The sequence below is a fragment of the Musca autumnalis genome, unplaced genomic scaffold (assembly GCF_047663935.1).
Source record: "Musca autumnalis isolate F117 unplaced genomic scaffold, ASM4766393v1 scaffold_1, whole genome shotgun sequence".
Lineage (NCBI taxonomy): Eukaryota > Metazoa > Arthropoda > Insecta > Diptera > Muscidae > Musca > Musca autumnalis.
Window position 1 is genome coordinate 163,038,007 of NW_027411644.1, and position 144,179 is coordinate 163,182,185.

Below are 144,179 nucleotides of genomic sequence, written 5' to 3' on the forward strand. Positions count from 1 at the left end.
GTTTGGTGCAGAAAATCCAAATCTGAACCGATTTTCACCAAAAGCAATAGCGCTCTTCCTATGGCTAATAAAATTATATTACCCATTTTTCAGCTGAATCAGACAAAAAATGCGACCTGTACGTTGCGAACAAAAATACATGGACAGACGGACGGACATGCATAAATCGACTCAGAAAGTGATTATATGTATGTATATCCCCAAAAGGAACTATAGTTCCCATATATGGGTCTATTTCGTTTCCTTTTGTATGTTACATACAAATGTACAAAGACATAATACCCCTTACCACAGTGTGGTGTAGGGTATAATGATGCCAAGATCTTCAATTTCTTAAATTGTCTGTTCAGTAGTGAATTCATAATGCAAAGGATTGCGAACGCGATAATATGATTAATGAACACATTTTTTAACATTTAATTCAAACGATTATTATTACACCAATCAGAGAATCTATTCAATTCAGATTGAATTTTCAAAAAGTCATTTTGGTATTTGTAGCAAGGAAGATTTTCAGATCATCTGCATACATCAAAAAGTGGGCATATTTAAAGCATGTATAAACATTATTTATAACCGTATTAAAAAATAATGGTCCCAATATGCTTCCTTGTGGAACACCCGAGGATAATTTATAAGGTTTTGATTCAAATGAACCTATTTTAACTATACATGTTCCGTTCTCCAGATAAGATTTAACCCAATTAAAAATTTAGAGTGAATTTCGAAAGCATGCTTTTTTTCAAAATAACATCATGAGCGATTTTATCGAAAGCTTTAGAGAAATCTGTGTAAATAGTTTCAACTTGATAACCAACTTGTCATCTATGTACAATATAGAATCGAATACAGTCTACTCAAACAAAATAATTTTTCCCAATAATTATATATTTAGAAGGCTTTCAAATTTTATGGCCCTTTTGGACGTATGAATTTGTCGACAAAAATATATATTTGGATTGAGTCGCGCAGTCCAGTCATTTCAGTTGGTGACCGTGGAACATTTTGTTTGTTAGTCTAAAGGCTGAGGATATAAAAATGTTATTTATTTACTAATACAATTTGACGAACAATGCTAAAACTTCTCCATCAATAAATTAGTTATTTTAATATAATATTGTTACGAATGCATGGTAGAACAAATATAAGGTAAAGTTAATACTACAACAAATACAACTCGAACAACAACCACAAAGAAATTTGTTTTTGTTTGTAACGTTACTGCCAGTTGTATTTGTAAACAAAGCAAGGAGGAAATGTCTATAAATTATTGGAATTTAAACAAGTAAGCAAAGGCTATAGTCGGACGGGGCCGACCATGTGATACCCTACACCACAACCTGTAGGAATTAGCTATGTGCAACCGCCTTGCACGCTGGATGTCCGGGTTCGATTCCCATCAAATTGTCTACGGTTACAAAATACCCTTTAGTAATGTTGGTGATATTTCCTGAGTATTTTAGGACACGCCGTTCGGACTCGGCGATAAAAAATAGGTCACATATCAATAACTTAATATGAATCCATTGATGTAAGAGAAGCCTCCCTTGTCTTTACTGGGATGTTTGTGGAAAAATATATAAATTTTACATTTCTAAAAAATATTCGAAAATAATATATTGTGATATCAAAAATATATTTTATACCGGTAGAAATAAATAACAATGAATAGAAATTCAAAAACATGCATGCAAACAAATTTATAAAACCCAAAATTATTCATGTTCAATTACACAGTAAAGAAGATAGAAGATGTAACACGAGTTTGCTTCAAAATACGTGGAATCTGTAGGTATCGGAATATGGGGCTATACCAAATCAATTTTAGTAAGCTAACATCTGAGTTTTGGAAAAGTTTGAGAATTATTTTTTCAGATTTGTAATTTTAGTTGGAGCCGGCAGAGGATTTTTGAACTTCTGGACTATAGTCTCAGGAAGTATGACTTACCCCGGGAAAGGGGCCAGAATAGGGACAGTAAAAAAACATTCTTCTTCTTCAAAAAAAAAAAATAATAAAAATAATGATCAAATAGATCCGATACGGGTCCTCAAACTGCACTTTTCCCAAATTTTGTGTGGGAGATCCTCGAAGGACGGACCGATATAGTCCATATTCTGACCTGACTGGATGAAATAATACGATGTGTAAAGTTTCGACCAATTAGAAAATCCCCTTGAGAGTTAACTTGCGGATTTGCGGCGCAAGTACAATCTGCTGAAGAAAATTCAAAACAATTCGAGAGGACTCTTAAATTTCCCTTTTCCGAATTTTGTGTGGGAGGTACCCTAAGGACCGATATAGTCTTATCCGATCTATATCTGGAAGGTATAATAATATATGGAAAGTTTGGAGCAAATCGATTACTCAGTTCGCCAGTTATCGTTCACACAATTTTTCGAAAACAGTTTTGAACTTATTTGGGGGAGGTGTGGACCGACATAGCCTACATTCGAACTTAAACAAAGTTTGGGCAAAATGTTACGTTGTATAAATTTTGGTTCTAATCGGCAGATATGTTCGAGAGTTATCGTGCGCAACAGCCAGTTAGACATTAATGCCCGTAATTTCTACCCTTAGTTATCTATGAGTTCATAGATATCCCCCGTGTAAGCAAAATTTCATAACTTCGATCCATAGGTAACGTTAGCGGGTCGAAAACGGCCGTGTTACTTACACCAAGGATTTTGCCTGATTGATCGTTGCCAATGTGTTAAAAATTGTAAAACACTTATATGTGGCAATGTTTTTACGAAATCATGAATGAAAATCACCAATGTTACCACATGTTTTCAAAATTTACACGCCTCGGTAAATGGCACGTAGAAATTACCAATCGCGTAGGTAAAGATAACTAATATGTAGCTACCTACCCAGTTACCTAGGGCTAGAAATTACGGGCATAAGAGAGACAGATGAACGGACAGCGCTAAATAGACTCCAAATTGTCTGAAACGAATTTCGTCCAAATATACTTGGGTCTAAAACCAATATTTCGATGAGACACATATTTGGTCGTATTTTGTTTGTATCCCCTTTACCCTAAATCCTGAGGTGGCGAGGCGACCCCATGTTGCAATATTTGTATAAAAATCCAATTTGACAACTGAACTGAAAATTTCTCTGTCATGAAAGAGACAATTTGTAGCATGGGAGGAAATTGTGGTTCTCTGCACAAAACACATTATATATCAGGCAGTAGGTGCGTTATCTAGCAGACACATTATTGCAATTTGCATCAGGGGAAAGGTCAGTAGTTATTATTCCATATGTAGGCTACTTTGCCCGTATATGCCCTCCAGGAATCAAAATATGAACCAAAAATGAAATTTGTATATTTTTCATACAAAAGTAATGGTCCATTTCACCCGCTAAATAATATCAGATCATCATGTAAAATTATAGGCATTTTCTTCAACCTAAACTCTTACCTCGTGCAAAATTTCGTGACTATTGAGCCATAATTGCGACCTCTAGCGGGTTTCTGATTACACTGCAAACAAAAAACTGGATATATTAGGCTGTAACTCTGTTATCTGATCACGTACATCAACATAATTGACATCAATTGAAAGGTCAAGAGATCGTCTTCCAGATATAACTCACGAGTGGGGAATGTGTCTTTCAGGAACAAAGATATAAGCTGTTTATTAAAAATTTTCACAATTTTCACACAAAAGTTGTGGTCCATTTAACCCTCTAAATACTATCTGATCGCCATCTCAAATTGCAAACTTCTTCTTTGTCATATACTCTTACCTTATTTAAAATTTCGTGGCTATCGGACTATTATTGCGACCTACAGAGCAGCTACAAAATCGGATAAAAATTATGTTTTTGGTCCATTTCACCCGCTAAATATTTTACGATCATCACCAATTAAAATAGCGATCTATTCTGATGTGAAACCGACCTCCATACCAAATTTCGTGACGATCGGTCCATAATTGCGGCCTGGAGTTTGATTACAATTTATAATGGACAGACGGACACACGGACGGACGGACACACATCTCAAAATCGCTTTATCTCGCCGAGATATGAAGATTGGTATACCACATTGGGGGTCTCCGACGAATATTTCGCGGTGTTACATCAATTTTTCCCAAAACAAACTTATAATACCCTTTCCACATAGTGGTCAAAGATGTCAATATTATAAGATAGGAAAAGTCAATTGTGAAAAATTAACTGTAGAGGGAGTTAACCTCTGTTGCTACGACATCATAGCAACATTCTGTTAAACGAAAACTGTTACTCATTGGAATATTGACAAGAAAAACAATTAAACTCAAAATTTCCGGCATTCGCTTTTGATTTTTTATTAAATAAACAATAAGAAATAGTGAAGAAATAAAATTCAGCCACAAAACACGACGTTAATGTTTTCTGCCGCGAGAAATGGTAATCAAAAACGATTGGCATTGCTGTTATCAATTCCAGTAAGTTGTGTAGCCATCTGTAACCAAAATATGAAACTATTATCATATGTTTTTGGAAAATGCATTTGTTCGAGTCTTTATTGCTATACGTCTTTGTAGTGGTGTAGGGTAAAAAAACTAATAATTTTTCACATTTGGTTGAATATTTTGGAAAACATGAATGAAAATTCGTTACATTTTCAATTTTTATGTTTCCACATCATTCCACTAAATGCATAAATTCTCGCAGAAAGTAGAATTCTTGCAGAAAAGTTTGGGGTCGCTGGAAATTCATAGAAAAAGAGAAGCTGTTTCAATGTTTTGTTTTAGAAATCAAAGAAGCACATGTTTATTAGGGCTTTATTTTTTTAAATTTTAACAAAATACCTCACATATTAACAAACGTTGTATCGCCTCTACAAGCGGGGATTTACTGCGCGGCTTATCGTTCGAACTTGGAGGAGGTTACATATCATTGATATGAAGAAGTCTTTCTGGGAAATGGTTTTTTCCGAATGATATATTTTTTCTCTCAAAAAATATATGTCCCCAATGTACATCGAAATAGAAATAAATGTATAAAATGTCATATAAAATTTGACACTAACGTTACAACCCAGTTCAGTCAGCTGTGTATTGCTGCTACCTTTTCTTATTCTACCATGTTACGAATGTAACTGATAGGTTTAAGTTAATTTAGTTTAATTTCCGTTAATTTAAAAATTTGAATTGTAACGTAAAGTTTTATTATGCAGTTACTTTATTTAAGCAACAACAACAACTACCACGTAGAAATCTCTTCATCATTTTAGTTCTTTACCTTTCATTGTTGTGCTTTTGTTTTGTTTTGCCATAATCATGTAATTATCGTTTAGTTTGTTACTTCTTTATTTCTTGCATTTGTTTGTTGTTGTAATTACGTCATTACTGTGTTTGTCCACTGTATTGATCTTTCCCCATGTATGTGAGTCTGGTTGTTCGCTTAGTGCGAATGTGCGTCTGTGTGTTCGTTGTACAGATTCGAGGTGTTGCCATATCGTCGGTGTCATTCCATACGCCATTTTTGACATTTTGAGATAAAGGTACCTTCCAAGGTTTTGAAGCATGCTCTTTCAGATTTTCCCTAACTCTTATAGTTTCTGAGATATTCAGATGCCAGTATGTTTCATATCCGCTTTGTGACACAAAAAATCTTGTTGTTTTGTTCCATATCCATAAAGCCTGGCGTATGGAACAAAACAACTTTGAACTTTTTAGTTCCATATCCATGTCGTTTGGCGTATGGAACAAAAAGAGACAAAAACGAATTGTTCCGCACCAAAAATGATTGGAACAAAAAATTGCCCATTTTTGCCAAGTTACGGAAAAGTTTGGCGTATGGCACAAATTGTTTTAAAGGACTTGGTTTAAAAACTGAAGAATAATAATTTCTAAATCCAAATATTGTTGAATATTGTACTGTTATATGAAGACGAGAATGTATCAATCGTTTAAACAAAAAATCCATAGTTTAAAGACAAAATGTTGATGTAAGTCCACAAAAATATACGCAAAAACGTCCATTCGACTTGAAGCTAACCGACTACAAAAATTGTATTATAAGAAAATCGCGTTTAAATGTTTTATGATACCTCTTTGTGTTTATTTCAGCTTTAGTCCATATTTTGTTGTATTCAAGTATTTGAATAACAACAAAATGTTTTACAGTGGATATGAAATTGATTAGTTGCGGGCGGAGGGTCGGGAATACTATAGTTTCAGTTGTCACCAAACAACTTCATCAGTTCCCTTTTCCGCCGACTCTGTATCGATAAACAGGTCAATAAGCCCATCCAGCAAATTAAACAAAATGAGAAATTTGCTATATGGCCCTAAAACTGATTACCCTACAATTTGAGTCGAACTAAAGAATTTTATATCCACCACTGTTTTTATGTCGTCTTTGCATTGCAAAGAATACGAACATAGTGTGTTGCTTCAATAAGCGGGGGTAAAACAACGAGAAAGTTGTTGTTTTTGCATTACGCATTGATCAACAAGGCCGTGCTGATGCCTATTATTGTTGTTGGCGTTTTTTATTGTTGGACTGCAGAATTTTACATCTTTGTGTTTATTTCAGCTTTAGTCCATATTTTGTTGTATTCAAGTATTTGAATAACAACAAAATGTTTTACAGGGGATATGAAATTGATTAGTTGCGGGCGGAGGGTCGGGAATACTATAGTTTCAGTTGTCACCAAACAACTTCATCAGTTCCCTTTTCCGCCGACTCTGTATCGATAAACAGGTCAATAAGCCCATCCAGCAAATTAAACAAAATGAGAAATTTGCTATATGGCCCTAAAACTGATTACCCTACAATTTGAGTCGAACTAAAGAATTTTATATCCACCACTGTTTTTATGTCGTCTTTGCATTGCAAAGAATACGAACATAGTGTGTTGCTTCAATAAGCGGGGGTAAAACAACGAGAAAGTTGTTGTTTTTGCATTACGCATTGATCAACAAGGCCGTGCTGATGCCTATTATTGTTGTTGGCGTTTTTTATTGTTGGACTGCAGAATTTTACATCTTTGTGTTTATTTCAGCTTTAGTCCATATTTTATGATACCTTAGAAATGCAACATATCAATCCGTTTTGTCCGATCAAAATTTTTATCACAAAAAATAGTGATAAGTGGGGGAAATCCCTTAAATAAATGTTTTAATAAACCTATAATAATGATCCTTATAGGCCGTTTATATATAGCAAGGTTAACCCAGTGGGTCTGGGTTTCAAATGTCATTTCCATTGTATATACTTCAAATAAATCCTCATAAAGAAGGTTAACCCTGCAAAAAACTATAATATAAACGCCGTATTATTGTTTTTATATGAGAAAAATAAATGATTCATTTAAAGTCCTGATTTTTAAACTCCACAGTAACACTTCAAAAGTGTTTTGGTTGAAATGTGACAAAACGTGTTCCATGTGACACAAACTGCCAAAAACATGAAAAAAAGATTCCATGGAACAATTGAGCAACTTTTTGCAATTATAAAAATTTGCCATAACTTCTAGACTATCACAGATATCTGACTAAAATAAACTACTGAAATATTCTATGAGTTTAGTTAAGTAGAACTGAGCTCTTAAAGTATTGGATTATTGCACCATTTTTATCCTGTATGGCCTTAAACATTAACTTCAGTTTTTCTCGAATCAGGCAAATGGCGTATGGAACACTTAAGCATGACACCGACGATATGTTCTACATATTTCTCGAACAGGGAGACTTTGGGGTATAAATACAGGGGAACTGGGAATGACGAGTTAGTTGTGTTTTAAGCGTTGCACTATAGGTCAAACGGGCCATTTTATTGGCCAAAAGTCTTAAAGTTAAAACAAGTATTTGGTTTAAGTTAATATAGCGTTTTTAGATTCAGTGAGAAAAATGGAACAACATGGGCCAATAAATTAACCCTGTATGGACCAAATACACAACTGGTACCTTAACCCTTTGGGGACAAAAACTGGAATGTCTGTTATTTGTCTACAGAATTGAAGGCATCGACGTCCGATAAGTCCAGAAGCTTTTTTGTTGTGTTTTGTTTTAGTTTTAATGTGAATATGCCTTAAAATTATTACCTTGAAAATCCCACAGTATGATATGACATATTTTGGCTATAACTGTATATATTTATAAAAGATTTGTAAATAATTTGACTTTAGAACACACAGAATACTGAAGACTCCAATTTGGCTAACATTATTTGGTAAGAGGTTTAACCCTGACTTCAAAAAAATCAATATTACGAAAAATATGGTAACCTAAAAAAAATTGTATAATTTTTGTCGAACAAATTTACGCAAAATCACATAAAATTTTCTGCATACGACACGAATTAATGAACAAATTTCAATTTTCACTTTCATTGCCGAACGTTGCCGAGACTCTAAAAGCGTACGTAACCGCAAAGTGATCTACTTTCTTCGAAAATTCAAAGTTAACACCCATTTAATAACTATTTATACACAAAAATGACGATAGGAGGGCATTTTTGATAAATAAATATAGAATACTTTTTAATAAAATCGTTACCTATGCTAATATTGTGATTTTGTTTCACCCTGAACGTATACAAGTAAATATGTATATTTCTTTAACAAGTTTTTAAAGAAGTTTGGATAATACATATTTGGCAGCCTGCAATGTAACGGTATAATTTCTCATACAAAAACAAAATTTAGTTTTATTATATTTGAAGTGTTTCTTACAAGAAAGTAACACAAAATAAGTGAAAGTACAAAGTGCGAAATCTGACTTTTGGCCAGTAAAATGGGCTGTTTGACCTATAGTGCGTTGAACTGAACAGATCGGTTAAAGAATTGCTGCGTGCTAACTAGATACAAGCTGTGTGCTTAGTAATTAAAGTCGGTTCTGAATAAGTGTAATAAATTAAATAAAGCATTGTAGAAACGTAATCTGAAACGAACCCTGTTTTATTTGGTACAAATCGTATCGGGGAATAAAACAACGTCTACACGGAGATTAGTTAAACCTAATTCCGTAACAATATTAAAAAAAACGAATAAGATTAAGACACGCTATTTAGTGAAAACATAATAATTAATTAACAAAAAAAGTAATAAAATGTCTGTTCCAGAACCTGCAAAAATCTACAATGTTTCTAAAATTTTTCCTTTATGATATCGAAACCAGTAAGGAAAGGATCAAAGTCGGACGGGGCTATGGGAGCTATATCCAAATGTGAACCGATTTTCACCAAAAGCAATAGCGTTCTTCCTATGGGTAACCAAATGATATTCTCCAATTTTCACAAAAATACACGGACATAAATCGACTCAGAAAGTGATTCTATGTTAATTCCTCTAAAGGAACTATGGGTCTATCTCGTTTCCTTATGTATGTTACATACAACTGCACAAAGACATTATACACATTACCACAGTGTGGTGTAGGGTATAAACATAGTAGAAATTAGTAGATTCTTGCAGTTCTGGAACTGAGAAAATATTTCGGGTTTATACTTACAAAACTGATTTTTGTTTGTCCCAATTTACATTAGGCGAGTTTACTTGCAGCAATTGTCAGTTTGTAGGTGAGAGAGGGTGCTGAGAGGCAAAGGGTTACCATATGCCTCACCTCTCTCTCCTACAAAATGACAATTGCCGCAAGTAAACTCGCCCAATGTAAATTGGGACTTAGGGTACCTTCTCTTATTTACTTTATTTTCAATATTAACTTTTACTTTCTCTGGCCAAATAATAGTAGAGAGGTCATGTTTTCGCTTTCTCTTCAATGGCATGTTTGTCCTCTTCAACAGGGCAAATCAACAGTTGGTCTGTATGAATTGTGTCAATATTTGACATTACTTCCACACACACACACAGAGAGAGAATGAACAAAGCTCTTTTTCCTAAAAGCTTTTCATGGTGATGCATAGGAAAAACTGACGGAAAGGATTCGTCTGACAGTAATTGAGTCACACGTAGATACTTTATTCTAGAGAAAGGTTCGGAACAAAAAATTAACAGATATACAGCAAACGCAAAAACAGAAAATAATTAAGGAAAAATATATTTATTTCTAGTTCCATAGTCTTTAGTGTGTAAAATTAGTGTACTTAGTTTGTTGTATTTATTCATATTTTCTGAAATATAAGATTTTAGTTGAATTTAACGCAGTTTAGAATAACACAAATGTTACGTGAAAAGTGTAAACGTTTTGAGCATTTACAACCCGACTAAGTTGCAATTGTAAAATTGAAAAAATCACTGAAAAGTTAAAACTACCGCAGCAAATTGTCAAATGAAAATTATGAATACAAAATTTCCATAGCCCAAAAAAGTGGAAATTCAATCGAAGTGAAGTGAAATCACAAGAAAATTGTGACAAATCATAAAATACCTGCTGCCTTTGTTTGAAGTGAAAGTGAAAAGGTATGAAAAATTGCCTAACCATACATACACATAAATGGTCATTATGAGAAACGCATTAACAATTCCTGATGAAAATATGTGAAAAATCGATTTTTCTCGTTACCCATTCCACACGCATATTCTATTCGTCCTTTTGGGTTTTTCCTTGTTTTGTTCTTTGAAAAGTTTCCAAAAAAGCTTTCTTCGCTCTTAGTATATCTCTCGTCGTATGTTTGTGTTGGTATTTGTTTCTTTGTTTTGCTATCATAGTTTGTAAACACCGGCTTTACACATTTTACTGTTAATAGGAATGAGGCTTAAAAATTTCCACAACCCCGTGATATTGAATTTTAATTTTTTATTATACTTTAATTTCCTATTAGTCCAGTTCAAAAAGAAAAAATCTTGGTGTAATATTTGTTTTAATTTGAATTCGTATTTCATTTACAGTTTCGGAAATGATAGTTACTTCGAATGTGGATAACTACGCATTAAATGGTAAGTTCAAAGACTTTCGTATATACTTATACACATACATACATATTTGCAATTATTTAAAACATATATAATAAATAATAATTATATTAAAACAATCTTCTATATATAAAAGGAAATGGTGTTAGTTACTACGCTTATTGCTCAAGAACCGCTGAACTGATTTTGACAATTCGCACCAATTCGGAATGGTCTCATGGCAGAAAAGGATAAAACCTAAAAAAATCGCGAAAATCTGCGAAAATTTTGCAAAAATATTTTTTGACATATTTCTATGTAGCTTCGTGCTAGGAGTATACCGTGACACTTTTTTGACAGTTTTTGATGAAAATTGTATATGCACCAACTGTCAGGGTCCATTGTACTAGAGAGAGTTTAGTTTAGAGTTTGTAAAGATTAGTAGTGGTTTCAGTCAGATTCCGATTAAAAAGATGAAGATGAAAATGCTGGAAATGGTTTCCACAGTTTTGAGGAAAAAATACAAAATCCACAAAATTGGCGGGTTATTTGAAAAATCTAGAGCTCAGAGGTAATTTCATTGGAGATGAGGTTGTGGCATATATGTACATTAGGGTTATAACTTTTTGCACTTTTTTGCAAATATCAAAAATACCACCACATAACCGTGTAGAGCATGGAAAACTATCATCTCTATTGCGAAAAAAGTTTCCGCACCAAAAGCATTGAAGTTCAGTAATGCATTTTTTAATTTTAGCTGTTATGACAAAATATGTATTTGCTTTTAATTAAAATTTTTATTTTTTGTAATCTAATTTAAAATCATTATCAAAGCGTTCTGGACCAACTTGTTCTCAAATCGCGCCATTTCGGAGCATATAAGGAATTTTTGACACTATTGCAATTTTTGTTTTTTCTTTATAAACTCGTGAATTTTATGTTTATATTTATTGTATCTATTGGACAAGAGAATATGGTGTCATTTGCAACAAATTCGCGAAAGTTACAGACAGTTTTTAATGACTTTGCCTGTGAGAATTGTATTTTTTTCTATGAATATTTATTCAAAGCAAATTTAAAATTATAAGTAGAAAAAATATCAAAAGGGTTTTAGTAATCACAGTCGGCGCGGAAAGTTTTTTCGCCGAATCGATCTTAGAAACGCGTTTTCATCATTAGGACAAAATTCCCCACGTGGTACTGGTGTTGTATTTTTGTAAAAAACATATACGATTCTCACAGGCAAAGTCAACAAAAACAGCCTGTAACTTTCGCGACTTCGTTGCAAATGACCCCACATTCTTTTGTCCGGTAGGTACAAAAATATAAACATAAAATTCACGAGTTTATAAAGAAAAAGCAAAAATTGCAATAGTATTAAAAGTTCCTAATATGTTCCGAAATGGCGCGATTTGAGAACAAATTGGTCCAGAACGCTTTGATAATGATTTTAAATTAGATTACAAAAAAATAAAAATTTTAATTAAAAGCAAATATGTTGTCATAACAGCTAAAATTAAAAAATTTTTTCGCGATAGAGAAAAATTGACGCCGTATTTCATAATAGTTTTCCATGCTCTACACGGCTATGTGGTGGTATTTTTTTGGTTATAGCCCTAATGTACATTTGTATACTTTTAAGCCGTAAGTAAAAACATCTTCGAAAGACCAACTTCCGATTTATGTTGTAAAAAATTTGAGCAGTACCAGATATATATTGATACACTCTAGGTCCTGTCATGTTACTAACAAATGATATCCCCACTGAAAATCAGTTTAGTTCCCGCAGAGCTGGAACGCAACTGCAAATGGTCAAATACATACATATTAGGCCGGGGCGATTTGTGTGGAAGGAAAAAAACCTTAATAGGCCCTCCGCGTTTCTGATTCCTGGGATTGAACTGAGAAAAAAAGTCTGCTGAACCATATGTCTTCGTTGAAAATCGAGCCTCCCGATTTTGACTTTAAGTTTTTTATCTACGTTTTTTTGACATCTTGGCATATAACAGCCAAACCATTGAGATTTTCGAGCCAACACAAAGACAACAGTTGTAGCCAAGACAGTAGTTAAGAACTCTCTAATACATCGCAAAAGCATTGGAACGCTTTTTCAGGGAGTTTTGGTCTTGAGAAGATGCAAACTTTTCAGAAAATGTCGATAAATGACACTGTGCTACAGAAGTTGACCAGAAAAATATTCAAGCGTTCTGATGCAAAATTCCATGGTGTTGCGATCCATGGAGAACGAAAATGCCTTTAGTTCGTTTGGGTCACTTCGTTTTATTTCTTTATAACGATAAAAGTAGTGAAAATCTGGGTTTCTTATATTTTCAAATTTAAACGGGCATATCTTATTTTTTCCATAACGGATTTCATTTGATCCTTCTACCTTTTAAAGGTGTGAATAATATCTTTTGAATAAGCTATTATTGTTTTAAATCCGTTAACAAATGGCTAAGTTATAGTGGTTTATGTCTGAAAACCCCCACAAAAACCTATAACCAAAATGTTGGTGTGATACCACTGACCGTCGATAGCTCAGGGATGAATAGAGAAGAAATAAAAAGACAAAAACGAGTGTATCACTTTCAAATATATTTTCGGTTTATTGTTGGTATAGGGTTTCTGCGAATGAGAAACATTACCTTTTGTATGTGAAGCTACGAAACGAAAGCAATAGGAGTGTGACTCCTTCGAAAGTTAAATAGCAAGTGTGTTGCCAAGAGGGCGAAATAGCGATCAAAAGCCGCGACATCAACTACGACTGCAGCATTGGAAAGCGCCCCTCTGCATCCGAACTATGCGAATAAGGCTTCCAGGAGAGGTAGTAGAAAAGAGCGAACTCTCTCCTACAATCCGAACTAGGCGAATAAGGCTCCTGGAAGAAGTGCAGAGAAGATATCCCCATAAAGCTCGTAAGAGCGGCCAATTAGCGTGGGTAATTGGAATACTGCAGAAGGGGAAACAAAGTATCGAACGTATACATTGGCGTAACCAATGTATCTAACTTATACATTAGCCGCCCACCTTGACGCGCTATGTTTTCGTTGTCCTTGGATCGCAGCACGATTTAATTTTGCATCAGAACGCTTGAATATTTTTCTGGTCAACTTTTGTAGCACAGTGTCATTTATCGACATTTTCTGAAAAGTTTGCACCTTCTCAAGACCAAAACTCCCTGAAAAAGCGTTCCAATGCTTTTGCGATGTATTAGAGAGTTCTTAATTACTGTCTTGGCTACAATTTTTGTCTTTGTGTTGGCTTGAAAATCTCAATGGTTTGGCTGTTATATGCCAAGATGTCAAAAAAACGTAGATAGAAAACTTAAAGTCAAAATCGGGAGGCTCGATTTTCATCGTGGACATATGGTCCAGTAGACTTTTTTGCTCAGTTCAATCCTAGGAATCAGAAACGCGATGGACCCATTAAGGTTTTCAAATCGCCCCGGCCTAATACATATGTATGTATCATGGTAGAACAAACCAGGTAAAGTAAATACTACAACAAATACAACTCAACAACAACCACATAGAAATTTGTTTGTAAACGTTAGTGTCAACGTACATGTAAACAGAATAGGGAAATGTCTATAAATTATTGGAATTTAAAAAAACTAATAATTTTTCACATTTGATTGAATATTTTGAAAAACATGAATGAAAACTCGTTAGATTTTCAATTTGAATGTTTCCATATCATTCCACTAAATGCAAAATTTCTCGCAGAAAGTAGAATTTTTGCAAAAATTTTTGGGGTAGCTGGTAATTCATTGAAAAAATAGAAGCTGTTTCAATCGTTTGCTTTTGAAAACAAAAAAGCACATGTTTATTAGGGCTTTAATCTTTTCAAGTTTAACAAAATACCACACATATTAACAAATATTATATCGCCTCTATAAGCGGTGTTTAAGTGTGCGACATGTCGTTCGGACCTGGAGGAGGTTACATGTCAATGATATGAAGGAGTCTTTATGGGAAATAGTTTTTTTTCTGATGAATAAATTTGTTCTTCAAAAAATAAATATCCCTAATATACATCGAACATAGAAATAAATATATAAAATGTCGTATGGAATTTGACACTAACATTACAGCCCAGTTCAGTCAGCTGGGTATTGCTGCTAGCTTTTCTTGTTCTACCATGCATATCGTCACCATAAATGCCCGAAGACGTAACCGACATGAAAATCGAAATTCGTTTTTTGACGTAATCTGATACATAAAGCTAAAATACATGCTCTGGCAATTTCAAACTTCTACGTTCGAAAACAACGATGCTATTTAAGAAATGGCATTTCAGAAAATGGTATAATATTGCAGATTTTGTTGTAATGGAGGACCTAAAAACTAAGGACTTCAGCGGTTTTGGTTTCACTACTAATTCCCCTTCGTATATGATCGATAATATCCCATATACTCGCCGTCATTAGATTAATATTCCATAAAACAGTTTTTAATTTTATAACGTTTTTTGCTTCTCCTGTAAAGTTTTGGTTTTGTGGGTTTGGGCATTTATGGTGACGATATGTATGTATGTATGTATATCGAAAAAGTATGATATTCAAAATTGGAAAGAAACAAGTAAGAAAGTATCAGTCAGCTGTACCCTCAGCCTTTGACCAAAAACATGGACTTACTCCCGAAAAAATTGTACCGTTGTAATAGGAATCGTGAAACAACACTTTTCCCAAATTTTGTGTGGGAGGTACCCGAATGACTGGACCGACTGCACTGGGTAAAATAATACGATGTGCATAGTTGGACCAATCAGAAACTCCCTGCGGGAGTTATCCTCATGATTTGGCATTTTAGATGATGCCATCAGGGTTTCTTGGAGTTTTTAGGCCAGTATCTCAGGAAGTATGAACTGCTGAAAAAAATTTCAAAACTATCTGAGAGAAGCTCCTAAACTTCATTTATGGTGTGTGGTAGGTACACGAAGGAGTAGATTGATATGGTCCATATTCAAACCCGATCTATATCCGGAAGGAGTAATACGATTTGCAAAGTTTGGACCAAATCGATTGCGCCCTTTTGTGGGGGAGGTACCCGAAGGAATGGACCAATATGGGTCAACTTCGAACTTAAACTAAGTTTGGGTAGGGTTTTACGAAGTTCAAAATTCGGTTCGGTTGATCCGTTCGAGAGTTATCGTGCACACCAGCCAGACAGACGGACAGACGGGTGGACAGGGCTAAATATACTCCAAATTGTCTGAAAGAACTTCGTCCAACAACCTTGGGGTTTAAAACTATTATTTCGATGAGGCACATTTAGCCTAAAGGCTGAGGGTATCAAAAGCAAGAAGTAGGAGGTACTGATAACAAAAAAACCATCGATTATGAAACGAATGGGGGCGTTACGATACTACTTTGTTTGAACTGTGCGTCGCAAAATATGTTATTTGCTTAATAAATATATCTTAGTCCCGATTTACAGTTGCCCAATTGTCAGTTTATGGGACAGAGATTTGAGGAAAATAGAAACACTTTGCCTCTCAGCAGTCCCTTTCTTCGACAAACTGACAATTATCGAAAGTACAATTGTTTAATGTGCATCTGCGTCCTAAATAGTTCAGACTGCGAGACGAAGTTCGCCGGGTCCCCTAGTAAGAAATAAAGTTATATAATATAAAATGATATATATGCTATAATACGATGATAAAATTAGTGGAAAACAAACGGTCATGCCATTTTTTTATGCCGTGTGCCCCTATACCTTGTTTTCAGTTAAGTATATGAAAACAAGGTGGAGGATACAGTCACTTCAGTAGAAAAATTCCTTAAGACTTCACTTTGGGCGGTATCCTTTACATTTCAATCTTAGAAATTACAGCACTATCGGTAGGGAGGAACCGTGTGGACCTATGCATGCCAAAATATTCCGAAAATCAGGTGCACCTCTTATATGGGAGACTATATGAAAACTTTCATCTATACCCACAATTCTCTGTAGGAATGTTATATTCCCATATGTGGCTACAATAGAAAATCGGGAAGTACCGTTCTGTGGGAACTATAACAAAACGTGGGCCAGCACTGACAAATTTCTGGGGGAATGCTTTGTAGCACCAAAATACCAAATTTCAGACATTGCGGAGTGATAATGAGGCTAAATCCTAAAAATATCGAAAATCGGGAGGTACCGTTCTGTGGAGTCTATATCAGAAGTTGGATCTGTACTGACAAATTTCTGCAGCCAAGTTTTGTAGCCCTAAAGAAGACAAAAAACCAATCTTCAGCAATTTCGATGTGATAATGAGACTAAAACCTTTAAAATACCGAAAATTGGATCTTTCTGTTATATAGGGGCTATATCAAAACGTGGACTTTAATTACAAGTTTCTGGGGGAAAGTTTTGTGGCCCCAAAGAAGACTAAATACCAATCTTCGGAGTGATAATGAGGCTAAAACCTTTAAAATACCGAAAATCGGGACGTTACATCCTATGCGGGCTATATCAAAACGCGGACCTATACTGACAAGTTTCTGGGGCAAAGAAGACTAAATTCCAAATTTAAGCCATTTCGGTGAGAAAATGTGGCTACAACCTCAAAATACCGAAAATCTGGTGGTACCTTTCTACGTGGACCAATACCGAACAAGTAAATTGTACACTTTTTCCCCAAAAGAACTTATGTTGATTAGGATTAAAGTTCAAAAGTATTGCGGAGGAGGTGCTTAAAGGAATGGACCGACATAGACCATTATGGAAGTGGATCTCCAACCACTACATTATGCGCCATAGAAAAGTGGCGGTATAAAAAAGTTGAGATGTACTGGTTCCAGAATGAAATCGAAAAATGCTATTAAAGAGTGAAACATCAAAGTGATGGCATATCTTCCTGTGGAAATGAGCTGGGTAATCTGCTGCAAAGTACTCATGTTAATGAAGGAATATTTTCCCAAACTGTTGGTATCCAAAACATACGAAGACGTCGAAGATACCTGAGATTCAATCACAGAAGATGATATCGCTCATTTACGTAAAAAGTGGCATATCTCAAAAAATCAAACAAAAATCAACCCAAAACAAATTTTTTGTTGTTTTATGCCAAACTCATAAAAAATAAGCTTTAACTCGTTGAGTTTTAGAGATATCAATAAGAAAATTTGACACAAGATAAAGTAGAAGTCGTAGAAAAAATAGAAATTGCTAACTCAAAAAACTCATTTTTTGCGTTATGCCACTCGTTGAGTAAATGAGCGATACTCAGGGTATTCCGCCCGTCTAGAATGAATGAATGGAAAAAACGGGTGAAGAATAATAAGCCGCAGGAGATGATGATTTTCCAGCCCAGCTATTCAAGACTGGAGGCGACATACTGATATGGTTTAGTAGTTAGCACCATCTGCCAGGAGGAATGGGTACCCGATGATTATAACATAAGCATCAGATGTCCCATCCACAAATTAAAGCGGCAAATCTGCTCCGTATTCCTTTTCAAATAGTGTCCCGAATATTATGTGAACGAAGTAATTGTTCAATGAAATAATTGGACCTGCCTAATCAACCATCGACCAGCTATTAATCTTGCGACAAATCCTCCAATTGAGCCAAGATATACAGATCGACACTTACAATCCATTTGTCGATTTGAGAAAACAAAATCACAAAGATCCATCATCAACGGAGTAAAAAGTGTTAAGTTTGACTGGGCAGAACTTTTTATATATGCGGCAGATATGTGCAGTGTCTATACCAAAACGTGGGCCTATAAACAAAACAAACATTGTTCCACAACATCCCATGCGGGACAAGGGTGACTTCTCTCCTATGCCACCAATTTTTTTGTGGATAAACTTTTTGAGAACTGGAAACCTTAAATGCCAACGGATAATTTAGACAAAACATAAAGATACAAACTTAAAATTAGCTGTTTTTGACCACAAGAAGACCTAGTTGCTAAATTACAACCATTAAAGGCATATAATATACACTCCACGTCAGTAGAATAGAACACCTAACTTTTTGTTAATGTTAGCTTATTTATTCCAAAACGAATGAATCTGCGTTTTTAATCTTGTGGGGATTTAAAGTCTACGACGTTCCGTTTCAAACACAGAAAAAAATGTGTTTCTAGCTCTTCGCGAAATGATTTTCTGATCAATTTTCCGATAGTACTACGAAAAATAGGCATTTATTTTTGGTCATCAGGATAGAACAGTTACATTATTTTCGCGAATTTTTGAGATATTAACGCCGAATTTTCTTTCAGTCGATAAAGCTAGGCTTTCTTATCATTTTTACCAAAGAAAACCTTTAAATTATTCCGCGGGCACCGAAATAACAGCGTTAAAGGGTTTAAATTGACAGATATTTGAAACATCTCGGAATATCAATAGGAGTCGCTCAGTTTTGTCATATTTCTTCACAATAAGATAGACTATGACACAGACAACCTCGACGGATACAATCGAGTGCTTCGGATGCTGATAAGATGGAACATTATCAAAATAATTATGAAAAACGTCAAAATTGCTTATAAAAACCATGATGTTTTGTTCCATAAAATGGGTTTTCCGCGAAAAAGTCTGCCGTTTAAAGGTTAGGAAATATGCTCCAGATTTAGAGGAAAATAATCTGATATGAAAACAACCGTTATTTTAATACACTGAGGAAATTTTAGCACATTTTTCAAATTGAACACACCCTTTGGACTTCGAGTTTTATATGTGTTCTTTTTTCGGTGTCCGCGACTGTTATCAACAGTGTTATGCTCCAATATAAATGGACCAGGTTATGCTCTCTATACCGGATTTTACGAATTAGTTGTTTTTTTAACTGAACTCGCAAATGTAAAAGCCCCGTTTTCGCGGGAAAACACAGTCATTGAAATTGAAGTTTTAGGTTTCGTATGTTGTTTTAAAAAGTATTAAAATTTTCCTCAGTGTATTAAAATAACGGTTGTTTTCGTATCAGATTATTTTCCTCTAAATCTGGAGCATATTTCCTAACCTTTAAACGGCAGACTTTTTCGCGGAAAACCCATTTTATGGAACAAAACATCATGGTTTTTATAAGCAATTTTGACGTTTTTCATAATTATTTTGATAATGTTCCATCTTATCAGCATCCGAAGCACTCGATTGTATCCGTCGAGGTTGTCTGTGTCATATTCTATCTTATTGTGAAGAAATATGACAAAACTGAGCGACTCCTATTGATATTCCGAGATGTTTCAAATATATGCCAATTTAAACCCTTTAACGCTGTTATTTCGGTTCCCGCGGAATAATTTAAAGGTTTTCTTTGGTAAAAGTGATAAGAAAGCTTTGCTTTATCGACTGAAAGAAAATTCGGCGTTAATATCTCAAAAATTCGCGAAAATATAGTGACTGTTCTATCCTGATGACCAAAAATAAATGCCTATTTTTCATAGTACTATCGGAAAAATGATCAGAAAATCATTTCGCGAAGAGCTAGAAACACATTTTTTTCTGTGTTTGATACGGAACATCATAGACTTTAAATCCCCACAAGATTAAAAACGTAGGTTTATTCGTTTTGGGATAAATAAGCTAACATTAACAAAAATGTAGGTGTTCTATTCTACTGACGTGGAGTGTATGTAGATACGGAGAGCAACCCTAAATGCCAAATTATAGGTAATTCAATGAGAAAATGTAGCTAAAACTTCAAAATAACTTAAATCGGGTGGTACCATAATATGAGGGTTACTTCAAAACTTCAACATACCTTAAATCAGACCGTTATATGAGGGCTATACCAAAACGTTGATCGATATATCCCATCTTCGAACTTTACCTATTTGCTATCAAACTAGCGTCCTATCTTAATTTATCTGGATGTTAGAGTGATTACCTTAGATGGAAGGACATGCATAGATTGACTCAGAATGTCATACTCTCTACAATTTCCGGAACTATTTTACTTCTTCAGAGTATAGACTTCGTTTCGTGTCTCATCGTCTAAACATTTGTTAAAGGCTAAACTTTTATCCTTTTTCCACGTTGATATTGTCAAACACTTTATACTGTTTCAGTATGTTGATCAAATGACCGATTTATTTAAAACGTTGAAATTTGAGTAATAAAATGTCAAACATCTTCGAATAATGAATTAGGAATTTTCCCATGGGAGCCAAGTACGTCATTTTACCCACCATATTGGGGACAGGAGAGACAGGTCCAACGGCACAAGAGTGAAGGCTAGATCAACAACCCTATCAGTTGAATTGAATAATATTCATACTGATGCAGTCGTTCATGGCACTAACAGTTATGATGTGAATGCCGTCTTCATCTAATTCTACAAAAGAACGTCAGCTTCCTTTTCAAGCCAAAGTAACCACAACGGAGTTTCAGATGAGTTATTAAAGAATATTTTTCAAAAATCCAACAGACCATAAAGCATGGATTTTTGGACAAAGGATTTTTAAAAATATTTTCCAAAAAGGAATATTTTTAAAAAATATTTTTCAAAACGTGAATTTTATTAATTTTAGATACGTAGATTTAAAAAAAATATTCTTTAAAACGTCAATTAAAAAAAACATATTTTTAAAACGTGAATTTTTTAAAAATAGTAAATGGATTTAAAAAAAGTATTCTTTAAAACGTCGATTTAAAAAAAATTAGATACGTGGATTAAAAAAAAAAAATACTTTTTCAAACGTGGATTTAAAAAAATATTTTTCCAAAGGTGGATTTAAAAAAATATTTTTCAGAGCGTGGATTTTTTAATAAAATATTTTTGAAAATAAAGATTTTTTAAAGAAATATTTTTCAAAATGTGGATTAAAATAAAATTATTGTAGATACGTGGATTTAAAAAATAGATACGTGGATTAAAAAAAAAATTTTAAATTTAAATTTTTTTTTTCAAATGGTTCATTTAAAAAAGAATATATTTTTCAAAGTGTGGATTTTTCAAAATAAAGATTTTTAAAAGTAATATTTTTCAAAAAGTGGATTTTTAAAAAAATATTTTTCAAAACGTGGATTTTTTAAAAAAATATTTTTCAAAACGTGGATTTTTTAAATTTGTTTCTTTTCTTTTTTTTAAACGTGGATATTTTAAATTTGTTTCTTTTCTTTTTTTAAACGTGGATATTTTAAATTTGTTTCTTTTCTTTTTTTCGAAACGTGGTTTTTTTAAAAACAAATATTTTCCGAAACGTGGATTTTTTAAAAACAAATATTTTTCGAAACGTGGATTTTTTAAAAACAAATATTTTTCGAAAAGTGTATTTTTTTTAAAAACAAATATTTTTCGAAACGTGAATTTTTTAAAAACAATTATTTTTCGAAAAGTGTTTTTTTTTTTAAACAAATATATTTCGAAAAGTGGATTTTTTAAAAACAAATATTTTTCAAAAAGTGGATTTTTTTAAAAACAAACATTTTTTGAAACGTGGATTTTTTAAAAACAAATATTTTTCGAAACGTGAATTTTTAAACAAAAAATTGAAAACGTGGATTTTTTAATTAATTATCTTTCAAGTTGAGCTGTTATGACCTTAGAGGTAACTTGATAAATTAGGAATCCACCGAACTCCCACACAGTCAACCATTATGCTACACTTCACGGGTGGTTTAGTCCGATCTTCAAGCATTTTAGAATGTTATTTTTAGTGGGTGGACGAAGGCTAAGCTGGGAAATCATTTGAAAATTGTATATTAAAATTATTTATTTATTTATTTTAATGTCAGTTATTTCATTCCAAACCTTTCCTATAGTCCGACTTGGCTGGTAGCCCTATTTTTCAATGCTTTATTACAAATACTAAGGCAGTTTTTTCACCTTTATTTGTATTTGTCCTTCTGTATCAGAAGATTTGATCATCAATAATTGCCATCGGAAGGCTAAAGGCCAAAGGCTATACCCACTAAAATAACATTCCAATATGCCTGATGATCCGACTTAACCACCCGTGAAACGTAGCATAATTTTTCAATGTACCTCTTAGGTCATAAAAGCTCAACTCAAAAGAGAATTAATTCAAATATCACTCTAAAATGACCGCCTTAATAAGGCAAAACAAAAAAGCGGATTTTCAAATTTTTTTGAGAACTTGGATATTTTATTTTTTTGAAAACGTGATTTTTTTTATTTTTTTTAATGGATTTTTGAAAAAATATTTTTCAAAATGTGGATTTTTAAAAAATATTTTTCAAAATGTGGATTTTTTATAAAAATATTTTTCAAAATGTAGTTTTTTTTAAATATTTTTCAAAGAGTGGATTTTTAAAAACGTGGATTTAAAAAAAATATATATATTAAACCGTGAATTAAAAAAAATATTTTTTAAAACCTAGATTTGGATTTTCTTTGTTTTAGATGCTTAAATTTGACCTTATTCTATACTGCTCACTATTTTTTTTTAATGGAAGGGACTGTTCTCATGTCAATTAGTGTACCCCGATTTATGTTGGTTATATAGTTATAGGGGACCTCTCTTTTAACGCCGGGTCCAAACGGCGCATAGTGGTTCAGAATAGTTTTTCTTGGTCAAAACTCATTAACAGCTTTCCGATGCATTAAAAAATTTTAAATTCGGCCTGTGAAAACGAAAAAACTTTGTTCCATGCTCTCCCCTAAAAATCTAGTCCAGTAAAGTTGGAATTTCGCTGCAATTTAGTACCTGAGGAAAAATAAAATACCTTACTACATGTAAACGGTACGGTTATTAATTGAAACGGTTCTTAAAGAAAATAATACTCCCTACTTAAAAAACAATGACCACAATATCTGTTAATATGCCTATTCCTGTAACATTTTTTCCTTGATGTTATCGAAAAAAATAGTAGACTCTTACAGTTCTGGAACAGACCAATAGTTTTTCTATTTCTTTTTCCAGAAATTTGCAAAAATGAAGTATTTTCCAAAATTGCGAAAAAAATTTCGTCTTTAGGAGCACAACACGACCATATCTTCTAATATTTGACCTAAGTTTATTATTTCGTTTGTTTCAATATGTTTACAATAGAATCCCATATGGAAATTGACAATCGGTGACGACGAAAATTAAGGTTTTGGAAAGGAAAATCGATTCCTGAACCATTGTGGGGCGTGCCTAAGGACACCATTTCTAGAGATGGTTTACATGGCCAAAAAATTACTCTACGTAATTACATCAAAATAAAACGAGATGATTTAGATAACAGACTAAGAATCCGACTCCTCTGGAGGACTATAGTAAGTTGAGTTAATGGAAAAAATGTATCGTCCCGTGCAACCTATGTGTGTAAATATTTTTAGTTAATGGTCACTGGAGTGGACATAATTATCGACAAGACTCTCAAACCCCTAAGCTTTTATGGCAACTGTAACAACAACTAACCTTGAAAATGTGTCAATGTCCTTTTTCAGTTGATCTCATCTGTTCACATTAGTAATTGTTGGTATTTAGTGTAAACAATTGGTGGAATTGTTTAATTAATGTGTACTCGTATGTGTTTATGTACGAGTGTCTCAAAAGTTATTAAAGCTAAAAAATTACATATATCGCACATTTTCAACAAAAGGGTTGTAACTAAAAATTTTGAAATGTTCACTTTTTATTAAAAAACGATACATAATGACCAAATCCATAAACTGTAAAAATCTCCCATTATTTCGTTTATTCTTTCGTCAAAATTGCCATTGTGTCACTCTTCATGTCTTCAGAGTTACTAGTAATGTATTAACCAGGTCTTCGTAGTCGAGCCATTTTTTGTTATACTTCGACTCCAGGCCAATTTTTTTCACGACTTCGACTCTGCCTCCAACTCCGGAGTCGACTCCGAAAATAAATTCAATCACTCACAGTTAATAAAATATTTACATCTTCCAAATTGTTTTTGCTGTATCTTACATCGAAAAGTAAAAAAACACATATTATAAATTAACCTACGTTAACTTCGACTGGACCGAACTTTTTATACACTCCCCCGTCAGAAAACCTTTAATCTTTCAAAGTAAATCAAATAGTAGTGGCAATAAAAACGTGGATATATATTGGATCTATATTTTCCTCAAGGATATTCTTTACCCATTAGGAACTCATTTGATTGAACAAAGTATTATGTGCCAAATTTGAAAGAACTACCTTAATGGTCTATTTTAATTCCAACAGACAATCGAAAATTGCATCTTATGGATGAGGTGAAACAAGTAAAAAAGCGTTGATTTCGGCCGGGTCGAATCTTTTAGTAAAATAATTAGTTTTCTTTCTGTTACGAATGTACCAATGCCCACAACTTTAGGTGGAGCAGTTATGTGATCACTGGGAACCCAAATACCTAGTTTAGAAATCGGGCGGCATCGTTTTATGGGGGCTATACCACAACGTTGGACTAGGTACACCATTTTTGGTGGATAACTTTTTAATCGCCATAAATGGCATACAATTTTGGCCAAAAATTTAGATAAAAACCGAAAGAAAACCTGTAATCGGCTATGTGCACAATTTTCAATTTCACTGTGCGAAAAAAAATTTCAAGGGAAACTGAAAGTATGAAAGTAGACCTAAAAATATGAAACACGTGTATCGGCGTTTTTAAAGTTTACGTCGGAAAGTAACCAAAGTAAGCGGGGCAAGTTCCGCCCATTTCTAGATATTTCCAAATATTCGAGTTAAGATATCTTGGAATCCTTGCATTTTAGGTATATACGAGGGCGGTTCGGAAACTTCTTAGCCTATCAATGAAAGAGAATAGTTAGTTTTTCAAAAATATTTTTATTTGTCAATATAATCTCCTGAAACTTCAATACACTTAGTCCAACGCTTTTCTAGCAATTCTATCCCTTGATTAAAGTAGTTTTCCTCAAGGTATTCAAAATAGTGGTTTACAACTGTAATTGTACATATCTTCATTTGAGGTAAAACGCTTGCCAGCAAGGAATTTTTTAGATTTGGGAACAAGTAAAAGTCACTGGGAGCTGAATCAGGAGAATAAGGTGGGTGGTCAAGCAACTCGTTCTTTAATTCGTTGATTTTAGCCATTGTTAAAACTGGCTGGTGCGTTGTCTTGATGAAAAATTATTTTTTTGCGTTGTAAGCCAGGACGACTTTCTCGAATTTGTACATTTAATTGATCCAAAAGGTTGCAATAGTACTCTGAATTTATTGTTTTACCCTTTTGCAGATAGTCAATCAATAAAAATATGTACCTTTGAAGTCCCAAAAAACCGTTGCCATAACCTTACCAGCCGATTAAATTGTTTTTGCCTTCTTTTGGGCCCTTCCTCCAGCTTCAGTACATTGTTTGGATTGTTCTTTTGTATAGGTGTGGATCCATGTCTCATCAACAGTTATGAAACGACGCTTAAAATCCATTTTATTTCGCTTAAAACGATCCAAACAAGCTTGAGAAATGTTCATTCTTATGCCTTTTTTGATCGACTGTTAACAAATGCGGCACCCATCTTGCAGAAAGCTTTTTCATCTGTAGTTCTTCATGCAAAATTAAATGGACTCGATCATTTGAGATGCCCATGATATTAGCAATTTCATGCACTTTTATTCGTCGATCATTTAATACCATATCATGCACTTTGGCTACAATTTCTGTTGCTGTTGCTGTTTTGGACGTCCACTACGTGTTTCATCTTCAATGCTTGTACGACCACGTTTAAATTCAGCAACCCAATTTTTTACTGTTGCATATGAAGGAGCACTTTCACCTAACACATTCACCATACCATTATGAATTTCTTGTCCCGATAAACCTTTTTTATGTAAATATTTAATGACAGCACGCATTTCTAATTTTTCCATTGTGAAAAAATTACGGATGCGTCTTTTTTGAACACCTGTTTCTATATGAAGGAGTTGCCGGATCGAAACAAAATTTAACATGTGTTCATAACAAAGATGGAAGTTTCCAAAACACTTAACTTTTTTATGTTTATACCGCGCTTTTTGTGCTAGGCTAAGAAGTTTCCGAACTGCCCTCGTAGTGTCTTTACTGAGGAGGATATGCGGAATATTTTCTACAAAATGGTTCGTCATAAATTGTTATTACAGGTTTCAGAATAAAACAAATCTGTAAATCTTATCTAATCGCCAGGAATCTCTAAAAATGAAAAACACGTTTTAGGGTTAAGGTCGGACTTCATCTGAGTTTATTCAAAATTGTCCCTCAAAACATAATTGTAGAGAGATGACGTCAAAGATAAAAATATTCTTCGTCAAATTTCACTATGGGTCACTAAAGAAATGAAATATCTATTTCAATTATGTATCATGAAAATATCAGTATCAATTTTGCTGAAAAAAAACAGGAAAATATTTCCCAATTTTTTTATGAAATTTTTTTCCTGAAAGTAATATAAAACTTGGTTCTAGGTGAAAAGTGTCAAAAGAAGAAAAATTCTACACAAAATTTTTAGAGATTCCTGGCGATTAGATAAGATTTACAGATTTGTTGTAATCTGAGACATATAGTAATATTTTATGACGAACAATTTTGTAGAATATTTGAATTTGATATGATCACATTTTAAAGGAGTTTTTGAAAGATTTTCGAAAAAAGGACCAAAAAGACCCCTTTCTTGAACCGCATGAGGGTTAAAATTTCTAACAGAAATATTCTCCATACCTTCCTCTGTAAAGTTGTCAAAGACACTATATACCTAAAATACAAGGTTTCCAAGATATCTTAACTCGAATATTTCGAAAAAAAATACCTACGCTACGATCGTTTCGCCTGGTGGTTTAAGCCAGGCTCATCAGGCGTATTTGAATGCTAATGGCTAGAAGACAAAGGCTGATTTTGATAACTTCTATTTATACAAACATTTTTACAATTTTGTAATTATGAAGTATTTATTGAAGTCTTTTTCTTTATCAAGTCACCCTAGTGTCTTGTCTAGGAATCATTTTCTCAATACATACACATATACAATCGAAGGGGGGTTTCCTTCATGAATTGTAATACGCCTGATGAGCCTGGCTTAAACCACCAGGCGAAACGATCGTAGCGTAATGGTTGAGTGTGTGGTATTTCGCTAGAATTCATTTTTCAATACAAAACTCCTTAGGCCATGTTAGCTCGATTAATCCAATTAATTAATTAAAAACTTTCATAAATAATGGCCTTCGTCCTAAAAAGACAATAATAAACAAAAAACTTCACAGCAGAGCCCGGCTGCCCTGGCTGAGGTTTGAACCTGGGTCCTTTCCAACAAACAGACAATGTTGTCGAGATCTCAGCGTTCTAAGCCACTGCCAATGTATCATATCAACAAACTAGTCGACATGATGCCAATATATCATATCAGCGAACTAGTCGACATGATATCCAAAACTTCAAAAACTGAAGGCATTACAATTCATGAAGGAAACCCCCCTTCGATTGTATATGTGTATGTATTGAGAAAATGATTCCTAGACAAGACACTAGGGTGACTTGATAAAGAAAAAGACTTCAATAAATACTTCATAATTACAAAATTGTAAAAATGCTTGTATAAATAGAAGTTATCAAAATCAGCCTTTGTCTTCTAGCCATTAGCATTCAAATACGCCTGATGAGCCTGGCTTACCACCAGGCGAAACGATCGTAGCGTAATGGTTGAGTGTGTGGTATTTCGCTAGAATTCATTTTTCAATACAAAACTCCTTAGGCCATGTTAGCTCGATTAATCCAATTAATTAATTAAAAACTTTCATAAATAATGGCCTTCGTCCTAAAAAGACAATAATAAACAAAAAACTAATTATTATTGTTTAAAAATAAAAAAATATATTTTGAACGGCTTCACCAAAAATTCACATGTCATTTGAACGAAAAAGTGGAATTAATTATATCGTGATTTTTAATGCATTACACTGGTAACCCTGTTCGCAAAAACAAAACTTGGCTAAGCCGTTGAAACTTTGTTGCTAATTCTCTTTTTTGATATGTGTTGATCATGTGTGCTGCAAAATATGAGTATGCGTGTCCGATGCTATTTTATTAAAGCGACAATATCAAATAGCATCAACATCGCTAGCAATATTTTTGTGAAATTTGTTGCTACATATTGCCGTTGTTCATTGTTGCTAAACATATTTCGAAGAAATTTTAGCTGGCAAAGCTGCAAATATTCGGTGCTTTTGCTAATATGGCGTTAGCATTTTAAACCCAGACTGATACAATTTACATCAAAGGAGACATCAAGAGTTAGTTTTTAAGCTTCGTGGGCCAACAATTAAATTTGGATATTTTTTCCCCTATGGTCAATGGTAAATTTCACCCGCTAAATACAATGCGATCATTTTTCAAAATTATTGGCATTTTGTTTGAGCTCTTATTTCGTGCAAAAATTTTCATACCATCATTGCGACCTACAAAGCCGTTACAAAATGTGATAAAAATTTTGTGTTTGGTCCATTTCACCCCCTAAATATTTCACGATCAGCATCAAAATGTAATCATTTCTATACATGTGGAAACCCCACCTCCATACAAAATTTCGTGACGATTGGTCCATAATTGAGGTCTGGAATTTGATTAAAATTTTTAATGGACGGACGGACATATCGTCCATAGTTTCCGACTCCTAAACCCTGGTATCAACAGTTTTTTTTGTCTCTACTGAAAAATAAGAAATTTTGAGTTATTACCATTTTGTTGAAAAGGTGCTATATACTTATTATTGTCATACAACGGTGGCGTACACGTAATGACAGCAATTATATTTACCGACAATTGCTCTAATATAAAGTGAATGTACACGTGTATGTAATTATGTAGCAGAAAATGATATTTACATACAAGTGTGTGTAATCAATTAAAAATTATTCCCATATCCGGTTTTCTGGAACGAGTACAGTTCAAGCTCAAGAACATTTTTACTGTCTATTGTCAAAACTCGCGGGCACCCATTACAACGTTTACGCTTTAAAATGATTTATTGCCATTTTCTTTCAATTTTAGTTGAAGTAAACATTTACTTGGGTCTTTTGCATACACGTGTATAACATGTTATGTACATATGAATGTATGTGCCTACATACATATGTTAATATAAAGCAGATTAAACGATATTCATTTAAAACGAATTCCTTTGCTTGTTGATAATTCGTTTATTGCCACTTACACATTCGCATAAAACAACTGTGCGGTTATTGTTTCGGCCATATGGCTTATGAATCATTAATATTAACATGGATGGAAAATCCCAATAAAGGACACATGTACATATTATATAGAGCACCACAGCACCATACTCTACCAGTCAAACCTACTGGCTTTCGAATGTAGATATGTATGTACATATGTATTTAACTGCCTGTTTTAATACAGTTAATATTAACAGAACAACAATAACTATGACGATACAAAAAACACACAAAAATTAATTGCCAAGGTTAAACGTCTCCAAAGAACCGCATGAAAAATGCTTTATTACTATAATTTGTACATAAAGGTGGGGTGAAACTATTTTTTAGTTAGAGTTATAGTACTTCAGTTATACTCGTTTAGAAAAATAAAAATAAAACTAATAATTTGCATAACTTTCTCAATAGCTTCCAAATCTATTAGGAGATGAGCAAAGGGATCTTTCCGAAATGTTTCCTTAAGCTGCCCACTATCAAAATGACTTGTCCAGCCGATGAACTCCTCCTGTATGTGTGTGCTTGATAGGTGTATAGCAAATCATTCAATCATCATTCAATCTGTCACGTAAATCTTAAAATTTTCCCCATAAAAATAATTGAACTTAACATTTGTATTTCTTCACAAATTAATTTTCTGTTGCTTTTTGACAATTTTGAAATTACACCTATTCATCGAAATAACTGTGTGTTGTCATTTTGAAAATCAAAAGCATGATACAATAAGAAGGTAGCAGCAACTGCCGTTTTTGGTAACATAAGATGTCAAAATTTGACATAAATTCAATGCAATTGACACATTATGTTACCATCAGCTGGGCTTCAGCTGGGCTGATAATGCTACCTTCTTATTGTATCATGATCAAAAGTATTTTCATTTTCCTCAAAACAAATTAAAAAATTCCCAAATTAAAAAAAAATTACACCCAAAATACCAAAAAAGCTCAAGAATCATATTATAATAAGCTTACCAACATAAGCCTTAAGCTTATAAAAGACATGAGCAATTTGTTGTTAAAAGCTTACGTCATAATTATAGAATAATCGAAACGGAACCCTTGCTTATAAGCTTACCCTTGTAATTGTAGAACAAGCTTATGCAATTAATATTGTCATAAACTTACCTTTGTAATTGTTAAACAAGCTTACATTTATTTTTAAAATTTTATTAATTCAGTTGATATTTTGAAATTTAGTTATAAATTAACAAAATGAGTCATGGTAGAACATTAAAAGGTAACAGAAATACACAGCTGACTGAACTGGTTTGTAACGTTAGTGTCAAATTACTTAGAACATTTTATATATTTATTTCTATTTCGATGTACATTAGGGATATATATTTTTTAAGAAAAAATATATTCATCACAAAAAAAATATTTCCCATAAAGACTTCTTCATATCAATTAAATGTAACCTCCTCCAAGTCCGAACGACGTGCTGCACACTAAACCACCGCTTATAGAGGCAGTACAATATTTGTTAATATGTGTGGTATTTTGTAAAATTTGAAAAACATAAAGCCCTAATAAACATGTGCTTCTTTGATTTCAAAAACAAAAGTTGGAGACAGCTTCTCCTTTTTCAATGAATTTCCAGCGACACCAAACATTTTTGCAAGAATTCTACTTTCTGCGAGAAATTATGCATTTAGTGGAATGATGTCGAAACATTCAAGTTGAAAACGTAACGAATTTTCATTCATGTTTTCTAAAATATTCAATCAAATGTGAAAAATATTAGTTTTATAAATTCCAATAACACTGTGCAACACTGGAAATGCAAACAAATTCTAATGGGCATTTTCTGAAAGTATGTATTGAGACTACAAAAACCTTAATTGGGTTTTGTGTTCTTAGATCGGGTTTAGATTTTATGGCCTCATCTAAACCGACCTAAAATGAGCCTTTTTTTCCAGTGATCGGACCTTTTTCCCCGAAGCTAATAAGAATTTTGCTTTGCAGTCTTCAGCAATATTGTAGCTCTAAAGTAGTAGAACTTATGTGTCAAACAGATGAACTAGGAAAAGCTGCATCTAGCGCATCAAACTCGTTAGAATATAGAAAAGTTTACATAATTTCTGAAATTCTGGTCTGTAACCACTAAACTATTGGAATTTGAAACCAGTAGCTATTCTAAAAATGTTCTAAATAACGTGACCATCAATTCCGAAAATCTAAAATTGTTATTTCTCGTTGTTTAAGAGGTATTTCATAACATACCTTTTACAAAGCTTATTTAAAACAATGTTCATACAGGCTGTTTATTCTCATGTTGGGAATTTCAATTAATTATTGAAATATTTACCAAATTGTTGTTGAGAAGTTTGCTATAAACAAGGCGATAGAGGCATTTTACAACAATATAATGTTCTGAAGAGTTGCGTATTACACTCCAGAGAATATTTTCCCAAAAGGTAACATTAAGAAGAATTTAACATTTTGGGAGATACGCTGCGAAATATACACAAGTTATAGAATTTTTAGATATATTATGAAATTTAAGGCAATAAATGCAGTTTTTCGAGTTCACTATTCCTCCAAATATTTTCTTCTTGCTCTTATCTACAAGTTTGCTGCAGATGTCAAAACAAGATTCGTATTGGTTTCAGAGATACAGCCCCGATTTGTTTTAAAAATTCGATATTTAACCATGTTTAGATCATAGCCGACCAAGAAGAGCGAGCGCTTAAATTGTTTATGTGTGGGTAAAATTACACTGACAGAACAGGGTGATGATTTTCATATTGAGTGTGAAATGAAAAATATATTGTTGGCGCGTTCGCTTTGTATGACTTAAATTAAAAATAATATAAATAACTTCATAATTTGAAAAGTATTTTTCTTCATATGTTAATTTTTTTGAGAGAAAAAACAAATTGTATATAAAAATGATTTTTTAAGACTTTCTAAGCATACATACATTTTTTATTGTTGCATTGCAGACGAGGCATTCTGCGTCATTAAAAATATTAATACAAAACAAAAATCATTTTCAAATTCTTCCCTCCACATATTTGCTGTACAACTGCAAAATCTTTTCTGTGTACCCAAAAATAAACAAATAAAGCGGCATCAACCTGCTTGCATGAAATTCAGTACAAGACTGAAGTAAAAAAATCAAAACATTTGCTCTCTTACTTTGCGTTCGGGTCGCGTGTGTGTGATTTGCCGAAAAACTTCGTAACCAAATCAATACCCACGAACGGGTTTGGTTTAGATGAGGCCATAAAAACCGAACCCGATCTAAGAAAACAAAACCCAAATATGGTTTTTGCCTATTGGTCCTCTACTTTCATAAAATTCTGGACAGAAGTTGTTTGCACGCGATTGGCTCAAAAATGTTGCACAGTGTAATTTATAGACATTTCCTTGTTTTGTTTACATGTACCGGTGACAGTAACGTTACAAACAAAAACAAATTCCTTTGTGGTTGTTGTTGAGTTGTATTTGTTGTAGTATTTACTTTACCTTATATTTGTTCTACCATGAAAATGAGTAATGTTTTTATATCATTGTTAATGAGATATTAGCCTAAAAGCTGCATGAAACCATGAGTAATGTTTTTATATCATTTAAATTAAGTTCATTGCAGGCAAAAAAATATATGTTAGAAATATGTTTAGATCCAAACAAATATATGTTTGCAACATTTTGTAACATATCTCAATTTAATATGTTTTGGGTATCAACATATTTATACCATACACCACACAGTGGTAAGGGGTATTATGTCTTTGTGCATTTGTATGTAACATACAAAAGGAAGCAAAATAGACCCATAGTTCCTTTTGGGGATATATGTACATATAATCACTTTCTGAGTCGATTTATGCATGTCCGTCCGTCTGTCCATGTATTTTTGTTCGCAACGTACAGGTCTCATTGTTTGTCCGATTCAGCTGAAAATTGGGGACTACAACTTTTTGGTGAAAATCGGTTCAGATTTGGATATAGCTCCCATATATATTTTCGCCCGATTTTACGTATTTGCTGCACCAAACACGCTATATACGTCCAATTTTAATGAAATTTTGGATGTGTGACTGAATTCGGTCTACAAATAAGTGTGCCAAATTATATCGAAATCGGTTCGGATTTGGATATAGCTAAGTTATATATTTTCGGCCGATTTCACGTATTTTCTGTACCACACACGCTATATTTGTTCGCAACGTACAGGTCGCATTTTTTGTCCGATTCAGCTGAAAATTGGGAACTATAACTTTTTGGTGAAAATCGGTTCAGATTTGGATATAGCTCCCATATATATTTTCGCCCGATTTCACGTATTTGCTGCACCAAACACGCTATATACGTCCAATTTTAATGAAATTAGGAATGTGTGACTGAATTCGGTCTAGAAATAAATGTGCCAAATTATATCGAAATCGGTTCAGATTTGGATATAGCTCCCATATATATGTTCGCCCGATTTCACGAATTTGCTACACCAAACACGCTATATACGTCCGATTTTGATGAAATTTGGAATGTTTGACTGAATTCGGTCTAGAAATAAGTGTACCAAATTATATAGAAATCAGTTCAGATTTGGATATAGCTCCCACATATATTTTTGGCCGATTTTACGTATTTTTGTACCAAACACTCTATATATTTCCGATTTCGATGAAATTTGGAGTGTGTGACTGAATTCAGTCTAGAAATAATGTGCCAATCGGTTCAGATTTGGATATAGCACCCATATATATTTTCGGCCGATTTCGCGTATTTGCTGCTCCAAACACGCTATATATATCCGATTTCAATGATATTTGGAATGTGTGACTGAATTCGATCTGGAAATAAATGTGCCAAATTATATCAAAATCGGTTAAGATCTGGATATAGCTCCGATTTATATTTTACATATTCACAGTGGTGTAGGGTATCATATAGTCGGCCCCGCCCGACTTTGATCCTTTTCTTACTGGTTTTTATGTTAGAACATATTTTTTATGGGTGGAGAGGATTTTGGTCAAAGAGAGTAACAACAGGGCTCTCGCAGCTGCGGAATGCTGGTTTATAATAAAGAGCTGTGTGCATGTATATTGTTCCGATTTCATTACGATGTCGGTACGATTGGTTTGCTGGCCTGTTATTCCCTACATTTTCATCGGTCTCATCGTCTCACCACCACATTGACAATGTATCAACAAACCACAACACAACCCCCACCATCGTCTCACGATACATTGAGACTTTATCAACAACCCAGCAAACCAAATGTCTGATGTCCGACAAGTCTGAACAATTTCGGAAGCAAAGTCGTTCAGATTTCGTTCCGATTTCTAAACGATTTTTCGTAGAGGAAATAGTTCAGATTTTGTACCGATTTCGTTCCGATTTCGGAACGAATGTCGGAAAGAAATTTCCTTTCCGAATTTCCCAAGGATTTTCTTCAGATTCTTCGTTACGAAATCGGACCGAAATCGATCCGATGTCGCTCCGACATTTCGTTCCGAAATTATGTCAACCACTTCATACAATTTTCGTTAAGATATCGTTACGATTTCGGATCAGATATCGGACGAATCGTCCGAATTTTGTTTCGATTTCGTTACGATGTCGGTACGATTGGTTTGCTGGGAAACCACACACACAACAACAACTACCGCTGTCGCAACAATTGTTGTTAGTTAACTGACAAACCGACAAACCAAACAACTACAGTGCGTTTGGTGTCGTAAAACAAAGTTCGTATAGTCAAATACTTCGCAACTACAAATTTGTAATTTCTTTAGTATAAAGGCAACATCTAATACTTCAACCTAGCGCTGATAGACTCAACATGTATGTACATATGATTCATATTGTTCTGCTATGCTTACAAAACGATAACAACTACAGCGAAAATCTTTAGAAGAAACGGTAAGTTACAATATTACAAAATAAAAGAATTAATAAATAAAAAGCAGCAAAATTTGTCTCTGCTTTGTTTGGTGGTGTGTGGTGGTTGTTAGTCAATAAAAACAAAAACTCGCCAAAATTGTTTTTTATCTCTCAGAAAAACCAGTATTTTTTTGCTTTATGAAAGGCGTTGTTATGTTTGTGACTGCTTGCAAACAAATATATGTATGTTTGCTGCAAAATATGTTTGGGACATATGTTAGAGAGGTCATTTTTATACCCTCCACCATATGGAGGTTATAATTAAATTTGTCATTCCGTTTGTAACACATCGAAATATTCGTCGGAGACCCTATAAAGTATATATATTATTGATCAGCATAAAATTCTATGTCTATTTGACCATGTCCGTCTGTCCGTCCGTCCGTCTGTCTGTCTGTTGAAATCAAGATACAGCTCGCAATTTTAAAGATAGAGAGTCAAAATTTGGTACAGAAGTTTTTATTACTTGCAGGATGGTTGGTATTGAAAATGGGATCTATCGGTCCACGTTTTGATATAGCCCCCATAGAACGGTAACTCCCGATTTTCGGTATTTTTAAAGTTTTAGCTTCATTATCCTACCAAAATGGCTGAAATTTGATACGTAGTCTTCTTTAGGGGTATAAAACATTCCCCCAGAATTTTGTCGGTATCGGTCCACACCTTCATATAGCCCCCATAGAACGGTACCTCCCGATTTTCGGTATTTTTAGGGTTTTAGCTTCATTATCCTACCAAAATGGCTGAAATTTGGTACGTAGTCTTCTTTAGAGGTATAAAACTTTCCCCCAGAATTTTGTCGGTATCGGTCCACACCTTCATATAGTCCCCATAGAACGGTACCTCCCGATTTTCGGTATTTTTAAGGTTTTAGCTTCATTATCCTACCAAAATGGCTGAAATTTGGTACGTAGTCTTCGTTAGGGGTATAAAACATTCCCCCAGAATTTTGTCGGTATCGGTCCACACCTTCATATAGCCCCCATAGAACGGTACCTCCCGATTTTCGGTATTTTTAGGGTTTTAGCTTCATTATCCTACCAAAATGGCTGAAATTTGGTACGTAGTCTTCTTTAGGGGTATAAAACTTTCCCCCTAGAATTTTGTCGGTATCGGTCCACACCTTCATATAGCCCCTATAGAACGGTACCTCCCGATTTTCGGTATTTTTAAGGTTTTAACTTTATTATCCTACCAAAATGGCTGAAATTTGGTATGTAGTCTTCTTTAGGGGTATAAAACTTTCCTCCAGAATTCTGTCGGTATCAATCCACACCTTCATATAGCCCCCATAGAACGGTACCTCCCGATTTTCGGTATTTTTAAGGTTTTAGCTTCATTATCCTACCAAAATGGCTGAAATTTGGTACTTAGTCTTCTTTAGAGGTATAAAACTTTCCCCCAGAATTTTGTCGGTATCGGTCTACACCTTCATATAGCCCCCATAGAACGGTACCTCCCGATTTTCGGTATTTTTAAGGGTTTAGCTTCATTATCCTACCAAAATGGCTGAAATTTGGTACGTAGTCCTCTTTAGGGGTATAAAACTTCCCCCCAGAATTTTGTCTGTATCGGTCCACACCTTCATATAGCCCCCATAGAACGGTACCTCCCGATTTTCGGTATTTTTAAGGGTTTAACTTCATTATCCTACCAAAATGGCTGAAATTTGGTACGTAGTCCTCTTTAGGTATAAAACTTTCCCCCAGAATTTTGTCTGTATCGGTCCACACCTTCATATAGCCCCCATAGAACGGTACATCCCGATTTTCGGTATTTTTTAAGTTTTAGCTTCATTATCCTACCAAAATGGCTGAAATTTGGTACGTAGTCTTCTTTAGGGGTATAAAACTTTCCCCCAGAATTTTTTCGTTATCGGTCCGCACCTTCATGTAGCCCCCATAGAACAGTAACTCCGATTCTCGGTATTTTAAAGGTTTTAGATTAGTCTACGTTGGTGGTATAAAACTTCCCCCCAGAACTTTGTCGGTATCGGTCCATGCCTTCATATAGCCCCCATAGAACAGTACCTCTCGATTTTCGGTATTTTGAACGTTGTGGCCTCAATATTCCACCAAAATGGCTGAAATTTGGTATTTAGACTTCGTTGGGGTACTCAAACTTCCCCTTTAAATTTGTCGGTATAGGTCCACATTTCGATATAGCCCCCATAGAACGGTACCTCCCGATTTTAGTAATACTGATGATTGTGGCGTCAATATCCAACCGAAATGGCTGAAATTCGTTATTTCGTCTTCCAAGAGTTATAAAATATTCCAGAAGAGTATTATCAGTATAGGTCCACGTCTTCCTATATCCCCATAGAAGCGTACTTCTTGATTTTCGGTATTTTTTAAGTTTTAGCCACATTCTCTTACCGAAATATAGGAAATTTGGTATTTAGTCTTCTTTGAGCCTAAAGACTTTCCGTCAGAAATTTGTCGGTATAGATCGACGTTTTGAAATAGCCCCCATAGAATGGTGCCTCACATTGTTTTACCGAAATTGCTGAAATTTAGTATTAAGTCTTCTTCATACACGAAAGGAAACTAATTATTCCATTTTACTTCAATACAACTTGTGGTGGAGGGTATAACAAGTTCGGCCCGGCCGAACTTAACGCCGTTCTTACTTGTTTTCTTTGTGTAGTGATTCAAGTTTTCAATCTATGGTATAATTAAAATAATAATATTTACAGTTATAATTGTTTCGCATCTTTATACGATTTTTAGCGAAACGGGGTTGAGGAATCTATGAAAATTAGAAATTTAGTGATATTTTTTTTCAGTTAATTTTGTAAATTGAACTTACTTTGTTGTGCTTCAATTTCGAACACTTCGTTTTCGTTCCTTTTCAAAAGAGCTCTTCTACCAACATTCCGCTTAGCCATCTCATCCAGAATAATGATTTCTTCAATTATACATATAATGAGTGCAACAGTGGTGCAATATTAAGCATGTGCGCCTTGCACTCTGCATGCACGGTTTCGATTCTCAGGTCGGGCAAAAACATCATACTTTCCAACGGTGGCAAAATATCCCTCAGCGTAATGTAGACGACATTTCTGATCATCCAATAACAAGTAGGTCCCACATCATTAAGCCAATATGAAGCGGCGTGCACTCATTGATATGGTAGAAATCTGCAGTGTCCCTTAGGGGATGTGTATGGAAACATATATATGAATGTCAATTATATAATTGTTCGTAGTTTTGTCACATTCACTTTGTTCGCATTCAGTTCTAGTTTCATCACAACCGCTATTTATATCACCAATCCTGAAAACTTCTTCAGAATCGTAGTTTTTTGTTTTTTTTTATGATTCAAACGTCTTTTAATATTTTTTATATATTTTTTTTATTTTAGCACGACACGGATATAATTATTTGTTAACACAACGCGGATGTATATTTAATCACATAAAAACTAAAAAATGGATGTAAAATAAAAAAAAAAATCTACGAAAACTAATTTATAAACGAATGTCAATCAACAAAAATGTGGATAAAAATAATTTTCAGGCAGCCTTTAGAAAAGTTTGTGCACGTAATAGTTTTTCAAGCATTGTTATAAAACGATTGTGAATTTTCTATTTTTATAATATTATTCTCAAGTCCTATTACTTTTTATTTTTATTTGCTATGTTGGGCACATACCATCACAAGTATTGATTGTGAGTCGGTCGCTTTAGAGTGTCCTTAACAAACATGTTAGAACATTATTTACTTTCTTATTATTCAGGCATGTCACACAATTTGGGCCCAATACGAATTGAGGCGGCTGCATCGCCAGGATCTTAATTGGGCTAAGACCACTCGACAATATTCTTAAATGCACCGACATTGGAAATCTCTTAACCCTTCTAAGTGAAGCCAGAAATAGGGACGCTTTTATGGAGATCACGAAAAATATATGAACATACCTCATACCTTGATATATGGCGTTCTTCTGGTGCGATGGACGGGGGTGGTCCCAAAGTACGGCATTCACAAGCATGCTTGCACGACTGCATCAGTGTGAGTGCTACCCAAACCTGTCTGATATGCTTCTTAGTGTAGAGATTCCGGTTTATACCTTTGGACTTCTCTCTCTAGATCATGAAGATCTCTCTTGACATGCCTGGGTGGGGGAAGACTGTCCATTAAATCGTGACAGGTATGCTCACGGCGACAAAACCCAAGAAGGTACTGCATCGACAATATCCTGTGGTGCAGATACACCGATAAAACCTTCATCTTCTCATTAAGATGGTCCACTGCTGTCATGACGAGGGAACTGTTGCATTCCTCAGGGCGAGAATCTAACGCTAACATACGCATACTATAATTTACTAAAAAGCTCTTTTCCGTCACTTTACCGTCTTTACTCAACGACTGCATTGAGGAAACTGAAGAAAAAATGCTCTCTGTCCTTCTCGCAACGAAGCTTCCGGTTGCGCACGGACTTGTTTAACTTGTCTCGGTGGAGTTCATCGCCTAATTAAATAAAGAGGTTTGTGTTCTGCAATTAGGCTACGGCGCCTGAGGTATATTTCCGTCATTTCCTCCGAGGATGTTGGGTGGTTTTCTGCTCCTGCATAGCCTGGATGAGGTCACGGGAGATTATTGTTTATCATGTATATAATTGGGTTGTTCATCTTCCCTTAGTCCATCATGTAGTCCTGCATATATTTGCCCAACCGATGCACATTTTTCTGCTATTCCGTTCATGCCAACGCCTACCTTACACCACTATGCGGAGAAAGTATTAAATGATTGTTTTGACCAAAAATCTTATAACTCCACGAAACGTTGGTGCTTGGCCCACATCTCGGTATGTATATCTCGACGGTTCGTCCATTATGAATTGTAACCGAACTCCAGACGGTAATTATGGGCCGATCGTAATCAAATTTTGAATGGAGTTCGAGTCCTAAGTAGAATGGACATGACCGTAGAGATGACCGTATAATATATAGATATTGAAATAAACAAAAAATGAAAAGTTGGTTGTAATTCGATCTGTACAATATTTTGATATTTTTTATTTAAAATTAGTAAAATCTTACATATAAGATGATTTGATAATTAAAATTTTACATATTCTTTCTTTCAGGAACTGTTGAAATTACCACAGTATTGTCTGCCGTATTTGGTGTGATAGCGTTGATGCTATTGTTTTTCCTTTATGTTAATCGGAAATGGTGTTTTCATGCTCGACGAGGATTGCACTGTTGTGATGAGAAACATTTGGCATCAAAATGTGTACAAAAATTATGTAAGTACAAGCAATTACCAAGATGGCATTATATTTAAAAACAGATGCTAACTTTTCTTGAAATTCTAGCACGAAAACGTCGCTACGACAACACAAGCTCCGACTCTGAGGAGGATATTTTAAGAAGATTACGCCTACAACAAGCACGCATAGCTTCCGCTGGCAGTGGGAGTGGAAGTTTCACTAACTATGGCATAAATCAATTAAATCCATTGTCACAAAACTTCAGTTATTTCAATAGTGACCTGCAACGGGTCACTGTAACGCCGAGGGATGCATCAAAAGATCCCCTGGCCATAGCTGAACGTGGTAAAGTTGGTATACCTTCGTCGCATAGTGAATGCAGCTCCAATGATTCGGTGGAGGCATCCATTGATAGTCATACCGGAATCCTGAGTGGCGAAAAGAAAGGTAAATTTCAATATTTTAAAATTGGTTGAAGTATTCTAAGATAATGACTTCAAAAAAATATATTGAATGGTATAAATTGATATAATATTGAGGGCACTATTCATCCATATATTTACATATCTTCTACTTATAACAAAATGTAGGGATGAGTGAGTGACTGACTAACAGGCCTATCACCGTGTAGGCGAGCGGCTAATGCTAGAATCTAGAAGAGTACGAAAATAACTATTTTGTTATTAGACGATCGTAGAGAGCTAAATTTCTGAAATTTGTTTTGGGAATTAACCCTTTAAGCCTGGATAGATAAATGCATAGTAATGTTCTGAGGTAATGCCGAGGAAAAGTAAACTTTGTGCGTCCACAAAATATTATAGTCGTGGTAGTAACCAGAGTTCGAAAATAAACAGTACACTAACGTAGTGTACCGCTCCAAGTACAGTATCACTGCCGGATCACTAAAAATTGTAGGGTTCCGACTGCCGGAACACTACGATTTTTAGTACTCCGCAGCCGAAAACTACGATTTTATTGTTCCATTGATTACATTTTTAAAGAACCCGGCAGTCGGAACATTACGATTTTTAGTGATCCGGCAGTCGGAACACTACGATTTTTAGTGTTCCGGCAGTCGGAACACTACGATTTTTAGTACTCCGCAGCCGAGCACTACGATTTTTATTGTTCCATTGTTTCGATTTTTAGTGTTCCGCAGACGAACACTACGATTTTTAGTGCTCCATTGTCCAAAAACCAAATCAGATGCTTTTCACATTTTCTTTTAATTTTTATTTATTAAAAATATATATCTATATATATAAAATTCTCCTGTCACGGTGTTCGGCTTTGAACTAAGAAATCGTGAAATTAAAGTTATTTTTGAACGTTTTGTTTAAAAAACTTTTGCAATAATATGATTTTCACTGTCTTGATCTTGAATGGTCATCTCGGAAATGGAATATCGCGGTCAACCCAATATTTCAAAAATGTATAATTATAGATAATATCCTTAATTTTAGTAAGCGTGACTACAAAAACGCTTTTAACCCGGGCTCCAATAGGTGGGAAAGCACGATCAATCCCACATTTTAGAATACAGTACAACACCGATAATGTGCATTGGTCACTAAAACGACGGGCCAACAATGCGGTTCGAAAATCTAGAGGGATCAATATTTAACTGATAAATTGTAAATAGATTACAAAGGCTTACACGAAAATCCAAAACGACGGGCCAGCAACGCGGAACAGGGTCAGCTAGCACATATATAAAATATTAAATTTCCTCAGAAATCATAATAAATTCATGTATGGTTCATTACCTTGTAGTTTCAAAACATGGTACAAAACGATTTTTAGTGCTCCGGCACGACGATCTTTGTGCTTCATTCCACAAAAACTAAATATTGTTTTTTCATAATTTGACCAAATTTCGCAATGTGTTTAACTAATTTAAACATACATGGATGTAACAGTTTATCTTAATTTTTATTTGATCAAATTTAAACAAATATTTAATTTTCCTAAGAAAACATAATACCTCTATTATTTTTTAGTGTTCCAACCTGTGATACACTATGATTTTTAGTGATTCGGCAGTCGGAACACTAAAATTTTTAGTGCCCCGCAGTCGGAGCACTAAAATTTTCAGTGTTCCGCAGTCGAAACACTAAAATTTTTAGTGCTCCGCAGTCGGAACACTACGATTTTTAGTCCTCCGCAGTCGGAGCACTCCGGCATGCGGTACACTACGATTATGGTTGTGTTCCGGTACAGTATTACTAAAATATTTTTAAGTGTTTGTGTTCCGGAGCGGTACACTATCGTAGTGTACCTATCCACCTTGGTACGGTACAGAACGGTACGGTACGATACCATAGTGTTTATTTTCGAACACTGATAGTAACCAAACTCAGCAACAACTGCAGCCTGCAGTGTTAAAGTGGAGGTAGAGGGTTAGTGCTCCTGTTGCACCAGTCCGTTAAAAACAGATCTATCGCCATGTGAGCCGGGCTCTAACGACCTTTACATGAAACGTGTGGGGATAGATGTCAGGTGTGGAACTGCTGAGGTAGAGTTGCTAACATATTCATCCCTCCGATTAATAGCTGTATACCAAGTTATAGACCCAACATTAGCCCGCTTTTGGAAAGTTATATACGGCTAGTTTTAATTGACTTTAATGATCATCATCAGTTATGACATTTGGTACTTGGCAATGACCAGAGGGTTATAGCGCTGGCTGAGCATATTAACAGACAACTACCCTCCGTCCAAGATTGAAATGTTGGATAATCAATTACATATGTGGAATTCTGGAAGAAGAAGTCAAAGTCCCGTAAAGTAAAACAAGGAGTTCTACCTTGGGAATCCGGAACTGTTTAAAATCTACCTTTCCCGTATTCCACCCTCTCCAGACTGCATTGAGATCATTACCTATTCGGATGATTGTACGATTTGAATAATTTTACCAACTTTTTTTGTGCGAGGAATATGTAAATATCCGACACTAAGTCTACGCCCACTCTGTTCACCTCCATCCCGCTACGGCCGGTTCTATGTACCGTATGGTCCCGAGGAAACATCATCTCTGTCATTGGCCGTCACCCCAGCAGCGACATGTTCGTGTTCGTCTTTTTTACTTTGGGAGCGGTATGTCCCGAAATGGCTGCTTCGGATTCTTCTGGTTCGTGCTGGGATAGACAGTAATCCCGGACCATGGTTTTGTTCCGTTTGTCACCGTCTCATCGGTGTCGGTAAGATGCAACGCGTTCCATGAATGGGTACATTTCACGAAATGTTCAGGTATGGCCTTCCTCAGGGAGTATAGCGATAGGAATTATGTTGCTTCGTGCTGCGCCAACTGTATTCCCAGTTAGTCGTTGGCATCGGATTATGAAATTCCTCCGCAATTTCCTCAATTTTTCCGCAATCTTTAACACAGTGTATTGTTGTTGCAGTTTAACTGCCATGGCCTTCGTGCCAAGATCAATGAGATTGTGAATTTTATGAGTCGAAGAGTATAATGATCGCGGCGATTCAGAAAACGAAGGTGATAACCGCCAGATCCTAGAAGATTTCAATGTGTATCATGAGTTATGGCATTAAATTCTAGGGAAATAGATAGTTTCACATTTTGCACCGTCAACGAGGACGCACCCACCAGGAATATAAGAGACTGCCATAGTTCGCATGACATATCCGCAGTGCCACCTGATCTGACGAATGACGTCACTTGTCAACCCGCCATTTCCCTTGGGCCGGACCATTTCCCTATCCTCGTCTCCCTCAATAGGCAACCTGACTTCATAACCTTTGAAAGCCGTATTTTCCATTAAGGATGGGAAAACCAATTGGCCAGAATTCACCAACCTACGCTTCAGAATACTACCCAGACTTCATAAACCTACGCTTCAGAGAACTACCCAATCCCTCTGGATGTCCAGATAGCATAGAGAAATTTCCGAGACATCATCATTGCTCCAGCCGCTCGCCATATTCGTTCTGGTCGAATATCTAAAATAAGACCTAATTTCCCAGCAGAGGCGACGGGATTAGCGAGTGATGATGATGTCATGAGCTTCGGCGTTAGAACCCTAGAGACTCCCAGAGTCAGAGAACTGACGATGGAAGTCAATAGATTAGTCTGTGCTAAAAAGGATGATAGGATATCTGTTATGTTTAACGACGTGCTTATGACAATTCCGAAAAGGTGCGCGGGTTAGTTTAGCCGACTATTCATTGAGTGACCCGTTAGCGACCGGGCGAATAGTATTTTACCTAGCTTGGAGGGAGGAGGAGCCACCACAATTTAAGGTGGGTGATGTTCCAGATCATATCCGAAGCGCAAAATCATGGAAATTTCAATGGTGATGCTAAAGCACCTGCTTGAACCGAGCCAAGTTCTGAACCCATCGTTAGCCACGCTAATAGTTCCCGAAGCCAGGAAAATATACAGGGTGGTCCCGTTGCTAAAAACTGACAAGGATGCCAGCAAAGTTGAATCATACAGGCTGATCTCACTTTTGTCTCACAGGCAATGCCATAGAACAATGATGGTAGCATTGGACCTGACTAAAGCTTTTGATGCGGTTAGCCATGCTAAGTTGTTAGAGGATGTCGAGAATACTACCCCCGGCCTTCTTTCAAACGTTGGATCGCCATCTATGTGTGTGTGTGGTCGACAGAGATACATGGAATTCAGAAACAAGAACAGAGTTAATGTATTCCTCCTGAATGTCTGGGTCAACCTGCGCACTAACTACTCCAAAGTCCTGGATGCCAGCCGGCAGCAGCAGATAAAGGAACAATGGTTCAGGAATCGATTTTCCTGGCCAAAATTCCTATTTGTTGTCGTCACCGATTGTTACTTTCTATATGGGATTCAATAATAAACATACTGAAAATAAGGAAACCAACAAACAGCGTACGTAAAAATACTTTAAATAACATTTCCAATCGTTTCGTTTCGTATTTTCCATAGGAACAATACAAAACGAAACATAACCCACGTTGGCCGAGCTCGCTGTTTAGTTTTGTTTTGATTACATTCGTGAGTGCAAACAAAACGAAAAGCGAAAAGTACTGAACTCCACAGGAGCAGATAGAGAACGGAATAGTACTAAACACATGTGAATAAATCAAAAACGTTGGGTGGTTGATAAAATTCACTGTGGTATGCTGATTGGTGGTTGATAAAATTCACTGTGGTATGCTGATGCTAACTTATAGGGTCCCTGTCGGACTTTTATTAACCAGTTGATAAAATGATTGATAATAGATCGATAATTTTTAAACTGGCTAAAAACTGGCTAAAAAGTTATCTAGAGATGAACCACTTTGAACAAAAAAAAAAAAATTTCGGCAATTGTCCATGTCTAGATAACTTTTCGACCAATATAAAGTTAGTCGAAAAGTTATCTAGAGATTAACCACTCTGAAAACAGAAACATGTACCGTCTGCAAAGTATTTGTGTTTGTCGAAGAAATAAGACACAAATGTATAAATAATTCGCACTTGCTTTTTCTTAATATTCTTCGTATAAATGCAGCATCCAGTTATAGAATACAGTGTTGATGGACTGAACATATTCGTACATATTACTCATATTATTCTGGAATTAAAAAGGAACACAAAGGAAATATACAAATTTGCCTCTTCTTCTCTCTAACAAAAAGACAGAGAGAGACAAAGAGAGGGAGAGAGAGAATATGAAAAGTCAAAAATAAAAAACACACAGAAACAAAAAATTTTTTTTCACATTATGTTTTAAACTGACTAAAAATAGGCAAAAAAAAAGTTAGTTTATTATCAGTAGAAAAGTTATCTGGCGTTGGACAATACTGACTACTCAGGCGCTCATCGCCTTGTAAAATTAGTCAGTTGGCATAAGGCAAAATGATCGATAAAATGCCACTTATGTTTAAAAAAAAGCTAGCTTTATGTGAGCTTTAAATCGGCCACAGTCCCTACAGGGGTTGTTAAGCAATCACATGTGCGTGTGTCTGAGTGTGTCATTGACAATACGCACGGGAAACGTTTCCCAAAAATACTTTTTGTTTCGGTGGTGAATGAAACAACTCGGCAAAGCACAGCCGAAGTTACAATACAGCAATCGTACGGTTTCTATCTTTTTACATTGAAAAGTTTGTGTTTTTGTTTTGGTTGTGAGAATGAAACAATTCAGAGAAGCTGAAAAGTTTGTGGCTTTGTGTGATTGGTACGGGAATCGTTTTGTTTGTTTCCGTTCATTGCCAACAAATTAGTCAAATATTGGAAGGTGTGGGATTGCTCCTAAAAACCAAAGACATAAATACAACTAAGACTAGACAAAATGCATGCAACAAAAAAATGTTTACGAAACTTTGTATAGAAACATTACCCTTAACAGGTTGCAGTTAATTCAAAATCGCAACCAAGGAACAACATTTCATGTAAAGGTATCAGAAACGAAATTTATGAATTCAAGGATCTATTCAAAAATAATTCTATGTTAATTAGATCGGTAAATTCGGTTAAATACGTAAAAATGTACAAAAGAAAAAAATGTTATATCACTATAACTTTGTTCCTTTACTTTTTTAATGGTAAGAGTGGTAAAAGAGAAAAGTGTCAAAATTGTTCAACATTTCTCTCTCATGAACATTTTTACCAGAAAAGTAAAGGAACGGAAAAATGGTACATCTGGCAGCAATGTCAAAAACAAACATAAAAAAAATCAATTTTCGTCTTTTATTTCACAGTTTTTAATTTAGTTTTGTCAGCGTTCGACTTTTTCTTCTGTTTTTCGTCCATTTTCTTTTTCATTGTGAAATAATCGTCAAAAAAAGTCGAAAAATCAGTTCTGCCATTTTTACCTGCAGAAATTTTGCTGGTAGCCTGTGGTAGAAGAGAAAGCCATTTTCGCTCTCTCTCCTCTCTTAATAATTGCTTCCAGTTTTGCCACTTTTCTGGGTTAAGGAACGCTTTGCAGGTTAAAATGGTAATAAATGGTAAAAATGGTAACCACAGGTAAGTAAAGGAACACAGCTCATATCGTAATAGCTCTGTTCCTTTACGTTCAAGAATCTTCAAGTTTTACTACTTTTTACTCGAAAAGCGTTCCTTTACTTCAGACACAACACAATTCATATGGGAGCAGTTTACAACTTTTACTACTTTTGCCGGTTTTGTCATTTTCAGAAGTTAAGGAACAGACCAAATATAACATTATGTTAAATTCAACAAAGACATAAATACAACTAAGACATGACAAAATGCATGCAACAAAAAAATGTTTACGAAACTTTGTATAGAAACTTTACCCTTAACAGGTTGCAGTTAATTCAAAATCGCAACCAAGGAGGAACAATTCATGTAATGGTATCAGAAACGAAATTTATGAATTCAAGGATCTATTCAAGAATAATTCCATGTCAACTGGATCGGTAAATTCGGTTAAATACGTAAAAATGTATAAAAGAAAAAAATGTTATATCACCATATCGTAATATAACATTATGTTAAATTCAAAAGCCATTCACTGAAGAATGATAGCAAACAAAATGTCTTATCTTGTTGTATTTATGTCTTTGAATTCAACAAAGACATAAATACAACAAGATAAGACATTTTGTTTGCTATCATTCTTCAGTGAATGGCTTTTGAATTTAACATAATGTTATATTACGATATGGTGATATAACATTTTTTTCTTTTATACATTTTTACGTATTTAACCGAATTTACCGATCCAGTTGACATGGAATTATTCTTGAATAGATCCTTGAATTCATAAATTTCGTTTCTGATACCATTACATGAATTGTTCCTCCTTGGTTGCGATTTTGAATTAACTGCAACCTGTTAAGGGTAAAGTTTCTATACAAAGTTTCGTAAACATTTTTTTGTTGCATGCATTTTGTCATGTCTTAGTTGTATTTATGTCTTTGAATTCAAAAGCCATTCACTGAAGAATGATAGCAAAAAAATGTCTTATCTTGTTGTATTTATGTCTTTGTAAAAACGAAAAAAAAAATACGTACAATGCAATCATGGATATTTCCGCCGGAATTTTCCGCACGGAAAATAATTTTAAAAAGTGAAATTATTATAAAAATCAATATCTGAAAATGTTGAAAATATTTTCGCCGAATGTACAAAAATATTCCCTATTTGGACATGAATTTGGAAATCAAAAATTGGGGAAAGGGAACAAATTCCGCACGGAATTTTTATTAATGATTGTCCTAGTAATGTTTGCAAATTTCTGGGGAAACAAATAACTATTTCTCGGAAACTATAATAGATATTATGTTTACTGTCTTTTGTTAGGTAGGTAAGATTGTTGCCTTTAAAAACAGCTTTAATAAATAAACGTAGCGTTTACACAAGTGACTTATTTTATTTTTCCTCAGATCCTATTTAGTGAAATTTCAACTTTCGTGGACTAGAACTTTTAGGGAACAGCATGGAACAAAGTTTTGTTTTTGCAGAATGGTACCTGAGAGTTATTTGCTTTTTTATTTATTGATATTACGTAGGCAAAAATGTGTTTTTTTCCATACCGTTTCCCTTATTATAACTTTTTTTACACAAATTGACATTTTTTAAATATATCAGTCATATGAAAACCCAAGAATTTTTTATGTTGTGAACAAATATTAAATTTTTTGAAAAATATTTTTGCACATTTTTTTTCTATTTTTGTGGTTTGTTCGTTGGAGTTTGACCTTTTTTAGTAGATTGGAACATTTAAAAAAAACACAAAAACACTCATATTTTGATGCAAAATATGAAAAAAAATCAAAATCTTATCTTAGATCCTGAATTCCTCTGCAACTACTAAACCGAATTTTATCGTTTATAATGCATCGAAAAGTTGAAAGTGTTTTCTGTAGAGCAAAAAAAATTAGGAAAATAAATTTACGGGATCAAAAGTTACATAGTTTTTACCAGTGAAAAGCGATTCTGAACCACAGTGTGGCGTCAGTGTGGTTTGCCAAAGTAAGTAGCAATGAAAAAACCTGCCAACTTGCCAGAATGAAGTCCTGAGAACGGCAGCAGAGTGTATCCTCATGTTTCCAGTGGACCATTTACATCAGGATTCTAAGATCTTGCCGGTGCTTGGAAGCTACAGGCAAAACCATCCAAACCATCATCTAGTGGATAGGTACCCCCGTCCAGGCATAATAATTATAGATTTATTTAAGAAAAAATTAGCCCCTATGAGAGCCAGGTGTTGGGTTAGAATGTACGGTCGAAGAATGTAAGATTTTAGGTAATTTTCGGTATTTTTTGGTACAGCAGTCTCAAGAAATGACTTCTGGAAATTGTTAATATTGGAAATTAGCAATATTAATTATTGTAATATTCTCCATTACAGAGCGTCATGCATCAATAAGTAAAACTTCCGATATATCAAATAGTGCTTCACTGAAAGAGGCTCGCATTGATTTGAATGCAGCGGAACCAATAAAAACAACAAAATATCATAAACTTACAACAACAAGTTCAAATGCAACAACGCCACCACGCCAAGACAGTATAGAAGAAGTGCCCAATGTGCAACCATGCAATAACAATACACAAACAACCACCAGCAACAACAATAATAACAACAACAATGAAGATGTAAGTCAAGAAATAACAACGTCCCGACATCCTCGATAACAATATCTTACATGTTCTTCGTTTTTTTTTCAGGAACCTTTATTTGATACTAGCGATTTAAGATCAATTAAATCCGATGATATCTCACTGCAGACCCAATGTTATGGCAAATCTGGTAGTATTGAAATTTCTCTTTTGTATGATGCACCCATGCGCAAGATGACGGTGCATGTATTACAGGTTTGTACGAATCGAATTGATTTGTTAGCAATTGAATTTAAATAAATAAATTTGTTACAGGCCCGCAGCTTACCCACACTGGGTAATGGCCAACAGTGTCACACACAAGTGCGCCTTCTTATGTTACCTAATAAGAAACAGAAACACAAGACCAAAATACGATCGGGAGAAAATCCTCAATATATGGAAAGTTTTCTACTGCATCGCGTCACACCCGAAGAGGTGAATAACATGGGCTTGCGTGTACGTTTGTATGGATGCGAACGTCTGCGCAAAGAACGACTGATCGGTGAAGCATATGTTAGCTTTGCTACCATAGATTTGGAATTGGAAACAAATCTATGGCTTCCATTGGAGCCAAGAAATACATCATCGGTAAGTTTAATAGAGAGTGTGTAATATGAGATAATAAAGATAAGATGTACGATATTGAGAACCAGTAAGTAAAGGTTCAAATGCAGGCAGGGTAGACTATATGATACACTACACCATTGTGAATATGTAAAATATATGTAGGAAACTATATTCCAAGCTTCGACGATTTCAATAAATTTGACAATCTTATTTCTAGACCGAATTCAGTCACATATTTCAAATTACATTGGAAATGGGCAGATATATATGTGATATATATTTGAAATATAGCGTGCATGTTTCATCAAAAACCCCAAATCGGCAAAAAATATATATGCGAGCTATACCCAATCCGAACCTGAATCCAACGGCGGCGGTTTTTTCGAAACAAGATTGATCCGGAAACACCCTACATCAGCGTTCCGACCAGCAGCTGCCACCTCAAGGTCTATGTTGCTGCATGCTGCTTCAACACATCCCCCGGTGAGTCGTCGTCGTTATCAGAAAACGAGACTCCTAAACAGACCCCTCCACATCACCCGCACACTTAGCACCAGTAATTTAATTTCAACGGACTCCGAGGTAAGATCGAGGAAATAGTGGACTTCATGAGTCGGAAGAATATCATGGTCGCGCCATTGCAGGAAACCGAGCTCAACAAAAACTGCAGCTTACAGTGTTGTGATGGTTACAACGTACTGGGGAAAGATGGCACCAGAAGTGGAGGTGGGGATTAGCTTTCCTATTGTACCAGTCTGTTCAATAAAAACATATCTTGCTTGAGCCTGACCCTAATTACCTGTACATGAAATGTATAGGGATGGAATGTGTAGGGATATATCAGGTGAGGAACTGTCGAGGTAGAGTTGCTTAACGTACACATCCCGCCGATTAATAGCTGTACTCCAGGTTATAAGCCAAACACTAGCCCGATTTTGGGACGTCATAACCGTCAGGTCTTGGGGAACTTAATTGTTTATTATGAGTTGCGGCATTTGGTTCTCGGAAACGACCAGAGTGGTATAGTGAGCAGATTGATAGCTCTACGTTTTGCACGTTCAATAAGGATGCCTCTACCAAAATTAGCGGAGAGTGTCGCAGTTTGTCAGACATAACCATCTGTCACCTGATCTGATCTGACAACCCGTCGTGTCAAATCATTTCCCTATAATTTTCTCTATCAGCAGACCGTAGTCAGTTGTGGGGCTATCGAGGTAGAGTTGCTCACCATATACATAGATATACTCCAGGTTATAGTCCAGGAAGGTCATAACCGTGTGGTCTTGCTCATCGGAACCGAGCAGAGGGGTATAGTGCTGGCTGAGCAGATTGATAGCATTACGTTTTGCATGGTCAATCAGGACGCCCCTACCAGAATTAACGGAGAGTGACACAGTTCGCCAGACATAACCATCGTCACACGTGGTCTGACAAATGACGTCACTTGGCAACTCGTCGATTCTCTTGGGTCAAATAATCTCCCCTTAATTGTATCCATCAGCAGACCGTCCGATTTCATCACCTCTGAACGCCACACTTTCAGCAGTCATGGGGAAACTAATTGGCCTAGTTTCAAACGTTCACTAATCACCGCTTCAGAGATCTGCCGAACCCTTCTGATGTTCGTTCCGAGACATAGTCACTGCTGCAGCCGCCCGCCATATACCTGCTGGTCGAATATCCGAAGTGAGACCAAACTTCCACACAAAGTCGACGGAATTTGCTAATGAGCGTGATGAACTTCGTCGAGTCAACCGCAGTGACCCAAGAGTCAGGAGCTGACACTGGAAATTATCAGGTTGGTTGGTGAGCATAAGTGCAAAGGTTAGTTCACTCTCGAATCCTCGAAAGAAGAAAGATAGAACCTTAGTCACGTTTTACAACGTTATGCACACTGAACCGAAGAGGTATTTTAATCGACAGGTTGCCGAGCACCCCGTGAGTGACAGGGCGAAGAGAAGATTACTACATCGCAACAGATCTCTTCCTACCGAGGAGGAATGGCCACAATTTACAATGTCATCAGCAACGCTAAATCATCCAAAGCGGTTGGTCCTGATGGAATTATGCAGAAACAGTTGGTTGCGCCGGGGGTAGAGTATTTTACTAAAGTTCTCAACCTGTTGCTTGCCGCCCACATCGTTCCCGAAGTGTGGAAAATGGGCAGGGTGATCCCGCTACTGAAGCCAGGCAACGATGTCAGCAGAGGTGAATCGTATAGACCCATTCCGCTTTTGTCGCCCGTAGCAATGACTCTTGGGGATTTAATCCTCACCAGCATCAGAAATAGCTATCCAGTGGCCGATCATCAACATGGCTTCAGTAAGCAGCACAGCACGACAACAGCGCTGTACGCCATCTTGAAACATATTAGTCGGTACTCGATCAGAGCAAGCCGCGTGATTGGACAGTGATGGTGGCGCTTGACTTATAAAAAACCTTTGATACTGTCAAGCACTGAACACTGTTTGAGGTCATCGAGCAGACTACCTTCTGGGCATGTTTGAAACGTTGATTAATCAATTATATGTGTGGACGCCAGTCGTACGTGGAATTTAGTAACAAGAAGTCCTAGCTTAGTAGAGTTAAACAGGGAGTTCCATAGGTGGGGTGGCACTACCCTCCGGCCGACATTGAAATGATATGAGTGTCGTACGTGGAATTTAGGTACAAAAAGTCCAAACCCCGTAGAGTGAAACAGGGAGTCCCAAGGTGGGGTAATATCTCCGGAACTCTTGCACCACTACCTCTCCAGCAATCCGCCCCCTCTAGACGGCATTCGCAACATCTGCGGATGATTGTACTATTTTTGCATCAGGCCCTGATGTTATTTGTGAAAGACTGAACTCCTATTTAACAGATCTTACCACCTTTTTCCACGCGAGGAATATGCAAATATCTGCCATAATATCTACGGCCACTATGTTCACCAGATGGACGGCAGAGGTCATGTCTGCGCATGCCACAGCAATCTGCGACAAGCTGAGATGTAGGAACTTGATCCTCAAGTCCCTAGCCGGCAGCACTTGGGCGCATGATGGATAGGACCACCCACTCAGGCATGTCAGGAGAGTTACAAGAGAGAACTCCTAGATGAACAAGCCTATTAAGCAGGTTTAAGTAGCATTTACGCGGATGCAGTCCCAGATGCCATAAACAACTATCTTGTGAATGCGATTGTCGGAGAACAACCCCCATCTACCGCATCTGAGGAGTGTCAGCTGCTACGACAAACCAGAGTAGTTTTGGCTCAACTACACCGGGGACGGTCAAGCCATCGGAATTCCTATAGGGCAAGGATCGATGACACCGTGCAAAACATCTGCTCAGCATGCGGCACAGGCCGGCACGACACACTGCACCTTTTCGATTGGCCTGCCAAACCTACTCAACTAACTCCAGCAGCTTTGTGGTTACAACCCATCGAAGCAGCGACATTACTAGAACTGGAGATAGACCCAGATTAAGCAGAAAAAAACGAACATACAAACATATGAAATACTGTTACAACAACAACATTTTAAATAAATCTTACGTGTATTATTTATATATATTGTATTATTGTGGTCCCCTTATGCCTTACAAATAACAATTTGTTTTTTATTTCTATTTTGCAGATTTTGGGATCATCTAGTGATCTATTAAGTTTAGCCCGTTCCGATAGTGCCGGCTCGACCACTTCAATGCAACATGGAGGTGTACCCGAGCTACTTTTAGGTTTAGGTTATAATGGTACCACAGGACGTTTAACCGTTGAAATTGTCAAAGGCAGTCAGTTTCGAACGTTGTCCATTAACAAGGCGCCAGATACATATGTTAAGTTATGCCTAGTCAGTAGTATAGGACAGGAGATATCCAGAGCGAAAACATCAACGAGACGTGGCCAACCAAATCCTCTGTTTAAAGAGACATTTGTATTCCAGGTAATTTTCAATTAAAATTGATATAAGAAAGAAGTTTGGACGATTTGTTTTCCCTTTACAGGTGGCCTTGTTTCAACTGAACGATGTTACGTTAATGGTTTCCGTTTACGCTAAGCGTAATATGAAGAAAAATGAAATGGTCGGTTGGTTTAGTTTGGGCCTTAATTCATCGGGACCCGAAGAGGTGGCCCATTGGGTGGATATGCGTGATATGGCCAAAGGTGAACTGCTGGCTCGATGGCATGTCCTTGTGGATTCCTGATTCGAGCAGTTGGGACAATCTTCAAGACGTGGTAGTGGCTTGGGTTTATTGGCCTCTTTTACCACAACGAAGGATAAGTCCAAAAGTAAAAAGTCCAAAGAAGAGGAGGAGGCAGCAGCCAAGCCTGATGTTGTGGCTGTTGATATAGAGACTGGCCTTGAATTGGATTTTGTTTAAAGACGTGTCAACCTTGTCCCTTGTCTCCCATACACAAATATCTACACTTGCCTGCGTCACAGTCAAAATCCAATTCTATTAAAATACAATTTTTTCGAATCAACATTTTTGTGGTCAACAAAAATAAACATTTAATTTGAAATGTTTATGACTAATTTTTGGTAAGTGGGGCGTAAAGCTTAATTGCACTCGCACACATACCCACACATACAACAACAATATTTGTCATTGTAATTTTTACAAGGAAACAAAATGAATTTTTTAGAAAAACAAAACAAAAAACACTAAATGAAAATGAATTTGAATCAAAACTATTTTCTAAAATCGCTTTTTCTCTGTTCCAAGTCATGGTGTGGCTGGAGAAGAAGTAAAGAAATTAAAACAAAAAACAAACTTTTTGGCAACATAAATTTTATATGAGGAAGAAGAAGAACAACAACAACAATTTAGCTTGTAATTAATTAATGAATTCTTTGTCACTTTAACAAATTAATTCTACGCGCACATATTTATAAATATTAAAACTTACTTAAAAATACATTTTTTGGTAACCAAAAATATAAAAGAATGAGAAAAAACAACAAACAAAAATACATAAATTTAAGATAATTTTTTATATTTGAAATTAAAAAAAACTAAGAATGAAACTAACAATACAAATAAACAATTGTTTAGATTTAACATTAAGTCCATAACATTTTTTATACTTTAAAATTAAACAAAAATAATACATAATTACAAATTAATCTATCATAACAACAACAAACATATTCTTAATTACTCAACTAAATATGTAATATGAAAAAAAACTTAAAACAAATCGGGAAATATTTTTGAAGAAAACTATTTTTGGAACAAAAGTTGCCTCTACATTTGTTTCTTAAAGCACTTGGAATGTATTTTTTGTGATAATGCCTAACACCAAGCATATTCAATGGGAATTTTATAACTTGAATTGTTGAAAAAAATTAGTTTGTTGCTAAAACTTTCGTTACACTTATGATTCAATAGAGATTTTTATTTAGATTAATATTGCATTAAATAAAATAAGGATGTATCACGCTCGAAGTATCTTCCTTTCATACTTCAAATATTGGATCCCAGAATATCTTTGGTTTTTTATACTAAACATAATGTTTTGTTCCATAAGAATAGATTTTTAAACGCAACTTGTTTTGTCATGCTTTTTGATATCATCGCTAACTTGATCTTTCAATCGTCCGATCTTGATCTTTCAGGTGGACCGATTCTACTGGGATTCTTACGTGTTGATATTATAATCTTGGTCTTATAGTCGTTCACTGCCGTACCCACTCTTTTTAATTTTTTTTCCAGAGATCACTGTTACGGCTCGTTTTGATCGATCCATTATGTCGAAGTCCTCGGCGTACGCTTACTTACTTAGCTGGCCCATTACAGAGCATTTGTTCTATAAGCCGAACTAAGAAAAGATCTCCAATTGTCTCTATTTTTTGCTTCGCTGTGTGAAATACCGCGCCTTTTCATCCCTTCTTCCACTTGTTTGCTCCATCGATTCTTTGGCCTGCCAGTTCTGCGTGTACCGCCATGGTCCGTACCCATTTTAGTGGGTTCATCATAGCTCATTCTTATGATATGGCCTAGCCAAAGCAATTGTTGTATCTCGATACGTTTATCTATACTGATGTCGTTGTATAGCAGATACAGCTCGTGGTTCATACGACGTCGATATTCTCCTTCAACGCAGATTGGTCCATATATCTTTCGAAAAATGTTTCTCTCAAACACACCAAGCACACCAAGTATAGCAGATACAGCTCTTGGTTCATACGACGTCGATATTCTTCTATAGTTTCAGATCTCGCCACAGATCTTCATCAGTTCCCCTGTTTGGAAAAGTGCTCTTTCCATAACCTTAGCCTGTACCAAAGCCATCACTTTGATGTTTCACTCTTTGGTAGAATTTACGGACTTCATTTTGGCTCCTGTACATCTTGATTTTTTCACACTCCCGCTTTTCCATCTCTCTTTTTTTCCTGCGGAAAAGACGTTTCTCCTCTCTCTTTACCTTTCTCGTGCGCTACGCGTTGCAGCTGATTGTAGAGTAGCCCTATATGCCGCATTTTTCTCTTAAGTAGCAGCACGATATTCCTGGTCATACCATGGAGGTCTCTGGTATCCAAGTATGGATTTTGCGGTTGTTTGCATGGAGTGAACAATATTTTGGTATTGTGCTGATATGTTATCGGGACGAGGAGTGCTTTGATTAAGCAATTGGGTCAGTTGAGTGGAGTATGCTGTGGCTATCTGTTGTGATTGCAGCTTACCGATGTCCAATTTCCGAGTTGTATCTGTTCGCACATTATTTGCTACGTTTAATCTAGTACGCATCTTTGCTGCAACAAGGTGGTGGTCCGAGTCTATGTTGGCTCCTCGGAATGATCGCACATTCAACACGCTTGATGAATGTCTTCCATCTATCACAACGTTTTCAATTTGATTTCTTGTTCTTTGATCTGGAGACAGACAGGTGCCCTTATGAATATCGAGATGTTTAAATCTGGTCCTGACAACTACCATGTTTTTTTACCCCTGCGATGTCTATTAGCCTCATTCCATTGTACGATGTTTCACTGTGGAGATTGAATTTCCCGACTGTTGAGCCAATGATATTCTCCTTTCCAATTTTGGCATTAAAATCGCCTAGAATAATTTTAACGTCATGGGCAGGACAACGGTCATATGTTTCTTCTAAGCGCTCGTGTGAATATATTTTTGGTCTGTTCGTCCATGTCTTCGGTTGAAGCATGAGCGCAGATAAAGCTAATGTTGAAGAATTTTGTTTTTATCCGTATTGTAGCAAGTCTTTCATTCACTGGGGTGAAGCTGGAGATCAGATGTTTTAAACTCCGACTAACTACAAATCCGAAGCCAAACTCATGCTTTGTGTCATGGTAGCTATAATACAGTGCGTCACCTTTAGGTGTTGTTTCGACGCCTTTCCCAAACCATCGTATTTCCTATATGGCAGTAATTTCGGCCTTGTACTTTTCAAGTACACCTGCATCTTCTCTATAAAGAGTGCGAACATTCCAGGTGCAGATTCGCAGATCATTTCTTTCTTTTCTTTCGTTTTTCATAGAAGGCTGCTTTTTTCTAGGGAAGGCTTACTAATCCGACGCCCAAACAAAAGTTTTTAACGTTCTTATGGGTGAATGCGAGGCACATGTTAGCTCTGTACCTTTAACGGGTGTTAAAGGCAGTTCCTCAGATGACATCACGAGGAGGTCAGTGTACACTTGAGATGAAAGAGGGATCAAGATAAATCCTGGGCTTTGCTATGTTAAAGCCGGTCAGGACCGTTCCTTGGTATCTTTCGTCCCCTACATCACCCCTCAGTGACATTATTTCTTTATTGTATATAACGTTATTTGTATCATGGTTCGTATATACTTTAGCATGACCTTTTCCAGCAAGATGTTATATAGGTCACCTTGTCTGAAACCCCCTTTGGCTTTGAAAGTCTTGGTGAGGTTCTTTCCAATTTTAACTGCTGATCAGTTATTGTTACTCTGCATAATTGTATTAATTATGCTGGAATACCAAACTCAGACTTGGCTTGGAACCCTTAACCTTATTGGGTTGTCGAATACGGCTTTATAGTCGACGAATATGTGGTATTACCAAGTTCCCTTCACAATCTTTGCAGGAGAATGTGCCTGTACCATACCCTTCAGCCTGGGGTTTTACACTCTAGTAAAATGTTCCTGCTCTCTCTTTTTTCTTCTGAAAATACGCTTCTCCTCTCCCCTCTTCACCCGATATTTTCTTTGATGCTTCGTGTTGCTACTGACTGCAGGGTTGATCGTATGCCGCCTCCTTCTTTTTAGTAGCCTTACGATACTCATCATGGATTTTAGGTGGTGGTTTTTAGTACCCAAGTATAGATTTTGCGGTTTGAAGAGAGTGGGCTATTCGTTGCCATTGATCTAGCATGTAGACTTGTGCTATCTATTGTGGTTGCAGCTTCTCGACACCTGCACATTCAGTTGGAGCTTCAATTCCGCAGCCCATATGGTGAAGAGTCTAGCTGTCAAGATCTTTGAGATGACATTCAACCTACAGGGTTTGATACTATGCTGCTTTCGGAAACCCGTGTTGATAATCCACCTCGGATAACGTCTGCAACATCACCCATCTTAAACTGCGGTGCTTCCTCCTCGGCTGGAAGAGATCGTAAATGACATTAAGTGCTTCTCTAGGCTGAGTCGCTATCGGTGTGATCAATAAATTGTCGGCTAAAATAATCCGCCCACCTCTTTGGATCTATCACAACCACACCCTTAAACATGGCAGATGTCCGATCATTTTTCCACAGCGCTCTAAAACACCTTAACCATTATCCACAAATCACTACTACCGGTTCCATTGTTACAGCTCTTCGGATACTCGGAAAAAGAGGCTCCGCCTGTGCTCAACGACTAAGAGACTGAGAGATTGGGCAGTTCTCCAAAGCTTTAGTTGGTGAATTCTCTAATTGGTTACGCCATGGTTAAGGAAAGTACGGCGTTTGGAAGTTATGAAGTCGGGTGTTCTATTGATGAAGATGAGGATAGGATGATGTTCACGTTATTCGTCAGACCAGGTGACACGATGGATATATCAGTCTGCTCTAACCCTGATGGTAGTGTCCTAGTTCATGATACAAAATGTGGAGCTCAGCCATCGTTATGTCTCTCTCTTGTCATTCCTAGGATTGAATGACATCATGCGCATTAAAATCTCCAAGGACATTCTCAAAATATGACCTAGCCTAGGTAATCTGTTTTCGATAGACATTTCAAGTACCCTGCATAGCTAAACTTCTCACTAACCTATTCAATAAGGCTAAAGTGGCATCTGTTAGCCTAAATAACACTTCATAAAAAATCTTTGATCTCACAAAATGTGGTTTGTCGAATTCAGCATGAGATATTATCCCAACAACAATATTTTTTGTCACAGTGGATACTATTATGTGACTAAATATGAATAAGTATTATAAGTCCAACAATTTAAAGCTTTGAGCCAATTAAGTTATTTGTCCTATGAATATTTATGATCACTTCGACAATACGGGTGTTAGGTAAATCATGTTATAGGTCCATTTAACAATATGTATGATCATATCAACAATATCCATTGGCTAGTTTATTTTTTGTTGTGTACTACTCCTCAAATCTTTCCAGGCATAACCGCATATTAATCTTAGATGCGACAAGACAACAAACGATAGTCGTTATTTCCATTGAATATGTTTTAAATGGTAAATGCCCACTGTGGAAATATTCTCTGCTTCAAGTGGACTAAAATTTGTTTGTTCCAAGAAAACACTAAACATTTGTCGCCTATAAAACATTTACAAATTTTTTTGGATGTTTCCTAAGCCAAAAAAATATTTGCATAACTACAATTCATATAAAAAAGAAGATACCTACATACATACAGTTGCTCTATACCAGAACCTGCAAAAATCTACTTTATTAATTTTTTGTCAAATTTATAACGGAAACAATTGTCAAAATTTAAAAAAATAGTAGACTCTTGCAGGTTCTGGAACAGATAAAATGTATATGAATTAGTTATTTTTATTTTTAAAAATAATAATAAAAATGCATAACAAAAACACAAAATCGGGTTAAACTCCTCTTCATAAAAAGAATTTTATACTCTAAACGTACGATGCGTTTGTTACAAAAGGAATATTTAGAATGTAAGCAAAATACGTTTTTTGGAATGATTGTAATGGCGACAAAGGTCACCTGAACTTACATACATACATGCATAATTACATACATACATATTTGAAAATACATAAACATACTACCCAAAAAATAAAATGTTATTGCAACGTAGTACCTATCAGAAACTATGAAAAGATACAAAGATAAAATGTTATAACAATTTATGCAACTTCTTATACGCACAATTTAAAGAAGATAAAGAAAACAGAGAGACGGAATATAGAAAATCGAAAGTTGATAACGTTATACATAACACATCAACTACAATATTTTTAAATATATTTCATAGGTATTTTTTTTAAGATACATAAATTCATGGTACAACAATTTACAAGGTAGGGTAGGTTTGAAAATATCAGAAAAAATATGGACTGGGTGTACGGACTTGTACTGGAAAATTACAATGAATACACATAAAACAAGTAACATTGTTTATTTTTCCATTTTATCATTTTATAAGATGAACTAATAAATTTTACTAATTTCATCAAAAACCTCATAAATTTAAATAATTTTTTTTCTTAAACTTACAATATTTTTTATAACTGAAATTTAATATTTCACATTTTATGTAGTTTTGAGGAAATTTATGTATTTGAAATATATATATTTTTAAAGATTTAAAAAATATAGTTTATAATAATTGCACTTATTTTACAAAAGTATACAAAACAAAGCTCGAACTAACTTTTGGCTCTGCTCAAAACATTTGCAACTGAGAAATGTTGTTTTTAAATGTGAAGAAATACTTTTTGTTGTGATAATATATCGGTTATGAGACTTTTGTTTATAATTTGGACATAACATAAACGAATCCAGTTAGCTAAATAAATTAATATATCCTTTGGAATACTGTGCTCTAAGGATAATTGTTAACTACCAAGGCTTTATTCGATATTTAATAGTCTAGAGTACATTTTAGATTCCCGGAACCTCTTATATGTATTTAGATCGATTAAGTTGATCGGGTCAGATAAGAACAAAAAAATATTTGCAAAAAATTACTAGTTTTAAGTGATTATTTTACCAAAATACCCCGTTGTACGACACTTCCGGAGTGTACGTGAAGCGATTTTAATATGTTATAAACACCGTTAGTTCTTGAATATAAAAAATCTCTAATTCTTGCTTCCAGTACAATTTCTGGCCATAAAACTCCTTCAGTCCCCCTATTCTGTAACTTTTTAACAACTTTACTCATTGTTTATTTTACAACAATTTTATTTGTTTGTTTTGTAGTTGTTACAAAAACAAAAGAAATTTTAACAACTTTTCGATCGATAAAAGTTACAGAATGGGTCCACAGATCTATGTATAATAACTTCTACGTTTTGGGTCAACTTATATGTATTCTATTATCTTTCGACATGTGGGCCTATTCAGCAACTTTTTAACGACAGTCGATATTGATATTTTTTCGAGAAACTGTTTTTAACAACATATGGTCTGGAACAGAACCTGCAAGAAGCTACTATCTTTTACTACGATAACAATTTTCACTTTATGTTATCGAAGAAAATAGTAAAAATTAGTAGATTCTTGCAGTTCTGGAACATACCATTAATTAACAACCTTTGTATTTTGTAAACAAATTTTAACAACTTTTGTTAAAAATGTCGTTATGAAAACAACACAAATTGGATTTGCCTTTGGTTTGTGTGTATGGTTTGTTTATGAATATTTCAAAATTGAAAGCTTTTGAAAGTTTATCGACAATTTGTCTACATTTTTACAAAAAATTGGTCTGTTCCAGAACTGCAAGAATCTACTAATTTCGATAACATAAAGGAAAAATTGTTATCATAGTAAAAATTAGTAGCTTCTTGCAGGTACTGGAATTGACCAAATAAAACAAACAAATGAAAGCTTTGTTCCAGAACTAAAAAGTTTTTACAATTTTTACGACTTTTACACATTTTACCCGAAAAACCGTTCCCGTACACAAAAAGTTGTAAAATGTTCACTTCTCTTTAAACAAAAATGGCGCTGAATTACGCTCTCTTTAAAAACTTTTTACTCGACTAATTTGAGCGTGTAAAAAATAGTAACATGGTGCCGGCATCTGATTGACTGGTACGCCAACTTTGACATTTGTTCCATTTGTTTGACGTATTTTCCATTTTTCCGTTCCCGAACTATTTCCAAAAACTTTTGTGTGAGAACAATTTTTTGCAGTTCTCTCTTTTACGAGTTTTACTATTAAAAAGTACTGGAACGAAGCTGAAATTGTTGTAAATTAAAAGTTACAGAATAAGTATAACGATATCCATGGTATGTATCGGATGGTGTTTGTATATATTTATCGGTGTTGAGCATATTTATACTCTCAGCCTTTAGGCTGATACGACCAAGAATGTGCCTCATCGAAATAACAGACAATTTGGAGTCGATTTAGCCATGTCCGACCGTCTCTCTGTCTGCCTGTCCGTCTCTCTGGCTGGCTGGTGCGCACGATAACTCTCGAATGGATCGTATTATTTCACCCAGTCATGTATCAGGTTGGAATATGGACAATATCGGTCCACTTCTTCAGGTACCTCCCACACAAAATTCGGAAAAAGGGAAGTTTAAGAGCTCCTCTCGCGGCCCATTTACAACGGTACAACGGTTTTCCGGAGTAAGTCAATACATCCTGAGATAATTGCCCAAAGCTCCAAAACCCTGCCAGCACATACTAAAATGGCTATTGTGCAATATAACTCGAAAACTTTTTCAAAAATTTCTTCCAAACTTAGTTTAACGTATTTTAATATTTCGAGTCCTTTATGAAGAAGTTTGGTTACTAAAAATGTTTGCTATATTTCAATGATTTGGTATAGCCCTACATTACGGTACCTACAGATTTTAAAGCAAACTCGTGATATATATTGTTTGGTTTTTTTTTGGTCAGTGGCTGATGGTATATCTCCGTCAGCACAGCAGACTGATACTTTCTTACTTGTTTTAACTTCTGTTGATGACCTCTAAGAGATCTGTGTAATAATTCTTATGATTATTTGATCATGTCTTTCAGTAGATGTAGTTTTGTCCATTCACGTCTTTCCCTTCTTATGCGAATTTTTCTATTTTCTTGCTCGGGATCCAGCTCAAGTTTAGATATTGTATTGTTCCTACATACATATTTTTGAACTGCGTTTGATTTATAATTTTAAAAAATAAACATTTTTGTAGTAAATGTAGGTGGGATAAAATGTAATTCTCATGAAAACTTTTTGCACCCTCTTTTTAATTAAAAAAGGCTTATCTTAATTAATATAAAAACATGCATCAATAATAATGTAGTAGATATTCGAACCATGTAGTTTTGAACACATATTTGTAACATTTTAGTTAATAACTGAATAATAATTTTTAAATCTTGAAAATATGGTAAAAAACTCATTACAAAAGTAAATATATTTCAAAACTCAAAATGTCCCTAAAAATAAAATAGTCTCGTGCCAGACTATAAAAATTTTCATGAAAATGTTTTGAGCTTATGGGTAAGAATGGAGAAAGGGAGCTCCTTCATCTCCGCTCTCTCCTAAAAGCTAAAAAAATTTCATGTGTTATTTTCAGTGTCTGGCACAAGAGATAGATTAAATGTGAAATAGACGTCTAAATTGCAAATGTTTGGAGCAGCTGTCATACACAAAAACTTGTATAACATTTCAAATGGTCTGTTCCAGAACTGCAAGAATCTTCTAATTTTTACTATTTTTTGCGATAACATAAAGGAAAAAATGGTATCGTAGTAAAAAATAGTAGATTCTTGCAGGTTCTGGAACAGAGCAAATTTAAATAGAAAAAATTGTAAAAGTGGCAAACATAGGAGATTCTTTTAGGCTCTGTCCAGACCATTTGTGTGTATTTAGTTGAAACATCCGGGCCACAAATATAAGCAAAAAAGAAAAAAATTCTAAAACAGTAGGTAGATATGCCCTACCTTGTTTCATTGTACCACGACGAAAACAAAGATTTTATTTTGTTTGCAATGTTTCTTTTACATAGTTTTTCTAGTTTGTTTTATTATTAAACTATACAACACTAAAAATGCAAAAAACTTCTAATGCGATTTTTTTGAAAGTACATATTGAGACTAAAAACAACATAGTTGGGATTTGCCCTGTCAGATCCAATTAGGATATTGTGGCCTCATCTAAACCGGGCTAAAACTAAATTTTTTTGCATGGCCTTGCTGTCGTTAGCAATATTGTTGCCCTAAACAAGTAGAACTTATCTATTAAACAGACCTTACATATATCTGTTAACGATAGAAAATATTACATAATTTCTGGAATTTCCCCAAAAGAAAAATTTAACAGGTTTGGAGATATGGTGCGAAATGTATAAAAATTATGGAATTTTTAGATATATGTATGATAAAATTTGAGGCAATAAATGTAGCTTTTTGAAGTTCATTATTTCTCAAAATATTTTATTTGCTCCGGAGGTCACAAGAAGATTCGCATTGGTTTCAGAGATATAGCACCGAATTGCTTTAAAAATTCAATATTTAACCATGTTAAGATGGGCCCATAAAATCCAAGTTGGATCTGACAGAACAAAACCCAACTAGAGTTTTTGTCGTTTGGGTCTGTACTTGCAAAAAAATCCTCGGTTCAAATTGTTTGCACAAGATTGCCTTAAAAATGTTGCACAGTGTCATTATGTATATTTTAATTTCGTTTGATTTCATTGACAGTGACAATTTCCTAGATTATTACACAATTTGCTTGAAGTCGAAAGTAAATGATTTCGTTCTTAATTAACACAAAATGAAGCCCACTTCAAAACCGAAAATAGATTATTTCGTTGTTAATAGATGGAGAGTAGAGAATTTTTAAATTTAAATTAAATTTAGGGTGACCCCAAAATTTTTTTTTTTTTGATTTCCTACCCCCTCATGTTAGAACAATATAAGGTAACAGCAATACCCAGCTGACTGAGCTGTGCTGTAACGTTAGTGTTAAATTCAATACGGCATTTAATATATTTATTTTTTTTTTTGATGTACATTAGGGATTATATATTTTTTGAGTGAAAAATATATCATTCCGCAAAAAACTATTTCCCATAAAGACTTCTTCATATCAATGACATGTAACCACCTCCAAGTCCGAACGACGTGCCGCACACTAAAACACCGCTTATAGAGGCGGTAAAACAGTTGTTAATATGTGTGATATTTTATTTTGATATTTTGAGCCCTATATAGCTATATCAAAATCCGATCCGATTTTTAAAATGTTTTGTAGAAATAGTTTTTAGCCACAATAATGAATTGGTATTGGTATAATAATAATGGTCATCGATCGGACCATAAAATTTCATATATATAAGGTTTTTGGATGAAATGGAAAAGAATTGGAGGATAGGAAATCCAAAAAAAAGAAGTCTGGTTTTTTTGGTTCACCCTAATGTACATATATAAAATTCTCCAAGACTTTCATGATGTCCGAAATTAAACTCCTCCAAAAGGAGATCTTTAGCTACTTGAGAATAGATCGTTAGCTACTTTTTATATAGAAACTTTGAGGAGACGGGGACTCAACGGGACTCATCAAAACCCGAAATCTCAAAAATGATGACGTTTTGGTACACAATATAATAGTAATAATTGGTGGCTTCTATTATTAATGTCTTTTTTGAAACTAAAATACCGCGATCGGGGTACTAAAATCTGACCCGATTTTTATAATTTTTTGTAGAAGTCGTTTTTAGTCACAACAAAGAACTGGTAAAATTTTTTCATCGACTGGACCACAAATGCGACCTTTACAGGATTTTCATCAAAATTCAACTTTGGTCCCATATATGGTGGAAGAATGAAGGTGATACACTAATACCAACCGATGTCTTCATGTTAACATGTTAACGTTAACCGATCGCCATAAAATTTAACACGGTGCACCTGAGGTTATCTCTGCTAATATATTAAACAATGGCTACAGGAATTAAAACTTATAAAATATTCAACCCGATCCAAATAGTGGTCACAATCTGAAGTGAAGTGAAAATGTTTAACTTTTGTGGGGAAGATACCTGAAATGCCGATATAATCCATCTTCGAACTTGATGTTATTTGAAAGAAATATTCCATAAGAACTACATTTTGTAAAAAAAATCAAAAAGATCATCGAGCCAGCCTTTTCTTCACTTATTCGATTGTTTTATTGGTTCATCCATCATATTCAAACTAGATCTATGATTCGAAAAAAATATGAAACAAACCAACTAATCCGTTCGAGAATTATAGTGTAGCGTCCAAAATTACTATTTCAATGAGAAACATTTTTAACCGTAGCAATGTGTATGTACTAGCGTGACGACTTTTTTTAGAACATCATACCCAGCCAGCATTTTTTTAAAATTTTAATCAAATTCGAGTATTTTTTGATCCGACTGCACGATTAAAAAGCTGGAATATGAGCTCATTTTCTGATCGGTAGGAAAACATAACCTCAGGCGACTCGTCTAAGCAAATCACAAAGGAGTCTTCCTCTGCATTAGTTTCGAGTCATTTTTGCCCATTTTCTGATAGTATATAAAGTCTTTTTCAAGTCGTATTTCAATCATTTATTGGTGATTTGTTGATTACTTTGTGACTCTTTTTCGAGTCTTTTTTGGGTCATGTTTGTAATCGTTTATGAGTCTTTAGGGAGCCATTTATTAGACAAAATAAATTAAAAGAAATTTCTCTTTATTCTTTTTTGTTTCTTTCCTTTGTTTTGTTGTCTTTTTCTGCTTTGTTATGTCTTTTAATTATTCTTTATGTTGCGCGGTGAGTATACTGCTTCTTCATTTCACTTGGCAAAACCTGAACATGTGTTGTGTTTGTCTATACTCTTATACGTTACATTTATATCAAAGTTTTGTAGAAAGTGTATATGAGAATTATTTACAACCAAACAAAAATAAAACAAAACAATCAGTTTTTAATCACCTAACTGTTCAAAATATGATCAGCATATACATAATTATAATCACTTCTCAAACACCTGTATGACCCTTTTTTGATTAAGCATTTTTCAATCTTCCAGATGATCAAAATGTGACAATAAATAACAAAAAATTGTCACATTTTAAACACCTCAATGATTTATTTGTGATTGCTACACATTTGTTGTTGTATTTTAAATTGAACTCTTTTTAATCATTACAGGGAGTCACTTTCGAGTCCCTTTCTGATCACACAAGCGACTTAATCAATTTTTGATCACCAAAAGGACTCTAAAAAGACTCCCCAATGTGATTTTTGAAAAAACAGTCTTCTAAATGCTATCTGGGTATCTCTGTATCTGTTCCACGTGCTGTCGGTGTGTGTTATTTTGCTCACTAACACAATTAGAAAAGAGAACATTTGTTTTTGTTTTGAAAAATTGCAGGCTCACAGCCCTGGTTGCTTAGGGAGATTGCAGATGTTTAGGATCTGCTTCAACTTCTCACTGAAGTGACGGAAGGCACAATTGAGATAGTTAGTGTCATCTCTCGAGCCGCTTGTTCACTATTGATAATACGTGCTCATAAATGATGCACAAAGAAGTAATCGATGTTTGGCGATTTAGTCGACCAATGGAGCCCATCTTCCATGACAACGTAAAGAAGGCGATCCTGTAAATGGTATCCAACGATCATGGTGTGGGGTGACCTTTTTCTTCCAACATTTGCTGCAATCGAAGAACATTATCGGTATTCACGCTTGTTGTATTGGCAATAATCATCACAATTGATCGCCAAAGGTTAAACTTGTTTAAGCGTTGTCATCTTTCAATTTGAGGTTTCCTGATACTTCTTTATAAGAAGCATTTTTACCAAGTGCAATTAATGTAGTGTTTTACTTTATTCTTACTTTTAATTCACGATTTTTATCGTTAATAACTTAACAAAATTTATCATTGTCACCAAATGCAGAATTGTGTAATGTTAAGGGGATTGCATTTATCCATAATTTTTTATTTGAATAGTTTTTGTTTAATTGATAAACATTTTACCACAAAACAACTACACACGATTGTAGCTGAGAAAGACAAAACCCATAAACATAATGATATTGCAAACCTATGTCAGTATTTTAAAGGAAAAGTGTTCAAATGGTTATAAACAAAATTAATCTTATAGAGTTATATAAAAATACAGATCAAGATGATATTAATGATGACGAAGAAATGCATGCCAGCTAAAAGTATAGAATAGAATGAACTAGAAATACATACATATATACAATATACACCATATACTTACATACATAGATACATAATCACAGATAATCATGACGTTTAAAGTTACATACATTGTTAGTCAAAAAAATAATAATATATTTTGTACTTTATTTTCTACAAATATTGTATTTTCTACAAAATCGATTTTTAATCAATATTTTTAAGTAGATTTATGTTATATACAATGTGTACGTACATATGACGTACATACATATAATATAAATCACACATACATATATTGAATAGACCACTGGGTGGTATTATTAATCAATACATACATATATGACATTATTCATACGCTACATAATCCGAATGCAAATGTGACCTTTGTTAGATAGATTAGAAACAAGTTTTTTATTAAAAAAATATTGAAAATGTATATGTTTTCATACACTTGTTAATGAATGATAATTATGTAACTGGTTAAAGCAAAGTGAGGCTTTTTTAATACACTATCGTTTAAGTAGCCATCCTTCAATGATAGTTTTAATATTTATGAAGAAATTGAAACAACTTCGTGTCACTACCCACCACCTTAGAAAATACCCCTTTATTAAAATGAAAACAAATTTCATTTATATGAACAACTTTGAATTATCATGTCAAAAATGGTATAATGATTGCTGAATTTAAATCGACAAATTTTGGCGTGGCATTAAAAACAAGTATGCTAATTATTATAAACTGAAGTGAATGCGAAGATCAAACGGTTCGAGATTTTTTTTCATAGCTGATATACAAATTTAAACAAGTAGGGTTTGAATGTCATTTATTTTAACATACCTCTTTTACATTGATATGAGGTGAGTTATTCCACGGCTTTAACTCCTTATTGGAATAGAAATGGCGAAAAATTCCCTCTAGCTTCTACATATTCTAAAAAATTAATTTAGGTATATGTTTTAATAAAAACTTAAATTTTGCAGGTGATTCCACAACTTATACAAATAATTTTTGGAAAAGTAAAAAGTTGTTATTTTTTCGAGAACAGTCTTCAAAAGAAGCCAAAATAGATTAGGTAACGCTGAGAAGATGGCCGATGACATGTCCATAAGGACATTCACCTAGCCCAAAGTAATTCGATCGTGCGCTCTTCTAGGTTAGGTTAAAGGATGTACAGCTGCTGTTGATTGTTGAAATCCACTTCACTCGGACAACAGAGAGGTAAGGAAGAGAAAGGGAGTTAATTGAACTTGCTCAGTCTAGGACGATCCGCCCCATAGGCACTTAAGACTCCTCCAATAATGAACAGGGCTGCGGGATTTATGATGGAAAAATAAGAGAGAGAGGTACTATGTCATGCCCCCAAACAGCCTACATATGTCGTTTGACTGTCAGTCTAGGACACCGACAGAGAAGGTGCTCGATTGTTTCAGTCTCTTCCACATCTGCAAATAGCACTGCAGTTGCCGTTAAGTTTCTACGAGTGTCTGATGTTCAGTTTTTCACAATACACACTAGCTCCCGTGCCTTCTTATATCTTCGACCCATCAGTAAAGATTTATAGGCAATTATGACGTTGTCTGTCTACTCCCCTCTATCAAAGTCCAGACATGAAGACATTTTGGCGGTTTTTCCTAAAGTTTCACTTTCACCATTGACCGACTTCCTTACGGAACTCTCTCCAATGTTTGAATTGATTAGTCTGCTTCCCAGTAGTCTATCAATCCAACTGGTTAGAAAAGAGCAAAGACTAATCCATCTGTAGTACTTCGGTAAGGAGTGGCTTAGCTTCCCAGCCTTGGGAATATGTATCACTGTTACCTCCTTCCATAGTACAGGTACGTGTGTCAATAGCTGACAAGCCCTAAAAATGACCTTGGTATGGTAATCAAGATAGGGGTGAGGAGATTTAGAGGGTTGAAAAGCATTGATCGCCCAAGAAATACTTATTAACTTATCAACAAAGACTCTCTCGTCAGGAGTGTAGGCTCTATTCGTATCAATACTAGGATAAAAATTTGCATCCATCCACCCCGGAAAATGGTCCTTTGCCAGTAGATCTAGAATCTATAAAACGGAGTTCGTCGACGTACCATCTCTTGGCTTGATGCTCACAATAGGTTTTGGATACTATGAATTCACCTTGCGAAATCTTGAGCTTGCATTAACCCCCTCTATTGCCTTCCTCTCTCAATTGCCCTTTCTTACCGCTCTCTTATACTTCTTGAAACTATTCTTGTATAAGTCCCCATTTGTACAAAGTTTGGTCATGTCGAGTTTGCAGTTATCTATTTACCAGATTTCTGCAAATTCGGAACTATAACTCTTCCAGATCCTGTTTCCCCAGCAGCTTTCCGTTTATCAGATTTCTGAAAAATTCAGAGCCTCAGATCTTTTCCAGATCCTGTTTTCCCTGCAGCTTTATTAGCATTCATAGGCGGAACTGTCACACTGGCTGGAGCCTTGGGTGGCTGTTTCGTCTGTGTCTGGACCTTCGTCTTCTCCGACGGCTTGGGAACTGGAGCCCACTTGGTGGAGTCCCACCGTGTCGTTGGGGTCAATAGAGTGATCCATACCTTCATCCACAGCCTAATCCACTAATGCCTCCTGTTTGGGAAGGACAAGACCGTGGACACCGACCGAAGTTCCATGATCACATGGGTTAGAGCTCCCTAGAGAAACTGAGGAGGACACCTCTCTGTTTGATTGAGATTGGACGACCGTAGTGTACATCTCATCGTCCGACAGAAGGATGTCTTCCCAGTTGCTTGCAGGACAACTTTTCCGACTTAGACCTAGAGACGCACTTCCCCTGAGTGACTGAATTAAGTCACTCACAGCGTTCATAGTCGGTGTCAAGCAGTCGTCCCCGTCACATTTGTGTCATTTTTACCAGGTGCAGCTTTGTTGTGGTCTTCAACAAAGGTGTTTTATTTTGTTTTGAGGTTTTTTGGTTTTAATTTCATCCCTTGAGAATTTGTGAATGGGGGAATTGAGGACGGTCATGGCATAGCCCTCCACTACCATGATTAGGACTTGGCAATTAAGCCTACTGCTTGTTGAGGCGCTCAGGTATCAACGAGGTTCCATTGTATTATAGTCGATGACCCGGCTGAAAACATGAAATACCGGTGGGTATGGTCGCTTAATACCTCGGTGTTAGGAGATCTCTGTTTAAGTAGCTGATCACTACCTAATATATGGCGCTCGTCCCACAGGTGTACTTTGATATATTCAGTATGCCTTGTTGGTTTGCGACGAGATCCCACCCCCTTTGCCGAAAGCGGTTTGGGACCAGCTATGACAGAGTGCAAACTTTGTCCAGTTTGTTTTGGATTTGCTTGGGAAGATGGTCTTTGGGAGGCTTACCGGAACCTCTACTGGTATCGATCAATGATGGCGGCTTCCTGTTTGCCGGGTCCGGAATTTCTTCTCAGAACTCCCAGACACTGCAGTAGATTTTCATGTTCTTTGAGTTCACTTAGTCGAGCTATACCAAAGGATTCTCGGATGCATCTCATTTGCGTAGTTCTTGACGCGGTTTGCCAAAGCATTTGAAGTTGGGGAGTTATTTTTGTTCTTTGTCGTCTTTCAACTGTTCAGCTTCTTAAGAGATCTCAACCTTTTCACCGCTTCCGAAAAAGTGGAGTGGGTGTTCATGATCCCTTCCGAAACATCCTCCGGTGTAGCCTTGTTGCTCATCTGTTGCTTCTTGAGTCCCAGACAGATGTTTCCTGTGTGTTGTGAGCTTGCAATGCTCATGCTCAATTCATCTTGTGAACCTCCTCCTTAGTTGAAATTTCTCGACGGTTGTATTTGTTTGCTGTTGCTATAGAATTCGGAGTCTGGGTCGCTAGCTGTCTCTGAAGGCTAGGTAGAGCTTGAACTTCCCCTGAGTTTATCAGTATCCGGAGCAAGTTGAGTTGAGACGCCCAGCAAAAAATTCGTTTCCTTAAATTGTAAATTTTTTTAAATAACAGGCCTTCGGCCGGGGTTTAAATCTTTCTCCTGTGAACAGGAGCAAATCTAGGGCACGGGAACAAGATTTTTTTAACTTAAAATGTTTCTCTTAGTAGCTGGTCTTTAACCAAGGGAATTTTTGAACTTCAAAGGACCATATCTCGAGAAGTATTTTTTTCCAAAAAAAAAAAAAACAACATATATATTGTCGTGATCAGGAAGGTGAGATATACCTGTAATAAAATTAATCCCCGATCGGAGCTGAACGGCTCAGCTCACCTTATGTCCAGTATCCTCCTCCTTGTATTTGCCCTTAAGCTGCGTACTTATAGAAGTACCTTCGAACATAGATGCCAAGACCAAATCAGTGGGGGAGATTTGCTCATGATCGCTGGACAACGACAAAAAGTGACTTGTAAGAAAATCAACAAAACCCGCCGGTACTCTGTTATTAGTCTGTGCACGGCAACTTTAGTACATTTTCCGACTTGTCATACTCACGTCAGTTTATAAAACATAACTAGTAGAATTATATCAAAATTTGTAATCACTTAAGGGAATAGTGGCATCTTGAGAAAAATGTAAAAAAAACCCTTACACAAATTAACCCGAACAAAATAAAACATATTTTAACATAACATTATGTCATTGGAATATAAAAGCTTTAAACCTAAACCAAATGAAAACAAAAAACAAACAATTTAAATTAAAAATTATTTTTAAATTGAAAACACCTTTAAACATTTCAAAATAATCTTAGTGGATGTTTAATGTTTTTTTATATAATAAAGAAAATTAAATCAACCAAAAAATAAAAAATTAAACACACATAAATTAAGTAAATTATTTTTCTACCTTTTTAAATGTTTTTTATGTATAACATACTTTATATATATTTTTTTAATAAAACATAAAAAATATGAAAATTCAAATATATTTTTTTAAGAATAAATACTAAGTTTATTGCATTAGGTAATCTAAATGTATGAATTATTTGATACGGCATTCAATTGTTATTGAAAAATTGGAACAAGAACAGGAATTTGTTAAGTTACATGTGTTCGCTGCAAGAAATTAACGAACAAATGGATGAGAACAAGTAATCCCCCCTTTTAACCACTAGACTATTTTTGTAACGCTTTAATTAACACCTTAATCTATGATAAAATTAAATATAAAAATTAATATTTTTATAAATTGGCAAACTTAAATGCAAATTTTTTATCCTAAAAACAAATATCATAATCATAATTTCTTATAAAAATTATAAAATTGGAAAAAGCACTATAATTAACTAATGTGTTTTTTAACAGAGACTGTCTTTATAAAACAAATTGGTAACGAATATTATAACATAATCTACTCTAAAGCTAAATAGCTAATTAATTATTTTGTGGATGAGAGGAAGTTGGCTTTATCTAGACGTGTTGAATTTAATTAACCTATTTCCAAACTATACTGTTTTGTGTATTTTTTCAATAATCCTTGCCTCAAAACCAGAAAAATCAATATATTGATAATGAATTTGAAACAAACATACAGAACTACACATTTTAATGAAAGAATAGGACATGAATGTTTTTTGTAAATCTCCTTAAAAGTCTTCAAATGTTAAGATTTATCAACTATTACATTTTGGCCGCAAGGTACCAAATTTCGTAACGAAATTATTAACAAATAAAAATTTTCAATTTTTGAAAATTTTCAGTAATTCTTTCGTAATTACGATTAATTACGGTAATTACGATAACGCAAAACTTGTTTCATTAGGAAATTGTAAACATAAATTCCCGATTGAAATTATACAAAAATATAAACTAACTAAACTAAATTATCGATATGTTGGTTTTTGATAAAAATATAATGATCAAAACATAAAATGTTATTAATTTAACTACACAACATGGAAAATCATATAAATAATTTTTGCCTTAAATTTAATTTAACTACCACGCTTTTCATAGGTCAACATATAAATTTTATAAAACTTCTAAAATAAAACGTTTTTTAACTGCACCATTGAAATGTTTTTAAAAAAAATCTAATAACTTTTTTTTATAAATATATCATTTTTTATAAACAAATTTACGTTTATTATAAGCGATAAAAGAACAAATTTTTTTAATATTTGATATTTCTGTGGAATCTCTGTGTATGATCGATCCATCAAAGCAAAATCTATACACATTTATTAAATAAACAATAAATTAAAATGAAAGAAAAAACATAATAAATGGAACCAAAAAAATATACCAAAAAAGTAATATTTGCCAATAATAAAAACAACAACAAGAAAACATAAAGAATAATACAAATGGAAAATTTAATGCAAACCATTTAACAAATAAAAATAAAACTTACTAAAAACTATATCAAATTTTGTTAATAAAGTCTTGATAAAAAATATTACACACAATTGTTGTTTTTATTTCGATTTTAATAACCCAGCAAAAAATATTTGAAGCAGTAAATATGTTCATGGCTTCTATAGCGCTTCCTATTCCTCACTATTTGGGAAGCGCGTTTGAGCGCTCCTCAGTAAAGCAGGTGAGAGGGTAAGCGTAACATTGTGCAGCAGTGGAAGTGTGCCAGACCACGAAACCAAGGGTTCCCGTAACAGAAATAAACATACATCTTATAGTTTGGATTTTACGATCAGATTTATAGCATTCCGGTTAACATAATGTTAAAAGTGATCGTTAAATTTCAAAGAGGACCTTATTAGCATAAACTTTTAATGTGAACATTATGTTTTTAATGCCTTCAAATTGGTTTATATTGCATTTTCAAATTCGTCCAATAGTAAAAGAAAACATATAATAATGGCCCATAAATTGTTAACACTTCCACAACTCTCTCCTTATAAAGGGTCAGGTTATAGGCCCAATATTATCACGCATTTTGGAAGGTCATATCTATCTGGTCTTAGGCACAACTCATCATGAGTTGTGCCAATCGGTCTTCGGCAATGATCAGATTGATAGCTCTACGTTTTGGACGGTCAATGAGGACGCCCCTACTAGAATTAGCGGAGTGTGCCACAGTTCCCCAGGCATAACCATCATGTCACCTGGTCTGACAAATGATGTCACCTGGCAACCCGTGGTTTCACTTGGGTCGGACCATCTCTCCATAATAGTCTTCATTAGCAGACCGCCCGATTTCATTTCAAAGCTAATTGACCTAGTTTCAGAGGGTTCACTGATCACCGCTTCAGATAACTGCCCAACCCCTCTCATGTTCGGGTAGCAGAGAAGGCGTTCCGATACATCATAACAGCTGCAGCCGATCTCTATATACATGCTAGTCGAATACCCGAATTGATACCAAACATCCCAGCATAGGCGACGGGATTAGCAAATAAGGGCAATGAGCTTCGTCGTGTCAACCCCAGTGATCCCAGAATCAGGGAGCTGACATTGGAAGTTAACAGCTTGGCCGGTGAGCATAAGCGGAACAAGTGGTTGAATCATCTGAAGAGTTGCAACATTGGAGCCGGTATTAGCGAATTCTGGGCAGCGGTTAAATCACTTATCCAGCAAATCTTCTCTCAGTACAGATTGGGATACCTACAGGGTTAATTTCAATAAGTACAAGAGTGAAATTAAAAAGTCTAAACAGAGATCTTGGGCTTGCTTCGCTGAGTCCATAGAAGGTGTTAACGAAGCTGCCAGGTTTCGTAAGACTCTATCCAAGGATCCCAAACCCATGGGTAGCATCAAACGAGAAAACGGCACGTGGACTAACTCTGGTCTAGAGACTCTAAATCTGCTGTCTGAAGTGCATTTTCCAGACTGTACAGACCTAGAGAGTGACTCGCAGCGAACGAGTCACAATCAGGGCTGTACGGCACAGGACGAGCAACTGATTGACAGCTTAACTAGCATCCCAAGAATAAAATGGGCGATAGACAGCTTCCAACCCTATAAATCTCCTGGACCGGATGGCATTATACCGGCTATGTTGCAAAATGTAGCTGACTCGGTACTGGCAACCATAAAGGAAATTTACAGGGCCTGCCTGCGTCTGTCGTACATACCTAACTCATGGAAGGAGGTAACGGTGACTTACATTCCCAAAGCTGGGAAGCCTAGTCACACACTACCTAAGAACTATAGACCTATTAGTCTTTCTTCCTTCCTCCTTAAAACTCTAGAGAGACTACTCGACCACGACATACGGTCTCATCTAGATTCCAATACTATAAGCAACTCGCAGCACGCCTATATTAAAGGCAAGTCGGTGGACACCGCCTTACACGAGGTGGTTGGATATATTGAGAGGAATATGAGGGTTCGTGCTTCACACTTGCAGCCTTCCTCGATATAGAGGGAGCCTTCAACAATGTGAAGCTGGAATCCATTCATAATTCGCTCACTAACGCAGGAGTTTCCTCTATCCTTGTTAGGTGGGATGATGAAATGCTGAAGAGCAGAATCATCAACTCCCATCTAGGAGAGAGTTCCGTAAGGAAAAAGGTTTTCAGGGGTACGCCTCAAGGAGGAGTTTTATCACCCCTCCTCTGGCTCCTTGTAATAAACGAAACTCTTGTGAATTTCAACCAACTAAGGACAAAGTTGGTAGCCTATGCTGACGATGTTGTTATCCTCATAAGCGGCAAATTCTTGTCGACCATATCAGACCTTATGCGGCGTGCTTTATTGCAGCTGTCTCGCTGGGCTCGCACCAATGGACTTGGTGTGAATCCAACGAAGACTGAGCTCGTACTCTACACGAAGAAGCGCAAAATTCCCGATTTCCCGCTACCAGAGCTGGACGGTGTTGCCCTAAAACTCTCATCGGAAGCCAAATACCTCGGTGTTATCCTGGACCAACGCTTAATTTGGAAAAGGAATACTGAGGAGAGGGTTAAGAGGGGTTTTATGGCACTCTATTCCTGTAAGAACTCCATTGGTAAAAGTTGGGGTCTCAAACCAAAGATCATACACTGGTTGTATGATACCGTGGTTCTCCCAGTTCTTACCTATGGTGGGCTTGTCTGGTGGCATGCACTCGGGAACAGTGCACTTCTGTCCAAATTATATAGTGTTCAAAGAGCCGCATCTCTGCTAATCTCTGGTGCCATTAGAAGTACACCTCAAGCCGCCCTGAATGTTATACTTGATCTTCAACCTCTGGACATCACTATCAACTTTCAGGCGGCGAGGACGGCTTTCAGGCTTAGAGAGGCAGGTATGTGGCAGTGTTCACGATTTGGACATGCAAAGGTCCTCTTCCCCTTCACCGATTTACTTGAGTTCAGTGGATCCGATCACATCAGTGATTATATACCCACTGCACTAAACTTCAACCAAATCAACGTCACAATCCCAAGCAGAGATGCCAGGTCTAGTGGTAGCCCTCCTCTTGGCGGTCTGGCCATCTACACAGACGGTTCAAAGATGGAGGATGGCACAGGGGCCGGGGTCTTCTGCGAAAACCCACAAATTAAGCAATCCTTCAAACTCAACGATAACTGCAGCGTCTTTCAGGCAGAGATTTTTGCAATTAGGAAAGCAGCGGAGATGGTCAAAGAACTTGGGAGTATCCTTAAAGGACCGGTGACTATTTTTGTCGATAGTCAAGCGGCCCTTAAGGCTCTCAAGTCATGGACCATAAACTCAAAAGCTATCCTCGACTGCAAAAACGCTCTGCTGGAAGTACGCGACTTCGTTGGTCTTTGCTGGGTTCCGCATCGCCGGGCATAACAATCTTGAAGCGATGCGGGGGCTAGACGTCACAATCTTCTCATTTAACTTCTTGTAGTGTTGAACTGGGAGGCTGTGATCGACCAAAGGTTATCCACTCTCTGTCACGCACCAACTTAGTGCACTGGAATTCAAAGTGTATCTCCGGATTGAGTGACATATATTTGGTAGCGATCTCCTACCAAAGTAATTGTGAGATCCCCTAACACCGGGGTGTTACGCGACCTCGTGCTCATCGGTGTTCCCAAGGTTTGCAGTTAGGGTACCAACTGTATTCGAACGGAGCCTCGCTGATACCTGGGCACCTCAGCAAGTAGTTAGCGCCCTAGTCATGGTAGTGGAGGGCCATGCCATTTCTGTCCTCAGTTCCCCCATAAACTCATCTACTTATGGATAAACAATTAAATACTAAAACAAAAAACCCCAATTCCGATTCACCATCATCATCGACCATTGCTATGCACCCGGACAATGTTGCACCTCGTGCGAATACCCAATCCCTGGGCAGGGACGTTAATAGAACGACACTGGACAGTGTTAGCGAGGGATAGCGATAGTCTCCGACTAAGTCAGGAGAGCCCCCCTCCATGGGACTGGGAGAGTTGGGAGGATTATGAGATGGATATAACAATTATCCCATCATTGGAGAGCTCCAACCTTACGGTCGGGGATCCGGCTCCCTCAGCGGCTGAAGTGTCGGTCGGTTCCGACAAACCCCCCCTAAACAGGCAGGATGCCTTGGTGGAGGATGCTGTGGAGGAGGATACGAAGACGGCCTCCCCCATGTCTCCCTCAACCAAAGCCAATAAATCTCGGCAGAAGAAAGATAGATACAAATATCGTAGAGCTATTTTCTACTGTCAGAGGTTTATTGGCAAAGACCCCTCCGAGGTGACCCAGTCGGAATTTAGGGAAATTGGCCTGAAGATCCGATTTGTGAGGCGTTTCGAACGGAAATACCCTCACATTGAAAAGATCTTCTTGCCAATTGACCAAATTCCGACCCCTGTCGAGGCTGCAGTATCCAGCCCAGCGGCTGAGACAAGGGCAACCTCTACAGGGAAAAATGTAAATCCGGTGCTGTCAAACTGCTCGAGCCTTTGCGGACGTCTATGACGACCGCGGTATGATCGAGCAGGTTGGCTCCACTGGCCCCGAAGACGACGGAACGCAAGGGAAACACTGGTGTGATCCCTTCCGTTTCGAAGTTGTCGCAGGGAAGGTTGCAGCCACAAGCTAGACAGCCGCCAAAGGTACCGCCTATGTCGACTGTCTCGTCGGTGGCTGCCATCGAACCTGCCGGGGTAAAGAAAGGTGCAGATCTAGTAGGGACGACTGTGCAGAGGACGTTACTCACGAGGAGACATCGATTCTTCGGTAGATATGAGATAAATACTCTGACTTTTTTTCTCCGACATAGACTCCATCTACTTGTACCAATTTGCCAAAAATCTCACATGGCTGGCAAACAAAACTAATTAATCACTGTTTTTCTTTCTCCTTCACACAGGGGGATAGAAATCGGCTCAACTCTGAACAACACCCTCAGCGGCAACACACCCACATCACATCCACTACATCAACATCTTTACCACAATCACAGCAGCCGCGCATCCATATCCATTACTCATCGCATCCATCACACCAAACCACTCTACATCAACAAAACCTGCAATAGACCAACCACCGCGCATCCATATCCATTACTCATCGCATCCATCACAACAAACCACTCTACATCAACAAAACCTGCAATAGACCAACCACCGTTTATTACTTCAGAATAGACCAGTCACCACTTTCAACACCCATCTTATAAATCAGCATCCATCATCATCACATCCAACCCACCAAAACCACTCTACATCAACAAATCTGATACTTACCAATCACCGTTTCATCTTTACTATAAACCGTCACCTAGCGTCTATCATCATCGCAACCTCAACAACAATACATGAATATCTCTATAATAGACCAACCACCACACATCACTGCAGTATAATCCAGTCACCACACACAACAACTTGATTATAAACTAACATCCACCATCACAACCTCAGCAACAACCTATAAACTCACATCCATCATCACAGCATCACCTACACACTCAACTTCACAACAAATCCGCAATAGTCCAGCATCTATCATCATCACATATAGTCCAACCACAACACACAGTTTCTTTAAGGATGATCACAAGGTCTCCGAGTGAAGTAGCTGCCAACAACGGTAGCTGCGCGTCCTAAAACCAAACCAAACCAAGTCACTCTCGAACCCTGGAAAGAGGGAAGGTAGGACCTCAGTCACGTTTGGCGAAGTTACGTTGACTGACCCGAAGAAGTGCGCAAGTCGAGCACCCCGAGAGAGACAGGGCGAAGAGAACAGTATTACGTCGCATCAGATCTCTTCCGAGGATGAACTACGCTAAATCATCCAAAGCGTTGGGCCCTAATGGAATATCCATGGTAAAATTCTCAACTTATCGCTAGCCATCCTCATTGTTACCGAAGTCTGGAAAATGGGCAGGGTGGAAGACAGGGAAGGATGCCAGCAAAAGTGAATGGTACCGGCCGATTTCGCTTTTGTCGCCCGTAGCAAAGATACTTGAGACCTTGTACGATCCTGGCGTCAGGTACTTACCCTGATGACATCTGTGAGAGACTGAACTCCTGTTTAGTCGATCTTACCACCTTTTCCACGCGAGCAATATGCAGATATCCGCCACTAAATCTACGGTTACTCTGTTCACCACATGGACGGCGCAGTATAGAAGAGAGTTGAATGTCGTGGTCGATGGTAGCAGAATTCCGACCATAAACTGCCCCAAAATTCTATGGGTCACATTCGACACTACGTTCACATCGTCTGAATAGCATTCACACGGACGCAGTTGCTAAGGCCATAAGCAAATACAGTGTGAAAAAAGTCCTCGGAGTACATCACTCATCTATCGCAGCTGAGGAGCGTCTGCTGCCACGACAAACCAGAGTAGTTTTGGCTCAACTACGCTCTGGATATTGCAGTCGCCTAAATTCTTGTTGGTCGGATATTGGTCCCGCCGTGCAAAACATCAGCCCAGAACGCGGCATGGGGCCACACGACATCCTGCACCTTTTCAACTGCCTTGCCAAACCTACTCATCTAACTCCAGTGGATCTGTGATTACATCCCATTGAAGCAGCCACTTTCCTCGAACTGGAGATAGACCCAGAGCCAGATTGTACAGAAGAACGAACACGCAAACATACAATAATAAACACTGTTACAACAACAACAATAAATATGTAAGACGTCAGATTACTATCAAAGAATTTTCGACGATGGCTAAGAGCTAGAGATTTCAGTACATAATTACTAGACATTTTCGTCCTTCTTAATTTTGCCTGCTAAAATGATAGTGCATACATGTGCAATTTGATTTATATTTTCGACCACAGCCCAATTGTTTACAAAAGAAATCAACTCACTCTGTTAATCTTTTTAGTTCATCTTAATTCTTTATTTGCACCATACACTTATGGTAGTAGTGTAATAATTACCATATAACATCTCATCAATGAGATATTAACAATATTAACAAAAGAATATTTTACATTAAAAGTCTAATTTGGAAATTAATCTAAACTACAAACAGTAAATACAAAAAAGGTTTACTTTCTACGTTTTCTACGCAGATTTTTATTCGACGTTGGATCATCATCGTCATCACTATCATTTTGATGACTGTTTGATTTATATTCTTGATCTTTTTGCCTGAGAGATTGTTGCTGGGCGTCCCATTCTTTGCGTAGCTCACTTAGCATACCAGGTGTCAACAGACCCTGGGCAATTAGGCGATCTGTTAAGCGGCCTCTGGATGTGTTTGGTATGCGGGGTTCTATAAAAAAATACTTTCGATATTAACAAAAAATTCATAAAGTTTGGAAATGATTGTTATATTTACCTTTAGTTTGAACAATACGTTTCATATGGTAGGTGGTATCTCCATCTGCAGCATTTTGACTGGCTTCGGTATTTTTCAATAGTCTTGTTATTTGGAATACACCTTGCTGTATAATTTCATCAAGTTCTGCTTGTGCAGCCCTCACAGCTGGTGCCTCCGGGAAGAGGTCTGTAAAACGATAGCTAAGCCATAGATACAAATCCATAACATCAAATACAGCTTCCAGATGCACCAAGTCGACTATAGTTTTTGGCAAAGATAGGGGCCAACCAACATTTTTCTTGATAAAATCAAATGTGATTGGTTCAGCACGGCTGTATTGTCTAGCAATCTATAAGAAGAACACATTTTTTGTTATGTCCTAAATTTGAAATTAAGAACAACATTCGAATACCAACCTTTAAAAACATTGAACACACAAATGGCATTTTTCTATTGATTGGTGCACAACAGAAGACATAACGTGCCCTCAGTGGCAAAGGAACATGTTGAATCATTTCAGCTAAAAATTTAAAATCTTCTATATTGCACATAAAATATAACGAGTCATCTACGGTGCAAAGGTTAACAAAAATATCCTGTAAAAGAAAAAATTAGGAATCAAAAGTTTTGTTACAATTTTAACATGGTAGAACAAGAAAAGGTAGCAGCAATACCCAGCTGACTGAACTGGGCTGTAGTGTTAGTGTCAAATTCCATACGACATTTTATATATTTATTTCTATGTTCGATGTATATTAGGGACATATATTTTTTGAAGAAAAAAATTATTCATCTGAAATAAAAACAATTTCCCATAAAGACTCCTTCATATCATTGTCATGTAACCTCCTCCAGGTCCAAACGACATGCCGCACACTAAAACACCGCTTATAGAGGCGGTACAATATTTGTTAATATGTGTGGTATTTTGTTAAACTTGAAAAGAATAAAGCCCTAATAAACATGTGCTTTTTTGTTTTCAAAAGCAAATGATTGAAACAGCTTCTCTTTTTTCAATGAATTACCAGCGACCCGAAACATGTTTGCAAGTATTCTACTTTCTGCGAGAAATTATGCATTTAGTGGAATGATATGGAAACATTCAAATTGAAAATCTAACGAGTTTTCATTCATGTTTTCCAAAATATTCAATCAAATGTGAAAAATTATTAGTTTTTAAATTCCAATAATTTATAGACATTTCCTTGTTTTGTTTACATTTACGTTGACACTAAGGTTTACAAACAAAAACAAATTCCTTTGTGGTTGTTGTTCGAGTTGTATTTGTTGTAGTATTAACTTTACCTTGTATTTGTTCTACCATGCAATTTTAATGGAAAATAATTAAATTACCATTAAATTACTAAGACTGGAATTTGGTAAATGATAGGCATATAATTCAATTTGATCTGCTGTAGGATGTAGTCCCGCTTGTTTTAAAGGTTCTGGAGTTTGAGCAAGTAATTTTTTGAGGGTTGGCAAATCATCTGATTTGTATGTGGTAACATAGCCATGTTCCCATTGAGTACGGAAACGCCCCGCTCTACCAGCTATTTGTAAGGCAGATGATACTGAGATTGTATCAATTTCACGTTCTCCCTTTTCATTCATAGAAGGTTTCACCAGGGAATAGAATATAATGCGCCGTATGCTCCTGAAAAAAGGAAAAAATGTAATTGTGATAAAAAATTGTGTAAGGGCGCTCCGAATTTATGTTGCAATAATTCAAAAAGAAATTGTACTAACAGTACCAAGGCAGTTTTGACCATAAAAAAAAAAAAATAAAAAAACTTAAGCTAAAAGTTATAGTGATATCACTCTGCCCAGCCCAAATGCGGGCTAATGTTGGGTCTATGACCTGTAAGAAGCTCTAACTCGGCCGTTCCACGCCTGACTGTTGCCCAATCAAGCGGCCAAGTGTTTTTCGATACTGAATTGACCCGCGACTGCCACCCAGTATACACAAGTGCAGGGAACTAAGCTCAACAATAGCTAGAACTTACAGCATTGTGATGATTACAAAGTACTGAGGAAGGATCGCACCAGAAGTTGAGGTGAGGGATTAACTTTCCTATTCCACCAGTCTGTTCATGCGGGCCAATCTCGCTTGAACCTGGCTCTTATGACCCGTACATGGACTGTATGGGGTAGTAGTCGGGTGTGGAAATGCCGATGTAGAGTTACTGAACTTATACATCCTGCCGATAAATAGCTGTACTTTAGGTTATAAGCCCAATATTAGCCCGCTTTAAAGCTAAGTGGCCTAGTTTCAAATAGTTCACTTATCCCTTGTTCCGAGACATCATCACAGCTGCAGCCGCACGCCATATACCTGCCGGTCGAATACCCGAAGTGAGACCAAACTTCCCAGCAGTGGCGACGGTTTAGCGAATGAGCGTGATGAGCTTCTTGGAGCCAACCCTTGTGACCCCAGAGTGAGGGAGCTGATACAGGAAGTTAACAGGTTTGTCGGCGACAATAAGCGGTTGCAACATTGGAGCCGGTATAAGTGAATTGTGGGCAAAGGTTAAGTCACTCTCGAACCCTGGAAAGAAGGAAGATAGGACCACAGTCACTTTTGGCGACGTGACGTTGACTGACCCGAATAGGTGCGCAAGTTATTTTAATCGACAATTTGTCGGGCACCGCGGAAGTGACAGTGCGAAGGGAAGAGTACAACGTTGCATTAGATCTCATCCTGGCGAAGATGAACCACCACAGTTTACAATGGATGATGTTGTGAATGCCATCAGGAACGCTAAATCATCCAAAGCGTTGGGCCCTTATGGAATCTCCATGGTAATGCTGAAGCAGCTGAATGAGCCGGGAGTGGAGTATCTCACTAAAGTTCTCAACTTGTCGCTAGCCACCCTCATTATTCCCCAAGTCTGAAAAATGGGCAGGGTGGTCCCGCTACGGAAGCCAGGCAAGGATGCTAACAAAGGTGAATCGGAGAATCAGTCCGATTTCGCTTTTGTCAACCTTAGCAAACAATCTTGAGGTTTTTCTTCTCCCCAGCGTCAGAAATAGCTATCCAGCCTCCGATCATCAGCATGGGTTCCGTAAGCAGCACAAGAGTGCTCAACGCCATTTCCACTCAGATAAGTCGAAGACTCAAATAGAACATCCTGAGCTTTAAGACAGTGTTGGTGGGGCTCGACTTAAAAATCCTTTGATAATTTTAAAACATCGCACAGAGGGGAAACATAGGCCTAAAGTTGCTCAAAACTCAAAATATGAAAGTCGTTTTTTTATGAAAAAATGTTGATAAACGGCAACCAGACTCTTTTCTACATTTGCTATAACCATCCTCGACTTTGTAAGATTAACCAATCCAATGCAGCAGTCGATTGAACTCAGCCATACTGAAAACAAAAAGTAAATTTTCGAAAACTAAGAAATTAGGTGAACATTAAAATGACATAATTTTCGCGAAAATTTATATTTTTCAAGATTTATTGTTTTTGTACAGTCTCCGAACAAGATTAGCATTTAAAATTGTCAGATTAATTTTACATCTTTGCTCTTTAATAATGGTGATACATATCCTCTTTATGAATTTTTTTATGATAATTTTTAAGATTACTACAATTTCAATAGTGAAAAAGTCTATTTCCCCGTCATTTCCCGACCATAGTTTCTTCAAATGTTTTATGCGCTTGAGTCTCAAAAATCAGATTCAATCATAAAAAATTGCGCATATTTGCGCCATTCCGAAAAAATCTAATTTTTCTCAACTAAAATATGAAATATTTTTATATGGAATTGCAAGGTTTACTCAAATTTTGCTCCGCCTTATAACCGGGGCTCTTATTTATCAGATTAAAACAACACCTATCAAATATGTTTGCATTATTCAGAAACATTCACGGCTTTTCTCATGTGAATTGAGAAAAATTTAATTTAAGTAAGTTTCAAAAAATAAAATTTGGAATGAAATATATGTATATGGGACTATATATACATCTGTACCGATTTGTTTGAAAATTGGCTCAATGTTTTTTTAGGCTAGTTCAGGTTGCATTTGTCAAATTTCAGTGATTTTGGTGCATTTTTATCTCATATCAGATGCGAATATATATGGAAGCTGCATCCAAATCTGGACCGATTTTCATTATTTTCTATAGGATTAATCCTTATACAGAAGATATGCTTTGTGCAAAATTTTATATCAATCGGACTATAAATGAGCTTTCTAGGGCTTTTGATCAACTTTTAACACAAATTTCCCCTCTGTGCATCGAGCAGACTAACCTCCGGCCAAGTTTAAAATGTTGAATACTCAACTAGATGTGTGAACGCCAGTCGTAAGTGAAATTCAGGAACAAGTGTGCGTTTTAAAATTCTTTTACAGTACACGAGCAATAACTGAGACAGCGCAGTTTTTTACGTTTCGGAAATCAGCCATGCCGTTATAACAACACCAATTATATTGCAATCGGCGCACATTTGGCAGGAAAACCATATGATTAAGATATCGCTATATAAATTTAGAACATAGCTGTGCCAGTATGGAACCCATTTGCCTTGAATATATCCGCTCATCATTCAATATTCTGAAAGATGAAATCTGTCATCTTGAAAATGTCGAAAAGTATACTCACAAATTTAGTCCCATGCCAATTGCATCTGTGGCAACCATAACTTTGCAGCTATTTTCAGGATCATTGAATTTTGCAGCTTGTGCCAATTTTGTACCCGGAGGTAAGCCACCATAAATTACAGCTACTTCTTTTCCTCTGTAAAAACAAAATTTGATCATTTTTTTCGTCTCACTTTTCGTTTTACATACCTCGCTTCAATTTCCCTTGAAACATTATAAATATCATTTTTACTAAAACAAACTATACAATCGCCTGGTTGTATATTATCCAAAGTCACTAAAGCTGAATCTTCTATGGTAAGTTCGGTAAGACGTGTATAGTTATGAACTTCCACCGTTTCATTTGTAGTTTCGCAAATTTTCTGTAGCAATTCAAGTGAACCAGCTTCGCCGCAGACATGTATCTCTTCTGCTATTAGACCAAGAAAGGCTCTAGTCCATGCCCAACCACGTTGAGGATCTTTTAATTGTTGAATTTCATCAATAACAGCAACTTCATCTAAAATAATAAGCAAAGAAATAATATTAGGCAAAATTTTTATTAATATTTAATGTATCTACTTACAAGGCGTATTAACAGATGTCATTTCTACGGTGCATGCTACGTGTGCCGCAGGAGTATTCTCATTGATGCCGTATTTACGTTCTTCTCCGGTAACCAAATCACACGGTGTACCCTGGAAAAATAAAAAAATTATATTAAGAACAGAACCTTTTCAATTTAAATCTATCGTAAGTGACCCAAAAAAATCCTTACATGTTCATTCGCCTTATTGAACACCTCCGTTGCCAGCAACTTCAAAGGACCACAATAAACACCCGATTTGGCAGTTAAAAACCTTTGCATGGCATGGTATGTTTTTCCCGAATTTGTGGGACCAGCATGAAACACAATTTTTCGGGTTATTGCTCTGGCACTTGGATACCAATTAGCCGGTGTTCTTAAATCAGATATTTTCTTCAAATCATCCATACAATCCAAATGAGGAAATATTGTTTTAGCATGGCGTATAAAATATGGGAATATATCGTCTACATGGCCGGCGCCATTGAGAATGTCACTCAGCGTAATATGTAAATCCACAGGTAGATTTTCCGACTCTATGCAGAAGCGACGAAATGAGGCAAATGCCTGTTGTTGAAGATAATCTAAAAGAATACAAGAATCAATCTATCAACAACTTTTTTCATTATTTCACATATACTTCACTTACTATCCAACCCATTCTCCGAGCAAAGTGTTTTGATTTCTCGTCTCTGCGTAAATTTATTCAGAACTTTCAATACCGATGATTTTTCCAATTTACCCGCCAACTCTGAACCAACATCGATTTCATCAACATTGTGCTGTATAGGAACTGGTTTGAACAGTGCTGAAACATTTGCCGGTTGCTGTTTTTTATTTCGTGCTCGTTGTACTCCTCCCACATTGAAACCCCTTGACGGAATAGCCGCCAAGACACCACCACTTCCCAACAAATCAAAACGTTTTGGTGCAGATTTTAACGAAAGATTTTGAGTGGCTGTACATAGTAAGTGAATGGTTTTTCGAGAATTTTGCATCGCTAACTAATATCAGAACCGTTTGAAATATTTTCCACTAGCAATTTCATTCACTATTTTAATCTATTTACAGAGAAATTTAAAGATTAATAAGCACCACACAACAAAATACGATTATGTGATGCAATGAAACTGTTTAAATGTCAAAATGGCAACATAACCTCAACATTGATAACAGCAAAAATCATATGGTAGCATATGTTACTGAATTGGCATGCAATTATTGGGCACGCAATGTACATCGAAACAAATTTTTCATTTAACCCCTCAAGCATGTTTACATTAGGGATACGCAAGTCTTTGTTAAATCCTCGTATTGAGTTGATTTGTTTTAAATTTGGCATAAATCGTCGTATACAACTCTGTTTTTTGCAACATGCTGCTAGAAAATAAAAAAAGTTGCAAGCTGGCACAAGAAACAAGGTAGATGCATCGGTGAATTGCTACACTAAAAATAATTTAAAATGTAAAAATTTGTAAACAAGGCGGAAAAATTAAATTTGTGTTGATGTGAAAAGTTGATTTTAATCAAGCAACACTAATATTTACGATGTCTAAACGATAAAATAATTCGTTTATTTATTTTAGATGGGGAAAAAAATGTGATATAATAATAGCACGGTTACACTACAGCTTTTTGCAGGTTTAACCCACTTCATGAGGATTTATTGCTTAATCTGGTCAAATCTGACCAGATTTGCCATACAAAACTTAAATCCTCTCATAACTGGGTTTATTTTAAATCCGGCACAAATCCACCAAAAATACAGTGTTGTATTCGGTATTTGTGCAAAAAAATCCAACTCTACTCAAAAAGTACCAAAAGTTGCAACTGTAGCTTTGTTCCTTTACTTTTTTTAATGGTAAGAGTGGTAAAAGAGAAAAGTGTCAAAATTGTTCAAAATTGCTCTCTCATGAACATTTTTACCAGAAAAGTAAAGGAACGGAAAAATGGTAGATCCGGCAGCAATGTCAGAGAAAAAAATAAAAATATCAATTTTCGTCTTTTATTTCACAGTTTTTAATTTAGTGTTGTCAGTGTTCGACTTTTTCTTCGATTTTTCGTCCATTTTGTGAAATAATCGTCAAACAAAAGTCGAAAAATCAGTTCTGCCATTTTCTACCTGCAGAAATTTTCCTGGTAGCCTGTGGTAGAAGAGAAAGCCATTTTCGCTCTCTCTCCCCTCTCACTCTCTTAAAAATTGCTTCCAGTTTTGCCACTTTTCGGGGTTAAGGAACGCTTTGCAGGTTAAAAATGGTAACAAATGGTTAAAATGGTAACCTCAGGTAAGTAAAGGAACACAGCTTGTTTTTGCAACAGAGTTTGTCGTGTTTTACACGTTTACGATTGGTCGCATGAGATTTTATTGAGTTAATAAATCTAAAGTTATTTGAAAATCATAAAATTATTTATTTTTTACATTATAGGGCGTTTATACTATTGAAGGTTAACCCTGTGGGATTTAAAGATCCAGTGGGTTAACCTTAACCGTTTATATATGCCTTTATGAGGATATAAATGACAGCTGATTTTTGTTTGAGTATACATACAAAACAGCAAATAAACATAACATTAATAATTTATTTAAATTTTATAGAACTGGAAAATAAAAAGACATTGCCAGTTTCTTGCGTACCTGTATGCAAGATCATAAAGTGACTGAGCCGGAAATGAAAAACTGGCTGCCGCTGACTGCCCAACTGGAGAAGATCCATCACCGTTCCAACCATGGAGGAAGGTAAACAAATGGCTAGTCGGAGCATTGGCGATAGTCGAAATATTTCCAAATTGCCATAGATTACGCTATTTATCAATGTGACAAATTGGAAGAGGACAGTGAAGAAGAAAATGTGGTGGGTATAATTAATTTTGTAGGAGGAAATTTTGATCTAAATAACTCTTTCTTTTAGATTCGATTCAAGTCCCCACTGATGACGAAAGCAGCAGCGAAGAACATGAAAAAGATGACATTGGTGCCTCAGAGTATATAGTTATGGAAACAGATGACGAATTAGATGGACTTGATATGGACAATGCCATTAATACTCAAGAAAATGCAAGTATCACCAATTAAAAAATATGTTGACCATAAAATTACTGAATTATTTCTTAAAGCTCTCGGTTTGGATGTCAATGACAAAACAGATAAACCAAATGCTCCATCTAAAATGAGTGATGTTAAGATCATTTCATCTCAATCCGTATGGCAGTGTTAATTGGTCATACCAATTCTCGCGTATGTCCACTTTGGTTATATTGGTAAGTCACTGTGTTATAAATTGCTGGCTTGATTATTTCACCATAGGTATTTCTTATGGAAGATCAGGTGACCGGAGTGCCTTATATTCTAAGAGCCCATTGTTTGCACACCAATCAAACGCCCCAATAAAGAATGAAAATCATGCAGCTCATAGGTGATGGAGAAATTGATGTACTGCTTGTATCTCCAGAAGCTGTGGTGTCTGGGAACGTTCCACTGGCTCTTGTGCGATTCTACGTCAACTACTACCAATAGCATTTGCCTGTATTGATGAGACAGGCCAATTGTGTTTCCGAATGGAGTCAGAATTTTCGTGCCATCTATTTGATGATCAGTAAAGCTTTAAAGAAGAATTTGCCCACCCGTTTAAATATTATCAATCATTTGGGCGTATTAGCGGATTAGCTGGAGGCCATTATAAGTGACTACTTCCGTAATGATTATCCCAAAGATTTGATATTGGAATATGAGGTATGTGGACGCAACAAAGACATTTTTACAATGGTAATCGTAATGGTTTTTTTACAGGAATCACATGTCTCGGATGGTGAAATTGAAACAGATGTTATAGTTCTCATTAACATGTACTCCGAAATAACTTCTCTGGACTCAATGTGGTATTTCATGATATTTCAATTCCCAATTATCCAGCTACTATGTGGGCACATTGTAAAGTTTGACCTATTTCAATCGTATTGTACGATTGGCTAATTGTTTTATTGTGAAAATGCGCATGTAATATAAAATATGTATTTTTTGAAAATCTCGTTTCGCTGCTAATTGTGTCCTTACCCTCAATCTATTTATTTGTTAATATTTGGCTGACTTCCGTATCGTCAGATTCTTTGTGGTTTTAAAACTTCGTCAATTTTCAGTTGCACACTCAGGCATTGTTTTTCGAAAATGCAGATAAATGTATCAGAAATAAAAATGATACATGTTTGCTTTTTACATGAGTTAAAAATGCGCAATTTTGATGTTTTGAAATACATAGCTTGGAATTTGTTACGTATTATGGCGTTATGAAACACAATAATTCAGACAGTTGCAGTCCTTTGCCAAGTATCTGACGATACGGAAGTCAGCCTTTGTTGTAGTATTGAGCTATTTTAAACGTGTGTGATTTAAAGTGTAATTTAAAAACGAAAAAAGTCGTCGAACGATTTTATGTGAGTTTATTCATAATAAAATTTATAATTTATGTTTGCTTTATACCTCAGTGTTACATATCTTTTAATTTTTCATGTCAAAATTCAAATTTGCAGTTGCTTAATTTGCTGCTCGTACCCATTAGGTAAATGTTTTACTTATCATAGCAGCAGTGTTGTTGTTGTAGTTACGCAAATATGTTCGTGTATTATTTCAGTTATCAGGTTCCGGTTCATCCGTATCCAGACTGAAAAATTCTGCAAACTGGACTGGATGGGTCCATAAAGAATCAGGAGACAGGTGAGTGGGGCTTGCTGGGCAGCTAAACAAATTCAGCGTGTCTTGTGGTCCCAACCTGCCGGGCATGTGTTGGATTTCGTGGCATCAATTCGGTCCCAATACGGATCTTAACTGGGCTACGGCACTCATACTGTATCTCGGTACTGCGTGCGTGACTGAATTAGTGTGAATACCTTTGGACTTCTCTCTAGATCATGAAGATCTCTCCTGACGGGTATGGGTGGGGAAACATGTCCATTAAATCGTGGTAAGGATGCTCACTGTGATAACACGGTACTGCATCGACAACATCCTGTTGTGTTGAGGCACCGGTAAAACCTTCTCTACTCATGTCATGAGAAAGCTCCCTGTTGCAGTCTTCAGAGCGGCACTCTGGTAGTTTTAAATATTTTTCAACTGCGTAGCGTTTACATTTGCACATTTGCATAGCTCCCTGGCGCCGTATATCTTTTCACAGACTAGCCCAATGCTTCGTTAGAGGTCAACAAGCTTTCTAAATGCTTCCGACAAGCGTCTTAATGACCTTGTTCCTACTTCCGATCTTTTCACAAATAGTTATGGCTATGAGAACGACTTAAACATGCTGTGGAAGTTACACCCAATAACATGGTGTAATTAATGTTCGAAATCTGGGCTCCATCTACCAACACTTTCACTTATTTCACCGTCCGCATTCATTTCTTTGGCGTCTGCAGGCTGTGGAATTTTAGAGAGTAGAGGTGTAGGGAGATATCACCCATCTTGTGGAACTTCCTCTTTCACTCTACGGGGTTTGGACTTCATGTCCTAAATTCCACAAACGACTTGGAATTTTCCGGAATTGATGTTGGGTAACTGGAAAACTGTCGGTTGGTTGTTGAATGCCGTAGCCGCTTTTAAGCTTTCCGATTTATGACCAATCTTAATGCAAACTTTTCCTGTAAAGAAATATAAGTGTTATTTAATTTTGGTATACAAATAAATATGTATTTACTTACCTCTGCGAATTCATCTTAATATTCTCTTTCTGTTGTCATTTGTGTTGTTGCATGTTTTTGACAATAAAACAAAATGTAAACAATAGAGTTGTACAATCTAGTTCATTTGAAAGATCTAGTTCAATAGCTCAGCTCTTTTCACTGAACTAGTTCAGTAATCTAGTTCATAGTTCACTATCCAGTTCAATCATTTGGATTAGAATCGTTCACGGGCTCTTAATTGTTCTCTTGATGAAAACACATACATACATACATCAAATAGGAACAAACATTAGAATAGTATAATTAAACTACAAAAATATTACATTTAGATATTTTTATTCCATTCATAAAGAAAGATTAAGTTTAGAAAAAAACATCCTTCGAAAAAATTGTAATTACAATAGGCCTGTTCGATAACTTTGAAAGTAAAAAGTAGTTGCAAGTTCTTGCAAGTACTTGCAACTACTTCTCATTTTTCGTACACTAAACAAGTTTGTTATCGAACAGACCTAATTTAATTTAAGTGGCTGGCAAAAAAATCGTACATTGTGTGTTTGTAGAAATTATCACTGTATGTATGTTTCTTTTTATTTTTTTCTATCCAATACAAGGCACATTGAATAGGTAATGGATTCGATATATTGGGATACGATGTGTTTAAAATGCTCTTTATGTAAAATTTATTTTTATTACAATGGGGGATGACACTTCACATTGATCCAAAACATAAACAAAACTCATTACATTACGAAGGCGTCACTTAGCACAGAGGACGGCGTCACTTTATGTGAATGACATGCTGAACTAGTAGTAGTAGTAGTAGTAGTAATTTTATTCGAGTCTTCTTCTTTTTCAGTGTTACAAAGTGGAATGATAACAAGTGTTAACATATGTTAATACATAGAACTGTTGTTGTCTTATTCTATTAACAGTGACGAGTGAATGTGCTACTTGCAAAAAGAATAAATAATTACAAAAAGAATTGTAAACAAATTAACAGTATTAAACTTGAACAAGGCTTGCTCGTAACCTTTACATAGTCGTGCAGAGCATCTAATCTGCATATTAATAAATAAGTCTTAGAACTAGATAACAAACATAAATAACAAAGAGAGTTCTGTCAATAACGATGGTAACAGAATATAAATAACATTAACGAGTCGAAAACATGAAAATGTAAATATCACAGTGTTTTGATTTCATATGAAATGAGATGCAGATTCGAGCGTTCAAATACATTCTGTTTGAACTTAAAATCATTGGATTTATAGTAAGTAATAACGATTGTGTTATAGGGTATAAAAATTAGTCATATATACATTTCAGCCTCTATTTCCGGATGGTGCTGCTTTGATGTAGAAGAGTGGTAAGTTGTATTCATCAGCAACATTGTCGAACGTTTCATTTACGATGCCCACCGGTGACAGGTATGAGGATTCAGACCAATATATGGAATTTTCAGAGTCATATATTTCTTTTAACAGGTCATTTTCGTGAAAAGCCAGCTTGTCGATAAACATTCTATGAAGATGACGTGCATATACACATAGAGGCTGCACCCCAGACTGTTCATAAATGAAACGATTGGAGTACTTTTTGGTGGGGTTAACATAGTGTTTGTTTATACACTTTCTGATGACTCTGCGCTCAAAGATCTCCAATTCCTTGGCTACTGTCGGCGAGATAGTAAACCAGATTGGAAATCCATAAAGCAGTACTGATCTTATAGCCACTTTATATAGCAGTAGTTTTGTTTTTTGTGGTAAGTGACTGTTATTAAAAAGATAAGAAAATGATCCTGCAATACGCTTTGCTTTTAATAACGTGGAACGTGCGTGTGTATTGAATTTCATTAATTAAATTTATTCCTAGGTACTTAAGATTTGATGTAAATGGTATGGTGATTCCATTTAAAGAGAGACGCAGTGTTTTACTCTCTGGCACAACCTTTTTTGGACACTTGCCGGAGGCGTTTCTTATGCATATCGCTTCTGACTTCGATGCATTTATTTCAATACCCCACCTCCTGTAATATTCGTGAATTATGTTCAGGTGATGTTTAGCCTTCTGAAGCGCTTGGGCAGGTGAGATATCATGAGCGTATATAAGGCAGTCATCAGCATAAAGTATGGCTTGTGAATTTGGTACCACATGAGGAAAATCATTTAAAAAGAGGTTGAAGAGAAAGGGGGCCAATACGCTTCCTTGAGGAACTCCGCTTTCTACTACTCCGAGTTCAGACGAAGCATTTTGCACCTGTACAGTAAAAGTCCTGTCCGACAGGTAGCTTTGAGCTATTTTTAGTAAGTAGGGATCCGTTCCTAGGTCAGCCAGTTTATACAATATTCCACTATGACAAACTGAGTCAAAGGCTTTTGCGATATCCAGAGATATTGCAATTGTACAAGTTTGGTTTCTTAAGTTCGTCGTAATGTCTTGGTGGAATTTGATAAGAGCATGTTGGGTGGAGTGATTTTGTTTGAAACCAAATTGATAATTAGATATTGGGTTAATGACAAACTCATTTTCAATTTTTTCTTTCAGAACCCTTTCGTATATCTTTCCAATATTTGACAACATTGAGATCGGCCGGAAGTCGGAGACGGTTTCGTTGGAGGCTTTCTTTTTTATTGGAATAATTTTCGCCAATTTCCAAGCCTTTGGAAAATAGCCATTGTTAATACAATTGTTGAATATAAGCGTGAGTAATTTCAGTGTATAATCTGGGAGCTTTTTGATGATGAAATTGGAAATCTCATCCACTCCACTAGATTTTTTTGTGTTAATGGCTTGAATAATTTGTTTTATTTTTTCAGTAGATGTAAAATGATAATTATCAAGATTAGCAACGGCATCGAACTGGTCATCAAAAGAAAAAATTCGCCGAGGCGTCAAGTTTATGATTGAGTACACGCGAGAATCTAGATCTTCTACTGGTTGCGCAGGAGATCTATGTCGGCATGCTGAACTAGATTGTGAATCGTTCGTTCGTTGATCGTTCCTTGTGGATCTTTCGGTCGGCGCTCAGTGAGCTATTGAACTATATCGACTGATCTAGTTCATACGCTCTTTTCAATGAATCGTTCAACTGAACTAGTTCGTTCATGAACTATACAACTCTAGTAAACAAATGGTTTGTGAAAACGCTTGCAACTTTTCGTACATTGGGAAATGAGTTGCATTTTTTAGTACAAAAACAGTGTTGGATTACATTAGTATCCAGATTTTGTGCAGGATCTCAAACAAATCCTGTCATGAAAAGATTTAACTTTGTATGGTAAATCTTCATAAATTTGATGAGATTAGGCAAACAAATCCTGATAATGAAGGTTAACCCTGCAAAAAGCTCTAATATAAACAGCATATTAGACACTTTTTTAACAAAAAGTACGCTTAATACCAAAAATGTATCCCTGTGTGTAAAATATACCAATATAAGCAAAGAGGGGACGATATCTCATTCGAGAAATTGTAAAAGTGTAAAACACGACTTTATTAGTTATTTTGTATGTATACGTAAACATCAGCTGACAGTTTATATCCTCGAAAAGCTAAGTGTAACCAGCAAAGATTAACCCACTGGATCTATTAAACCCAGTGGGTTAACCTTCAATAGTGTAACCGGGGTATAATTCTTTATTTGCTCTTTAGTTAGCATTAGTAGCATAATGTGCTAACATTTTCAGCATTGAACAATAAATTTGTAATTTGACGTATGTTTTTTGGGACGAATTCAACTTACAAAAAAATCTTTTGACGTTTCAAATTCGATAAGATGGGCTGATGCATCTACCTTGGTAATTGTGCTATGAACAAAAATCAGTTGACTGCCACTTAAATCCTCCAAAATGTATATCTAAAGGCTATGAGATTTGTACTGGATTTATTAAATCCAGTCGAGGACTTATGGCTAGTCTAAATGAGCTATAAGAATCAAAAGATCGAAAGATCGATTCTTGAGTTCTAAGTAAGAATCAAAAGATCGAAAGAAAGATTTTTGCTTATGGGTACTTTACACGATATGTTTTTTACATATGAGTTGTCACTTCTCCCTTACAAAATGTATATGCAAAGTGACAACTCATATGTAAAAAACATATCGTGTAAAGTACCCATTAGTAATACCCTAGACAGACAGCTGAGGCTAGGGTAGTTCGCCAAATTCCCCTCCCTTTTCTGTCCCTCTCTACCCTACCTTCCCCCCATGGTACAAATACTCAGGTAGCCGCATCGGCAATTGTTGGTAACATAAGATGTCAAAATTTGACATCAATTCAATGCAATTGACACATTATGTTACCATCAGCTGGCTTGATAATGCTACCTGTATTATTGTACCATGCTTCCCCCTTTTCCTTTTATGCCAAGTTTACACTGGATCCACTGGATTTCACGAAATCCTGAAATACACCCCGGTGTTTACACTTATTTTTTGTTGATTTCAAACATATCACAATGATCAAGGTAGATGCATATGCGCAGCTGATCGAACATTAATTTTCAAAACAAGTTATTGTAAATTGTATTATCAAAAATATACGACAATATATAACTTTACAACTTTATTTCCATGATACAATGATACAAGGTAACCTCACGCTCAGAGCTCACAGATTTGTATTCGCTTTGCCGTCCCTTCATTGCCAAACTCATTTTGACAAACTTTGTATGTATATGTAAAAACATACATACGTCAGGTTTATTTACATTTCAAATCTGAAATCAATTTAATTTTTTTAATTAAAAAATTTCAGACCATTTGGAGTCGATTTTGCCTTATCGTCCGCCCGCCTGAAGGATAACTCTCGAACGGATCTGCTGATGCGGTCCAAATATCAGTCCTCGTCATATTTTTCAAAATTTTAATCAATTTCGAGAATGGGGCAGTCCACTTCTTCCGGTACATCCCACATAAAAGTTCAAACATTTTCGCTAAAATTGTGCGTACGATAACTCACGAACGGATCAACTGATTTTGTCAAAAATTAATCCTCGCAATATTTTTCCAGACATAGATTAAGGATAGACTATATCTATCCAATCCTTGGAGTACCTCCACACAAAATTTTCGCTTAAGGGCTGTTCGACAATCGTTTTTAAATTCCTTGTGGTCCTGTTTACAGTTATATGATGTGTTTCGCGATCAAGTCCATGCTTCCAGACATATTTGTCCAAAAGCTTTAAAAATCCTATAGTGCCCAATATAAATGGCTGGTGGTCACAATAATTGAAAAAGTGGCAGACATTGGTCCAACCTTAACAAATCGGAATATTCCTCTCAAACATGGGCAAGTCCTTGCTTCCTGAAAAAATGCTACGGTGACAAACTAAAATGGCTGTTTGGCAGGAGAACTATCGAAATGACTCCCCAAATTAGATAGTCATGATTAAGATGACAAAACATACACATAAAGACAAGACATACACAGATGTTTTCCTATGAAATATATGTATGCTTTTTATTCTTGTAAATTATAAAAAAATCATCCATTTTTTATCTTTAAAAGAATACAATATTCTCATAAAAGTTAAAGAATTTCAAAAGTTTACATCTTCTGGGGGCAGCTGTGGTATTCTTCTTTCTGGCTTCAAAGGCCTTTTGTAGCATTATAGCGCTGTTGGCAGCAGCTTTGGTGGCTTACCCAATTCAGCGTTGTTTTTCTTGACGATAGCTTGGCAATGGTACGCTTGTCAGCATTAGGAATCGACAAATCCCACGGCAGCGAGAAAAAGAGTTTCGCCCAGCAGCTGTCAACGCAACAACAAACCTATACTGCCACAAAAATATCAGAATTCAACGTGATGAGTTTACAAACATTGGACAATGGATTCGACAGAAGAGCTTCTTGCGTGGATCACGCAGCAACGAATGCAGATTCGGTCCAGATGAGGAAACGCCATCATGGGCACCAGGGGTCAATTTCCACATACTAATCTTGTCAACACTCATACTTAGAATGCTTTTTGCATCGAATTTGCAATTGCTTTTTGACCAGAGCGGTTAGTACCACAACACAGACACGGGGGATAGGAACAACGCCTGTAACAAAAGGCATACATTCAGTATATGAATATAAACTCATTCATTTTCGATGCAACCCAATGACTTACTGGCCTGGTGGTACCACGCTTATTACAACGCCTTAATTGGTAGATGCTTTATCATCAGGGCGATTGGGTGCCCTGAACACTGCTTACTGACCATCTTTCATGATTTGCCATTATTTTCCAGTGGTCTTGCGTTGGCTAAACTCTTCAATAACACGAATAACAATAAAAAAACATTGAAGTTATATTTCACATTGCAGAGAAACAATTGTTTTGCGGTTTTTCACTGCATTTCCATATATCCACCTAGACCGCGTTGTCTTCTTCATTTTTACTTACCGTTTTTCTTGGCCTTTTCTCAAAATAACGAATATTTTATTATGTTTCAATAAAATTGAAATCAAAAATCAATTTCTTGAAAACATAAACAAACAGTATTTTTTATTGTTGTCATTGACTTACAATAACAAAAAAAACTTTCATATCGTTTCATGCATGGTTGTATTTGACAGCTCAAGGACGGATTTTTCAAATGAGATTACCTTCTTATTCTGCCATGCTTTATTTCGAAAATTATCGTAAAATTATCTATATATCGTATTAATTGTGTATGGTTCCAACAAATGGAAAAATAAAAAATGATTTTATCGTTGAAGCATCATAATAAATTTTGATCGATAACAGTTGTGTTCTTCTCCTGATTTCTGCCATACAATTTTGGCCTAGTAGAAACTAGCAGCAAGCATGATCATGGTATGATTGCTGATACGTTGATTTTGAAATTTATGCTGGAGTTTTTGCAATTTCCGTCATTTTTCCGTTCCGGAATTTTTATTAAATTTTTGACAATTCGCTTTTTTCTAACATTACCATTAAAAAAGTACGGGAACACAATGAAAAATAGCATTTAAGAAAAGTAATTTAATATTTGGTATGTTCCAGTACTGCAAGAATCTACTAATTTTTACTATTTTTTTCGATACCATAAAGGAAAAAATGTTATCGTAGTAAAAAATAGTAGCTTCTTGCAGGTTCTGGAACAGAGCAATTTTATTCACATTGTTTACAAGTTTTGATACTAAAATTTTTTGTTGCAGCAATTGACCATCTACCTTGTTTATTGTGATACGTGAAAAGTGTTGCAACTTTAGGTACTTTTTTAGGCAAACACAGGGTTGTATATCATGTGTACTGTGATTTCGATGTTGATTTCGCTGAAATCACGAAATGAGATGATTTCATTTTTGTATGGGAAATCATGATAAATTTTGCATGATTCCGCGCGAAATCACGAAACGCCTTCGAAATCACGAAATGATGCCGAATGTAAACCAGACATTACTGTCCCAGTTTCCAGGGATTTTAAATCAAAAAAAAAAAAAAATGCAATAACAATTGATTAATTTGATAGTTTCTGCCATGGTACAATTAAGAAGGTAGATGCCTCAGCCATGGTACAATTAAAAAGGTAGATGCATCGGCGAATTGCTACAACAAAGCAACTTTTTTTGTAATGTAAAATGTCAAAATTTTCGCCAAATGATCACTTGTTGTCTCTTTTTATCGCTGGTGTTTGTCTATAAAGTGAACACATGCTATCTCTTACTTACCGAATCATATGGTTTTTTGTTTTGATTTTTCATGGCGAATTACAAAAAAAGTTGCTTTGTTGTAGCAATTCGCCGATGTTTCTATCTAAGTAATTGTACCATGAATTCGACATTCCAAAAAAGTTGCTTTGTTGTAGCAATTCGCCGTTGTTTCTACCTTTTTAAATGTACCATGGTTTCTGCATTTATAAAACAGTTGTTTGCTTGTATCCAGCGGAGCAGTTGCAAAAGTTTTACAAAAGTTCGCCAAAATATGCAAAACAAATGTATCAAATTGATAGATGGTGCAAAAGAAGATTAGCATCTATACTATATGTGAAAAACCGATAGGTATTTGAAGGAAACTTGAAAATTGCTGATTTGTTGGTTTCACTATTACGATTTTATTTAATATTATTAAACATTCGACGGACTGGTATAGCAAATTGAAATAGTCAAATTCAGTTTGATTTTGTGCATTAACAAATAAATAATGTAAAAATTAATTTGAATGAAGGCTATCATTGCAAATTAAGGCTACCGTCTGTCGAGGCTATTAATAGCCCGTTTCCACGGTACGTCGTTCGTTCTCTATTCGTTGTTGACCCATAACTACGAATATATTACTTATTTCCCCACACAAAATTCTATGAACGAACGACGATTTTTCTACGTTGTTCGATTAGAAATACTCTCTGAACGACGAATAAGTATGTCCCATCCCTAACAAATGAGAGAATTTATCGAAAAATTAATTGTGACATGTCTAAATTCAATATTGAAAAATTTATTGAAAACACAAAAATTGTTAGAAGAAAGGAAAAAGATGAATGAAAATTAATGAATTAAACTTTTTATATAGATGCAGAAGGAAGATGATTGTGTTTCCTTTTTAATTCCACACACATTTCTTGTCCATTAGTTCAAAATCGCGTAAAAAATCAGAAACAAAAATGAAACAAATAACTGAAAGTCTGTATACACAAATATTGTTTTGGCATGTCTCTCTCTCTCTTTAATTTTGAAAATAGAAACATATATGTAAAAATATATTGAAGATACAAAATTATTCAAAATTTATGGAAAAAATTAAAGAAATATGTGTAGTTAAATATAGAAGATACATTTGAAGGAAAGTCTATTACTTTTCCTATTCATTTAATGTATATTTTATGTGTTTTCAGTTCAAATTTTCGTGAAAACAAGGAAACAAAAATGAAGGAAATTTTGTTTATGTTTCTGTTAATTACGAATGGTGTCGTGGAAACGGGTTAATTCGTGTACGTCGTTCGACAGGCGAACAACGTAATTGAAACGCTCGTGACATACGGTCCTTAGTGACGTGCGCCACGGCCTTTAAGGCCGCGTCACTAACAAATTTTTGGCATCACTAACAAATTTTTCATGTGGTTGTTGTTTTCAAATCGCAACGCGTCGCACAACGGACTGTATGTATTTAGCCCATTAGTCCCGGTCCACACTTAAGAGCTCAGCACATACGGTGCGTTATGCGTCGCGTTACAACAACCACATGAAAAAAAGTGTAAGTAATGCCAAGTTTTTTGAACAACAACAAAATGGCTGACGCATTAAAGTTAAACATAGTTTAACTATTTTGGGACAACGCGTGTCCCAACGTGTCACCCAACGGACTGTATGTGCAGAGGGCATTGAAAAGGTTGTAGAATCTTGAGCTTTGTTCCAGAACTAAGATGTTTTTACAATTTTTACCACTTTTACACATTTTACCCGAAAAAGCGTTCCCGTACACAAAAAAATCGTAAAATGTTCACTTCTCTTTAAACAAAAATGGCGCTGAATGACGCTCTCTTTAAAAACTTTTTACACGACAAATTTGGCCAAGTAAAAAAATAGTAACATGGTTGTCGGCGTCTAATTGGCTGATACGCCGACTTTGACACTTGTTCCAGTTTTTTGACGTATGTGCGCTCGGCACATACGATGCGTGAGCGCCGCGGTACAACAACCACATGAAAAAAGTGTAAGTGATGCCAAGATGGCTTTAAGCCCTCGGCACATACGGTCCGTTTAGTGACACGTTGGGACACCCGTTGTCCCAAAAAAGTTAATTTATGTTTAAAGCCCTTGGCACATACGGTCCGTTTAGTGACACGTTGGGACACACGTTGTCCCAAAAAACTTAAATTATGTTTAACTTTAATGCGTCAGCCACATTAGATGTATTCCAGAACTAAAAAGTTTTTACAATTTTTACGACTTTTACACATTTTACTCGAAAAACGTTCCCGTACACAAAAAAGTTGTAAAATGTTCACTTCTCTTTAAACAAAAATGGCGCTGAATGACGCTCTCTTTAAAAACTTTTTACACTACAAATTTGGGCGAGTAAAAAAATAGTAACATGGTTGCCGGCGTCTGATTGGCTGATACGCCGACTTTGACATTTGTTCCAGTTTTTTTGACGTATTTTCCATTTTTCCGTTTCCGAACTATTTCAAAAAACTTGTGTGTGAGAACAAATTTTTTGCAGTTCTCTCTTTTACGAGTTTTACCATTAAAAAGTACGGGAACGAAGCTATTGTTGTTTTTCAAAAAACTTGGCATAACTTACACTTTTCATGTGGGATAAATTCTGGTCTGTTCTAGAACTCCCGTACTTTTTAATAGTAAAACTCGTAAAAGAGAGAACTGCAAACAATTTGTTCTCAAACAAGTTTTTTGAAATTGTTCGGGAACGAAATAAAGGAAAATACGTCAAAAAACTGGAACAAATGTCAAAGTCGGCGTATCAGCCAATTAGACGCCGGCAACCATGTTACTATTTTTTTACTTGGACAAATTTGTCGTGTAAAAAGTTTTTAAAGAGAGCGTCATTCAGCGCCATTTTTGTTTAAAGAGAAGTGAACATTTTACGACTTTTTTGTATACGGGAACGCTTTTTCGGGTAAAATGTGTAAAACTGGTAAAAATTGTAAAAACTTCTTAGTTCTGGAACAAAGCTCAAGATTCTACAACCTTTTCAAAGCCCTCTGCACATACAGTCCGTTGGGTGACACGTTGGGACACGGGTTGTCCCAAAACAGTTAAACTATGTTTAACTTTAATGCCTCAGCCATTTTGTTGTTGTTCAAAAAACTTGGCATTACTTACACTTTTTTCATGTGGTTGTTGTACCGCGACGCTCAACGCATCGTATGTGCCGAGCGCTTAACTTTAATGTGTCAGCCATATTGTTGTTTTTCAAAAAACTTGGCTTCAATTACACTTTTTTCATTACGATGAATTCATGACACAATTACCATAGTAGATGCATCGGCGAATTGCTACAAGAAAGCAACTTTTTGGAATGTAAAATGTGAAAATTAGTAAACAACTTCGCTGCAAATTTATATGGCCAATCAGAACGCAGAAAACCCGAATCATATGTGGCCTGTTCCCGTACTTTATAAAGTGGTAAAAGTCGTAAACGACTTTCATATATATTTTGTGTACGGGAACGCAAAATGTGTAAAAGTGGTAAAAATTGTAAAAACTTTTTAGTTCTGGAGCAGAGCATGGCTTTGTTTTTTATGGCGAATTCCTATTTTTTGACGTTTTATATTCGATCAGCTGGTCTGACGCATCTACATACCTTGGTAAATGTGCCATACGAATTGAAAGCAAATTGAATTCCCATTCTCTTGTGCCAGACATTGCAAATATAACATGAACATTTTTGAACTTTGTAGAGAGATAGGAGATGAATGAGCTCCATTTCTTCATTTTTACCCATAAACTCAAATCATTTTTATGAAAATTTTCATAGTCTGACACAAGACATTGTATACAAATGTTGGCAATTTAAACTTCGATTGTTGTAGTAATTTGCTGATGCCTCTACCTTAATTATTGTGCCATGGTCAAAACAAAACGTAAAAGAAAAATAAATACAACTTCAACAAACATTTACCTGTAAATGAGTCACTTGGAATAAAACATTTTAAATTGCTGTGAATATTTCTACACTTAAATTATTAAATTAATATAAAATGGGTTTGTTTGGACAAACAAAAAGCAAAGATCCCAAAGAACAGGTGAGATAAATGGAGAAACACTTGTATTCCCAAGCCTGTTTGCAATAGAGGTTGCGAGATGACGACATCATTTGCAAATGGAGCCATAACAAAATAATAACAATACATTTTTCAACTTTTCGTTTAGGTTCAAGAATGGACCCATAAAATACGCAAAGAAAGTAATCAACTTGACCGGCAAATACGCGGTATTCAACGTGAAGAGGAAAAAGTAAAGAGGTCTCTCAAACAGGCTGCCGCGAAGGGTGACAGAGATACATGTGTCATTTTGGCTAAAGAAATTGTTGGAGCACGTAAAGCTATCAATCGGATATACACAACTAAAGCTCACTTGAATTCTGTTCAATTGCAAATGAAGAATCAATTGGGTAAATATTTGAGTAACATTTGCAAAGAAGAAATATTAATTATTTTACTGTTCCAGCTACATTACGTGTTGCTGGCTCCCTTTCGAAATCCACGGAGGTCATGCAAGCCATGCAAAACCTAGTACGCTATCCTGAATTGGCTGGTATTATGCGTGACATGTCAAAAGAAATGATGAAGGCTGGCATTATTGAAGAAATGTTAGATGAAACTATGGATAGCTTGGAGGATACTGAGGAAATGGAGGAGGAGGCTGCCAAGGAAGTTGATAAAGTCCTGTGGGAAATTACCGATGGCAAGTTGGGCGAAGCACCTCTGCCTCCACAAGAATTGGCTGCCGCTGAAAAGACAAAGACACCCGCCGTTGCAGTTGCTGCAGATGATGTCGATGATGATGACGACGAGGAGGATTTACAAGAAATGCAATCTCGTCTCGCATCTTTGAGATCGTAAAAAATGAGGCCTAGCAGATTCGAATAATTAACTATGATCTACGCACTTTGCCTTTTAAGTAGCTTTGTTCGATGTCGATATTAATCAATACTTTTGATTTTGTTAAACAATTTCAGAGCTAACACTACGTTATTCTGAAATTATTTTTCGTTTTTATTAAGTTCGTATGCATATATTGTAGTGTGCAAATATTTTATTTCATTATTTATGAGTTTCTAAACCAAATTTAACTGGCTTAATTTTCATCGTATTGTATGTATTAAGTATTTAATATTTTGTAATGTAAACTATTAAATTAATAAACCGAATATTTATTAGAAAAAGTCCTAAGCATTATATGCAGGTACTAGGTATCTAGGATAAAATGTTTATAGATTCGAACTCACCAAGTTGTTCATCAGTAGACATCGGATTTTAGCATGTTTCTTATTTCTTATCCGATTGGACTCATATTTTGGATCTAGACGTTTTGAGGGTCAATTTTTCGATATTTGGGGTCATATCAAAAATATGCTAAATACGCAAGCATTTTTTACGATTCAATTAATTTTGGAAAATCATTAAAAAGTGTTCTAAAGTAATGGGTCGATTCCATATTGCAACACGAGTCGTGTCGCGTTGTCAGATGCAATTTTTACATTACGTATGGCAAATGTCGCCCGATGACGTCAAATTCATTCGCCATAAAGTTCATTTTCGGGCGACAACAAATTAGCTGTCGCCGTGCATATTAACAAGTGAATAAAAACGAAAAATTTAAACATAAGTAACATTTTATTATTTATTTTAAGTGAATTTGTTTAATATTATATACATTTTCTCGTGTTTGAGTACTTATCGCTCATTTACTCAAAGAGTGTCACATTTCAAAAAAGACAGTTTCGAGAAAAACGCGTTTTAAGTTCGCGATTGAAATTCGACTTCCCATCTTAAAAAGATTATAACACAAAAACTAAAATAACTACTTGGACCATATTTTGCAAACAGTTAGCCAGTTATCAGTGCTAAATTTCTCTGCAAGATCAAGCATGATTTGAGTTGTTTTAGTGCTTCATAAACTCAAAAAACTGTTGTGTTGAATTATGCGAAGCTCGTAATAAATGAGCTGAAACTCTTTGAATTTTAGAGATATCAGCATGAAAATTTGACTTTTTGGCGAAATCGCTCCGCGATTATTTTTTATCGCTTTACGTAATACAAATCTTGTCGCAGAGACGACTGACAACGCGACACGACTCGTGTCGCAATACGGAATCGACCCATAAGTCTTTTGTCGATTAACGTCGATTTTTTGCAGATTATTAAGTTACTGAGATTCTCCAGACATTACGCACAGAAATAAATCTGGACTAATAAGAGTTAAATATAGACAAGAAAACAAAAAACAATTTTCACAAGGTGAGAAAATTTCTTATAAACCAGCGCACTATAGGTAATTTGCCCTGTTTTTGAGACAAAAACTAATAAAGGCGGAATAAAATGATTTTTTAACTTTTTAAATTATTTATCTGTAAAAGTGAGATAAAACAAAGATTTCTACAGATAAATTCGAATTTTACGCCATTCTTATACCCTACACCACACAGTGGTAAGGCGGTCATCAGACCATCTGCTTTTTCACATGTATGAATCAGCTGTTCTGTATATTAGTATACCCAAAGTGACAACATACATACGAAAAAACAAATGGTCTGATGACCGCCTAAGGGGTATTATGTCTTTGTGCATTTGTATGTAACATACAAAAGGAAACGAAATAGACCCACAGTTCCTTTTGGGGATATACATACAATCACTTTCTGAGTCGATTTATGCGTGTCCGTCCGTCTGTCTGTCAGTCCGTCTGTCCATGTATTTTTGCTCGCAACATACAGGTCGCATTTTTTGTGCGATTCAGCTGAAAATTGGGGACTACAACTTTTTTAGCGATAGGAAGAACGCTATTGCTTTTCGTGAAAATCGATTCAGATTTGGATATAGCTCCCATATATATTTTCGCCTGATTTCACGTATTTGCTGCACCAAACACGCTATGTACGTCTAGTTTTGATGAAATTATTAATGTGTGACTAAATTTTGTCACAAATAAGTGTGCAAAATTATATTGAAATCGGTCCGGATTTGGATATAGCTCCCATATATATTTTCGGCCGATTTCACGTATTTCCTGTACCACACACGCTTTATATGTCCGATTTCTATGAACTTTGGAATGTGTGACTGAATTCAGTCTAGAAATAAATAAGCCAAATTATATCGAAATCGGTTCAGATTTGGATATAGCTCCCATATATATGTTCGCCCGATTTCACGTATTTGCTGCACCAAACACGCTATATACGTCCGATTTCGATGAAATTTGGAATGTGTGACCGAATTCTGTCTAGAAATAAATGTGCCAAATTATATAGAAATCGGTTCAGATTTGGATATAGCTCCCATATATATTTTCGGCCGATTTCTCCTATTTTCTGTACCAAACACGCTATATATTTCCGATTTCGATGAAATTTGGAATGTTTGACTGAATTCGGTCTAGAAATACATAAGTGTGCCAAATTATATCGAAATCGGTTCCGATTTGGATATAGCTCCCATAAATATTTTCGGCCGATTTCGTGTATTTTCTGCTCCAAACACTATATATAAGTCCGATTTCAATGATATTTGGAATGTGTGACTGAATTCGGTCTGGAAATAAATGTGCCAAATTATATCAAAATCGGTTAAGATATAGATATAGCTCCGATTTATATTTTACATATTCACAGTGGTGTAGGGTGTCATATAGTCGGCCCCGCCCGACTTTGATCTTTTCCTTACTGGTTCTTACTCCAAGCGATGTGATTTCTAGCAATCTTTATTATTTGTTGCATATTTTTATACCCTACACCACTACGTGAAAGGTATATAATATTAGAAAACTTACATACTTTTGAAGCTTGTCTGAAAATACAAAATACGACTACATTTGATTTTAACATTTTCGACTTGTTCTTTAATACAAACCTTTGTAACATGTTCCGTGAACAAAGTGGTTTCAGCATTCCGTAACCACGTTGTTAATGGGAAAGACGCTGTGGTACGACGGAAAAGTCATTTAAAACATATGAAAGTATAATGATTTTACGAAAAGTGCATTTTCCAAATACAGGGTGCGGCTAAAGTTACTATATGATGTAAAACAATTGTAACTTCTTTGCTTGCGAGTATTTAACTTTTTCTTTTTTCCTATTTCAGAAATTAAACTTGGGAGAATATTTAAAAATGGAACGCTATACAATTGCGCAAAGAACTAAGATTGTTTTTCTATTCATTGAAAATCATCGTTCGATAATTAATACTCAACGTGCATACAGAAGATTTTATGGTGTAAGAACTGCTCCAACGGGTCCAACCATTCGTTCGTTGGTGAATAATTTTGCTGAATATGGGACAGTCGGAGATTCAAGACGTACGGGCAGACCTCGAACTGGCAGATCGGCCGAAAATATTGATGCTGTGCGACAGAGCGTCGAAGAAAATCCGGAGACATCAACGAGAAGACGATCTTCCCAGCTTGAAGACTTCGTATCTCGTTGATCAAAATTAAAATTTTTTGTCAAATTTAATGATGACCGACGAAGCGCATTTTCACTTGAATGGTTTCGTAAATAAACAAAATAACAGACTTTGGGGATCCCAAAAATCTTCATCAGAAATCTTTACACGCAATTCGTGTTACCGTTTGGTGTAGCATTACTCAACAAAGTTATGGAAAATGCCATAAAAAGATCACATTTTTTGCGTTAGTGAAATCGGATCTCATTTAACTGATATTATTTTTCATAATTAATGTAAAAAAATAACATAAAATAAACTTTCTTTTTATCATAATTTTTTTTTTTGTTTTTTTCATTCCATTCAATAGTTATTTAAAAAACAAATCATATAGTTACTTTAGCCGCACCCTGTACATAGAAGGTTAAAAGTGGTAATGTTATTAACATCGAAAGTCCCACAAGTTATGCCAGAAAGCACCAATTGCAATTTGAATCTGCAGAATATAATGTAAGGAAATATAACAACAGGTTACTCAGCATTTTATAGAACCTGAATAATATTGCTTATTCGTAGATAGTAGTATTGACGCGGTGCAATTCGGAATTTGTCTATCCATTTCTATTAACTTCTTTGCAATTGTAAAAATTTGGTGTCTATTTAGTGAAAACCTTATATAGGTTCGAAAATGGACAAAATACATCACAATGTACATGTGGAATGTACAAATATAAAAGCAAAAGTAATTACCATTAACTGCATATATGCAAAATCAAAAGATATTGTGTATCTTAATTGAAGGTGAGGTATAGTATGAGGCTTAAAAAGGTTACCGCATTTGTATCACAATTTTGTAAAGCTAGTTATGAAATTCACTGTTTCTATATACAATACCAGGCAATGTAGAAAATATACATAGATTATGTTACAACCAGGCAAGATACGTATTGTTGAATTAAATTCCAATGTTTCTTAAGGAATATACAAAGAAACTGAAATAGCAATGTTGTTCTTAATTATAATAAATAATCTGAAGATATACATCAACAAATTTAACAATTGAATTTATTTCACACGCAAGAACTTTTCTGAAATTGTTATTCAATGAAATGAAAATATAATTATTCGAAAGTAAATAGTGATTTCATCGTTATAAATGGGAAAGCACGAACAAATTCGTTTGTACAAATTCTTTTTTTTTGTAGTTTTTGTATCATCTGCGAGAAAGAAACATCATGTTTGGTGCATTTTGTAGGCAAATAGTATAATCCTTTGAAACAGCTGTTCTATGCAGAGGATTTATTCATGTTGGGAATTTGTCCTCTGCAAAGAAAAGTGTTAGATCTAAGGATTCCGTACGACTGCTGCGCCATATCTCGACTTTGCCTGCAAAATCTTTTCATACGTCACATTTGGTTGCAAACGATCTGTTACGTTATGTCCAAAATGCTCGATAGTTGCATGAGTAGAGCAAGATGCAATAGAAATATTTTCATTATTTCCCATAATGTTCAACAATGATCTTATGGTTGCTACAAAGCAATGTTTTTCTGAAACCGTCGTTCGTCGCAAAAATGTAAAAAAATTGTTTAAAACCACTATTTTGTCTGCAAACAAATACTGTGTTTCATTGAAAATCAGATTCATAAAAGGTATTATTTGTGTAATAATTGTTATTGTAGCATTTAATGATGGATCATTGTCTGTATTTATTTTTTCTTATTCATCATGAACATCGTTATTGAAAATTTCTTTGTGAAATCTCTCAGAAAAACGTTTGTATTTATAATCGTCATATAGGTACATGCCGGTTGTACAAGTCTTAATGTGATCTGTATTAGCCAATACATAGGAATAATGCATTATCGTATTCATCAAATTCTTTGAAATATTGTGGAACAAATGGAACACGTCGAATGCCCACATCATTGGGTAACCTGGTACTGCCTCATAATTTTCTGCACCATCAATTAAAGTTGCGAATAAATCTCTATGTGGCGAATATGCATCACATACCGTTAGTACGATGTTTGCATTTATATTTGTTGCTCTATTATAAATTGTGGTCAACATTTGTCTAAGATTGACTGAAGTAAATCTTTCGCAATAGTCTACACCAATCCAAATTTGCCAATTGCCGTGAAGGCTAGTTAGTAGAAACATTTGAGCCTCATTCCGTGCACGGTACAGTCTGAAACCATCAAACGAAAGTACGCATAACCTTTCTTGTGCAGGGTTTAAGGTTAAAATGCAGTTAAGAATGCGTGTTATTCTATCGTTAAACGCCATTGGACACTGTGGACGCAACGCTGTCAAACTTTCAGGCGATGGAAGTTGCAATGTTAAGCGTTTCTGTGCAATTTTGTATTGTCTTTTCAAAAATAATAGTGCTATCTTCATCGCTTTCATTTGTTCTTCAGTATATGGCGGACGAATGTTCCCATCTGTAATATCTTTGAAAATTGTTCTCCAATTAGGCAGTGCTAGGGTTGCAGCTGCTGCTACTGGAAGTTATAGAACTCCATCCTTAGGTGGAACTTCTCCATCCTCAGGTGCAGGTTCTACAACCTCAGGTGCAGCTTGTGCTAGTGCAGGTATCTCACCGTGTAAGTTATTTATGATTTCCAAGCAGGAAATAACACTAATTAGTTAAGGAGAAACATTATTGGACTCTTCCCCGAATCCCAGAAAGTCTTAATTTTCAGAGTCATAATCCATTGCATCATTTTCAATGATAGGAATTTCTTCATGATTTTGTTGTATACCATTATGCTCATGATTGCCAACTGGCATTTCAACATTATTCTGTCCTTCTTCTGCTCTGTGCGCAACAAGATCGGGCAAATAGGTGGGTCTAGTGTGTGCAAAAAATCTTTTGGATACTGAAATATCACAACTTCTAAAATGTCTAGAGCAAATACATATGATTCAATTGATTTTCCTGTCGTACGGTGCCGTACTTTGCCAATAACAATGGTATCCAGTTCTTATTGACGGAATGCATACATACAGTGACACAGAAAAGTATACATACACCCTACAAAAATGCAATTTTGGCTAAATCGTTGGGTTTTTTACAGCAACAACTGCACTGTGTGGCTCCTTGGTGACAAAGTAACCAAAATTACACAAATTTATTTTAATCTAATACGTATATTAATTACAATTAAAGAAATTCAATTTTCACAACACAGAAAAGTATACATACACCCCAAGGAAATACGAATATTATCGTAAAATTTATGGAATTAGTTGCAAAATGTATACATTTTTTAGTTTTGGCGAATGTCTCTGGGTATCTCAGATATATTTTAGAGAAAAGAAAATAATTTTTGGGGGTCAAATGCAGTTATTTAGGGTCAAATTTCTTATATACCACGTTAAAACTGATCCTTGCTTAATTTTTTTGCGTTTTTAGGTATTGTACTTTATAAAAAGCAAACAAATTAGTTTCAGATTGCAAATCTTGAGACACAAGAAAGCTTTGGAGTTGTTATTGAGCAAAATATTCCTTCCTGGACGTCGATTAATGCACGTTTTTCCTCAAATTTCTCAGGAAGTTAATATATTCTGCGGAATTCCTGGCGCAAATTACATACAAAATGCATTGAATTGCCTTGTAATATGGTCTGATACAATCCTTGGGCCTTAATTGAATCTGAAATGTGAAATATTTTGTTACAAACCTGTTCCCAAAGCTTCGAAAGCAACAAAATATAAGCACTACCAAAAAAGCATGAAATTTGTACTGTGAACAACGTAGTTTTCGTATTATGATCATTACGGATACTATAGGCGCGAAACGTTTCGTATAATTGTACATTTCTGAGTCAATTGATGCCCAAGGATTGTATTCGACAATATTACAAGGCAATTCAAGGCCACCTATATGTAATTTGCACCAAGAATTCCGCGGAATCTATTTACTTCCTGAGAAATCTGAGGGAAAACGTGCATTTATCGACGTTCAGGAAGGTATATTATGCACCAAAACAACTTCAAAGCTTTCTGGGGTGTCAAGATTTGCCATCTGATACGAATTTTGTGCTTTTTATAAAGTACAATACCATGATGAAATTATAAGGTGGCGTAAAACGGCCAGCTGATTGGTTTCAATCTGTCAAATATTTTGTTATTGTGAATAAATTGTATGAAAACGTAAACAAACATTTTGACATATTGAAGAATTTTCGGCCAAAATAGAGTTGTTGTTGTGCTACTTACGTGACCTGTTAAATAGATCTTGGTACAATACCTAAAAACGCAAAAAATTAAGCAAGGGTCAGCTTCAACGAGGTATATAAGAAATTTGACCCTAAATAACGGCATTTGCCCCCCAAAAATTATTTTCTTTTCTCTAAAATATATCTCAGACACCAAGAGACATTCACCAAACCTAAAAAATTTATAAATTTTGCTACTAATTCCATAAATTTTACGATAATACTCGTATTTCCTTGGGGTGTATGTATACTTTTCTGTGTTGTGAAAATTGAATTTTTTTAATTGTATTAAATATACGTATTAGATTAAAATAAATTTGTGTAATTATGGTTATTTTGTCACCAAGGAGCCACACAGTGCAGTTGTTACTGTAAAAAACCCAACGATTTAGCCAAAACTGCATTTTTGTAGGGTGTATGTATACTTTTCTGTGTCACTGTAGTTCCATTTGCCATTGGGGACAGAGGAGACTCTGTTGTGGTATGGCGTTGTATGAGTGCTTCCGGTGTAGGAAATCGTGTCTTTATGGAAGGAATTAAGGATAAAGGCCTGCGTACATAAGCTGCCTTGCCTGCTTACCTTGCTTGCTTCTGATAAAAGAATAAAAAAGAAAAGGGCAACCCAGTTCGATATTTGCTCGGCCTTCTTTATTCTTTTATTTTTATTATGTCAGAAATGAAGCAGGAAAGCAAGGCAATCAGGCAAGGCAGCTTATGTACGCAGGCCTTAAGATGTATTATTTAAACATTCTGAAAGGATAATTTGAAATTTAGGCGCTGAAAAAATGGGATTTTGGGCAAAATTCCAATTTTATCAATATATGAGCCCGAGCACAAATCACATACTTTTCCAAAATGGATGCTATGTAACTGTCCAAAAGTGATTCAAACACGGGGATTTGTATCCTATAGATAATTTATGGAGTATTTTGGAGACAAATATAAAAAATCGTAACATCTAAAGTATAGGAACCCTGAAATATGCCTTGCAAGGAGAATGGGGAAAAAATCCGATATCTTGCCCCGAAAACTGAGTTAAATCTTTGCCAAAAAGGCTAAAAGCTGTAAAGGATAACAAAATATGTCATACCACGGGCTGAAACCCTAAAAAATCCTTTTTGTTTCATGAAAATTTTAGAGTACATACTTTTCACTGTGAGGTAGAAATCGATGTTGTTTAACCATTTTTATTTTTTTTATCTAAATTTACCTGAATTTCGTTAATTTTATTTTATTATATTTAAGTAAAGACACTAATGTAAAAATATAAAAAGGAAAGTAATCGCTATCATTAACCAATTCTTAGCAATCGCAGTTTTAATGAAAGAAACTGAAGTGGATACTTTTGACTGTGATTCACTGTATATGCTTTTGGAACTAGGTTCCATAAAGAATATTTAAAAAAAAAACTAGCGGACCCGGCGAACTTCGTCTCGCTATTAAGGAATAAAATTTCATACAAAAACTCAATTTTCGATTTTTCCAATTTTTCGACTTTTCCAGAGAGATTTTCCAAAATTTTCTTCCGTAAAGACCTTCTCCTCGAAAATGCGAATAACTGACAAAAAATTTTACAGAAATCGGCCTAGCCGTTCTCATTTTATGAATTACTATACATTTTTTACACCATTTTTATATATATAGATTATATATCTTTTATTATATGTAAGTATACATTTTAATAATTGCGAACAGAATCTTTGTTCATGTGTGCAAAAATATTATATTTTACAGCAAATTATTAAAATGTAGCGCTAAGGAAAAACGCTATCCCAGAAAAGAGAAAACTGGTCATATTTCATTATAAAAACAGCAGAAATAAAAGGAAATTATGCTTATTTTTGAATATTTAGTCGAATATAGCTGAAATAATGTGCAAAAGTCACGAAAATATAGAAATAATCGATTTCGTGAAACACATACATACATACATAAGCCAGCCAAAACCAAGGATTGGAAGGGAAGGCTAAACCGCCCATAATTTTTTTGAATTTGGTCACTAAGTCCTAAATAACTTTCAAAAGATAGAAAATATGCACTTACATTACAAAAAAATCTTAAGGATAAAGCCTTTCATGGCCTTGTAACACATCACAAACCATCGGCTTATTTACGTAACCAGAAATCTAGTTCAAGTTTCACTTTGATGTACCTTCAAAACTTGATGTACAGTATGCAAAGTTCATATTCGTACACCCCTAAAAAATGAACAAAATCGTTATTAATATTTTATGTGCAAATGTGAAATAATTGATAGGAATTACCATAACGAAGAAAGATTTAAGAATAAAAAAACAAATTTTTAATTTATTCCGTCATTTAGGTATAGATGGCGTCTGTGTGGGTGGCAAAGTTCGTATTCGTACACCTATAAGCACTATATATTTGGAGTTTTTAAGGATTTTCAAAGCAAAATACCGCAAATTTTTGTTCTTTTCTTCTTTTGGAATGGCTCTGGTATAGAAATATGTAAAAATAACGGCAATTTTATTAAAAATTTTGTATGAATAAAAAGTCGGACGATTATTTGAAATAATTAAGAAAAATGTGCTAGATATGATTAACTATTGCAATTTATTCCCGAATTTTTGACGAAAATAGCTAATAGCAGTCCTTCTGTAACAATATTCGAGGTCTAATATGAAAATAAATGTTGTCAGCGTTTTGAAATGCGAAGAAACGTAATCCGGGCCTAGGTAAAGTAAACACATTTTTGGATTTTACTTGGTAAAAATCGCAAGTTTGGTTTCATATTTGACATAAAATGTATTGAAGTTTCAGAATACGGTTTCGAAAATCATTTTATGTCGAAAACTGTGAGAAATTATGAAGAAAAATGAAACTGTACAAGTTTTCATACTGTCTGCGTACGACTGAAATTCTACGCTTACTTTGAACGAGGGTTATAGCTTCCACAATTGCGAAAATAATGGTTTTTACTTCTTGAAAATATTTCTTTACCGAAAGATCCAAAATGAGTACAGAAATGTCAAAAGAATGAAGTAAATTTTCCAGGAAAGAACGTGGGGTAACCTTTTGAAAAAATTCATTATTTCTGGGGAAATGTTCTTCCTGAAAAATTTATTATTCCTCGTAATTTCCGATATGTCTTGATATAAAATGATTTTAGAAACCGTATTCTAAAACTTTAATACATTTAATGTCAAATATACAGTCAGGGACAAAAGTTTACATACACCCCACAAATCTAAGGTTTTAGGACAAGTGATGATTTTTACGAAATTCCAAGTATGCAGTTTTATTTCTTCTCACTAATAAACAATATTTGAAACAACAAAAGTATAATCCATAATACAAAAAATTTTACAAAAACCAAAAAATGGTGGGGACAAAAGTTTACATACACCCCAAGGAAATTGTGTATTGCCGTAAAATTTATGGAATTAGCGGCAAAATGTCTACATTTTATTGTTTCAGCGAACGACTCTGGGTGTCCAAGATATATTTTAGAGAAACAAAAATAATTTATGGGGGTTAAATGCCGTTATTTAAGGTCAGAATTCTTGTATTCCTCATCAAAGCTGACCCTTGCTTAATTCTTTGCGTTTTAAGGTATTGTACTTTATAAAAAGCATAAAATTAGTGTCATATGGCAAATCTTGAGACCCTAGAAAGCTTTGAAGTTGTTCCTGTTCATAATATATCTTCCTGGAAGTCGATAATGCACGTTTTTTCTCAGATTTTGCTTGAAGTTAATAGATTCTGAAGAATTCTTTGCGCAAATTACATCCAGAAGGCTTTGAAGTGCCTTGTAATATGGTCTGATACAATCCTTGGACATCAATTGACTCAGAAATGTACAATTATCCGAAACTTTTCGCCCCTATAGTGACGGTAATTATCATAATACAAAAACGACATTGTTCACGGTACAAATTTCATGCTTTTTTGGTAGTGTTTATATTTTGATGCTATGGAAGCTTTGGGAGCAGGTTTATAACAGAATATTTCACATTTCTGGTTCAACTGATGTCCAAGGATTGTATCAGACCATATTACAAGGCAATTCAAGGCCTTCGGTATGCAATTTGCGCAAAGAATTCGGCGGAATCTATTAACTTCCAGCGAAATCTCAGGGAAAACGTGCCTTATCGACGTCCAGGAAGGTATATTATGAGCAAGAACAGCTTCAAAGCTTTCTAGAGTCTCAAAATTTGCCATCTGACATCTTTTTATAAAGTACAATACCTTAAAACGCAAAGAATTAAGCAAGGGTCAGCATGGATGAGGAATACAAGAATTCTGACCTTAAATAACGGAATTTAAGCCCCAAAAATTATTATTGTTTCTCTAAAATATATCTTGGACACCCAGAGACGTTCCCTGAAGCAATAAAATGTATAAAAATTGCCGCTAATTCCATAAATTCTACGGTAATACACAATTTCCTTGGGGTGTATGTAAACTTTTGTCCCCACCATTTTTTGGTTTTTGTAAAATTTACCGTTATTTGTATTATGGATTATACTTTTGTTGTTTCAAATATTGTTTATCAGTGAGAAGAAATAAAACTGCATACTTGGAATTTCGTAAAAGTCATTACTTGTCCTAAAACCCGAGATTTATGGGGTGTATGTAAACTTTTGTCCCTGACTGTAAAACGAAACTTGCGATTTTCACCAAGTAAATACCAAAAATGTGTTTACTTTACCTAAGCCAGGATTACGTTCCTTTGCATTCCCAAACGCCGACCAAATTTATTTTCATATTAGACCTCGAATATTGTTACAGAAGGACCGCAATTAGCTATTTTTGTCCAAAATTCGGGAATAAATTGCAATAGTTTCATATCTAGCACATTTTTCTTAAGTATTTCAAATATTCGTCCGACATTTTATTCATGCAAAAATTTTAATAAAATTACCGTTATTTTTACATATTTCTATAGCAGAGACATTCCAAAAGAAGAAAAAAACAAAAATTTGCGGTATTTCGCTTTGAAAATCCTTAAAAACTCCAAATATATAGTGCTTATAGGTGTACGAATACGAACTTTGCCGCCCACATGGCCGCAATCTACACCTAAATGAAGAAATAAATTAAAAATTTGTTTTGTTATTCTTAAATCTTTCTTCGTTATGGTAATTCCTATCAATTATTTCATATTTGCACATAAAATATGGAATTTATAACGATTTTATTAATTTTTTAGGGGTGTATGAATATGAACTTTGCATACTGTACATCAGAAACTTGGTGAAATGGAGTTAGTTTTGGAGCTTCTAGGACACATTTATTTATCAATGACTTATGATGTATTACAAGCAGTGTTGCCGAATTTGCTGATTTATCGTCATTTTGACGATTTTTTGGCCCAAAATTGAAAATTGACGATTTTATGGTCCAAAATGACGATTTTTACGTAAGCCAGAAATGCATGAAATAAAAGACGATAACAACATTTTGACCAAAGTTTCACGAAAGATTTTAAGGAAAGCAATGTTTCAAATTCGATTGTTGAGCTTTTTTAATGTTTTATAGCAATTTCCAGACGGATTGGCTCAAGGTAAATTTATAGAAGGTATGTGCATGAATTACAACAACTAACAAATTTACAAAAACAACATTGTTGGTATCGAAAATTGTCAAAGAAAATATTGAATAATAGGGTCGTTCCAAAAATTTCCTCAGGAAAAACATAAATACATTTTGAAAATCCTCCAAAATAGAACAAATTTGAATGACAATGTAAATATAAAGCATTCAGAACTGTGGTAGGTCATTTTTACTACAAGTTTAGGAAGACAAACAGTATTTTATGGAGGCAAAATTCGAAGTTTCAAATTTCATGAGTATACCCTATTACATTTTGAAAACTAAATTTACAAAAAATGTAAGAATACAGCTGATTGTCACTTCTACCTTCTATAAATGTACCTTGGATTGGCTATATTTAGGCACATATCTGGCATATCTAGATACAGGCATTTCATATTTTTTGCCCCACATTCAAATTACATGAGCTGAAATTTTTCGTTTAGTTTTGGTAATGGATGAAAATCTTCTTTACAAAGTTTTCGAGAAAAATATTAATTATAGGATGAAAAGACAAAATGTTTTAGTTTTCCATAAAAAAAATTAAATTTTTTTTTAAGCTACATGAAAGATTTTTGGTACATAGATTGGGAAAAAAATCCCATTCTTAAATCTGTTCGAGATACTAATTTTGGTTGTTGCGCGCAAGTTATGGCGGTTTCAATTCTGATAAAAAGAAAAAATGCAATATTTACATTCGACGATGATAGTCTATTCTATCGTAGATTTAAGTAAACTTGACACTAGTTTTTTAGAAACATTTGTATAATATGTACCCTGAAGATGCAATGTAAACTATTGCGAAATATTGGTGACAACAAAAAATAAATTACATCCCAATAAAGACCTTAAGCTCAAAAAACACTCGTCTCTTTATTTAATATCAACAAAAGGTCGAAGAAAATCAAAATAGAAAAAAAAATCTTTAAAAGACTCTAATCATTATATTGAGAAACTCTCTTAATTAGGGGCTCCCTACATACTATATGTTTACTGAGGTCCCATAACTTTAGTGAAAAAGTTGTAAATTTTCGCGGAAATTAGGAAAGCATTCAAAACAATTGGTAGTTTACAACTTGTTCTAATAAAATTCAAGCTGTTTATGCATCTGAAAAATATATAAAAAATATGTACGTAATCTGACCATCGCGAAGATTCAAATGAAACCAAAACTATACAAATCCGTTTAGCGGTTTGCATATTATAGCAAAAAACAAAAAATATATTGAGGAAATTTATACAATTTTTGTAAGAGAAAATATTTATTAAAATTTATTTTGTGAGTTAGTTGCACAAAATGTAAGAAAAATAGGTCGGAGTTTTTCTTCTATTTTAGTTAAATTTTTCTTATTTCTAATCACTTCTCGAAAACACGCTAACATCTAGCAGAAGATATGGATATCTTTTAAATAAATGTTGGGTTCCTTTAAATGGGGTATAATCTTGAAATAAAATTGTATCGGGTAATGTTCATTTTGAAATGCGTGTAAATCGCGAAATCCTCAAAATCACTTGATGCGCATGCGGTTTACCAATACAGCGAATTCTTCTCTTTTAATTTGTACACATTTGCCAGGATTTACTTTGGCCGCTAAGATGTAGCATCGTCTGCAGTTTAATGTGCAACAAACTGTATAACGCTTATATTTTGCACAAAGTGCATACACTTTTTATGCGCGTCCGATTTCACTATCAACCGTGAAAAAATACATCGATCTAAACATATTTCAATAAAATCCATCAAGAACCGTGGATGTAGCATCACACAGTATTTTTTGGATAAATCGGATACAGCTCCCATGCCACTAAATTTTTCAAACCGCTGGTTTCGCACAAACGCGAGTGATGATTCACTTTCTTCATTGAAATGGAAACGATCCACATAAAACGCGAATTAGTCAGCGATATTTTGAAAAACATTTTTCGCAAATTTTTCAATTTTTGCAGTAGACATTTCCGCCGTTCTAGTAGATGGATTTTTACGATCTGTGATTCATATGATCCGGATCGTCGAAAAACTAAAATATCGCGGGGTACCAGCACACTCAAAACGTAAATACTGTACCCAAAAAATAGGTTTTTTAGAAAAAATATCGCACTAAATTTCGGCCTTTGGCAGTAGATTACTCTGCTGCTGTGTGGGCTACATACTCAATATACATACATACATATCAGATTATGCGAAATCGCGAGTTCTTTAATAATTGCTTTTTCGAAATATCCGAGTGCGCGTCCCAGTTACATAAAAAATACAAAAAAACACCTGAAATCCGGCTTCAAAATGTCAGCATCCATAAAAGGTGGAAATTTTGGAAAGTAAGTGTAATCTTCATTTTGTATTATCCTACTTTTACTTTGGACAGATGTCCGTCATTTATATGGTTTAATAATCAGAAATCGAATAGCAATGTAAAAAACCTGTTTAGCTTCAACGTGTTTTTACCTATGTTTTTTCCTTTACGCGGTCGTAACTACCACGTAAATTAATTTTTTTTGCTAAATTTTTGAGCTTTGTACAAAAACATCTAAATTAATCCAGCAATAGTCATAGTTACTGGTAAACTACAATAGTTCGCGTATTATAATAGTGCAAACCTTGGCTTCATGGAAACTAAAAAATTTTGACTTTTCCTCATAGCTTTATTAACTTCCTACAAATGCCCTCTTTAAGCTGTCACCCAGTTTTCAATGACAATTTTTATCGATTTTCGACTGCCCAACAACCAAAATGTACGTGTACGAACAAACATGGACGGTCACACTGTCAAGCAATCGATATTTGAGCTAAGCTACAATTTAAAATGACAATGTGTACCCAACTTTACCATGCTGCATTACTTCAAACTCGATAACCATAGGAAAACTATCATCTTCTGAAAGCTGTTTTTATAGCTGTATCTAAGTGATATTGGGTCAGATTTATTGCTGTGGGTTGTATATCTTATATTGTCAGACTCATTCACAAAAATATCAGCGAAAAATCGCATTAAACGGTAACCAAACCGAGTTTTGGACCATGTTGACGATTTTTCAAATATTGTTGACGATTTGACGATTTTTTTGACGATTTCCGATCAAAAACTGTCGGCAACGCTGATTACAAGGCCATGAAAGGCTTTATCCTTACGATTTTTTGTAATGTAAGTGCATATTATCTATCTTCTGAAAGTCATCTAGGACTCAGTGACCAATTTTAAGAAAATTAAGGTTGGTTTAGCCCTAATTTTTCAGGAGATTCCTCTACCTTCCCTACCAGTTCTTGGTTTTGGCTGGCTTATGTGTTTCAAGAAATCTATTATTCCTATATTTTCGTGACTTTTGCACATTATTTCAACTATATTCGACTAAATATTCAAAAATAAGCAAAATTTCCTTTTATTTCTGCTGTTTTTATAATGAAATATGGCCAGTTTTCTCTTTTCTGAGGTAGGGTTTTTCCTTAGCGCTAAATTTTAATAATTTGCTATAAAATATAATATTTTTGCACACAGGAACAAATATTCTGTTCGCAATTTTTAAAATGTATACTAATATTGCAGAAAAGGTTCGATAATGACCTTTTTTTTGGCAAAATATTTAACAAAAGTTACATGAACCGGATATTTTTGACGCATAGAAAACAGGGTTAACAACGTTTTCTTTGTTATTCTCGCTTATAGGGTTGCCATGGATCCATGTTATATACATTTTTTAATTGCCACAGGACCAACATTTTTTTAAGTGATCGGTTTTTTGGATATTGGGCATGGGCTTCTAAAATACTGAGGTGTTATTATTGGTGAAATTAAAAACCGAATATTTTTGACACTCACTGTATGTAGGTTCGAACCTTAGCAGGGCTTTAGCTGAATTTTAATTTATTATGCCGTACTAAGGCGAAAGTCAATTTTTTGTGATATTTTTAAATTATTTAATTGATAGAGCTATCAAAAACGTTGCTTTTAAAAGGGTATATCTAACTAAGTGCAATCGATGCCTTGGTGTCTATTTCCAGTTTGAAATTGTTAAACATCGATTTCTACCTCACAGTGAAAAGTATCCACTCTAAAAGTTTTATGAAACATAAAGGATTTCTTAAGGTTTTAGCACTTGGTATGACATCCTTTGTTATCCTTTATAGCTTTTAGCCTTTTGGCAAAGATTTAACAAAATTTTCGGTGCAAGATATTTTCATTTTCCCCATTCTCCTTGCAAGGCAATTTTCAACGATGATTTTGCTATAGTCGCTAATGAAACGCAACTTTTAATTTTTGCGATTTTAATTACAATGACGAATATCACAGCTTTGGTTGGGGACGTTCCAAAAGCAGAGCCTAATTATGAAAGTAGAAAATTCCATCTTTACATTGATGCAAAGTAGGTTGACGTAGGTGACCAAATAACGGAGATATCGCAATAGTCGGCAATACATCCAGCGTTGCCGACAGTTTTTGATCAAAAATAGTCAATAAAATTTGGAAAATCGTCAACATGTTATAAAATTAGGTTTGGTTACCATTTAATCCAATTTTTCGCCGATAGTTGTCAATGAGACTGACTAAGTAACTTATACAATCCACAGCAAATCAGCAACTAAATCAAGCCCAATCTCACTTAAATAAGGCAATAAAACAGATTTCACAAGATGCGAGTTTTCCTAGTTTTCCCTATAGTTATCTAGTTTGCAATAATGCAGCAAGGTAAAGTTGGGTACACATTGTCAGTTTTGAATGACAGCTTTGCTCAAATATCGTTGGCTTGACAGTGTGGCCGTCCATATTTGTCGGTCATCCACGTACAGTGAGTGTCAAAAATATTCGGTTTTCAATTTCACCAATAATAACACCTCAGTATTTTAGAAACCCATGCCCAATATCCAAAAAAAAAAAAAAAAAAAAAAACAAATACTTCAAAAAATGTTGGTCCTGTGGCAATTAAAAAGTGCATGTAACATGGATTCATGGCAACCCTATAAGCGAGAATAACAAAGAAAACGTTGTTAACCCTGTTTTCTATGCGTGAAAAATATTCGTTTTTGTGTAACTTTTGTTAAATATTTTGGCAAAAAACGATCAATATCAATCTTTTTCTGCAATATTGGTATACATTTTAATAATTGCGAACAGAATCTTTGTTCCTGTGTGCAAAAATATTATATTTTATAGGAAATTATTAAAATTTAGCGCTAAGGAAAACCCCTATCCCAAAAAAGAGAAAACTGGTCACATTTCATTATATAAACAGCAGAAATAAAAGGAAATTTTGCTTATTTTTGAATATTTAGTCTAATATTGTTGAAATAATGTGCAAAAGTCACGAAAATATAGAAATAATCGATTTCGGCCATGAAAGGCTTTATCCTTACGATTTTTTTTGTAATGTAAGTGCATATTTTCTATCTTCTGAAAGTCATTTAGGACTCAGTGACCAATTTCAAGAAAATTATGGGCGGTTTAGCCGCAGTTTTTTCAGGAGATTCCTCTACCTTCCCTCCCAGTTCTTGTTTTTGGCTGGCTTCTGTGTTTCACGAAATCGATTATTTCTATATTTTCGTGACTTTTGCACATTATTTCAACTATATTCGACTAAATATTCAAAAATAAGCAAAATTTCCGTTTATTTCTGCTGTTTATACCCTACTCCACTATTTGGAAAGGGGTATTATGTGTTAGTGCATTTGTATGTAACATACAAAAGGAAGCGAGATAGACCCATAGTTCCTTCTAGGGATATACATAGAATCACTTTCTGAGTCGATTTATGCATGTCCGTCCGTCCGTCCGCTCGCAACATACAGGTCGCATTTGTTGACCGATTTCGCTGAAAATTGGGGAATACCATTTTTTTAGCCGTCGAAAGCTCAAGTTCGAAGATGGGCTATATCGGTCCAAGTTTTGGTATAGCCCCCATATAACGGTACCTCCCGATTTAAGGTATTTTAAGGATCTTAGCCGCATTTGTTGCCCAAACCAGGTGAAATTTTACATTTGAGATTCCCAATGGCCGCGAAATTGCTCCACTAAAAATTGTCAAGATAGGTCCACGGTTCGGTATAGTCCCCATATAACGATACCTCCCGATTTAAGGTATTTTAGGGATCTTAGCCACATTTTTTGCTTGAACTAGCCGGAATTTTACATATGTGGTTCCCAGTGGCCACGAAATTTCCCCACTTAAAATTGTTAAGATAGGTCCATGTTTTTTTGTAGCCCCCATATAACGGTACCTCCCGATTTTAGGTATTTTGAAGGTTGTGGCCACATTAATCCACCGAAATGACTGAAATTTGTGGTGGAGGGTATAAAAAGTTCGGCCCGACCGAACTTAACGCTTTTCTTACTTGTTTTATAATGAAATATGACCAGTTTTCTCTTTTCTGGGATAGGGTTTTTCCTTAGCGCTAAATTTTAATAATTTCCTATAAAATATAATATTTTTGCACACAGGAACAAAGATTCTGTTCGCAATTAATAAAATGTATACTAATATTGCAGAAAAAGTTTGATATTGATCGTTTTTTTGCCAAAATATTTAACAAAAGTTATAAAAAACCGACTATTGTACTTTATAAAAAGCATAAACTTAGTTTCAGATTGCAAATCTTGAGACCCTAGAAAGCTTTGGAGTTGTTTGTGAGCAAAATATTCCTGCCTGGACGTCGATTAATACACGTTTTTCCTCAAATTTCTCAATAAGGCATTGAATTGGCTTGTAATATGATCTGATACAATCCTTGGGAATCAATTAACTCAGAACCCCAGAGAAGACTAAATAACAAATGTCAGTCATTTCGATGGGATATTGACGTCACAACCTTCAGAATCACGAAAATCGGGAGATACCGTTCTATGGGGGCCGTATTAAGGCGTGGACCTGTACCGACAAATTTTCTAGGGGAAAGTTTTATACCACCAACGAAAATTAAATATCAAATTTCAGCCATTTCGGAGGAATATTGAGGCCACAACCTTCAAAATATTGCGAGCTGTAGCTTGATTTCAACAGACGGGAGGACGGACATGGTTATATCGACATATAATTTTACCCTGATCAAGAATATATATACTTTATGGGGTCCCCGATGAATATTTCGATGTGAACCAACGGAATGACAAATTTAATTATACCCTCCATGTTTTGGCGGAAAGTATACAAATATACATGACTTATACATGAACATATAAATACCCGTATTCCCGGGAATTTCAAAAAAATTTCTTGGAAAATCCCGTTCCAAAATCCCGGGCCGGGAATTCCCGACCAGAAACTCTATACAAATTCCATAAATTTTACGATAATACTCGTATTTCCTTGGGGTGTATGTATACTTTTCTGTGTTGTGAAAATTGAATTTCTTTAATGGTATTAAATATACGTATAAGATTCAAATAAATTTGTGTAATTATCGTTATTTTGTCACCAAGGAGCCACACAGTGTAGTTGTTGCTGTAAAAAACCCAAGGATTTAGCCTAAACTGCATTTTTGTAGGGTGTATGTATACTTTTCTGTGTCACTGTAGTTCTATTTCATATGCCTAACTGCTAAACCCATGATACAATAAGAAGGTAGCAGCAACTGCGGTTTTTGGTAACATTAGTTGTCAAAATTTGACATAAATTCAATGCAATTGACACATTATGTTACCATCAGCTGGGCTGATAATGCTACCTTCTTATTGTATCATGCCTAAACCTAAATAACGACGGGACGTACACAAATATTTCACCAACCTACCAAAACAACGCTCTCTGAGCGTCCGTATTACCCAAATACGTTGAGTCCCAAATAACATTTAAAACACAAAATCCGCGTTCGAAACTTATTTAAATGTTTTCATTCGTAAAAGAAATAAATTTCCTTTGCAATGAATTGTATTTCCTGTTTTGTTGGGCTTTTGTTTTTAAAATACAAAACACACACATACAAACAATAACGTTCTGTCACAGTTAATCTTTTTCAACTTAGACTAATGCCAGACTGTGAAACTGGCACTGAAAATTTTTACATTTTACAGGGGTTTTTAGATCGAATTACCCGCTACAAGCAATATAGTAAAGTGACTTTAGTATGGAACTCGATCTAAGAGCGCATAATTTCATGAAATTAATTTCACTGTCTGCAGGGGGTCTTACAAAAAGTGTACGCTCGGCGTATTTCGGTAGTTCTCATAAGAATACATGTGTTCTACTTTTTTTACCACACACGCCCTGGGTATACGTCCGTACATGGTACAACAAACCAGGTAAAGTAAATACTACAACAAATACAACTCAACAACAACCACATAGAAATTTGTTTTTGTTTGTAAACGTTAGTGTCAACGTACATGTTAACAAAATAAGGAAATGTCTATAAATTATTGGAATTTAAAAAACTAATAATTTTTCACATTTGATTGAATATTTTGAAAAACATGAATGAAAACTCGTTAGATTTTCAATTTGAATGTTTCCATATCATTCCACTAAATGCATAATTTCTCGCAGAAAGTAGAATTCTTGCAAAAATGTATGGGGTCGCTGGTAGTTCATTGAAAAAAGAGAAGCTGTTTCAATCGTTTGCTTTTGAAAACAAAAAAGCACATGTTTATTAGGGCTTTATTCTTTTCAAGTTTAACAAAATGCCACACATATTAACAAATATTGTACCGCCTCTATAAGCGGTGATTTTAGTGTGCGGCATGTCGTTCGGACCTGGAGTAGGTTACATGTCAATAATATGAAGGAGTCTTAATGGGAAATAGTTTTTTTTTGATGAATAAATTTGTTCTTCAAAAAATATATATCCCTAATATACATCCAACATAGAAATAAATATATAAAATGTCGTATGAATTTGACACTAGCATTACAGCCCAGTTCAGTCAGCTGGGTATTGCTGCTACCTTTTTTTGTTCTACCATGACGTCCGTATATAGGTATGGGCCTAATGAACGAAAAACGGTAAATTCTATAAAAATTAAAAAATTAATAGGGAAAAAGTGTACATACACCCCAATAAAATATTGAGATTACCGTAAAATGTATGGAATAAGCACTACACATTTTACATTTTATTGCTTTATCGATATCCATGATATCTTTTTGACATAATAGGAACATATTTGTGGATTAATTGCCTTTATTTAAGGTCAGACTTCGCGTATACCTCGCTAAAGCGGACCCTTGCAGATTTCTTTGAGTTTTTCAGTCTGGTTTCTAAAACCCCAGAAAATACAGTGGGTCCAATAATTTTGAGATCTTAGACTGCTTTGAAGTTGTTCTTGTGGATAATATATGCTCCTGAGCTACGCTAAATATACGAATTCCTGAGTTTTCTCATAAAGTCTATAGTCTTCACAGCATTCCAAGGGACAAAATACATGCAGAAGCCTTGGAATTACCTTGTAATAAGGTCTGATATAATTTTTGAACCTTAACTCATTCAGAAATATACACCATTATTCTACAAACCCGCTCCTAAAATTCCACAGCATCAAAATAAAAACACCACCAAAAAATGCATGAAATTTGTATGATACAATAATGTATAGGTAGTCCACAGCTAACAGATGATTACAATTTTTAAATATTGTAAAAATTGTCAACGTATCAGCAAATCACATAACTTTCCCATTTTATATGCGTTTTCAAATCGAGTGCTCCACTAAAGCAATTTCATAAAATTACCCTAGTATGGAACTCGATCTAGAAACGCATAATTTCATGAAATTTCTGTCGTCGTGAGGCAGGGGTCTAATTTTTTTAATAGCCTAATTTGTGGTACTTTTATCTATGCAGTATATCTACAGTATCGGACAAAACATTTGCAACTGATACATAAAATTTAGTTTAAGCGCTATAATATTTGCAAAGCCCAACTTTTTGTTCAGTTTTTCAGCATTAAAATGTTCTTCATACTCCGAGCGAAACACCCACAATTAGTTTGTGTACCATGTAACGGTGAAACGTCACATGGTCCCTCTAATTGCTGGATAGCTCTCGGGGGGCCAGACTATGCCACAGAAATTTATAAAAGTGACCGAGAGAGAGAGAGAGAGAGAAAACTCGGTTTGTTTGGGGTTTAACCAATTTGTGGCTTTATTTTTAGATTGATTGGTGGATTTTTGATTATATATATACTGCTAAGTGAATTTGTGTCGGCTACGTCTTCTAAGTCAGCACTATCGGGGCGACCTGGATGAGTGCGCCTAGCGGATTGTCCACTCATTGGTTCCGACCGCTGTAGGAGACTTGGATAAGTCCTCCGATAGGCCTTCCAAGACGTTCTCTTTGCTTGCTCTGATGGAGACTTGGAAAAGTATTCCTTGCCTAGACGTTATCTTTGCTGGCTCTGATGGAGACCTGGATAAGTACTCCCGGCTGTGCCGGAGATATGGCCTGTCGGAGACCTGGTTACGGTGGTTAATCTGGGTTTGGGTTTCGCTGGAGATCCACATTCGATCCTAAGATCAGATGAGTGTTGACGAAGGGACCTAAGAGTTACGGACACGAGAGCTACGGACACTACTCAGGTTGACACGAGGGGAATCCGAGAGTTACGGACACTACTCAGATTGGCACAAGGGAAACCCGAGAGTCACGCACACTACTCAGGTTGGCACGCGGCTCTGTAAAAGATAAAACACCACTCTGACTCACCTGGTTTACTGTGTTGGGTTGTTCGGAGTTAACTCGCGCACTGTTACTTGTATGTAGTTCACTTGTGCGTCGACTGATCCCCCTTCTAATTCCTTCGGACCTTTTATAGGAAAACCTGATGGTACCTATTACCTCTAATTAAATTCAAATTGGATTTTTGGTTGGTAGGGATAATCATGGTGATAGGGTCACCTATTACCAGTTGTTCGCCAACATGTGGCCTTGACACGATCGGTAAGCGAACTTAACGGTTAACAGTTGAACTATTTTAGTAAACAACTACGAGGATTGTTAATTCAGGAGGGAAATTCATTAATCTATTCTCAATAATTATAGAATTCAGTGGGTACTAACAATAACAAAACAAAATACAATAACAATGGTGGGGACGAAAACAAATGTAACGACTTTCGTCGTCACAACGTTTTTCCACTTTTAACAAGACAAAACAATTGCAACTCACTTCGTCTCTATATAAATAATGCTCAAAATTATGACTTTTTACATTATTTTAGTGCATTATCCAGATTTTTATTATTTAACGGTCTCTTTAAGACTTAATACATCATCTTATTTTTATTAGGCACTAGTTAAGTTTAGAAAAGACCTTGGAAATCGTATAATGGGAGAATGTAGTCTAGGATCATCCTTAAAAATAGCTTATAGTTGAATACGAAGCGTGTACAAACTAAAATTTAATTAAGTTTATCACGTTTTTGAGTGATTTAGTTAGCTGAAGTCCATAAAACGAGGGTCTGCTGCAAATAAAGGCCCCATTCCGGGCCCATTTATGGAGGTTTCTTAAAACAACAGAAGTGAAAAATATTTGCTTTGTATCGGAATTAACCTTACTAGGCGTTTACCTCAGACAGTTTGTCTTCAAATACAACTCTGATTTACTAACACATACATTCATTTGTCGGCTGCTTTCCAGCTGTCCATCATTTTTTCACAGACAGTGAGGTTAACAAATGTTTGACATTTTTGTGAAAAATAAGTGAGATGATAATTCAAATGTGCTGAAAACAAAAGAATATGTACAAAAACAAAATATGTGAACAGAAAATGAAAAGAAATCGACGATTTTCATTTATAATTTTACAACTGTGTTTGAAGTTGTCTGGACGCCAACGTCACACAGGCAAGTTTTGGGTTTTTGACAATCAATACATGAACTCAATTGTCCTGTCATGTGTAAACCCAGGGCTAGAAAAAATATTACGATTGAAGAAGTTCTTCGTGGAAGGTGGGTACCCTTTACCAATGAAACGAAGATGCTTCGAGTTTTTAAAATAAACTTTATTTACTTTGACTTCACTTGTTCTACAAATGGAAACCAATTTAGCTGCCACAGATGTTTATAACAAATATGCACGAGACTTGATGTTGGTTCAAGTGTAGATTGCAAAGTGATTTCTCCTCTGCAATCGTCTGTTCTTTTATAGGCAAATTGTTCATTAGAATTTACATGATTGTATAAAATAGTAGTTTTTCATAATACTTAAACTTAGTTGTAACATAAGAGTAGGATAATTTCACATACTTATTCTACAGGGTGATACTTAAATATTTACAAGACATTTAGTCGTTAAATTCAAAATATAATATGTACAGGGTAGTATGAGAATTCAAAAACTTACAACTAACATGAAATTTGAATGAAATGAAATAAAAAGGTGATAATTCATAAAATAAAAATGTTGTGTTGCTTCAGTCTCCCCCTCTGATGCTGAAATCGTCCCGATAAGGCATCAGAAATATTGGGTTTTGGAATTTGCTAAAGACTCCCCCTAGAGTAAAACTGCATCAATGAATAGCAATGGCATGAAGATGGCATCTAAGTAGTCGTCTTGCTCCTTTTTGCTAATCTTTACAGGTGGTCCAAACAATCGTGATGTGTTTCCTGGCTTTTTTTCATCAGGCGGAATCGCTCCTCGGAAAATGCTCTGTATAGAATGCGGAGAGTAGTCGTTGGTTTTATCTGCCAATGGTCTTCGTACTGCTTTTGTGGGTACTGCCTCATTACAAATTATCGGTAGTGGTGGTGGATTAAAATCAGGTAGAAACTGTGGTGTAGCCGGCAATGGTGATACCTTGTGTTTACTTTCCACATATTCGATGAAACTATTCATGCTCTTCATGACCATGTTGGTTGGTGACTTTTCATGACCTACCATATCCAATGAGAATATGCTTATGTTTTTGTATGTGTGGTTGTTGTTGCTGTGCGTTGTGTTGACTTTCCTCGTTTTGTTGCTTCAGTTTTCTGCATTCTTCCACAGTGTGATTTGTGTACTTACAGAAACTGCAACGCTTTGAGTTTGATTTGATCTTCTGCCTGTCTTCTTGTGTGTGTGTGTCTGGTTCTATTTGGTTTTTTTTTTCCTCAGTTAAGTTAAGAGAACTTCTCCTTGGCCCACTTCCTTTGGTGTTGATAGAAGTTTAGAGCCACCACCAATTACGTAGACTTAGTCTACATTTGTTTTCCAAAAAACGATATTTCAGAAATTTCGCGGTTACTGCGTTTAGTAAATTAAGAAAAACTTTATTTAAAACGTCGGCTTTATAGCACTTGGGAACTACGAAGTCTTCTTCTGCGAAGAAATCGTATATTTAGGAATGAATCCTTGATAATTAAAGCACGTGGGATGCCAAGCGAAAACTTAACACCGCCATTTTGTCAATTTTTTAAGCCCGTAGGCGTGAATTCTATTGAAATTTATGTCTGTGCTGTGAGCCGTCCGAAGACAAACTGTTCTATTTGGTTTTCATCCCTCGTTCTCCTTTTCTTCGAACAAACATCAGCGCTATGTCCATGTGCGCGACAAAATGAACAACCCACATTGGACTTTGTTTGTGTTGTTGTTGTTGCGACATCAATCTCAGCTAGTGCGTGTTCTGCTTCTCGGCATGCGGAGAGTAATTCTTCAAACGTTGTAACGTTCTCTCGTCGCACACGCTCTCTTATTTTCGTCTGCAGAAGGCCAAATAGTATGTTCAGCTGAATTTCTTCGGTAACTGTTGACTTTAGCTGGGAGAACAGCAAACGTTTCTTGCAAACAAAGCTGTCGGTTGGTTCTTGCCTTTGTTGTTTTTGCTCGTAGATTTTTGCGAATATGCGCCAGTCCGGCATGGGAGGGAAAAATGTTGTTTTTATTAAGGCTTTTGCGTTGTCGAAGGTGCTGACACCACCAATTCGCTGCGTAGCCTTCTAGCAATAGCTGCAAGCCTGTTAATGCGTCAGCATCGGAGATGTGTTCGATGTCTTTGTACACACTGATTGCGGTTAGGAACTCCTCAACTGCAGCTGGGTCTCTTTGTCCATGGAAGCGCGCAGTGCAATGAGAAAACGAGCTTTTCTGGACGTTGTTACTCATTACCTGGAGTAGCTTCTGGAATTGAGCCTCCGTAAATTGTGCCATATCGTCTTCTCTCTCAACGATGCTCGTCGCTGTTGAATGATGTGTTGTTATTGGGTTCTTCTGTGTGGTCGTGTTTCGGCCACGAGTTGGGCGTCAATGAAGAAGTTCTTCGTGGAAGGTGGGTACCCTTTACCAATGAAACGAAGATGCTTCGAGTTTTTAAAATAAACTTTATTTACTTTGACTTCACTTGTTCTACAAATGGAAACCAATTTAGCTGCCACAGATGTTTATAACAAATATGCACGAGACTAGATGTTGGTTCAAGTGTAGATTGCAAAGTGATTTCTCCTCTGCAATCGTCTGTTCTTTTATAGGCAAATTGTTCATTAGAATTTACATGATTGTATAAAATAGTAGTTTTTCATAATACTTAAACTTAGTTGTAACATAAGAGTAGGATAATTTCACATACTTATTCTACAGGGTGATACTTAAATATTTACAAGACATTTAGTCGTTAAATTCAAAATATAATATGTACAGGGTAGTATGAGAATTCAAAAACTTACAACTAACATGAAATTTGAATGAAATGAAATAAAAAGGTGATAATTCATAAAATAAAAATGTTGTGTTGCTTCACGATTATAAAATAACACTTGAACTGTATACAGACCAGAGTTGAACCAAACTAATTCAATTCCATTTTAAAATTTTTTTGAAGTCACGGTCGCAATATTGATCGGATCGTTATGAAATTTTGGTGGTTAATGGGGGTCCCGGAGGGAAAGAAGACTACTGATTTTGGTGATGGTCGGATAATATTCAAGAGTCGGAATGGGCAAAAACGTATGTGGTCAAAAAAAGTTTTATTCTTATGCGAATACCTCCGCTTTTATAAGTCGTATCATAAAAGGAAAGCCCGTCAATGGATGAGGAAAGTATCAACTTTATTTTGATGCAAAATACTTTCCCATTTATTATTTGAATTGTACTGACGAGTACCTCAGCTTTGGTTGGATGCGTTTAAACAATGAAGACATTCTTAGCTTTAAAATGTTCCAATTGCGTTACCAAAATTGGTGAAATTTTTGTGATGTCAGAGATTTCTGCTTCTGTTGGACATATTCCAAACTGAGAGCATGATAATGAAACTAAGCCATCTGAACTTTAAATTAATACAAAATGTGGCATTAATGGTAAAATAGTTGAGTTGTTACAAAAGTTTATTTCGTGTATTAAAGACATGTAAAATGCTTATCAACAAAACCAGCAAAGCTTTCAATCAGTACCAAGTAGATGTCGACAGTAGTGAAATATAAAATTAACAGTAAAACAGTGTCAGTCGGCTTTGCCGACAGATATATAACCTCAGCCAATGTGAAGTGAAACTTTCACCTACGGACAGATCGAATGTATTTAGGGTCTCTTCAGAATTTTGTGGCCCTTTTTGGACATTTGAACTTGCAGACAAAAATGTGGATTAGGAATTAACCGCACTAAGACACAAATATTGAACTTTTGTGGGAGAGGTAGCCTTAGGGAGGACGGATGTGGGTCATTTTAGAAGTTAAACTAAATTTAGACAAAATATTAGCAGATCCAAAGTTTGGACCAAATTGGTTGCCCCATTCAAGTGATATCGTCCTAGCATTTTAGTAACATTTTTAAATATTGGGGAGAAGTACCGGAAGTTATGGACCGGTATTACCCCATGAAACCAAATGTTGGACCAAATCGGTTGAACAGTTCGGGAGTTGTCGTGCTCTCCGACCGCCACATATGGTGACATAGGGGATTTTTTACAACTTTCGGGCTGTTTTCCCAAGAAATATGGACTTGCTCCTGAAAAAACTTTTACCGTCGTAATGGAGATAGCGAATGCAAATCGCTTCAACAAAAATCAAAGTAATTCGAGAGCAGGTCTTAAAGTGAACTTATCCGAAATTTTGTGTGAGATGTACGAGAAGCAGTAGACAAATATAGTCCATATTCGTACCTGATCTATATCTGGTTGACATATTAGGATGTGCAAAGTATGGATTACATCGATCACTCCCTTCAAGAGTTATCGTGCGCACAATTTTTTCGAACATTTTTGAACTTTTGTGGGGGAGGTACCTGAAGGAGTGGACCGATATGGCTTATCTTCGAATTTAAACTATGTCTGGACAAAATATTACGAAGGCCAAATTTGGGACCGAATCGGCAGATTCGTTCGAGAGTTATCTTGCGCTCCAACCACTACACACGGTGTCATAGGGGATTTTTGCAACTCTCAGGCTATTTTCTCAGGGAGTATGGACTTGCCCCTGATGAAACTTGTACCTTCGTCAAAGCGATTCGAGAGCAGGTCCTAATCTAAACTTATTTGAAATTTTGTGTGGGAGGTACCCGAAGGAGTGGACCGATTGAGTCCATATTGGAACTTCATCTAAGTCTGGTAGAAATTTCACGATGTGCAAAGTATGGATCAAATCGGTTACTTCCTTCAAGAGTTATCGTGCGCACAAATTTTCCGAACATTTTCGAACTTTTGTGGGGGAGGTACCGGAAGGAGTGGACCGAACTTGAACTAAGTTTTGGCAAAATATTACGAAAGCCAAATTTTGGACCGAATCGGTTGATTCAGACAGACAGACAGACGGACGGACATTGCTAAATCAACTCCAAATTGTCTGAAACGGATTTCGTCAAAACATACTTGGGGTCTAAAACCATTATTTCGATGAGACACATTTTGCCCGTATGAAAGTGTATATACCCTCGTTAGCATAAATGGTGAGGGTATAAATATTAATTATTTTGGTTCAGATCGTCTAAGTCAGTTGGTATAAAAGCCAGATAGGTGAAAACTTTAGTATCTCCCTAAAAGAAATGTTTACGAGTGAAAAGCTTATGCACAGGGGTAGTGGTGTAGGCTATAACATAGTCGGCCCCGCCCCGACTACAGCCTATGCTCACTTGTTTTATATGTTGTTTCATGTGTTTGGATTAAACCTAGTCATTCACTTGTATTCAAATCCGATTTATATATAAGAATTATACAACGAAAGCAAAATAAAGTAAAAAGTGCGGCTCATTTGAATAGAACCCCCCTTTCTAACTTGGGTATACAGCAGGCCTAGGCAATGGGAGCCCCTTTTGTAGTAGTGTGTGTAAACATTTTTCACACCGACAATAAAAAAGATAATGTTTTTTCTCAAACTAGAACCATGATGCAATAAAGAAGGTGATACAACAATACCAACTGATGTCTTCACGATTTGCTTGGAAACCGTAAGTCCTACTGAAATGCGACTAAAGAAAATGTTGTAGCTATGAAAATTCTGTATGTGAATGTGAACTTTGATCGCGATTTATAAAAAATCCATCCATCGATTTTTTCTTTTTAGATTTTTCTCATCTATGAACATATCTGTTTCAAAATCCGCAAAACTTCCCTGGTGGATATGAAATTCTTTAGTTCGACTCAAATTGTAGGGTAAACAGCTTTAGGGCCATACAGCAAATTTCTCATTTTATTTAATTTGCTAGATGGCTTTATTGACCTGTTTATCGATACAGAGTCGGCGGAAAAAAGGGAACTGATGAAGTTGTTTGGTGACAACTGAAACTATAGTATTCCCTACCCTTCGCCCGCAACTAATCAATTTCATATCCACTATAAAATATTTTGTTGTTATTCAAACAATTGAATTACAACAAAATATGGACTCAAGCTGAAATAAACACAAAGACGTAAGCGGTTTTCCTTTAAAGTTAGTTAAGGTGCACTGTGTATAACATTGTTTTATAAGGAGGCGATACAGTCAGTCCATTGTCCTAATTTGAACTTCTATATCTCAATAACGGTAAAAACTACGGTTTCCAAGCAAAATCGTGAAAACCTGAAAACCCCTTAAAAATACGAATTTGAATCGCAATTTATTTAAAAAGCGCTCAGGCGATTTTTGTTAGTTTTTTAATATTTTTCCGAAGCGTAAGCACCTTCCATTTAAATTTGATTCAAGAGCACCGTGTCCAAAAATTGTTTTTGTTAATTACAACAATTGTTTTTGTCATATCCAACAATAGTTTTTTTCTGCTGTATAATATTTTTCTCTTTTTTCTTCGACAATTTTATTCTTATCTCTCGGTATTCGATTCCGCGGTGAAAAAAAAAAACAATTTGGTGAGTTTTGTTTGTAAGATTTCATCTTATCTTTGTTTTTTATTTTATCTTTGTTCTTTTTTGTGTATGTACACCATGAGATTCTTGTTTTTATTTGTTTCTACTTTCTCATTCTTCTTTGTATTTTGATAGTTGAGTTACACCATAATCTGAGACGTCTTTTTGGTCGTAATTTGTATTGTCTTTTCATAATTGTTAGGGTTTTTAGTCCGGTCAAAATAGACATTGAAATAGCAAAAATTCCCACAGAGCTGAATTTTGGTGGAGAGCTAGGGTTTGCTAGAAGCAACGTCCTAAAAGTCCCTATCGATCCCATGTGCAAAAAAAATTATTCGGGGTCAAAGGTCAAATTTTAAGGGTTTTTAGGTTTTCGGATTTATTTCTTGAACACGGTTGATCTAATCAAAATGTGACTAAAGTAAATATTGTAGACAGAAAAATTATCTACAAGTTTGACCTTTATAATTTTTTTCCTAGAAGGAACCATTCTTGAGATATAGCTGTTCTAAAAAACACATGATTTTTATGCACTTATAAGGGAAATATGCACTTATAAGGGAAATATGCACAAATTCATACGAACCGGCTAAAATAAGCGAAGTAATCGGGTCTGTCCCCCAAAAAAAATATATATTTTCTTGAAGAGCGAAATTATAGCTATCTTCTAAAAAAAATCCAACAAAATCGGAGCGTGTTTAGTAGAGTTATTCAATGTTAGAGTCATTTTATGCAAAAATAACCCATTTAACCCACATGTATGTATAATCGAAAGCCCAACGGGAACGACCCCAACGAAAATTCTCCGATTTTTTTCAAGTTTTGTCCGAAGGTAGGGTTTGTTGCGCTGATTACGGAAATGTATAATTTTCAAGGGTTGCGGATCCGCCAAATTTAAAAACCGGGTTAGACCCGGTTCTGATCACATCAAAGCGGCGTCTGTCTCATATTGAGCGGCAACAAACAGCGTCTGAACTCCAGGAGGAGCGGCTGAATACAGAAAAGGAAAATTCTAAACCCTTCAGAAGGCAACGGGAAACCACTGAAGTACTATCTCTAGAAAACCATACAATCATGAATACAAACAAAAACAAACGGCCCTTAGTCTCCGGCATCACAAGGGTGCTAAGAATCCCCGGAGGTAAAACAAAATCAAAACTTAACATCGGTACATGGAATGTACGCAGTCTTTACGAAGCTGGAAAACTAGCTAATACTCTAAACGAAATGAATAGACTTCACATTGATATACTTGGTATAAGCGAAACGTGGTGGCCAGATTGCGGAGAATTTATATCGCAAAACTCGAAAATGTTTTACTCAGGCAATCTCAACAAAACGCATAGGAATGGGGTTGGAATAATTGTAACAGACCGTATAGCTAAAAATGTTTTAGGATTTGTACCAAAATCCGATAGAACAATGATGATAAAAATTGAAGCGAAACCTCTCAACATCAATGTTATTCAAGTTTATGCTCCAACGTCGGACAAAAGCAATGACGAAATAGAGGCGTTCTACAGTGAAATCGAAGAATTGCTACACTTGACAAAACAACATGAAATTACCATCATCCAAGGCGACTTTAACGCTAAAGTAGGAAAAGAGGCAGTAACAGGAGTTACTGGACAATATGGATTGGGAGAAAGAAATGAGAAAGGTGACAGACTCATACAGTTCTGCCAAGAATACCAGATGAAGATAACAAACACGATGTTCTGTCTACCAGCTAGAAGACTCTACACCTGGAAATCCCCCCAGGATAGCATTGGAAACATAATAAGAAACCAAATCGATTTCATTCTGGTTAACAAACGTTACTCCACTTCAGTATCGAAAGTATCTACATATCCAGGAGCAGACGTACCATCTGACCACAATCTCCTTATGGCCAATATATACATCAAAATTAGGGCTCCGCTGAAGAAAAAACAATATCGAAAACTTGACCTTGGCAAACTTGACGATCCAGCCACTAAAGTACATGTAAAAACTCTTATTAATTCGGAACTAAGTGACATCCATAGGGAAAATGTGGAAAATATATGGGATAAAATCAAAAATACTATACATAACATCGGAAAAAATACGCTGGGAAATTTCGTAAGACCAAAAACAAAAGAATGGATGACAACTGAAATTCAGGAACTATTAAACGAAAGACGGCAATATAAAAACTCGAACTATGAAAAGTATTGGGAATTGAACCGAGAAATTCAAATACAGATTCGAGCTGCAAAAAATAAACATTTAAATAACCAATGCCAGGAAATAGAAAAATTGCAAAGCTTGCACGACGATTTTAATTTGCACAAAAACTGAAAGAGACAGCAGGAATATATCGCAGAACAATTTCGCCAATTCTTTACAACAACAAAAATGAAGCAGTGTTTGAAGAATCAGAGAAGAAAGTAATTTGGAAGAAGTATATCCAACATCTATTTACTGATAATAACAGAACATGTTTTAATGACCAAACACCAGAACCGTTGACTGGATCAAGTATTACGAAGATGGAGGTTGAAAGTGCTATAACATCACTGAAAAATAGGAAAGCAACGGGACCAGACGAAATTCCCGCTGAATTGCTAAAAATGATTGACGAAAATAACATTGATCTCTTGACAAGTTTGATGAACCACATATACAATACAGGCTTTTACCCACAAGACTGGCTAAAATCAACGTTTATAGCGATTCCTAAAAAAAGTCACGCCAAACAGTGTAGCGACTACCGCCTAATCAGTTTAATGAGCCACTCCCTAAAAAATATTTCTACGAATTATTCACAAAAGAATATATCAAAAATGCGAACAAGCTATGGGATCAAATCAATTTGGCTTTAAGGAAGGGATGGGGACGAGAGAAGCTCTACTTTGTGTCCAGGCCCTAATACAAAAATGCCGAGATGTTCACAAGGACATTTTCTTGTGCTTCATAGATTATGAGAAAGCGTTTGACACAGTGCAACACGATAAGTTAATGGAAATACTTGTGTCTATCGGAATTGATGATAAAGAAATCCGGTGCATTAGAAACTTATACTGGCAGCAAACTGCACAGATAAATGTCAATGGAAGTCTGACAGATGAGATATCAATATCGAGAGGAGTCAGACAAGGATGTATTTTATCTCCACTCCTATTTAATATATACTCAGAGAGAATTTTCCAAGAATCCACTACAAATATCCGGGAAGGAATACAAATAAACGGCACCTTTATAAACAACATTAGATATGCAGATGATACTACTATAATCGCTGATAGTATATCAGGACTCCAAAAATTAGTAACCCAACTCACCTTATGTAGCGAATCATATGGACTAAAAATTAATACTAACAAAACAAAGCTAATGATTGTTAGTAAGAAAAATCAACATAATGAAGCTAAATTAAAAATAAATAATGCATATGTCGAGAGAGTACATACATACCTTCAAATACCTGGGTGTACTTATTAATGACCAATGGGATTGCTCGAAGGAAATACGATGTCGGATAGAGATGGCAAGAGATGCATTTTTTAAATATAAGAAAATCCTTGTCAATCATGATATAAACATCGAAACAAAAGCAAGGTTTATAAAATGCTACATCTGGTCAGTTCTACTGTATGCCGTGGAGACGTGGACTATTAAAGCTGCTGATATACGACGATTGGAAGCCTTCGAAATGTGGGTCTACCGCAGAGTTTTAAAAATACCATGGACTGCGCACGTGACAAATGCCGAAGTATTGACAAGAATGAATCAAAGAAGAGAACTCATAGCTACAGTCAAAAAACGAAAAACCTCATATCTGGGACACATCATGAGAAATGTAAAATATAGATTATTACAAAAAATCCTGAAAGCAACAGTTGAAGGTCGGCGTACCAGAGGCCGAAAAGAGATGACCTGGCTAAAGAACATAGAAGAATGGACAAAATATAATAATTCGGCAAACCTTCTAAATGTGGCAAGAAATAGAAACACTTTTGAGATAATTGTTAATAATTTATAAATATATAGTACTAAATAATATCAAATTTAATATGTATATAAATAAGTAAATGAAATGTACCTCGATATGTATTGTATGGTCGCTTACATTCGAAAATCGAATTAGCAAATAAAGAAGAAGAAAGACCCGGTTCTACTGAACCGATTACTGCAAAGTGGATATCGTTTGAAAGCTTACGGAAGTATCTAACACATAGTGCCGTTACTTTAACCGGCTCGCCTCATAATGTACATACGCAGCTAATTTTTTATTTGACCTTTAGATCGCGATATCTCGAAAATGGTAAGTCTTTTTTAAGAATCATAAAGACCACTCTTGTAGACAATAGTTGAATCTACAACTTCTACTTTAGCCGGCTTTTGCTAAGTCTTACCGTTTTTGAGAAAAATTAAAAAAAAACTGAATAATGCCTCCAAAAATGACCTTTGACCCCGAATAACTTGTTTTGCACACATGGAATCGATGGGGACTTTTAGGACGTTGCATCTAATGGCTAACCCTAGCTCTCCACCAAAATTCAGCTTTGTGGGAATTTTTGCTATTTCCCCCTTATACGCATGTCTATTTTGACCGGTATTCCTTATTTTGGGGTAGGTTCTTGGAGGATGAACGCAATGGAGTAATTATGTGTCTTCATTCAATTTGTTGTTTTTTTAGTTAAACCTGACAAAACCTGGCCATGTGTTGTGTTTATCAACACTCATAATATTTTACGTGACATTTATACCAAAGTTATGTGGAAAGTGTACATGAGAATTATATACTATCAAATCAAAAATTTCAGTAACAGATTTGCTGGACTGACAATAGTTTTTGTAAAAATTCTTGCTTATGATAGTTCCTACCATAGGTATTGTCAAGGATTTTTAAAATATTGAGGAATTTCGCTAGTTATTTTTGTTTTATATGCTTGGAGCAAAAGATGGTATTTTTGGATTTGCAATTGCAATGCTTGAACAAAACAAATGAATTGTTGAAACAAAAGTAGATATTGTTGTTCCAACAAAAGCAAAAATATTTTTTCTCTGCTTGTGGATATTTCGCGCAAATGAAGACAACGGTCTGAATTTGCCTTTTGCATCACCTTGTTAAATTCGCTTTGACTAGAACTTTTAAAATATATACTAAAAAAGCAAGTTAAATAAAACACTGTAAAAACAAATCCAACATACCAGACTGTAGAATTTGCTAACACATATTTATTTGTAATTTAAATAACTACGAAACATTTTTATATCGGTTCAAAATTCGGACGCTACGACCGATGTCGGATTCGAAATCGTAACGATATCTTTAAACGAAATCGGAAGAAAAACAGTGGTATATTCGAAGGGAAATTTATTTCTGAAATTCTCTCCGAAATCGCAACGAAATCTGAACGAAATTCACCTACTAAAAATCGTATAGAAATGGGAACGATTCTCTAACACATTTTTTGAGTTACCGACAAAAATCGGTAAAATTAAAATGCTTATAATTTCGGTAATTAACGATATTTTTCGGTAAGTTAGCGACGAATAAAAAGTAGTCGTAAAGTTCTACCGATAGCAAGTGTGTTGTCAACTTTTATTTGAACTTTTCATTCATAATTTTGCGTTTTAATGTTAACGATTTTTGTCGGTAACACAAAAAATGAGTTAGAGAATCGCACTACTGAACGATTTTGCTTCCGAAATTGTTTAATTTAAGTTTTGATGCCTCGAAGTGTACAAAAGTTTATAAAATCGGGAAGAAATTACCACTCCGGATATCCAAAAATGTTTCTCACTACTGGGAAAACCTAATTTGGAACTCCTTTCTTATTTGACGCGTCGCACAAAATTAGTAATGCATTCCAACATCATAAAACACCTTCCTCGCTACAGAAACAACTTAGAAGTTGGTCTTCCATTTAATAAACGCGAAAAACAATATTTATATAGTTATGCAATTGTTTACTTGATGAGGAGAGTCCTTAATAATTATGAAGGATTTGGGCGTCAATTTATTTCACCCTAAATGCGCACGATAAATTACAAAGGAGTTCTAAAACAGGCATTTCCATTAGTGAGAAGCATTTTCGGATGCCCGGAGTGGTAATTTCATCACGAGTTTGTAAACTTTTATACACTTCGAGGTATCAAAATTTAAATTTTTGAGAAGAAATGCGGATTTTCTACAGGGTCCGCCATATTCTACAGTGGAAAATACCCTCTAAAATGTATGGGAATGGCTTATACGTAAAACCAACGACTCTAGTAGACAGTACGCTTTCAAAAATGAACTTGTTGAAGGAATAAGGCAAGCCTCAATGAGTGCACCACGATTCATATTAGCTCAATGACCTACAGTTTATCGTCGAGTCCGAACGGCGTGTCCTAAGACACCACTTGTAGAGAAGTTTTACATGGCTGAAATAC

General features: G+C 35.5%; 3 protein-coding genes and 3 long non-coding RNA genes across 9 annotated transcripts; 4 read left to right on the forward strand and 2 right to left on the reverse strand.

Annotated features, from left to right (window-relative positions):
• The first annotated feature begins 9,864 nt into the window (after positions 1-9,864).
• Syt14 (Synaptotagmin 14) lies at positions 9,865-75,620 on the forward strand. The gene is made up of 9 exons (XM_073958827.1): positions 9,865-10,364; positions 10,794-10,841; positions 40,835-40,996; positions 41,066-41,407; positions 50,269-50,516; positions 50,589-50,735; positions 50,796-51,110; positions 54,707-55,012; positions 55,074-75,620. Exons 2-9 carry the CDS (start codon positions 10,802-10,804, stop codon positions 55,272-55,274), a joined length of 1,761 nt encoding a protein of 586 aa, XP_073814928.1. The 5' UTR covers positions 9,865-10,364; positions 10,794-10,801; the 3' UTR covers positions 55,275-75,620.
• A 6,885-nt stretch (positions 75,621-82,505) lies between these two features.
• Positions 82,506-89,283, reverse strand: Suv3 (Suv3 RNA helicase). The gene is made up of 9 exons (XM_073958828.1): positions 88,771-89,283; positions 88,314-88,705; positions 88,122-88,233; positions 87,746-88,055; positions 87,558-87,692; positions 84,307-84,607; positions 83,370-83,549; positions 82,972-83,302; positions 82,506-82,905 (listed from the first exon to the last, which is right to left on the reverse strand). The coding sequence occupies exons 1-9, from the start codon at positions 89,117-89,119 to the stop codon at positions 82,679-82,681; spliced, it is 2,337 nt and encodes a 778-aa protein (XP_073814929.1). The 5' UTR covers positions 89,120-89,283; the 3' UTR covers positions 82,506-82,678.
• Positions 89,284-90,247: 964 nt separating this feature from the next.
• Positions 90,248-92,592, forward strand: LOC141388680 (uncharacterized). Of its 3 annotated transcripts, none has more exons than XR_012408917.1 (7): positions 90,276-90,406; positions 90,548-90,660; positions 90,718-90,973; positions 91,031-91,176; positions 91,266-91,379; positions 91,447-91,851; positions 91,909-92,592. It is a non-coding gene; the product is annotated as an uncharacterized lncRNA (long non-coding RNA). The 3 variants fall into 3 exon arrangements; XR_012408915.1 differs by having other exon boundaries at positions 90,277-90,406; positions 90,548-90,654; positions 91,236-91,379; XR_012408916.1 differs by lacking the exon at positions 90,548-90,660 and having other exon boundaries at positions 90,248-90,406; positions 91,236-91,379; positions 91,909-92,137.
• LOC141388682 (uncharacterized) lies at positions 92,535-94,594 on the reverse strand. The gene is made up of 3 exons (XR_012408920.1): positions 94,334-94,594; positions 93,807-94,033; positions 92,535-93,746 (listed from the first exon to the last, which is right to left on the reverse strand). It is a non-coding gene; the product is annotated as an uncharacterized lncRNA (long non-coding RNA).
• A 94-nt stretch (positions 94,595-94,688) lies between these two features.
• Positions 94,689-98,345, forward strand: LOC141388681 (uncharacterized). 2 transcript variants are annotated; one of them, XR_012408918.1, is made up of 6 exons: positions 94,689-95,058; positions 95,115-95,215; positions 95,273-95,550; positions 95,661-96,091; positions 96,333-96,489; positions 96,605-98,345. It is a non-coding gene; the product is annotated as an uncharacterized lncRNA (long non-coding RNA). The 2 variants fall into 2 exon arrangements; XR_012408919.1 differs by having other exon boundaries at positions 95,661-95,872.
• Positions 98,346-105,256: 6,911 nt separating this feature from the next.
• Positions 105,257-106,622, forward strand: Vps24 (vacuolar protein sorting 24). The gene is made up of 3 exons (XM_073958829.1): positions 105,257-105,480; positions 105,608-105,848; positions 105,905-106,622. Exons 1-3 carry the CDS (start codon positions 105,436-105,438, stop codon positions 106,297-106,299), a joined length of 681 nt encoding a protein of 226 aa, XP_073814930.1. The 5' UTR covers positions 105,257-105,435; the 3' UTR covers positions 106,300-106,622.
• The last annotated feature ends 37,557 nt before the right edge of the window (positions 106,623-144,179 follow it).

Bases quoted from the DNA above. Each gene is read 5' to 3' on its own strand.
- Syt14 (XM_073958827.1), top strand. From the start codon at position 10,802: ATGATAGTTACTTCGAATGTGGATAACTACGCATTAAATG. The intron at 10,842-40,834 runs GTAAGTTCAAAG...TCTTTCTTTCAG, and splicing joins GGATAACTACGCATTAAATG to GAACTGTTGAAATTACCACA. The intron at 41,408-50,268 runs GTAAATTTCAAT...TCTCCATTACAG, and splicing joins CCTGAGTGGCGAAAAGAAAG to AGCGTCATGCATCAATAAGT.
- Suv3 (XM_073958828.1), bottom strand. From the start codon at position 89,119: ATGCAAAATTCTCGAAAAACCATTCACTTACTATGTACAGCCACTCAA. The intron at 88,706-88,770 runs GTAAGTGAAGTA...GTATTCTTTTAG, and splicing joins CTCGGAGAATGGGTTGGATA to ATTATCTTCAACAACAGGCA. The intron at 83,550-84,306 runs GTAATTTAATTA...TTTCTTTTACAG, and splicing joins CCAGTCTTAGTAATTTAATG to GATATTTTTGTTAACCTTTG.
- Vps24 (XM_073958829.1), top strand. From the start codon at position 105,436: ATGGGTTTGTTTGGACAAACAAAAAGCAAAGATCCCAAAGAACAG. The intron at 105,481-105,607 runs GTGAGATAAATG...CTTTTCGTTTAG, and splicing joins GCAAAGATCCCAAAGAACAG to GTTCAAGAATGGACCCATAA. The intron at 105,849-105,904 runs GTAAATATTTGA...TTACTGTTCCAG, and splicing joins GCAAATGAAGAATCAATTGG to CTACATTACGTGTTGCTGGC.